Genomic DNA, 139396 nt, shown 5'->3' with positions numbered 1-139396 from the left:
TGAAGGGGCACGTGTGGCTCTAACGGACAGCTCTTCAGGAAAAGCCACCTCAAGGCACCAAGTGACTGGTCCAAGGCTCTGGGCCCGGCCCTCTGGCCTGAGGGTTCCTCTTGGCTCGGCCGTTTGACTGAAGCGATGCTGCTGGAGGTATGGCTAGAGGCTGCTTGTTCTAAAAGCTGAAGTGCGCTTTCTGAACTCCCTAAAACCCTCTTTAGTCCCTCAACAGCCCTCTTCCAGGCTCCCCATCAGGAGGAAAGCAGAGGGCCTGGCCCAAAGGCTGCCGGTCATCCTGATCTCGGCCCCGGGCAGCCCGGGGGCACAGCGGAGCTGGCAGGGGGGGACAGGCCCCTTTCCCTACCTACGGGTGCGGGCCCTCGGGACCTGCCCCTCATCGTGACCAATGAAGGGTTAGGGAACACCCGCAGCCACTGGCCACCCCGCTTGCACTAATGGGGCGCCGGGGCAGAAGGGCGCCCTGGCACCCAAACGGTGGAAGTGCACCAACGCTGCGGCCCTGCTCTCTGCATGTGCGCAACCACGAGGATCCTTGATCAAACCTGCTCGGTCCTTTCTCAGGCTGGGCACCAGATGAGAAGGGGGCCTTGGAGAAACGCAATGCAAATAGCTGGCTGCCCCGTCAAATGCCCCAGGACACGGCCGAGCCCTTCAGTCGCCCTCGCACCCGCGAGCTTTTTAAGGAGCGAGGCACGTAAGCAGAGCGGGCCTCGTCAGGGTAGGGGCAGGGGCTGAGGACTCTACCCCAGAAGCCCCTCATTGGCTCTAAGGACTGTGGATGGGCCACGGCTGGTGGGAAAATAGGTGAAATGTGGGAGCCTGGCAGGGGAGGAAAGAAACGTGTTTCGTGAGACAAGAAACTATCTGACAGCCTCAGCACCCTGGACTTCCTGCTCAGGGACTGCTCTGTAAGTCCAGCTTCCTTAATCCATTTCTGGGAGGCGAATCGCAGCAAAACATGGAGAAAAGCCTCAAGTGACCTCTTCAATTTCTCCTTTTAGGCAGGTGTAGGACATTAGGATGGACTCAAGGAGCAGCTAGGAAGTACAGTAGATATGAGTGCCAAGTCTGGGTTCAAAATTTGGCCTCAGATGCCTGGTGGGGTGACCCTGGGAAAGTCATTTAACCCTGGCCCTTACCACTCTTCTATCTTACAATCAAAGACAAAAGATAAACATTTAAAAAAAGATTGAGCTCATTCATTAGCCTCTGATAAATGGTGCCCTGGGCCCTTCCAGACCTACAGGGCAGTTACTTGGGGCATTTAGTTTCTGGCATATTGTTTACAAATGTACCCTTCTGCTCTCTCCTTCTGAAGCCCAGTGGCTCCTTTTTGGGACTCCTAAAGGCCTCCCTTACTTTGGCAGCACTGGCCTAGGCACCAGTCACTTCATGGGGAGGCTCTCTTAACCCAAGACACCATCTTTCCTCACCTGTGTGAATCTTAAAACTGCTCAGACTGTACCTTAGAATATTTGGTTATGGCTATTCCCTTATTGTAACAAATGAAGGTACTTGATCAGGAATGCATTGGGAATTTTAACATTACTCCACCCTACTCAGACAGTGCCTTAGGGGAAGATAAAGTTGTAAACTCCTTACTGAACAATGAAAAGTCCTCAACTCATACTTATAGTGAAGCAAAAACCCTTAAGCTAGGTCTATTTTTAGATCTAATACAAAAGGGTGCTAGGTACCTATAAAAGTTGAATTAATCACTAAGAGGTCAAGCAACTTACAAAGGGCAAGCTTAGCAAAGAGATGTGAAATACTCAGAAGATATAATCTAATCAGAGAAGGTGATAATAAAAGAAGATGTGAACTAAGAATGGTCAGTCCTGGGAAAAATGTCTACTGTGATTGGTAGATGTGAAAATTTAGGGGAGGTGACACAAGAGAAAATTTTCTTTAAAAGGAAGGGGAGTTCGAAATTATGGTGAGTTGGAGTTTGGAGTTAGTTTGGAGGAGCTGGGTCTCTGAACTCAGTTCTGGAGTTGAGGATCTCAGTGAAGGACTGGAGTTTTGCTTTAAGACAATCTTGTGGTGAGTGATTAAAGGCTGACTAGTCTCTCCTTCATACTATTTTCTCTTATTCTCTCTCTCTCCCCCTTTCCCCTAATTCCTTCATTTGTGTTAATTAAAATCTCCATAAAACCCAGCTGACTTGGACATTTTCATATTTGGAAATTTTCCCATGGTGACCACTTATTTTCGCAGTTACACCTGTCACTGACCAGCTCAAGAAAGTTCCAAGAAACACCTTCTACTGTGTAGTGCTTAAGACTCCAGTTACTTTTCATTCATAAAACTTCCCTTTTTAGACATTCTTCCAATTGCTTTGATTTCCCATGCATGGCCTTGTTGTTCCCTTAAGTTACCATCCATTCCATTTTCCCTTTTACAATTGTTACAACTCAAGAGTCTTGCCGCAGGGACACAGAATCCCAGAGGAGCAAACAAGGGGGCTGCCTCGGGTTTCCTGCTGCTTGGGAACAACAGAGAAGGCATGGAACGAGGATTTGAAAACCATCTCGTTCCCTTCCCGCTGGTTTGGTACATATCTCCTTCATGAAAGAAGCAATAAGTTCAGGTTGTAATGGCTACTGCTAAGCCACTGCGCTGAACCAAAGACCAGGACGAGACTTCCCTTTCCTATTGGGCCATAGTGGAGAGCATCCCCAGGGAGAGGAGCAGAACCTGCACCCAAACCTGTCTTAGTAGAAGCAGGTGTGTGACTCACTGGTCAGTCAGGTGGGCTTGGAGCATCTTCTTGCTATGAGGGAGAAAGAGTGGGCAGAACTGCAAGACTTTGATTTTAGAGTTGGTAGGAAACCCCTATGATGGGGCAAGTTGGACCTGGAAAACCAACAATAAAATGTAGCCCCGGGAACCAGCTCTGTTGTTTGCTTGGGCCAAGTGTGCTTGGGCCAAAGACCTGAGGCCTTCATCGGCCTGAGGACTTCATCGGAATGAAAGCTCATCTCTATTTCAAAACAGACCAAGAATAGAAAATCATTGAGTTGCCATCATCTCAAATGAAAGCCCATCAGTCAAGACAGGAGGCTTGCTGTGCCTTTGTTCTCAAAGCAACCAGATAAGGGGAACCTGCTTTTTGGTGACCTCCGACCCAAAGGGCAACTACATCTCCCTGACCAATAAACTACAAGTAGACAGAGGAGACCCTGATGTCCTGGGACAACGTAAAGAGGGATGGATGGGAGAGCAAAGAGCCTGGCTTTGAGACCTGCCTCTCCTGTGTCCTTCCCTGGTCTCCTGGGCTGTCAAATGGGGGCAACACAAGTTCCCAGGCCAAGGCCCCTAATGGTGCAGAGCCGTATCTTTAAGCCTCACTCACCAGCCCTAAGCTGGCCCTCAGATCCCTGGAATCCAGGACATAGACCTGGCCACCCTATTTCCCACACAAATTATTTCTGGATTGTGTCAGTGGAGACAGCAGAGAACTCAGATCTCAAATGACAGCTTCTGCCTCATTCTGAAACAGAATGACTTTCACTCCCCTCTAACTCCACAACACTCATTTCTATTGCTCAGGGCCTACTCCAAGCTCCTTTTCCAGACAGAAACAAGTCAGAGAAAGTGGCTGATGCTCAGTTCACTCCTCTCCCTTCATTGCACCCCTTGGAGCTCCCCAGAACTAGCTACAGCAGAGACTGCTTCAGTACACCTAGGGATGAGGCCGAGAGGCTGGATCCCAACTGTGACTAGCACTGCTTAGTTCCTGGCTTGTCTGGAAGCCAAAAAAAGGGAGTGAATAGCCGTCTGAAGAGGCTCAAGACTATTCTCTCTTCCCTTTGGCCCCAGGCTCAGGCCTGCCTGCTGGGGGATCCTTGAGAAGATGTGGGGTCCAGGGCACCAGGAGACTTACCTTGTACTGATCAGTGGGATTCAGCTTGTTCCAAGGCTCAGGGTTGTTCTTCCTGTCCCAGCTAAGGAGGAAAGTTAATTAAGACTGAGACAGCACTGCCCCAGGGAACCTCCCTTCACAAATTGTCCCCTAAAAGGATTTGGCCTGCTAGACGTCACCCCCTAACTGCAAAGACGGCCCAGGAGGGGAGTAGTGACCGACTGCCCCATACCCATCCCACAAAACCCTTTAACCTGGGCTCCAGAGGTCCTTGCACCAGCTTCCTCCCTACCCCCCCAACTGCAGAGGCCCTTCTCCTCTGCAGCATTCATCAGCCCCTCCAGGCTTTTATCCTGGCTGTCTGGCTGTCCTCTCTCCTGAACCCTCCTATGGGGGAGATCCTTCCTGAAATGAGCCTGTCCCCCCCTTTACCTAGGCCCTAGGGAGAGGCTTAGCTGGAGCTTTAGAGACCCTGGGCAAGTCCTAGCTCTAGGCCAGCACTCACCTGACATCAGGGTTGAAGAGTGCCAGACGCATCACGTAGAGTGTGGCCCCTCCACCCCCAGCCCCGATAAACAGGAACAGGGGGATCAGCTGTGGTGGAGAGAAGGAGGTTCAGTTCGGATCCGGGATCCTGGACCCAGGCCCCGCCCCCCCCCCCAGGGTAGGGCCAGACCGAGGTGACACAGAGATCACAGCACTCGGGTTCAAGGCCCGTCTCAGATGCAGCCTGCAGGCCTCCGTCTCCCCTTCTGTAAAGGAATTCTCGGGGCCTTAAATGTCACCTCTCGAGCGAGGCACCCATTAGGGTGACTGGGGAGGGGAACAAGGGAGGGGGCGGGGCTCCAGGGGAAATTGAGACAGCCCCTCCCAGACGCCGGCAGCACCTATCACCTCGGCCGCAGTCTCACTCAAGGGCCGGGGGCACCGAAAAGGAAACTGAGGCCAAGATCTCGGGACGCTCCTCCCTTCTCTCCCTCCAGGTTACGGGGTGCCCCTCCCCATTGCCCCTCAAGGTCACGGGTCTCCGACCCCCAATCCCGCTGGACGCTCACGCTGGGGTGCTTCTTGGCCTGGTTGATGATCATACGAAACATAGCGGCGGCTGCAGTGGGACTCGGCGGCTACGTTCGTTCCCTCGCTTCTTAGCTCCTTTGCGTCTTGTCCCTGGCTCAGCGTCCAATGTCACCGCAAAAGAAGAGGAGAAGGCAGGACAGGCGCTGCGGAACGCACGCACGCGCAAACGCGCCGCCCAAGGGCCCCAGCGCTCAGGACCCCACCCCCTGGGGTTGCCCTTTCCACTGCCTGCTCGCCTAGCCTCCCCCTTGGAGGTGCGACTCCCCACCCCCGCCTCCCTCGCTGTTCCGCGCCAGCTTCTGCATACCCTCTGACCGCCCTGATCGCCACCCCCACCTCAGTGGGGCCTTAGGGGTGAGGACAGGACCCAAAAAGGCGTGAGGTCAACAAGGAAGAGGGAAGGGCGCATGCGTGTTGAGCGCGCGCCACGGGAGCGGCACGTGTCCGCCGGTCGCGCGGTTTGGGGCCAAGGCCAAGGTCGGTCCCTGAGAGAAGTCTGGGCCACAGCTGTTCTGCTCCCTAGAGGCCTTGGCTGACCGGCGGTCACAGCCAGGGGCCCTTGCTGGCTGGAACTGCTGGACCTGGAGCTGTCCGGGGCAGGGAGGTCGGAGGGGGAAATGGAGCCCCCCCCCACTTTGGTCTGTGCCCCCCAGTACATCACCCAGATGTGTCCCAACCCATGCAGTGATGTGCTGGCCCTGAACATGCGCAACCTCCGTGTATCCAAGCGTCCAGCCCCAGCATCTGCCCAAGCTCCTGTCCAGCCCCCAGGCCGTCCCTGGAGAAGCCATCTTCACTGCCTTATTTCGTCCTGACTGTGTGAGGGACGTGTGAGCCCGCGAGTATAAGGAGGGGCTCGGGCTCGGGCCGGTGGATTTCCAGACCATGAAACCCCTTGTCAGTGCAAGCGAGCACCTTCTTTACAGGCTATGGGACTTGCTCATGTAGCCAGTCCTGGCTCCCGCCCACCGTCTGGAACCCGAACAGTGCAGCAAGAGCTCTGGGGAATGAGAGCACCGGATAATGAGCGCCAGCCCTTGCCTCCAAAGAGCTTATTTGGGAAGGCGGGCAAGTACCAACAGCCTGAACCCTGCCTCGGACACAGTGTTCCAGCAAACACCTCCTTTCCCTTTTTGGAATGCCATAGTACCTCCACCCCTTCCTCTCTTGGAATCCTTTGCATCCGTCTAGAAACATTCTCTGGCCTTCCTCTCCAACCAATGGGGATGAAGGCTCTTCCCTTTATACGATCTTGCTTACAGAGAGAATTTACTTATCTGCTGACAATCCCCGTCTGGGCACAAGGATCAGACATTTCATTTCTGTTCTAGGGATCCCAAAGGATCAATGATTATATGTTACTACTGACAAAAAAAAATGGCTTTTTTAAAGAGACAACTAATTCGATAAGTAAGCCATGAAGCACAATTAAATCAATGCAAGCTAAGGCCGGTATCTTATATCTTTTAGTATATTTGCATTTATGTACAGAATTATTTACCCTGGTAGAAAAATTGACAGCCAAAGTGGTTGGGTTTTTTTTTTTAATTATCCCTTTTCTTGTTAATTAAAAAGAAAGACTCCAATCATCCTTTATCTAAAAAACATTTTTCAAGTTTCTCCCATGGTATTATAATCATTTGGCAAAGTTTCATGTCATTGTACAAGAATGGAGAAAGACAAGCTTATTTTCCAACCTTATGCCCTGCCCACTGGCCATCTTCTCCCTCCCTGAGAACCTGGGTTGCTACCCTTGGATCCTGGGCTCTAATAGGTGAACTTTCACTCCATGTAGCTCCTTCCTCTCCATCCCAACCCCCTTTATCTGATCTTGTCTTCTAGAATAAAGGAACCATCTTGCTCTCTCTGCATCTGGAATTGAGCACAATTCCCACCATAAATTAAGTGCTTAGCTGCTTTTCCATTCATTCATTCCTTTGTTTAAAAAAAATGAGGAGAAAGTGGGATCATCCACTTTAGGTCAGGAGAGTTGGTTTCATTTCCCAGAAAGATTCTAGAATGTGTCTCCCTCGCCAGACAGTGATCCCAGAGGCTTTGCCTCCTCCAAACAGATTATGCCAGAATACCCTAGTGGCCCTTTCTTGGGATTACTAAATTAGGCCACTTGAGGAATGCTGTGGATCTTGTTTGCCAAGATTGTAACAAAAGATGGATAGAATTTCTTGTTCCATTTTCTGTGGAGAACATGGAAACACAGAGAAGGGTGTTCTACATGCACTATTGGCTGGTTTAGGAGCCCTTTCAATGGAGATGGCCAACAGTGTTTAATGTCTTGCCAGAAACCCCAAATTTAAAGTTCTTCTGAGAGGATACCAAACATGGTAGTACTAAATTGGAAGGACTTTAGGCTTCTTGTGGAAAGACAAGGCTCAGTAGAAGTGAGGGAGAATGCAATTGTGGGCTGCTAGGTGGCACAATGGATAGAGTGTTGGGCCTAGGATCAAGAATATTCATCTTCCTCTATTCAAATCTGGCCTCAGACACTTAAGGGCAAGTCCCTTGACCCTGTTTGCCTCAGTTCCTCAACTGTAAAATGAACTGGAGAAGTAATAACTTTCTGGTATCTTTGCAAAGAAAACATCAAATGAGGTCAAGAAGAGTCAAACAAGATTGAAAATGACTGAACAACAAATGAGTACATTGCATTTTCTGGGGAGTGAAATAAAGGAAATCCTGTCCTTACTATCTTGAATGTGCATATAAGAACTAGAGGTTCCTTTGGTTACATTCATAAAATCATAGATTTAAAACTGGAAGGAACTTAATCTATTCAATTTACAAATGAGACTGAGGCACAAAGACATTATGGGACTATCCATGATCCCATACAGCTAATGAGTACAGAAGATAGGGTTTGACCTCAGGGTATCCAATGCCCTAGCTACTATGACATTCTGTTTTTGGAAACCTGCACATACACTATATCTGGAGATTTCCCAGAGTAAACTCTCAGTGAGAGCAAAACAAGCCTAAAATAGTTTAGATCTCAAAATCAGACTTTTGTCTGGATGAGCCAAGAGCTCAGGAGGCTCTCCACGGTGGCTTACCATTTTACCACACCATTTGCTCTTGTAAAAGATCTCAGTTAATTGTGCTTCTTTTCTTTTTTCTTCTCAATTGTATTTCTCATACACAAAAATCTATTTTGGACATTTTCCCTAAAATACTTATTAGAGCAGGTTTTACTCTGTTTCTGACAAATAAATGGGAAGCTAAATGGTTTTCCTCGGCAGAAAACTAGGGTTTTCTAAAATGATATGCTTTGAGGCATCCTCTGAGTTGATTCTGCATGGAGTCAAGGTAAAGAGAAGGACCAGGGAGCTCCCCAGCACCCAGGAGATGATGGATATGTATTAGGAAGCACTTTCTGGCAGGTTGGGCTGTTGTGATCATGTCCTGGGGAATGGGGATGGTGACCTTTAAGGAGGTATTTGTAAGAGGTGTAAACCCTAAAATTCCTTAGACTTATAAATGTTGGAAATTTCACCATTGGGAAATTTCATACTTGAAAAATTTCCTATTGATAGTGCGTCTTGGCTATTGGAATGTGAACCCCATTGGCATGGGAGGTTCCTCTCCCTCCCTTCTTAAGATTACTTTAGGACAGAAACCTTTTGCTGAACAATGGAAAGGACTTTGACCTATGCTTAAGCATAGAACAGGAAGTTCTTTGAGTCATGATTGATTTTAGAATTGATACAATGGAGATACTTGGAATCAATCTCCACCCTATTCAGTCCTAACAGAATTGAGTAAGGGCTGCAGCCTAAGACAAAATTTAATTATTCCAATCTCTACCCTACTCAGGTTAACAGGATTTAGAAAGGGCTGTAGCAAAGGATCAAAGATTTAATTATTTGAAAATATGACCTTCAACAGACATGTGCAAAAGCCAGAGACCTCTGGGCGGTCCTGGGTTAAGCTAGAGCCTCCATTGGCACAGGGAAATTGATGGACAGGGATTGGTAGATGTGAGAACTGAGGGGAGGCAACTTGGATGTTTTCCTTAAAGAGAGGGGGGTCTGAAGACTGGGGGTGGTTGAGGAGTTGGCCGGAGTGGTTGCGGTGTGCTCTGAGAAGCTTGCTCTGAAGGAAGCTGAAGGTGGGGGCCTCTGAGACTGTTTCTCCATTTTGGTCACGTGAGTGATAGGGACTGATCTCTTTTCTTTGCCCCAGCTATCTAAGGGCTTGGGCCTTTTGGCCCAGCCTAAACAGAAGGGGTATTTAAGCCCTATTCCCTTCTCTCCCTTTTCTCTCTCTCTATCTCTAATTCCTTTCTTCCTCCTATTGTAATTAAACTCCATAAAAGATTGACTGCTGACTTGAGTTCTCATTTAGGAATTACATAGCTGAATTCCTTGGCGACCTTAAATTAATATATATCAGTCTTTTAAAGTGATTTCCTTATCACAGAGGGCAGATGGTCAAAGACACAGGCTTGGGAGTAAAGCAGGCAGATATGGGGAGATAAAGACAGGAGAACAATATCATCAATCTGAAAGGGGAAGGATGCTTTCAGACACAAAATAAGCACATGACATTTTCTGTTCTTTAAAGGCATTTGATCTTTTTTATAAAATCATAGCAATCACACGGGCCTCAGATTTGGAGATGATGGAAAATTCTTAGCCTGGGAAAATGTGTTTCAGTAGGGTCTTCCTTGGTCTCCCTCACTAGTCTTTTCCACCCCACCTCAGCTAGTCTGTCTTGGAAAGGCACAAATTATCTTTTTTAAGTCATCATTTTTGCCATGTCATTTCCCAGCACAAAACCATCAGTGGCTCCCTATCACGTAAAGAAGGGTTTCCAACCTTGTTAGCCTAGAATTTGTCAGTCTCTGTGACTAATAAACTTACTTAACCCTTGAAGGAAATCAGTGTTGATTCTAAGACTGAAAGTAAGGGTTTTAAAAAAAAAATGCTAGAGATATGATAGTCCTGTTGAATATATTCAGAAAGAGTCTACTTATTTAGGGAAGAAAAGGTGCATGGTGTGCTCAGGGAACACTCTGGTGTGAGGGCTTGTCAAACCCTTTTCAGGATTGCTCTCCACCTTTGGTGTCTTATTTACCCTCCAGCTCTCACCTGGGGCTTCAGGAAGCTGTAGCATGCAATGTGACCACACCTCAGTAAACCACAAGTTGGCCCACTGGCTAAACCAGGATGAGGCCAACTGATAGGCCTCCACCCCATTGGTGAATTAAAGGAGTGCCTCCTCCAAGCACATGAAGATTTCACCCACCAGAAGGGGCAGATGAAAATAATTTGTTCTAATGGCCATGAAGGTGATAGAAGCACCTCTGTGGAGCACCCAGAGCTTGCTCAGACATTGACGCCAAGGTTCAGACCAGTTGTTTTGACTTTTTTTTTTTTGCCACTAGACTTCAATGGTCCAGGAAGAGAGAATGAGGCAGACAACTTTGGGCACCTTTGCCTCACTTAAATCCAATTTATGAATGTCAAAAGATGTGACCAGTAGTATCATGGTCTTCTTTGAGTATGAAGAACTGCCATAGGCAAGGTCCAGCCTCACTTGCAACTCCAGGGATTACCAACAGATACTCGAATGGTCAGTCAAGAAAATAATAAATGGAAGATAGCTGTATATTTTATAGTCATGGGCATGCTTTGTACCTGATAGGTGCTCTGCCATCCCCAGGCCTAGTGTTTATTTTTATACCCATTTTTTTGGCACCCAGATACATTACCTAACACACATGTTTAAATAGATATAATAGGAGAAGTGATACATTAACTTTTTTTTAAACATTATTTTATTTGGTCATTTCCAAACATTATTCACTGGAAACAAAGATCATTTTCTTTTCCTACCCCCCCCCCACCACCACCTTTCCCTCTCCCATAGCTGACGCACAATTCCACTGGTTATCACAGATACATTAACTTTTAACAAAATAACTTGATTAATATTCTATATTCTTGTGTTGTGACTACATATTCTTGACAGAATAAAGGTTTCACACAAGATAACTGATTTTGTCACAGGTAGCTTAATTTTCTCATTACCCTGTGAGGAGTTTTTGAGCTTACAATCAAGGAAATTTACTTATTACTTTTAATAAAAAGAAATAATCGGAAATTCTTAAAGACAATTCAACAGTCATAACATTGAGGTTGAGAGGTACTGAGAACACAATTCAGATTTAATATTAGGCTGATAATTTTTCAGGATTTACTAGGGAGTTTCTCAAGGGGAAGAATCAAGTCACTGAGGCATGATGAAGCTTAGTGTACCTGCACATTTTGCATGGGCCTTTATGATTGATTTGTGTGCTGGCTTCATGAGAATAAGTTTCTGTAAGGTGGAAAGTTCTGGGCTTGACTTGTAGCTACGGTTTTACTGGGAATTATGTACTTAAGTAAAAGTTAACCTATGGTAGTCTTTTTGGATTGGGTTTGAGGGTCTGATCTTTTGGTGATGTTTTGGAGAAATTGTGGCCTGATGGCTCCCAGCAAAGGACAACAACCTGTTTAGAAGATGTAGAGAGTTAAGGCTTCACTTTGGATACTGATCATTTAGTTTCTTCTTATAAAAAATCAAATTAGCTCATCATTTATCTATTTAGAAAACATTTTCTACTTTTACTTATTAGTTCAATGGGTTTCTTCTTTTAAAATTTTTGTTTATCTTTTTGATTTTCAGAATTTTTGTTTTGAGGATTAGTTATGTTTTAAAAATGTGTTCTTAAAAGGTTTTTTTGGGTTGCATGTTCAATTTGTGTTCTTTTTCTGTTTTGTGAATGTAACTATTTTATGCATGTTTAGGGATAAAAAAATTTCCCCTAATGTTTTGGGAGACACACACCCAAGTTTATAGGAAGGTCTTGCCCTAAGAATGAGAGACTCAAATTCCATTCAAGTATGAAAAAGAATTTTATTTGAAGAAGCAATGGTTTATGATGGTATAATAGCCTAATAGCTGGTGGAATATTCTGGGGGCTGATCAGGGGCTCATAGAGTAGCCTCTTTGGAGGTGATAGAATGGAGTAGCATCTCCCCTGTAGAGTGGCAGCTTTTACACCCTGTGGATGAGGGTTGGCATATTTATTGGGGTCTAGGAGATTGTCATCTCCCTTTCCAAATTCAGGTGGAGGTATGTTTTATTGCCATAGGGGATAAATTTATGGGCAAATTTGTGGGATTATTCTGGAATGCCAGAGTCCTCAGTGCACAGGTTCCATGTTCCCCCATTGTCCACCTTGTCATCATTTGTCAGTGTGAGAGAGTTCTCACTGGCCTTATAGGCTGACCACAAAGGTTGCGACAAAAACCCTCAAAAATTTCTGTGAAATCTCTTTTCTTTCTCTCTATTACTTGCTTCTGTTAGACATTCTTTTTAAACGTACTAACTCGGCTTCAAAACACAGCTGCAAGAGCAGGTGAGTAAAAAACATTTTGATTTCTCCTTAAATTAAATAGAACACAGCTGTTTTAAATCTTAGCAACAGGGCACTAAGGTCCTGGCTAGGAGAGCTGTTTCTAAATATCTTTTCCTTTAGGGAACAACTGCCTAGATTAGGATTAAGGGAAATATGGAGAAGAGCTTTTGGCCTTGTCCTGCTCCCCTACTTTAGAAATATGTGGCTAAAGCCAGTTCACAACTTACTTAACAACTGGCTCATCAGCTCCATGACAAAACTTGTAAAATTCGTATTCCTTGCCTCTCTGAATTTGCTCATACCATGGAGCTTATGGCAAAGTATAATGGACACGCTACTCCCCCTTGGGACTTTGATTCTTATAGCTGTAATATTGTATTTCCTTACAAAACCCACTTCTCAGTCAAACCAAACAAGTGTTCCTTCTACTACTCAACAAAATGCAGAAATAAATACTCGGCTTGAGCTTATAGAGGAAAGTCGGGGGAGATCGTAAGCTTTTATGAGAAATGTTGAGAGAGTTAAGAACATTATCAGAATCTCTGTCCCACCTTGCTCTGGACACTAACCCTCCTAGCCAACCCACTGCCCCCCCCAACTCGGCCTCAGAACCCCCTACTCCTAACCAACCCACTCCTCGCCCTGCCCATGCTTCCGATCCCACACCCTCCACCCTAAGTTCACACCCTACTCATTCCTCCAACCCTAACACCTCTGTATCCTTTCACCCTTCTTCCTTTGCCCCTCCTTCCCACCCCGCCCAATTCAATTCCCATACCCTTCCTACCTCTGATCTTTCTGGCACTAGGGGACAACAAATGTTAAAGAGACAATTAAAAAATAAGAGAGAAACCATAGCCCCTTTGCAGGAATCCATGGATAAATCAGTAACCTGCCACTTCTGTGGGAAGAAGGGCCACAGAATGATAGAATGTAGACTTTTTCTCAAGATTATCGGAAGGAATACACAGTTTAATAACAACTTTAGAAATAACTATAGAAATGATGATAATAATCATAGAAACCACGATTATAGAAATAACTATAATGACTATAGAAATAAAAACTTTAGAAACCAAAACTTTAGAAATAGGAATTGGGAAAATAATGATAGTGCTCCAAATGAAGAAAATGAAAATACCCAACAACAATATATAAGAAATGGTGCTCATCCAAAAAATACTCAAGTTGCTAATGCCCCTCAGGGGGTGCCCTTCAGGGGGGTGCCCAAGGAATCTCCCAAACACAATGAAGGTGTCTTGGGGGGGGGGGGGCTGGGGCACAGGAATCAAAGGATACAACCTTTGATTTTCCAGACCCTGATGTCCTACTCTCCATTGTCCCTATCCACTGCCATACTAGTGTAAACCTCAAAATTCCTTAGACTTATAAATGTTGGAAATTTCACCATTGGGATATTTCATACTTGGAAAATTTCTTACTGATAGTCTATTGGAATGTGAAACCCTAGGCATGGGAGGGTCCTTCTCCTCCCTACCTAAGACTACTTTAGAACAGAAACCTTTTGCTGAACAATGGAAAGGACTTTGACCTATGCTTAAGCATAGAACAGGAATTTCTTTGAATCATGATTGATTTTAGAATTGATACAATGGAGATACTTGGAATAAATCTCCACCCTATTCAGTCCTAACAGGATTGAGTAAGGGCTGCAGCCTAATCAAAGATTTAATCATTTGAAAATATGACCTTCAACAGACATGTGCAAAAGCCAGAAACCTCTGGGCGGTCCTGGGTTAAGCTAGAGCCTCCATTGGCACAGGGAAATTGATGAACAGTGATTGGTAGATGGGAGAACTGAGAGGAGGAACTTGGATGGTTTCCTTAAAGATAGGAGGGTCTGGAGACTGGGGGGGGTGGGGTTGAGGAGTTTGGTCAGGGTGATTGCGGTGGACTCGGAGAAGCTTGCGCTGAAGGAAGCTGAAGGTAGGGGCCTCTGAGACTGTTTCTCCATTTTGGTCACGTGAGTGATAGGGACTGATCTCTTTTCTTTGCCCCAGCTATCTAAGGGCTTGGGCCTTTTGGCCCAGCCTAAACAGAAGGGGTATTTAAGCCCTATTCCCTTCTCTCCCTTTTTCTCTCTCTCTATATATCTCTAATTCCTTTCTTGCTCCTATTGTAATTAAACTCCAAAAAAGGCTGACGGCTGACTTGAGTTTTTCATTTAGGAATTACATAGCTGAATTCCTTGGTGACCTTAAATTAATATATATCAGTCTTTTAAAGTGATTCCCTTGTCACACTAGTGAACCCCATGTTACCTTAAAGGTGGGTAACACCTATTATAATTGTCTCTTAGACACTGGAGCTACCAGGTCTGTATTAAAGAATGTACCTGATTTAAATTGTTATTCTGTTGACTCACAAAGTGTAGTGGGAGTATCAGGAATACCCCAAAGAGTTAAAAAAAACTTCCCCCTAGAATGGTGTCTGTAGGACCCCTAGAGGTACAACATTCCTTCCTTTTGATTCCTGACTCCCCTTTAAATTTGCTGGGGAGGGACCTTCTATGCAAACTCAGAGCCACAATAACTTGCTTCCCAGATGGTTCCTTATCATTGGAAATACTAGCGGAATCTTTAAATTTACTCCCTGTTCTTCTCTCAGAGAGCCAAGAGGCAAAAGAGCTTCTCATTTTTATAATACCTGAAGATATACCAGAGTCTCTTTGGGCCACATCTTCTTCCGATGTAGGCTTACTTAAATCTGCTGTTCCTGTGCAGATAAAAACTAAATCAAGCCCACCTCCTTCCATTCCTTAGTATCCCCTCTCAAAAGAGGCAATTGAGGGTATTACCCTAGTAATTAACTCATTAATTAAACAAGGAATAATAATCCCTTCTAAATCTGAATACAACATGCCCATCCTGCCCATTAAAAAAACAAAAAGAGGGCCCAATGGTGCAGGATTTGAGGGCTGTGAACAACCAAAGAGACACTCTGTAGTTTCCAATATCAATACAATTATTTCCTCTATTCCTAGCACAGCTACATATTTTACAGTAGTAGACTTGTGCTCAGCTTTTTTTTTCCATACCCATACATGAGAATTCCAGGTATATCTTTGCTTTCACCTGGCAAGGCTGGAGTAATTTGCCACAAGGTTTCATAGACCGCCCAAGCTTATTTGTGCAAATTTTGAGCCAAGATACAGATAATATAAAATTTAAAAACAGCAAAATTAATCAAATATGTAGATGATCTACTCTTGGCTTCAACAGATGTGGAAGCATGACAGGAAGATAGCAAACAAGTTCTTTTGGAATTGCACAAAAGAGGGCATAAGATCTCAAAGGATAAGGTTCAGTGGTGCCTCCCTAAAGTAGAATATTTGGGGTTCATCCTGACTGCGGGTACCCACTTTATTTCTCCAAAATGAATTGAGAATATTCAAATTTTAAGCACTCCTACCACTAAGAAACAGTTGAGAGCAATTTAAGGAGCAACAAGGTTTTGTAAACAATGGATTCTTTGCTATGGGGAAATTACTAAGCCCCTTATAGCACTAACAAAGGATTTGGTCCCAGAATCCCTAAAATTAGAGCCAGAACACTTGTGAGCTCTATCAGAGCTAAAAATGGCTATCCTGTCTGTCCCTGCTCTAGGCATCCCAGATTACAACAAGCCATTTACTTTGTATGTATATGAGGAAAGAGGAGTAGCTTCGGGTGTTTTAACTCAGACTTTGGGACCTTCTCAGCACCCAACTGCTTATTATTCTGTCCAACTGGACCCAGTAGTATTAGGAGCACCACCATGTCTTAGAGGAGTAGCTGCTACAGCCTTACTAATGACAAAAACTGTTGATCTAGTATTGGGATGTCCATTAACAATTATGTTCCCACATGAGGTAGAAGCATTGTTGCTAAGACATAGAACACAGGCATTCTCAGATCAGCGAATTACAAGGTATGAAATAACCTTGTTAAATAGTGAAAACATTACCTTAAAACGCTGTTCAACTCTTAACCCTGCCACCTTGCTTCCAGATTTACCTACTTCAGGAGAACCACTACATAACTGTGAAACATTAGTGTCCATGGCAGAAAAGCCTTGAGATAATTTCTTGGATACTCCCTTAGACAATCCAGATCTGATCTTATTTACTGATGGTTCCTCTTTTATGAGGGATGGCATACGTTACACTGGAGCTGCCGTAGTCTCAGAATTTGACACTGAGTGGTCAGCTTCACTACCCTCTATATTAGCGCTCAAGGAGCAGAACTCATAGCTCTGAAGCACGCTTGTATAATTGCCAATGATAAAAAGACAACAATTTATACAGATTCTAGATGTGCTTTTGGCATGTGTCATTCAGTCGGGATGCTATGGCTCCAGAGAGGATTTTTAACCTCAGCTGGAAAATCTATAGCTAATGCAGAAATTATTAATGAAGTTTTTTCTGCTCTCCACCTGCCTGAAGCCCTAGCTGTAGTTCATTGCTCTGCTCATACAGGTGGCACTGACCCTGTCTCTAGAGGAAATGATCAAGCAGATACTGCTACAAAGCAGGCAGCCATAGAAGGGCCTGAATTAATTTTAACATTAACAACCACTGATGACTTAAATTTATCACTTTCCTATAATGAAAAGGAAGTGGAAAATGGAAACAAAAATTCAAAGCAAAACAGATTAATGGAGTATGGGTGTCATCTGAAGGGAAACCCCTGCTCCCTAGAAGTTTCTATCACCAGATTTGCCAATCTATTCATAAAAATGGTCACTTTGGTACCCAGGGTATCATGGACTCTGTCAAGAGAGTATGGATAGCTCCTGGTATAACTACTATAGCCTCTAAAGTGTGTTCAGTCTGCTCTACCTGCCAGGCATATAACCAGCATGCCTTTTGTGGCAAAGCCTTTGGTGGGTGTCTTCTGGCTTATACACCTTTTGAACATCTACAGATAGATTTCATAACAATGCCAAAGGCTGGACATTATAAATTTTGTCTAGTCATAGTAGATCAACTAACCAGATGGCCAGAAGCATTTCCTGTGACCTGAGCCATAGCAGATTTTGTTGCTAAGGTACTTTTAAAAGAAATTATTCCTCGCTTTGGCCTGCCAACACATATTGATTCAGATAGAGGAAGTCATTTTACTGATTCTGTCCTAAATCAGATATATTCTTGCTTGGGGATAACTCCCAAATTCCATGTTCCATATCATCCCCAGAGCTCAGGCCAAGTTGAGAGGATGAACAAAGAACTTAAAACTATGATTGGAAAATTATGCACTGAGACCCATTTAAAATGGCCTGAAATTCTCCCTCTGGCCCTATTTTATCTTAGAAGCAGGCCTAGAGGAGACCTACACATCTCACTGTTTGAGATGCTTTTTGGACATCCAACTATAAAAGATAAACCTTTTTCCCTTGCGTATACATCACTATTAGGGGGAGATACTACTATTGCTTCCTATATACAGGAATTACAGCACAAACTGCGTGAACTTCATGAATCTAGAGCTGCAATACAAGTCGGACCACTAGATTTTTCTCTTCATGACCTGAACCCAAGAGATAAAGTGTATATTAAGAATTTCAAGCGTACTGGAGCAACTCAGCCTTCCTGGGAAGGACCATTCCAAATATTGTTAACTACTCTAACATCTATAAAGGTTGGAGAGAAGGACTCTTGGATTCATTGCTCACATGTGAAGAAAGCATCTTCTGTTGAGACTGATTGACTGTACCCTATCATATGCATTGGAGATAATAATCCATAGACAAATGGATGCTGTTTTATGAGAACACATTGAATTCTTGATTTTTTCCTTGTTTTTATTATTGCTTTTATTTTGATTAGAATATTTTGATTTTTCCCCTTTTTTCTCATTTTTGTACTAAAGGTACATATAATTAATATTATTTTTCTGCAGTAATATAAGTTTAATATGTATATACTTGCTATAATAGCAATACATTCGCAAAAGCTTTAAACTATGGGAACCTGCCATTTATTGATAAAATGTTATGGGACTGTGATTAATGTTTGTGTCTGATTCCAGGAAAAGGGATAAAAACAAGGAGCACAGACTTAACCTGAATTGTACCAAAAAGAGCACACAGGAAAAACTAGTGTGAGACTTGAGGTTGCGATGCTTGACATATGTTGAGTCGTAGGACTTCCTTGTATCTACACTTTTTGTGAAGTACTCATACAAGTACAAAATTTGACTATCATGCTGACTCCCTATATCCCTGAGAATGACAAAAATCAGATGTTTGCCTATCAAAATAGAATTCTAGATTTTTCTTTCTTATAGGATGGCAACTTCCCGTAGTCTTGGCTACAAATGGGTAAGTGAAATATTACTGCATTCTGTCCTACAGACTTGTGGGATAGAAATTACTTTAAATTGGACCTATACACAGGCCTATTTTGAACTTTTTTTCTTATGGTTTTGGTTGTATTTTTCTCTTCTTTTGATAATTGACTCATATACCCCCATAACTCAACATTGCATCCTGAGCTGAACTGGATGTTTTTTAACACCTACTTCAGGGGGGATTGTATTTTATTTTAAAATCCAAGATTTTTGATTTTTTGTTTGAAATTGTATTTTAATAAAAAAATCCAAGATTTTTGATGTTTTGTTTGAGAAAAGATCTTCAAGGAAGTAGCTGGCTAACTCCTAAATGCAGAGAATGAACTGTTGCAGAAAGATGCCAGAAACCCACATTACATCAAGATCCAGAATGAACTTTGGATATGGTTGATTGAACTGAAGTTTGATTGAAGATTTATTGTACATGTACGCTTTTATGCCAAGGGGACTACACCTAATTTTGCTTTCTGTCAATGCGCTTAGCATGTAAACCTTAAAATTTCACAGACTTATGAATGTTAAAAATTTTACTCCACATTGAGGAATCCTCCAATTCCCTACTTGAAATAATTCCCTACCAGAGAGTGAGAACTCTACTTGAATGTGAAAACTCCTTGCTATGGGAGTATCCCTACTCCACCCCTACTTAAGACTGCTTTAGGGGAGAAAACTCCTTGCTATGGGAGGACCTCGATTCCACCCATACTTTAAGACTGTTTTAGGGCAGAAAACTCCTTGCTAAACAATGAAAGTACTTGAAAACCATACTTATAAAAGAAAGGAGTTCTTTGAGCCATGCCTGTTTTTGGAATTGATACAATGGGATGCTAGGTGCCTATAAAGGTGGGGAAACTTGTAAACTACTTAGACCTAAAAGGTGAAAACTTACTCAGAGGGTTTCTCTTAATGAAATTAGTCGACACAGCAGCATTTTTTTTCTGACTTACTAAAGAGATTAATCTACTCAGCTGTGAATTCAAAATGGGCTCTCTTTTGGAAAACATCTACAGTGATTGATAGATGGAAGCACTTAGGGGAGGTGACATAGGAGATTTTGCCCTTAAAAATAAGAGCTCAGAGAAGAGCTAGAAGTCATTCTGAAACATTCAGATTGAGGAAGGTGATTCTGAAACATTCAGATTGAGGAAGGTGATTCTGAAACTTTCAGATGGAGGAGGGAGCTGGTGAAAGCAGCTGAGATGATGCTGGCCTGGTGTCACTAGAATCCTTGCTTAGATAGACCTTGTGGTGAGTGTTAAAAGACTGACTGACTGATCTCTCTCTCTCTTAAGACTCAGGTCTAGGCCATGTTGGTTTAAGGCCCTTCATACTTATTTCCTTTTTCTCTCTTTCTCTCTTTTCTTTAATTCCAGATTTGTATTAATTAAAATCTCTAAAACCCAGTTGACTTGGGTATTTGAATAATTGGGAATATTTCCCTGGTGACCACCTTATATTTGATTTAAAAACCAAGACACTGTAGTGAAACATATTTTCTGCGGTCAAATTTACTCACCCTCTCTTATATCTATCACAATTTATATCTTCCACCATTTTAACTCACTACAGTTTATGGGCTTCACTATTTTAAATCTTACAAGCAAAACATTGGTTTTGCTTTCTTTCTTTTCTATTCCTCCATAACTACTGTAATTTCCTCTTAGAACATTGAATATTGTATATATCTGTAGTTAGAAGTGTGTTTAGGACTACAAGATGATTATGTGAAATGATCAATGGGGAGTCTAGTCTCCCAATGATCATCAGGGGGGGAATGTGAATCTTAAAACTGCTCAAATTATACCTTAGAAGATTTGGTTAAGCAAATTCCACTATTGTAACAATGTGAGAACTTTTAAAATTACTCCACCCTGCTCAGGCAGTGCCTTAGGGCAAGATAAAGTTGCAAATTCCTGATGGAACAATGAAAAGTCCCCAACTCATACTTATAGTGAAGCAAAAACCCTAAGCTAGGTGGTCTTTTTCTAGATCTAATACAAAAGGGTGCTAAGTACTTATAAAGGTTAAATTAATCACTCAAAGGTCAAGCAACTTACAAAGGGCAAGCTTATCAAAGAGATGTTAAATACTCAGAAGATATAATCTAATCAGAGAAGGTGATAACAAAAGAAGATGTGAACTAAGAATGGACAGTCCTGGGGAAAATGTCTATTGTGATTGGTAGAAGTAAAAATTTAGGGGAGGTGACATAAGAGAAATTTCTCTTTAAAAAGAGGTCTCTGTTCAGTGAGTTTGCTGTGGAGATTGGAGTTTGGAGTTAGTTGGAGGAGCTGGGTCTCTGAACTCAGTTCAGGAGTTGAGGATTTTAGTGAAGGACTGGAGTTTTGCTTAGGATGATCTTGTGGTGAGTGATAAAAGACTGACTAGTCTCCCTTAAGCCTTAGGCCTAGGCCATTTGGCCTAGGCCCTTCCTACTATTTTCCTTCTCTCTCTCTCTCTCTCTCTCTCTCTCTCTCTCTCTCTCTCTCTCTCTCTCTCTCTCTCTCCTTAATTCCTTCATTTGCATTAATTAAAATCTCCATAAAACCCAGCTGACTTGAGTATTTTCATATTTGGGAATTTTTCCCATGGTGACCACTTATTTTTAATTTAAATCAAGACACTAAAAATTATCTTTACAGTTTGGCCAAAACCTTTACAGTTTTGGCAATTCACAGTCTTGAAACCCACATTTTCATGGTTACAGTGGGGGGTGGCAGTGTGGTACATTGGAGGACTACAATAGGTAATTAATGATTATTTTCAGTTCTAAGAACAATATTCATAATTAATAAAATAGATTAGGCACAAAGGTAGTGTCCAGTATAGAATACTACAGATCTAATACACAGGATAGGGAAGTGATCAACCTGCAATTCATGCTTAAACCTGAAACCACAGGTTTTGCAATTGATGTTTAACCAGTGCTAACTAGTGAAAAATGCAAGATTTCAGAATGTGAAGGTCCCATTCCTATTACTACCCCTCACTGGCCACTGTTATCCCCCATCATTAAGGATCGCTTTTTGGTTGCATCCCCTTAAATGTGGGCATGTGGTATTTCTCATCATGCCATTATTTTTAATGGAACAATCTATCATTTTCATGATTTGCACTGACACAGCAATTCTTAAGGATTTATTTAGTCTTCAATTAAATTTAATAGTCCAATTAATTTTTAATAATGTCCCAAGAAGTCCTTTATTGAATATAATTTTATTGCATTGTGGTTAATATTTCTGATTTTTCACAATTCGTTGCAATATCTTTATTCTCTAATACACGATCTGTTTTGTAATGATGCTATGCATAGCTGAAAGTATACATATATATCCTTTTCATATTTAGTAATCCTCAGATGATGTCATATCAAACTTTTCTAAACTTCAATTTATGGTCTTGACATTTTTCTTATTTATTTGTTGTTTAAATTTAACTAGGTCTGGAAAGGGTACACTGAGGGCCTTGACAATTATAGTTTTACTATTTCTCCCTGTAGCTCATTTACTTTTTCCTTTCAGTATTTAGATGATTGCCTATATGTTTAGTATTATACTAATTCTTTGCCTCTGGTACCTTTCAGCATGATGTAGTTTACATGTTGCAAAAATAAAAGGTGAACTGTAAAAATAATAAAGTAATGGATTGATGAACTGATTTAGATACTCTGCTTGCTGTGTTCACCTAGTATCTTCATTTTATATCAGTGAAGTGAAGCTCATAAGTCAACTTCTCTTCAGGGCCAGGTGCAAGGATGCTAAAGAGACTCTTGTTATAAAAAATAAAATATTTATTGAAATATAAGGATAAAAAGTATTTCTAATTCTAAGGGATTCTAACTCCACCCAAATAAAACTCCCTGGTTCCACAAGGAACCACTTCTCCTGTGTCCACAGGCTACACTGATCCTTTCTGATCTGACTAACCCAAATTTTTGTTATTTTAAATAAATGAACACTATTATTCTTATAATTCTTAACTTTGTCTCCAATTTTTAAAAATAACAAAAGTCTAGCTGGCTGAGTCTCAGCAAGAATCAAGTTAGGACTCTGAGCCTTAGCAGACTCAGAGTCCAAACCAAAGACCAGGTTTTCTTTCGTCTTCTCAGAGTTAAAACAATCTATGAAAACAGCAATAGGTAGTCAATAGTGTTTCCCAAGTTGGAAAAAGAAAACACTTAGCTCCCTCAGGTCTTTCCCTCCTTTCCTTCTACCTCAGACAGTGAGAAAGAGAAAAGAAGATGTCACCTATTTTCACCAGTCCTGGAGTGTAACTGCTCACCCTGCCCACAACCCCCCCCCCCCAATAGCCATACCTAGAGTGACTGCCACATAAAACCTGTTAAACTGTCAACATTTGAAATTGACACTGTCTCATATCTGCTTCAAACTCCAATTCTTTCTCAAGCCAGATTCTCTACTTCTTATCTCTAAACCAATATAACAAGACTTAATTTCTAATATCATCCTTATGTCTACCTGTTTTAAATCTATTGTTGTTACCTTGCATCAGATCATGACTGATACCAGTGCCTTTACTTCAGCTGATACATAAAAGATTTTGCCCCAAACTCTTATTTTAATTCCATGTGGATCTTTATATTTCAAGTGTTTGTTATAAACAAACATATTGTTAGATTCTACTTTCTAATCCATTCTGCTTGCCTTTTCCTTTTCATAGGTAGGTCCATCCCATTCACAGTTTTGATTGCTAGTTAGGTTTCTTTCTCCATCCTCTTCTCATATACTTTTGTTTCTCTTTGCCTTTTGCCCCTACTTAACAAAGACGCTTATGTTCAGCGTCAGTCCTCTTTGTTTAATGCAACAGGGTTCTGTTCCTCTTTCCATCATCTCTTTCCCTGAATACAGGTTCTCATCTTCTTTATTTTAAACTCATCATAAACTACCTCTTCAGAGTTTGTTTTGCTTATGACTAATCCCTCCTATAATCTACCTGCCTTCTTATTCCCTCCACTTCCCATTACCTTCTGTTTCACTGACAAGTAAATTCATGTTTGCACTGAACTTTCTGTATGTTTGCATTCTATTCTCTTTTAGTTCAGGTGAAAATGATATTTGTGTTGTCTGTTCCCTCTGCTCTTTCTTCTTTGCTCATGTAGTCTTCACTTTCGTCATGTGAGATACTTCTCTCCAACTTTCCTCATTCATCCCTTTCCCCCAGGGTCTTTCTTTTTTCTTTCTTCCTTTCCTTTCCTTTTTTCTTTTAAGATCGTCAAGAAATAATAAAATCACTCTCAGGTAGGTCCTCCATCTTATTTAAGACCTCTGTGGTCCCTGATGATTTTTTGGGTTCTAAGAGGACACTATCATTTTTCTATAAAAAGTATGCACACACTTCATTGTGTTTAGACCTTTCTGATTGCTTGTTCCTATTTTTCTTTCTTTTCCCTTGACTTGCATGTTTGCATTTCCAAATTCCTGTTCATCAAAAGTTTTTTTCCTCAGGAATTCTTGTAAGCCATTTATTTCATTCAAAAAAAATCTAATTTTTCCTTTATAGAATTATATTATGTTTTGATGATTAAGTTATTCTTGGTTGTAATACTTTATTTTTTGCCTTTTCGAATGTTGCATTTTAATCTGTCCTTTATAGTGGAGACTCTAAAATCTTGTGAGATCTTGACTTTGGCTCCTCAATTGCTCCCAATATTTTTCTTGGACTTGGAAGTTCTAGATTTGGGCCATGATGTTCCTGGGAGCTTTTTTATTTTGGTCTTTTAATTAATTAATTAATTTATTTTTAAGGAGGCCACAGTAGAGTCTTCTTATTTCCATTTAGCACTCTGGTTCTAAGAGATCAATCTTTGTGATAAATAATGTATGGATTCTTATTTTGGTTTTGGCTTTCTGGTATTTGGATGATCTTCAAATAATTTCTTCTTCATCTTTTTTCCCCTGGTCAGTTGTCAGTTTTCTAAGTTATGTCTCCTATTCTCTGCCCTCCCCAGTCTTTTGACTTTAATATTTATTGTTGTCTCCTGGAGTCATTAATTTATCCTTGCATTATTCTTATTTTCCAGGAGAAAAGGAAGGAAACAAACCTTTATTAGACACCTACTATGTATAAGGTATTGTGCCAAGTGCTTTACAAATATTATCTCATCTTATCCTCACAACCTTGGGGTGTGAGTGCTATTTTTATCCCTATTTTACAGTTCAAGAAAGTGAGGCAGACAGAGGGTAAGTGTTTGAAACTGGATTTGAACTCAGGTCTTCCTGACTCCAAGCCTAGTGTTCTGCCCCACAAAGCATCTGTTGCTTGGGTAAGTTTTTATATTTCTTGTGCTTAGTGAATTCTTCTTTCCAGTGTTTCCTCCATTGCTCACTTCTGACTTCTGTGAAAGAGAAATCTTTATTCTTTGTCTACTTTGAGTTAATCAGTCAAGAAACCCCTACTTAACACTTTGTTAACCATCAAGTAAGAGAATTCAGAAGTCACTTACTTGGAGAGCTCCAGTCTTTTAACCCAATAAATCAGAAACTTGTGAATCCTTTGATAAGAGTTAACATCTTCAGAGGTGAGACGTTGATTACTCAGACACTGTCATTCCCCGCCCCCGCCCCCCCAAGTGCTAGGCAATTTGGAAGCTGTGATTGGCCCCTGTGAAGAGAGGAAGGGACAGGAAGTGACTTGGAAAAAGGACTATAAAAAGTCCTGAACTTCTTCAGTTTGGAGCTTCAGCTGGTTTCCTGCCTCTTGGAGGAGACTTGGGACTTGGACCTTGTCTTCAACTCTGGACCTTGGCTCTTGGACTGTTTCTTGGGTGAGTGAGTAGCTGGCTTTCCTTTCCTGACTTCTGGAGAGAGATTAGTTCCAGAGAGGCCTTCCCCTCTTGGAGGAGGCTGTGTGGGTGTAACACCAGCTCTGGTGGAAGGTTAACAAGCCCTGCTGGGCTGATCTGAGCACTAGAGCAATATTTAGTGTGATAGACTAGACATCTTCTCTACTCTCCTTTTGTATTTCTCTATTTTCACTCTTTCCACCTCTTTGTAAATAAAAGCTATTAAAAGTCATTTTAACTTGAGCTATAATACTTTAAATTGGTGACCACCATATTATTTTAGAATTCTCACATAATTAGTCAAACCCTTAATTTAATTCCTTACACTTCTTTTCCATGAATTTCCTCTAGCATCCTCCAGCATTAATTCAAATTATTTTTGAAACATTTTTTTAAATCATTGGCTCCTCCCTTCCAGGACTTTGATTTGACCTTGGATCTTGACAGTGTTTGTGGCATGGCTAGAAGATGCTCTGGGGCCATTCTTTGTCCTATCCTGACCATTTTGGGTGGGCTGCTTTTTTGTGGACTCCTTGTCCCAGCCTGACTTCCTAGTTGGGATGTTGAGTGGGGGTTGGGCTCTGGGCTCTTCTGGCTGACCATCCTGGCCTTTCTGGGCCATGGATCTCTTGCTTTGCCTCTGCTCTCCTGGGCCCCTGTGACTGGAGCCCATCTGTCTAATGTGGCAGCTTCGTTGGCCTGTGCCAGGTGCCTTTGCCCTCCTTCTTTTCCAGCTCCTTGCATCCCTGTCTCTGTAGTGCTTGGCACCGAGCCTGACACACAGTAGGTGCTTGATGAATGTTTGAGGTGCTTTGGGGAGGATGGGGGCAGGACAGTCTGGGGCACTGCCAGAGATTGATGGGCCTGGCTCAGACTGGGCTGGCTCCAGCCCCTCGTGGGCAAACCAGAAGCCTCCAAAGGCAGCATCACACAGCCCTGACCCATCCTGAGCTTCTGGCCCTGGTTACTGCCCTGCAGACCCAAACTGGGAGCCTGCACGACTGCTTCCGGTTCCTGTGACTGCCAGCCTAGTCTGAGAGGTCCCCGGATGTGGTCGGGGGCTGGCTGGAAACTGAAGCCCAAGGACCAAGCTGGCTGGGTGAGCCCAGTGCAAGAAGACTTGCCTCCATCCTCCTCTTTAGATTGAGGATAACGTTGGCGGGTTGTGAGGATTCAATATTTATAAAAGGCCTCAGCAGGAAAAATGCTTATTCCCTCCCATCCCCCCTCGGTGGGCACTGCGGCCACAAGGGGCGCCCGTGCCCAAGGCATCTGGACTTTACATATGGGGAAACTGAGGTTGCAGAAGGTCCTTCCACTAGAACGGAGGGCAGAATGTGAGGCCCGTCTCCCGCCACAAGGCCTCTGCCGAAGCCCACCCCAGCCCAGCCATGCGGAGCACGGCTCCTGGGCAAGGGGCCATGAGGGGCTTCCAGCTGGCAGCCAGAGGGCCTTGTGTGTGGAACAAGGATGCCCCTGGTCCAGCCGCCGGGTTCTTGCCCCAGTCTCTCCTCTGGACCACTACCGGCACGCCTGGGCCACTTCCTGCCTCGCCTTCCCTGCCCTCCCTTGGGGTCTCCTGGAGAGGGGTGCCTGGAAGACCTGTGGGGCACAGATGCCACTACCACCCCGGCCCAGTGCCCAGACCTGGTCTAAGCGGGGCTGTAGTGACTGTAGGGCTGGGAGGAAATCTCGTACCAGATAAAAGCACAGAGATGGGACACTGCACTTTGATTTTCATTTTTCACACTTCCCTAAAACTCAGCTTGGAGTCTCAGGCCCATTTCGCTTCTCCAGGGACCTCTGGCTCCTTAGGGCCCCGCTCGCCCCGCCGGGCGCCAACCCAGGCAAGTCCGGCAGCCAAGGCGGCAAAGCAGAACAAAGAGAGCCGTAGGGAGCGCGCTCCCGGGATTCGGACTCGCTGCAGCTGGAGGCGCGCTCCCGAGTCTCCGGCCTGGCTCCGCCCCCTGCTCTCATCTCCTTCACGCCTACTCTCGCGCTTCTTCGGCGCAGGCGCTAATCAGCTCCCACCTTAGGCTCCTCCCCCTCTGCGGACACCGGCGCACTGCAGTCGCCAGACTTATTTCCTCAGCCATGTCTATGGCGCCTCACCCCGCCCCGCGCAAGCGCACTGCTTTCCTCGCCACCCCTGACGCAGGCGCACTATGCTTCTCCAGGGTAGCTCCGCCTCCGCGCAGGCGCACTGTATTCTCTCGCCACGCCTCCCCCGCCCCGCCCCCTCCCACCTCGCGCCTGGCCCCCAGTAGCTACTGCTGCAGGCGCTGCCACAGTCCCCGGAGCATCTCTGTTCTCTTCCCTGGCCCCGTGTGCTGAATCCCGCCGAGCGGTCCTTCGTGTGCGGGGGCGTCGGCGCGGGCCCGTGCCCTCGTGCGGGCTTCCTCCCGGGCGCGGAGACGGGCGCGCGCTGCGGCGGGCGGGGGCGCGGCGCGGGGCGGCCCGGAGTGGGCCGCGCGTGGGGACGGCCAGGCCGCCAGGGCCGGGCCTCCGCCGCCTCCTCCGCGGCCGCCGCCGCCCCCCTGCGCACCCTCCGGCCTTGCGCCGCCGACGACACCGGCCCTAGTGAGTGCGGGGGTGTGGGGGCGCGTGGGGCGCGGGGGAGGGAGCCTTGGGGGCGTGGGCGTCGCGCTCTCCTCCTCCCCCGTGACACCTGCTCTGTTTCTCCTCTCAGTGGATCGCAGCTCCAAGCGGAGGCCCGTGAAGCCCCTGGCCGCGTCCCTGCTCGAGGCGCTCGACTATGACAGCTCCGATGACAGCGACTTTAAAGTGGGCGACGCTTCCGGTAAGGTTCCCTCCCCCACCTCGCGGGGAGCCCTCGGGTGGGGTCGGCACCTGGCAGGAGTTTAGGGTTAGAGCCCAAATCCCCTCCTTCCCCGGGCCGCTGGTCAGCAGCCTGAGGTGGGGAGTGGCTCAGGGACAGAGAGCCAGTCCCAGACAGGGGAGGGCCTGGGGTCCGGCCGGCCTCAGACACTGCCTGGCTGGGTGGGCCTGGGGAAGTGACTAGCCCACTCTCTACGCCCCCCTGTCCACTGGAGTGATTGGGGATGGAGGGGAAACTACCGGGACCGGAGAGGCTGGCCAGTCGTCGTGCCTGGGAGGGGCACTGAGGGGCCCCCTAGGTGCTCCCTGATGGTACTAAAGGGCCTGACTGCTGGGGGGGGGGGTCCCAAGGGGCAGATCCTGGCACACGGTGGGGGCAGAAGGGCACAGAAGCTCTTACAGACATCTGCAGAACCGTAGGGGCACCATTATAGACAGGCAGAGCGCAGAGCCGGAGAGATGGACAGATAGACTACCGTTACACACACACTGTTACACACGTGTAGAAATGGACACAGACCGTTACACACATAGGTGCAGGTGCACGTACGGCTCTGCCAGCTCTCCTGGAGGCCTTCTGAAGCCGGTGATGTCGCGGGTGCCACCCTGGCCCGGCCTTCCCAGCTGTCCCCCTCACTGCCCCTTGCCCAGGGCTCACCCATGCCCCGCCGGGAGCACTTTGCTGTCTAGGCAGGAGGAGGAGCCAGGCCGGGGCCCTCCCTCGGCTTCTCAGTCTCCCAGGAGGGCCTGATTGGCCCCACTGGATGGGCAGAGACGGGACCCGACTTTCTGGCTGAGGACGGGCTGGAGACAATCTAGGAAAAGGAGTGGGGAGGGCAGGAGAGGCGTCAGGGGCCACCTCCTTGGACCTCGGGGCCGAGCCGCTCGTCCTGCGTGCCCTCCGTGCGGAGGCCCCGGGCTCTTGGAGGGCACCAGCTCTGCTGCGGCTCCTTCCGAGTCACAGAGAGCTCCACCGGCCCTGGGATCTTTCCCAGAAGCCTTCCGGCAGGGTCCTTTGGGGGGAGCAGCCCAGAGTCAGGCACTGATGTGGGGGCCTCCCGGGGCGGGGGGCTGCATGCTGAAGGCTAGGGGTGCGTCTGGCCCACTGAGGCCCGCTCCCTGCCTCCTCACGAAATGTGATCGTGGGCCCCAGTTAAGAAGGGACTTGAGTACCACGGAGGGCGGTCCCGCTGGCTGATGGCGTGTGTGTTGGGACTTCTAGGGGGTCCAAGGCCTGGAGCTCAGGCTCTGCGGTTAGGAAGACTTCAGGAACTCGGTCTGGCCTCAGCCACTCTTAGCTGGCTGACTGGCTGCCTCTGTTTTCTCCTCTCTGAACTGGGATCGTCACTGCCTCCGCCTCCCAGGGTAGTGAGAGCACCGAGGGCGTCGGAACGCGTTAGGCAAAGAGCTCTTGTTACGGGCGATACCGGCTCCCGTGGACTTGGACATGCATGTTGGCCGTCACGGGCATGTGGCAGGAGCGCGGGCCTCCTTTGCTGCTTTCCTTCTAGCAGTAGCCGTTCGGGGAGTCGCGACGAAGACTGAGTGCTTGTTTCAGGGAAACGAAGGCGTTTTCTCTTCCGTGCGCCCTTGTTGCTTCTTCCCCTTCTTTGTCCCTGACTCGTCTTCCTCTCTCGACTTCTCTGAGGGGACGCGCTGTCGGTCCGAGCCAAGCTCCTTTCTGGCCACGGAGGGCAGAGGGGTCCCGGCCCTGATGACCCCTGCTCAGTCTCCCACTCCTAGTGAGGGCCACTTTTTCTTTGTTCCCCTGGAAAGCATGTGTTTACCCACGTGGCCCCCCGTCTTAGGACTCGCTGGGCGCACATGGCAACAGGCTCGCAGCCTCCTCACAGGACTGACCCTGCCCAGCTCAGCCAGCTCGCCACGTGCCTCGTGGGGTGCTCTATTTTGGCCCAAAGCAATTTCTTCTTTCCTGGTAGTAGAGTCGATTGTTGGGAGACGGAGATGGTTGAGGGACTGCCATGGCCTGGATTTGTAGGGAAGCTCCACGGGAGAGTCATTGCAGTTTGCCTGGTCAGAGCCACCCGATTAGAGGCCCTGCTAGATGAGGGATTGTCTAGAAATGACGGAAATTAGCAGGACAGTCCAGATCTGGAACCGCTGCAGCGTCTCCCTGCTACCCACAGAGGCGACTGGAGACAGACCAGCTCCTCCGACGGCCACCTGCGTCCCGCTCAGAGAATTGACCTTTTTGAGGAGCCATAAGACTGAGGAGAGACCGGCGAGCAGGAGAGCCGCCTTATCCAGCCCTCCCCTTTCTCAGGTGGTCAGAGGCCAGCTCCGGCCCTTGTGGGAGCTTTTCAGGCAAAACGGCCAGAGTGGAACCTTCATCAGGTGGAGGGATGTCCAGCAGCTGGACTTAGGGATAATTGGGTCAGGCTATTTTTATAGCAGTTTGGAGGCCTGGCCTAGGAGCACTCAGGGGTCCGTTCATGCGGGAGATCATGGTGGCCCTTCCTCTTTTGGGATTGTGGTGATTGTCCACAGGGCTCTCGCCTACCCTTGGAGAGGTGAAGTGCACTCAATGGAAGCCCCGAGGCCCTGCTGTTTCAGGGCCCCCGCAGTGGCCCCTCCAGCATTTCTTCCAGCCCCTCTTTTTCTATCAGGAAGATTCTGGTTCACTTTTAATGTAGGACAGTCCTTCTCCCTCTCTCTTCCAGTCAGCGTCTGGAGGCTAAGGTTGGGCAAGTTTGGAGGAAATAAAGCACATTAGTGGGCCATAGCAGCCCCCTCCTTCGCCCCAGAGTCGCTGGGGTTCTGTTGAGGAAGCCTCCTGGGACTTGTGGGCTGTGCAGTGTACCCTTGTGTGTAGGGGTGGAAAATGCAGAAGCCTCACTACATCATTTAGTGCCTGTTTTGCCAGAGCCACAGAGGCCAAAGGATTGGGTCTCTTCTCTCCATCTGCTTGTGTTTGTCTCTTTCTCTGACTCTCTTTCCCTCTAATTCTCTGTCTCACTTTCCCTTTCTGCTTATGTCTGTCTCTCCCTATGACTCTGTCTTTGTCTTTCCCTCTCTCTGTCTTTGTGTGTGTGTCTGTCTCTCTTTCTCTGTTTCTGACTCTCCCTCTGCTTGTGACTGTCTGTATCTCTCCCTGACTTTCTCTGTCTCTTTGTTTCCCTCTCCTTTCTCTCTCGCCCTCTCTGTCTCTGTCTCTCACTCTTTTCCTGACTCTCTGTCTCTCACTCTCTCACTCTTTCTCTCACTCTTTCTCTCTCTCTCTCTCTCTCTCTCTCTCACTCTCTCTCTCTCCCTCTCTCTCTCTCTCTCTCTCTCTCTCTCTCTCTCTCTCTCTCACTCTCTCTCACTCTCTCTGTCTCTCTTTTTCTTTCTCTCTCTCTCTCTCCATCTCTCTCTCCCTCCCTCTCTCTCTCTCTCTCTCTCTCTCTCTCTCTCTCTCACTCTCTCTCTCTCCCTCTCTCTCTCTCTCTCTCTCTCTCTCTCTCTCTCACTCTCTCTCACTCTCTCTGTCTCTCTTTTTCTTTCTCTCTCTCTCTCTCCATCTCTCTCTCCCTCCCTCTCTCTCTCTCTCTCTCTCTCTCTCTCTCTCTCTCTCTCTCTCTCTCTCTCTCCCTCTCTCTCTCTCTCCCTCTCTCATTCTGTCTCTCTTTTTCTCTGTCTCTCTCTCACTCTCTCACTCTTTCTGTCTGTCTCACTCTTTCTCTCTCTCTCTCTCATTCTCTCTCTTTCCCTCTCTCATTCTCTCTGTCTCTCTCTCTTTTCTCTATGTCTCTCTTTTTCTCTGTCTCTCTCTGTGTCTCTGTGTCTCTCTCCCTCCCTTTCTCTCTGTCTCCCACACCCCCCTTGTTTCTTGTTCCTTGTGGACTCTGGATTTGTCTTTAATTAAGAGCCAAAGGGAATTTCTGTTTCAGCCTGGGCCAGGAGGGCCTGGAGATTGTGTCTTTGAGTGTCTTTTTTCTTTTTTTACAAATGAGGGAGCTGAAGCCTTAAGTGCCTTGCCAGAGCTTGTTTGGGAAGGTGGAGGCTCGGCCTGGTCTACAGCCCAGGCTTCTGACTCCTCACTTCCAGGCCAGGCTTTGCAGGGGATCTCAAGGCTTCCTGTCCATAGCTGGAAGCTGGAAGGGCCTGGGTAGGGAATGGAATGGATGCTTAGGAAGACTCAGGAGCCCAGAGAGTGCTCTCCACCCTGCAGGGGAGGTGACTTGAGGCCATTTGCCAGTTGGTGGGTCCCCCTGTGGCCCCCTCTTTTCAGGCCTCAGGGTGCTGGGAGGCAACTTTGGCTCCCATAGTCTGGGGGGCAGTGTGTGGCAGCCGGAGCTGAGTGTGAGGGGCTCCCCTCAGCTCCAGGAGAAGAGGCTCAGTACAAGGTTGGCCCCTGCGTATCTGTGTGGCCAGCGATGGCCCGTGCATTGTGTGGGGAGTGCTCCCCCCGAGGAATACGGACGGTAGTGTTGGGGGTCGGGTCCTTTGGAGCCTTTGCCAGGGCTCAGCAGGGCTCCCCATGTGACCTTCTTGGCTGCCCAGGACATTTGGTGTCCAGGAGGCCGAGGGCCTGGGGGAAGCGGAAGGAAGTAGAGACGGAGGCTCTTCCTTCTCTTCTGCCTCTGGGCTGCGTGGCTCTCGTTCAGCAGAAAGACAGAGGATGCGAGACTCAGAGCCTGTCTGTGGGCGTGCTGAATCGGGGGGATCCGAGGGTCCCTCCCGGGCAGGGGAGCAGGATGGTGCAGTGCCCGGCCCTTGTCTGCAGGCCGCTGCCTCCGCTGGATCCAAGGCTTCATCTCCTGGAGGGTCCAGCCAGGCGGGGGGTGCTGGTCCTTCCTGTCACGTGTCTCATTTTGCAAGTTACTCACATTTCGGTGGCTTCATTTGTGTCAGCGTTGTGTGTGTGTGTGTGTATGTATCTACATATGTGTGGTTTTTTCTCATCTTTTCAACAGATTCTGAAGGGAGTGGGAATGGAAGCGAAGACCCTTCGAAGGACAGTGGAGAAGGGTCCTGCAGTGACTCCGAAGAGAACGTCCTGGAGGAAGATCTCGCCGAGGAAGCCAAGGCCGAGGCGCAACTGCTGAAGAGTGCCGGGGAGGGAGATGGCCCCGGGGCCGAGAAGGCCCTGGGAAAGACGGAGAAGAAGGAGGAGGAGACTGGAGAGAAGCCCAAAAAGAGGAAGGACAAGGACAAGGCCGAGGGGGCCGCCCCCGCCCCCGCAGCCCCCGAGGAGCAGGCCAGCGAGCCCAAGAAGTGGAACCTCCGCCGGAACCGGCCCCTCCTCGACTTCGTGTCCATGGAGGAGCTGAACGACATGGACGACTACGACAGCGAGGACGACAACGACTGGCGGCCAGCAGCTGCGCGGAGGAAAGGCAAGGCCGCCTCGCACAGGGACGGCAGCGATGGCGACAACGAGGATGATGAAGATGACTGCAGCGGCAGCGACGAGGATGACAACGATGACGGCAACGACGAAGGTCACAGCAGCCCGGCCAGCGATGGGCCGAGCAAGAAGAGGAAGAGTCAGGTCCTGAGCAGGACCAGCGCCGATGATGAGGAACTGACCAATGATAGCCTGACCCTTTCCCAGAGCAAGAGCAATGAGGTAGAGCACCCCGATCTCTGTGGGATCTCTGTCAGGGCGGTGGGGCTGCCCTGCGAGCCCCCGTGTGCCATGCTCAGAGGGCCAGGAGCTCTCCCAAATCGGCTCCCCAGGCCCTCCTCCCTGCCCCAGCGCCTAGAGTGGCTTGGCCCCCACCTCCCTGGGGTCCTGATGACCACCCGAAATCCTCTTTGGAAAGTGCGTAGCCTTGTGCCTGGCACAAAGGATGCACTTAATGCCTCCCTCCCTCCTTCCCTCTCTCCCTTCCTCTCTTCCTCCCTTCCTCCCTCTTCCATCCCTCCCTTCCTCCCTTCCTCCCTTCCTCCCTTCCTCCCTTCCTCCCTTCCTCCCTTCCTCCCTTCCTCCCTTCCTTCCTTCCTTCCTTCCTTCCTTCCTTCCTTCCTTCCTTCCTTCCTCCCTCCCTCCCTTCCTTCCTTCCTTCCTTCCTTCCTTCCTTCCTTCCTTCCTTCCTTCCTTCCTTCCTTCCTTCCTTCCTTCCTTCCTTCCTCCCTCCCCCCTCCCTCCTCCCTCCCTCCCTCCCAGCTGTCATAGAGCTGCCCCACCCCCATGATTTTAAGGCCAGCTGCAGAGAGGAATGAGGGGCTCCCCTCCTCCCCCACCCTTTGCCTTTACCTCCCTTAGTTGCTTTAAGTGGTGCATTTCGTCCAGTGGAGGTTGGGGCGGCCCTGCTTCTGGGGCTCCGGCTGCGGCCTGGGCATGTGTGTGCGAGTGGGGCCTGAGCTCTTGGGGGGGGGGGGGGGGTGTTGCTGATGTCATCCCCGGCACTGGAACAGGCCGGCTGGCCCTCGGCGTCCTCGCCCTAGACTCCGCCCTGAGCAGGCCCAGGGCTGCCCCTCCTGCCCGGCTCCCTGAAGGCGGTCCAGGCTCCTCGGGCAGGGACGGCCCCCAGCTTTCCTTCCTCGCACGGTCTTGGGGACTTTCTCGTCTCTGCCCGTGAGCCCCCGAGGCCCCGCCTGCCTCCCAGCTCCTTGGATTGGCTCGGAGGGTCCCCCGAATCCTGGCCCGGAATCCTCCGGTCTGGGTCCTGCGCCGCCCCTCCAGGAGCACCGCATCCCGCCGGGGGCCGCTCGACGGGTCTTCGGGAGGCGGCCGTCGGGCCGAGCAGCTCCTGGGCTTTGGGGTCCGGGCGGGGGAGGGGCTCCCAAGCCCGAGAATTGAGTCTTCGGGGCCCCGTTTCCCACGTTCCCTTAGAAGTCCGTCCGGTGAGCCTTGACCCGAGAGCTCCCCCTCTCGCAGCGGGGCTGCTCTTTAAGGAGAAGGGGGTTGGTGGGGACGAGGGGCTGAGCTGCCCGGCTCCTCAGGCTGCCTTTCCAGCTCTCAGCTCTCGAGTTTCCCTTTCGCCGTGCCCGACCCTCGCCACCACCCCTTCACGACCCCCGAAGGGACTGTGAAGCCTGGGGGGCACCCTGGAGGCGGCGTCTCAGCCTCGGCCCCTGGCTGCTCTCCCCTTTCCTCCTTGACTCGGTGGCCTCCATGGAGAAGTGACGCCTCGTCCAGCAGGTCGCCAGCCCGGCGCCGGCACTTCCTTTTGGGCCTTCTCTGGGAGCCTCCCCTTGGTCTCCTCCAATCTCTCCGGAGGCCCTGACGGTCTCGTAGTTTCCAATCCAGCGGCCTGGCCTCCGTCCGTGACGGCCTCGGCTCCCTCCGGCCATCCCTCCGCCTCTGTGGCCTGGGCCCGGGAGGCTCTCCCCCTTCTGTCCAGGGGTGCCCCGTGCTTTCTGGAGGCCTTTGGTGCCTGGCGCACAGGAGGCGCTCAATAAACGCTCCCTGCCGATCGCAGAATGGCGTGGCCCGTCCAGGCCGCCATTTTAGTCTGCTGCTCCCGCTCGGGGGGGTTCCCCCTGGCCCTTGGGTGGCCTCTCGGAGACCAGGCGGGGGTCGTCTCTCCAGTGATGGCCGTCCATTTCCCCCGTTATCTCCCCCCCCAGTGCTTGGGAAGGTGGCGGGGTGGGGCCGGCGCCACCCTGTGGCCACAAGCTGTCTGCAGCCAGGCAGTTCTGAGCATGCCTGCCCCGACGGCCGGGCCCGGGGTCTAGGTGTGAATCCTGCTTGGGGTGGCCGGCTTCTTCCTAAGCTTCCGTGTCCTCCTCTGTAGAAGGATGAAGCTGGAGCCCCCCGCGGGGATCCTTGAGGCCAAGCCTCGGCGAAGGGACTTTTGGGGCTCGGGGACGGCAGGCAGGGAAGAGCGTGAGGCTCACTTCCTGGGGTCTGCGCGCGACACCGAGTGCAAAGAGAAAAGCACCTTCCTGAGGGGGGGCCGGCCGGTTCCTGAACCCCCCCCCCGTCCGGGGATGGTGGAGATCCGGAGGCTGGTGTAGACGTCTCGGGGTGTCCCGAGGGCCTTCCCGGGGCATAACGCTGTTGGCGCCTCTCTTGCAGGATTCCCTGATTCTTGAGAAGAGCCAGAGCTGGAGCGCCCAGAAGATGGATCACATCCTCATCTGCTGCGTGTGCCTCGGCGACAACAGCGAGGACGCCGACGAGATCATCCAGTGCGACAACTGCGGCATCACCGTGCACGAAGGTGAGCCCGGGGGGGGGAGGGGGGGCCGGCGGGGCCGTCACCGTGCACGAAGGTGAGCCCGGGGGGCCGGGGCGGGGCCGGCGGGGCGAAGGGACTGGGCCCGGGTCAGCCTGTGCCCTGGCCAGCGGCGCAGACGCTCCGCGCTTCCGCCTGGGCTGAGACAGGGACAGGCGCGGCGGCGGCCGCTTCCTTCCCGTCCGGGCCGTGAGTGGCAGGCTCCTCGGGCAGCCTCGGCCTGCGCCGCCGGCGAGCCGGGAGATGCAGCAGCGAGGGCCGGCGGGCCCCGGGCCGTCGGCCCTCCTGGAGGAAAGAAGCCTCTTGTGGCGGGCACTGGAGGGGGGACCTCCAGGAGGCAGCCTCTATTGGGTAGCGCAGGCGGGAAGAGCGCCGAGGGCGAGGCGCGGACAGGGGGTCTTTGGGGATCCGAAAGGGCTCCCGAGTCCCTCCCGGCGCGGGGCCTGCCTTCCTCGCTTCCTGCACAAGCGCGCCAGTCACTCCCCCTCGCCTGCCTCCACGCCTGCCCTTCCCTGCTCTGCGAGCGGCGACCGCACTAGTGGCTTCTTCCGCTCCCGTCGTCGTCACTACAGCCCCCCCTCCCCCAGTCTGCTTCCGGGCTCGTGAGGCTCCCAGGCGTGGTGAGGCGTTCGCCGGTGCTTGCAGCTGGCCAGCAGCCTTTCCTCCCGGCTCAGACAGAAGTCCTTCGGGCCGCTGTTTGTGCTGCCTGTCGGCCGCTGTCCGCCTTTCCCCTCCCTCGGACGGGGACTTGGCTTTCTGCAATGGCCACTTTCCGCTTCCCCGGAACCTTCCTAACGTGTTCCCTTTGCCCGTTTGCCGCCTCTGCTGAGTGCATGGCCTCTCAGAGTCTCGGGGCTTCCTGCCCCTCCACCTGGCATTCCGGGCCCCTTCCCAGCTCCGTCGCCTCGGAGCCCCTCCTGGAAGGCTCTTCCCGGGGTCCCCGAGCGGCGCGGGCGCCTTCCGCTTGTTCCCGGCCTCCCCGAGCTGCTCTCCGGGGGTCAGCCCGTGTGGGCAGCGTCCCGGGGGCTGCTGAGCTCGCCTCGCCCCCAGTTTCTGCAGGACTCCCCGCTCCGGGAGCGCTTTTCCTTTTCCGAGAGCCCGCCTAGCGCCTTCCCCCATCTTGCTGTTCAGCCCTGCGCCGGGGTCTTCACCTTCCCTTGCCGCAGCCTGGCCGGGCTTCCCTGGCCGACGCGTTTTGTTGGTTCATCAGAAGCGCGTTCTTGAGAAGGGCCGAGAGGAGCTCGCTCCGGCCTAGCGGGGCCGCTTCATTTCCAACTTGAATGGCCGTTCCTTGGCCGTCCTCGGCCGGGGACCCTCTTGCGCCGCTCTCCCCAGCTTCTCGGGCCCGCTTCTCTGACCCCTCTGCCGGGAGGCCCCCTTTCCCTTGGCAGCCCCTCACATAGGCCTTCGTGCGACCTGCTGTACCCAGGCCTGACCTGTCGCCCATCTCCCACGCCCTCCTGGGCTCCCCCGACAGCCACTCCGTCCCCACTTTGACTCGTTCTCTCTCCTCTGCCCTCCCCTCTTCCTAACGCCCTCCTTCCCGGGGAAGGTGTCGTCCTCCACGTTTGTCGCTGCCCCCCGTCCTCCTTTCCCCCAGCCTGGCTCCACGTGCCTCCCATCCCTCCCCTCGCCCAGCTGCCCCCTCCAGGCCCGCATCGGCTCCCGCCTGGCGTGACGCTCTCGGCTTTCTGGAGAGGCCGTGCTCGAGCCTGGAGGCTCTTTCTGACGTGCTGCCCGCCCCCCTCCTCGGCCCGGCCGGCCCCTGGGCTTCAGAGACCCTGACTTTGGGACCCCGAGCCGGGGTCGGCCCCTGTGGGCACCTTCCCTCCCGTTTTCCTTCACGCCTTTTCCCCACGTGCCCACGGCCTCTCTGTCTCGTTCTCCCCCGTAGGCGGGGCTTCGTGATCCCGCTGACTTCTGAGGCCCCCCCCGGGGGGTGTCTGCTCAGGGCTTCCCTTCCTAACTGCGCTCGTGGCTCCCTGGCCTCGGCACCGGTCCTGGCGAGCTTCGATGGAAAAGGCCTTTGATCGGCGCCCCAGACGGTGCTTGGAGGCAGACCTGGGCTGCTCGGCTGCAAGGCTTGGTTGGGGCCGGACGGAGGCCAGCAGCCCTGCTGCCGTGGGGTCGCTGAGGGGCTCGGCATGGTGCAGTCGTGGCAGAAAACCCTTTCTGCCCCTTCTGGCCACGGCCCTTTGACGTGGGAGCCTCTCCGGCTCCGGATCCAGCACGCTGTCCGCTGTACCGTGCTGGGGCTTCCTCCCGTGGGCCGGGCCGTGGCCAAGCGTCCAGTGGCTTGACGATGGGCTCCCCGGTCACTCATCTCGGCAAACGAAGCAACACGATGGGGAGGGAAATGCCCTTCTCACCCTTTTTTGAGACTCTTCCCAGAGGCTGGTCTGGGAAAATGGAGGCACTTCCTGGGGACTTGGTGGTTTTCCAGGTGCCAGAGCTCCCTCAACCCTGGCCCTATTTCCCTGCCCCCCCCGGCCCCTGTTCCTGCCTTTGCCGTCCTCCTTTCTCTCCCAGGTCAGCGGGTTGGGCTGGGGGGCATCGCCGCCACCAGCCTCTCCCAAGGAGTTTGGGCCTGCCTCTAAGTCACCTCATGCTCTTTGCTCCCAGGCTGCTACGGCGTGGACGGAGAGAGCGACTCCATCATGAGCTCGGCTTCGGAGAACTCCACGGAGCCTTGGTTCTGCGACGCCTGTAAATGCGGGGTGTCGCCCAGCTGCGAGCTGTGTCCCAACCAGGATGGGATCTTCAAGGAGACGGATGCTGGCAGGTCGGTAGCTGCAGTTGGCTCCTGTCGGGTGCCCCTGGTTCCCCGATCCGGGCACGGTTGGTCCTTGGGGCCTGGAGGAGGGCCCCGGCCACGCACGCGCCTCTGGGGGTCTTTGTGGGCTTCTCCACGAGCCAGAGATCCGGCATTCTTGGCAGCGCGTGCTCGGCAGCCGTGGGTCTCACCGCTCTATCTCCTGCGGGGTTCGGCTGCCCGTTCTCCGGGGACATCGCCAGGTCTTCGGGCTAGAAGGCCCAAGTGCCCCTGCCTTGGCCTTGGCCTTGCTGCAGGGAGCGAGACATTGCTCCCGAAGGCCTCTGATTGCTGCCCAGGCTCTGAGGCTGGAGCAGGTGGCCAGAGAGGGCCGGGCTCCTTCGGAAGCGTCCCCCGCGTCTGCCCTTCTAGCCCGCAGTCAGTCAGCAGACGTTGCGCTAAGCTCCTGTCCGAGGCCCTGAGCCGGGGCCTGGGGTACAAGGAGAGCTGAGCCCACCCCGACCTTTTCTGGAAAGGCGCTCCTCTTCCAGGACTCCGGGCACGAGGCCCCCTTCCCCCCAGCCATGTGCAGGGGCCTTGGGAAGGGCTGAGATGAGCCCAGAGCAGCACGTGGAGTGCTGGCAGTGAAGAACAGCCCCGGCATGGGAGAGAGAGGAGGGCCAGAGTCCAGATGTGGGGCCTGTCCCGGGGGTGAGCCTCTGGATTCAGGAGGATCGCCGGCCATGTCGTCTGCTGACCCTTAACCTCATCACCTGACGTACTGGGTTGGGGGCCAGTGAGGTGTGTAGGGTCTGCCCGCTGGGTGCCGTTGCCATCTCACTGGGCCCACACTCTCCCCCTGGGTTGGCGATGACCCTTCGGGGGGCCCCTCCAGCCTTCTCCCTTCCCACTTCCATGGCGCTTCCTCCATCTCGAGCATCCCCCACGCCATGGTGATGAAGTCCTCAGCCTTGCTCCTCCCTTGCTGGGCCTGGGCTCCAGGGCCCCACGAGAAGGTCCAGGCTGCCCTGGGAATCAGGGCTGAGCCTCTGCCTCTGTCTTCAGCGCCTCGGTAGCACAGCGGCAGCCTCTAGCTAGTGCCTAACCTTCTTTTTGGTTCAGCCAGTCATGCAAGCGACGCTTTTCTTTATCACCCTGATTCCCTTCTCTTTAACATTCTTGATGGGAACATCAATAGTTCACAGAAACTTACTGCATTGAATGGAAGATGACCACCATCTGTTGGTCTCGTGAGATCAGGGCCCCCAGACTACGGTCCGCAGGCCACGTGTGGCCCTCTGAGGCCACGCTGTCTGGCCCCCACTGCACTTCCGGAGGGGCACCTCTTTCACTGGTGGTCACTGGGAGGAGCACTGTATGTGGTGGCACCGCAAAGTCTGCCGTTGCTTACATACAGTACTACTTCTGGTGACATAATTCTTTGCGTGGCGCCTTAGAACGAGGCACTGCGCAAAGGATTCTGTGGCTGCACAGTGGAAGACGTCAGCATGGTGAGCGGCGATCTGGGGGAGGGGGTTCTGCACTGTGTGTACTGCTGCCCGGTTAGGATTACAGTTAGGTTTTTATAGTCCAGCCCTCCGATGGTCTGAGGGACAGTGAACTGGCCCCCTGTGTAAAAAATTTGGGGACCCCTGCATTAGATGTTAGGGTGATGGTTCCCCTGTGCCTGATGGGTGCTGGCCCCTCTGCCCTGTGTTTCTTTTCTAACATGAAGAGATTCTTGGGATTGAGAAGCAGCAAATGGGGCACCGGCACAGAGAGATGCCCACGGACAGTGGGCCACAGGGACCATAATAGTCTCTCAGCACCTCCTGTAGGAGGGAAACCCCAGGGGATCTCCGCAGCACAGAATAAAGGCTTGCTGACTGATAGACAGGAATTGTGTGTAAATTATTCTTGCCTTTCTGATCAAAATCAATTGTTTTCTTCCTGGAAACTTTCTTTGGACTTCTGTTGTATTAAAATGCATGTGAATTTTAAAATGAATCCCTTTGCTAACTAAATAAGCCCCTTTCTTTCCATCCTCCTTTGAGTTACAGAGCTGGCAGGACGGGGCTCAGCATCTTGGAGACCCCTTAGGCTGGCTTTGAGAATGATGCCTGGTCCACAGTGGGGTTCAGTAAGCACTTGTTGATGGCTGCACTGGATCTAGTCTTCCCCATGCTCACGAGGGGAGAGAGAGCAAAATCCCACTTCAGTGTTGGTAAAGTGTGAGGAAGAAAAGGGTGGAAGTCAGCCCTCCTTTCACTGTCTGACACCTGCATCCTACCATCACATTTGATCCAGAACTAGCATTAGCCTCATGCCTGCATTTAGGAAAATCTTTGGTTTGCCAGACTATAGGGGAGCTCTCTGGGCCTGAAAGGAATCCGATCAGAAAAGGCCATGGGGCAGTAGCTACCCAGGTTTGCCATGAGCCCGTGTGAATGGTTTCCCTGGCTCAGTCCCAGCACCTGACAGACAGAGTGTGAAGCTCAGCCCATGTTGGGGAACAGCTCCCACTGCCCAGGCTGTGCAGAGATGGGGCTTCTCAGGTCCCTGCGCATTCACAGCACTTATAGTCTGGCTCCTGGAGTAGACATTGGTTCACAAGAGCACCTTCTTGCTCAGGTTCTTTCCAAGCATTCTGAGGAAGGGTGACCATATGGTCTGTGGAGTTAGGATTGGGCCCTGTCCAGAGAGGGCAGGGCAGGTGCCTTTCAAGGGCCCCTCTGTGTGTGGTCCAGGTGGGGCATTGGGTGAGTGTGTCTGCTTTGTTTCTCCCAGTCCTTGGATAAAGGTGGGATGTTATGGTCATTGATGACTACTGCAGACCCACAGCTTTCTGGCTGTCTGACCGCTGATCCATCCTCTTCTTGGGAGACACCCCCAGTTATGTTGTGGAAACACAAAGGCCTGTGCTTGGACCCATATCACCTTGGAAAGGACCCCCTCTGGTCAGTGTGTCTTGGACATGTTTCTGATAAATCTGACTTCCTGAAAAGGTGCCCTTGCGAACACAGGCTTCTGCAAAGACAGTGACTGGCGCTTGGGTGGCAGTGGCTCCACAGACGGGCCTTTGGTGTCTCTCACGGTGGGTCAGGAGGTTCTGACTGTGAAGCATGGGGCCGATGCTGAAGGAAGTGGATGGAGGGGACCGTGGGATACCTTACAAGACTGCACTGTTTCTAAAGGAGGTGAAGAACATGACCGCAGCACATCTCCATCTTCATCCAGAGAAGAATGCTTCATTGGTGAGCCTCAAGAAGGAGAGCTGTTGGCCTCAATGAGAGGAGAGGCAGAGGTGGTGGGGAGGCCATTGTTTTCTGTCTGCTCTCTGGTCCCATAGCACTTGGTGCCCAGCACTCCGGGTCTCTCTGCACTGCCCTTTCCTTGTTTTGTTGGGCAGCTGGCATTTAACAATTCTGTCCTTTTCTCTGACTGTGGCTTGTCCATGTGAACAGTCTCTTACTTTCCAGTCTTTGCTTTTGAGGCAGAGCAAGCCCGCCACTAGGTGCTCCAGCGGCCTTGTTTTCTTGGGGCTGCTCCAGCATTTGTCTTTTCCCTTTTGGTCCGCTTGGGCAGTCTGATGGCATGAGGTGGAACCTTAGATTCGCAGGTTTCCTAACCTTTGTCATGAACTCCATTGGCTTCTGGTAAAGTTTTTGGACTGTAAGGGTCAAATTTAATGGTTGGACAATAGTTTTATGAAATTATGTGGTCGCCAACATTTATTATATCTTGAGTCAGGAATTTATTTACAAATATAGAGAAGAAACAATAAAGAAGAGAAATGTGAGGGAGTTAGAGAGGTTATCTATCCTGTCTTAATCCAGGCAGAGATTAATTTAGCTCTCAACCAGGAAGGCTGGTAGTGAGTAACCACTCAGCATCCTCCAAAATGGAAGCTAGTCTCTCCAGAAACTAGGAAAGGAGTCAGCTTTTCATTCACCCTATGAAGTAGTCAGAGTCAGAGTCCAAGTTGAAGCCAAGCTCCAAGTCCCCCATCCAAGCCTCAGTCTCCAGCGAAGCTCCCTCAAGACTCCACAAGATTCACTCAAGCCGAAGGATTCATGGCTCTTTATGGTGCTAGCACTGCCCAGGGGCCAGTGTACATTGTGCGAACCAGTACTCACCTTCTGGAGGGGTGAACTCTTCTCAAAGGCCTCTGAAGGTGTCAACTCTGATTATAGGATTCACAAGTTTCTGGAGTTGTCACCCATTGTAGTAAGTGTCTTGTGAACTCTTCCATCTAGTTCAAGCTTTTGTTGGTTCACTCCAAAAGTGGACAAAGGAGAGTTAATCCTGTCTTCACATTCTAGTGAGGTACTAAGTGTAGGGGTACTTAAGTTATTGTTTAACCAAGTGTTAACTCAAAATAGAAGAAATAAATTCCCCTTTACAAGTGTAAACTCAGAAAAGAAAACAAAGAATTCCGTTTCACAGAACTATGTCCTTAGGAAAAGGTTTTTGAATGCATACAATGAAATGCAGAGGATTACAAAGGAATTTTTATAGTTGTGCAAGCTCATAGACCCCATTTTAAGAACTCCCCTCAATATTAGTGATTTGGGGCATTGTTTTACCAGGGAGGTGGCTCTGTTGGCTGGAGTACCAGGCCTGGAGTTGGGAAGACCCAAGTTCAAATATGGCCTCATACTTACTGTCTAGCTGTGCAACCCTGAGCTGTTGGCCTCAGTTTCCTCATCTATTCTCTGCCAAGAAAGCCCTGATGGGGTCATGAAGAGTCAGAACTGAAACATCTGAATAACATGTTTCTTCCTTAGAAAACTGCCTGTTCCTGAACTTTGATCAGTTATCAGATGGGCAGTGGCAAGGAGCTTAGATCATTCCAGGGGAAAAACACACAAAGGATGGATATTTTGACTTTGGATATTGCCAGGATGGTGAGAGGAGTCCCTAAGGGTTAAGAGCGTGCCCTTTGCAGGAATGGTGACTATCTTCATTTGATTCTGTTTTGCAGAACAAGAAGGGGGAGCCAGGAAAATAGGTACCCATCAGGGACAGCAACCTATGGCTGAACCTGGCTAGATCTTTGCTTTAAAGCTGGGAGGGAGCCCAACATCGTGGGATCTGTTCCTCTCCTTTACAAATAAAGAAACTGAGGAACACGGAGAACCTACGATTTGGGCAGGGTCATCCTGCTGATAAGTTCTAAAGCTTGATTTGAACTCATTCTTAAATAAGTGACTGGCCCAGTGGATTCACGTGGAGTGCTCTAGGCTGGTTTGACTTCGGGGTGCTGACTTGACTGGTGGTTTTTCTGCCCCATTGCCTGTGGGTGCAGGTCTATGATGGACTAACATACTTACTCTAGTTCCTAGTTCTAGTGGTCATTTGGTCCGGGGGGAATTTCAGATTTTTGAAGCAGAAGCATCTGCCACGTGGACTGCCTCCGCTGAGGCAGCTGCTTTGCTCCCAAGTGGCATTGGACCTCTGTTTCTGGAGAGGCCCCAGCTAGGTGTACTTCACTCTCATCAGCACTTCTTGTTTACTTTGCCGCCATCTTGCCTGCTGCCCCCAAGCAGGACCTTTTCCCCTGCCTCATTGTTCCCACTTGTAGCTCCTGTGTGAAAGCTGTCAGTAGTCAGTTTGCTTATTTGCTGGTGCTACACCAGTCGGGGGTATCCTTTGCTGTTGCTCAGTCCTTAGTCTGGCCTTTTTTGGCAGTTCATGGGTGGAGGGAGCCTTACTTTAATCTCTTGCTGTGTCTCTTGTTCCTTATTTGGTCTGGTCCCATTTTTTGTGGTCTATGGAGTAAGCCTTTGAGAGCTGGGTCCATTGCCTCCTTGGCACACGTCTCCCATTTTTCAGAAATGTTAAGGTATCCCATAGGTTCTCTTCCCACCTTTCTACCAATGACCAGGCCCCCATACATCAGCTGCTTTTGGATTTTTCCCAGGGGATCCCAATGGCCTCTCCAGGTCAGTATAGAAGTCATTCTCTTTGCCCTCAAACCCAGATTTGTTGGGGACCTCTCTCATGCGCTGTGGGCACTATCTTCCTCTCTGACGTTCTCAACATTGCTGGCTTGCGGCTCACTCAACCTGCACCCTGCCTGCTTTGTTCCCTCACTACCTCTCTCCTGGACAATTACAGTTCTTCATGTTGACTTCCCTTCGAATGGATTAGAGCTTTGGGAGACCAAACGGTCTCCCAAGACAGTCCTGAAGAGGAGAGGACCTCCTTACCGAGGCTGGGGGGATGTCAATGTAAGGAGGAGGAGACCCCCGTGAGGAGAAAGCCCCAGACTTGCACCTGACTGGCTTGGCAGGGTGACTCACAGCTAAGGGGGACATTCCTGGCAGTAGAGAAATGGCCTCAACAGGAATGGGGAACTTGGGGAGAGGAGAAGCCAATGACTGAACTCTTGTGGATGGGTCACCTGTTGGAAGTCCTCTGCCACCCTTGTGGCTCTGTGTCTTATTTCTTCCAAGTGTCTGAATGGTAGTTTAGGTCGATCTTCGTTGAATATGGATGAGATGAAGCTCACGAACTGGACTGCCATTCCTTTGGGTTTTAAACTCTGTTTTTGAAGCAGAAAATGAAATGTTTAATTCCAGATGAATAATAAAGACTTTGATGATGGGAATGATGCTAGCTGGCATTTCTATGGCACTCGGAAGTTTAGAAAGTGCTTTATACGGTTCTCATTTTAGAGAAACTATGACTACTCTGGGAAGTAAGTGCTGTTAGTGTCCCCATTTTACAGATGAGGAGAAGGATGAGTCCCCCAGTTGGTGGGCAGCTCCCTGCATGGTGCCTTTGACCCCTTAGAAAACTACATCAGGCTTGAGGAAGGATATGGAGTTGCCTGGGAGCTGTGGGTACAGAGGCATTCCTTATCCTTCTCTGGTGCCCAGCACCATGCTCCTGGGATCTGGGATTTTTAGTTCTGAAGCCATTTTTGGTATTAGACCCTCATCCCTTTTTAAGGACAAATTTTAGTCTTTGCAACTCTCTTAATGTTCATTCCTGAAGTACTCAGAACAGGTGATGGAATCAGATTTTTGGCCTTAATTATTGATTTTTAGTATGCTCACAGCACATCCTTGCTCTGCTGAGGTCAACATGAGTAGAATTAGGAGAGGAAATGATGAGAGAGTTTCTCTTTCTTTTGATGCAGCAGTTTAAATGTTTGCATTCAGTGTCTTTAAAATAAGAACAGTCTCTGGTCCAGTTTTAGCATAGGGTAGTTGCATTCACATGTTACCAATACTGACCATTTTCTCGTTATCACTCATTGTAGAATTAAAAGGACTATTTTGATGTTAGGGAGGCCATCTGTCTCTTGAATCCCCCCTTTTTCCTTCCTCTGCCTTTTTCAGGATGAGATTCTAGGTTCGTAGATTTAGAGCTAGAAAGAGCTTTAGAATCTTATGGCATCTAGTTCTTCATTTTACAGATGAGGAGACTGAGGTTTTGGTGAAATGACTTGCCCAATCCTGCAGCTCTGTCCTGTGATCAAGACAGAATTCCTGACTGGAAGGGGTCCTGGGGATGTTGTTTGGGCATCAGTAAGGGGAGCAGGAAGGAGGTTTAGCCATGAGATGCTTGGCCTGAGGCCCTTTCCCCTGCCTCTGTGTCCTTTCTACCTCAGTTTCCCCAGCCTGTCATTCATCTCTTGTCTAGATCATCTCCCACCGTGCTCTCGCTTGTCTTTCCTTCCACTGAAGCCCAACTTTCCTGTCCCCTCTGGAGAACTTCAGACCTGAGAGAAAGCTCCGGGACTCGGTGGGTCAGTCCACCACCTTTGCCCATTTGGACCGAGGAGCTTCGTCTTTAGGGATTGCTCTCTTGATTGTCTTGAAGCTGCTCTTTCCCTGTGAGCTACTTTGGGGGAGCTCTTGGAGGGAAGACCTCTCGGTGCGCGGCCCAGAGGCTCCCGTGAGCTCATTGCTGAGAGCCATCCCCGTGTCTTTCCTCACAGGTGGGTCCACATCGTCTGTGCCCTGTACGTCCCCGGAGTGGCATTCGGGGATATAGACAAGCTGCGGCCAGTGACCCTGACCGAAATGAATTACTCCAAGTACGGGGCCAAGGTAAGACGGGCCCTCGTGCCTGTCCCCGGGAGATTGCCCGTGCCCTTTCGGGGCATTTCCTCTCTGCCTCTCTGGCCTGCTCTGCAGTGCCGGAAGGATTTCAGGCACAAGAGCTGAGCCTTTGGGGGGGGGCCAGTCCTCCAAAGAGCTCGGGCAGTGAGTCCCTTCCACATTCACGGCCACAGTCACGGACGTTGCTGGCAGAGCCTGGTCTCAGCCATTCTGCTGCCATCGGGATGGGTGCCGTGGATGGCCGCGGCCTCCCAGAGGGAGGGAACGTCTCACCCGACACACTCAGCAGATGGCTGGGGACACGCTGCCGGTTTGCTCTTCGGTGTGGACAGTCCAATGGCCTCTGAGTGAGAAGGTGGACACCCTCACCTTGCTGGACAACTTAGTCTTCTTCCCTAGCAAAGTTCCTGTGGCTGGGGTGGGGAGGAGGAGGAGGACCATCAGGCCCCCAGGCTGCCCTGCGTGGCCTCTGCGTGCTGATGGACACCCGAGAAGGCCCGTTTCCCAGGCATGTGCGGTTATCAGGGCATTTCTGTCATCCTGGGGTGAAAGGAAGCCCTGCTCCTGCCTGGCCTCTCCCCTGATGGAGCCACCAAGGCAGGGCTCGTGTTCTTTGCTTTGGGGTGGCAGTGGTCTAGTGAACCGTTTTCTTTTGGCTTTGTGGCAGGAATGCAGCTTCTGTGAAGATCCTCGCTTCGCTAGAACTGGCGTGTGTATCAGTTGTGATGCAGGAATGTGCCGGGCCTATTTCCACGTCACCTGTGCCCAAAAGGAGGGCCTGCTCTCCGAGGCCGCAGCCGAGGAGGTAAGCTCTGCCTGGCCCAGACCAGGCAGAAAGGGAACCGTCCATCTCTGGAGCGCCGTTTTCACATTGCTCTAGAGACACAGATGGAGGCTGCCCCTTCCCTTGGCACTGACACTCCTGGTGGGATCAGATAGCTCAGAGCAAAAGCCCTTTGAACAGGAACAGAAAGAACGTTGGAATGGAGAAAATGAGGGACTGATTTTTTAAGAGGCAATGAATTGAAATGCATTTAAAATTTTTATTAATTCCTCTTTTCTCCTTTCTGTGTCATTTTTTCAAAGCATTTATGAGGATGTGAGGAGCAGTGTAGCAGAGTGGATAGGGGCAGCTTAAAAAACATCAACTCTACTGATAAAAAGACATTAAGACGTACATGAAAAATGAACAGCACAGAGGGATGAGGGGAAAGGAGCTGTGACATATTAAAAATAAGATGATATCTCAGAGAACATTAGGGCACAGGGAAAGGAGTGCTAAATTTCCATTCAGAAAGATCTGTTTTTGAATCCCGCCTGTGACCCTTAGCAGCTTTATGACGGAGGGCAAATCCGTTAAAGCTCCTGAGTCTGTTTCTTTATTTCTAAAGTGGGACTCAGGATCCATGCGGTACCTGGTTTCTGACAGGGCTGTCACGATATGACTTAATGTTTGTAAAATCTCAGGAACCCTCCTTCCAGTCAGTTACTATAAAACTTAAGATTTAAAAATACAACTCTAACTTGTTTCATTAATTGTTTTAGCATTCAAGATAGAAATAGATAGTTAAGGTTGATTTCACTCCTAAAAGAGAGCAAGAATAGTTAGAAATATTGGAAGTCAAATCAAAATGATTCATTAAAATGATAAATTTTAATGGTCTAAATGCTCCTATTGAAAGAGAAAAGGGTTCTGAATGGACCAGGAATGAATACTGATTAAAGAAGAGTGTTGGACAAAGAAATAGTGATTACAGTAAAAGATTGGTTTTAGTTGAACCATCTGCCTCCAAGTACAGAAAAAGTAGGAATGGCAATAATGTTACTGATAATTCTGCTGATTCAATTCTCAACTTAAGTGTACCCAACAATTTGACTCTGAAATTCATAAGAGTTGGTCATGGGAATGAAGAAACAGATAAAAATGGAATAAGATAGTTGGAAACTTTAGTATTCTATCATGAAAATGTAGCTCAAATAAAAAAGACGAGTAACAAAGAATGCATAGACTGATTGCTTATCTGACAATTACAATTAATTTAAAGAATAAATGGGGAGAAACAGAGAATGTGCATTATTTTCAGGTACCTGCAAAATTGGTCAGCATTGAGCCACTACTTAGGGAATCAGTGCCTTTGTGACTTGTAGAGGGCAGACAAGCTACAGGCTGTCTTTTCAAACCACAATATAACATTAGAATGAAATTAGAGTAACCTCAGCAAACTAATGAAACAGGAAAAAAATTGTGAAGAAAAGAATAAGGTATAGAAGAAATAAGGAAAAATGTGAGTAAACCTTAAGTCAAATAGCGATACCACATTTGCGTGTTGTTGTCAGAGCAGTCTCTAGAGGCCAATTTATGTTGCTAAGTGTAGCAAGAAAGACAGTCCCAAAGCCATTTTGCTACTAAAGACACTGGAAAAGAGTAAGCCAATAGTTAAAGGATTGCAAAATTCTAAGGTGAAGGGCAAAATAGAATATAAAATGAGAGAGCATTTGAGTGGAATTGATAAACTCAGAAGCTCATTAGAAGAAGTGATTACGAAGGAATGCCACCCTAAGCTATATTCTGACAAATGAGGACAAGCAGATGCATCTCTACAAAAATACAATTTACCCAGAGTGACCCAATGGAAAAGAGTTTGTCCTGGGAGGAAGAAGAAGAGTGGGTCATCCGAGAAGTCCCTCACACGAAGATCCCTGCCCAAGGTGGATGCACAGGTGAAGGTTTGGCCCTTCCACAGACCCGTCAGTGTGGAGAACGATGGACTCTCACCCCGTCTTTCATGCAGGATGTGCCTCGTGCATTTCAAAACGGGAATGTCATTTACAGCTCATGTTCCCCAGTTAGCATAGAAGGAAGAAACCAAGAAATAGCCAAATACATCAAAGCATTCAACAGATTATTTGCCAGGAGCAAGCAGCAGGCCTGTAAGCCAGAATCTCAAGCCCTGTATGATTCGATTATTACGTACAGAAAGAAAACTCCTGCGGAAACAGCATCTTCATCTGTATCAAGCACTCCAGGAAATAGGCCCCGAGAAGCTGCCTGTCCCCCTTCTTTGTGTCCCGGGTCCCTTGGGGGGTCCGGTTGTGAGGAGCCCCAGAATACAGACGGGAGCTTCCAGGGCGCGGCCTGCCGTCATGCCGGTGCATCTGCAGCACACGCTGAGCCTCACCCGGAGCAATCGTTGATCTTCTTGTCTTAAAACAAGGAAATCTCCCCTAAGACCCTCTCTACAGGCGCGGGGCAGCCAGGCGTCATCATGGGCTTCTAGTCAGAAGACTCCTTTCCCCAAGTTCAGATCTCACTTCAGACACAGGCTCGCGCTCTGTCTGGGGGGAGTCACTTCACCCTGCTGGCCTCAGTTTCCTCATCTGTAAAACGAGCTGGGGAAGGAGATGGCCGACTGCTCTAGGATCTTTGCCAAGAAGAGCCCAAATGGGGTCCTCTAGAGGCAGACACAACTTAAAGGACTGAACGACAACAGATTTACACCCCACCCCCCGAGATGATGTGGGAATGTAGGGACCCCCTGAGAAAAAGGGGCAGCCAAGCCTGGCTCCAACGTCATGTCAAGGTGAAGCCAGAAGGAAAAGCCCGATATCCTCGAGCTTCATCCCCAGCAGAGCTCTACGCCCGAGCCGATGGACCCATGCGGCCAGGAACACCGACCACAAAGCCTGTCCTGGGATCAGGGATGGCCTCCCCGGACGGGGTCCTCTTGGATAACTGCCTGGGCCAGCGAAGGGCCGCTGACTTCTGGGAGGTGCCAGTCTGTGGGGCGGGCGGCCCCTGGGCTTGGCTCCTCTATGCCCGAGAAAGAGGAGCTCCAATGGGCTGTGGGGGTCAGGAATGGCCTTGCTCTTGGCCTAGGTGTGTGATGGGGAAATGGCTTCAGGGCAGGGAAGCCTGGTGGTTTGATGAGGCCTTTCGTGGGTCAGTGGGCTCAGGCCCAGCATCCATCAGGACTAGGGCACGTGGGAAGCCCCAGCTTGGGCAGGTGATGGACAGGACAGGGAATGCCTCGGGGCTGGCCCAGACAGGACAGTTTCCTGGCTGGCAAAGGGCTCTCGGCACTTCTTCCCTGGACAGCCGGGCTTGCCAGAGCTCGCCCTCGGACATCTGTTAGCCCTGGACGTGTTGTCCTCCTTCCTTCCCCTTTTGAGAGCGAGTGTGAGAAATCAAGAGGTTCTTGGTCCGTCCGGGCCTCTTCTCGGGCCGTGAGCAGCATTTAAGGAAACTTGAAACCGCAAAGGATCTCTGCATTTGCCCAGCAAGGGCTTTTTAGGAGTCGCTCGTGGACTCGTAGTAAACTTTGGGCTGCTTCATTTCAGCTGGGACTCGTTGGGCCTAATTAGCATTTTTAATTAAAGCAGCTCTTTAATGAAGGCAGATGTATTGTTTGTTCCATCCCTGCCTCCCTTTCCGTTTGGGGCACGGGGGCCCCCGAAAGGGCTGCTCCCCACAGACTGAGCCGTTCAGCTGCATTTTCAGGTTTTTGTAGCCGCTTCTTGCCGACAAGAAAGACAGGATGAACAAGAAGCGCCAGGGCCTGAGCTTAGGGAATGGCAGCCCGCCGTGTGCACGAGCGCTTAGGGCTTTTGTGCCCAGTTGAGACTCTCGAGGGGGTGCCGGGAAGCCGGCTCTCAGCAGGCCTGAGAAGTGGACCGAATCTAGTACAGGGACGTCCCCGGGGACGACGACAGCTTCCCGACTTAGAGTTAGGAAATGAGCTTTCCCAGCCCGGGGCTCTCTGGGCCTCGCCGTCCTTCAGCCACCCGAGAGGCCCTCGAGCATCATGGGATGGTGTCCAGAGAAGGGGACGTGTGGCCCCGGGGGCCCAGCCCTGGTCCACGAACCCCCCGGATGGTCAGACGCCAGGGCCGTGCTCCGGCATGGAGGTGGCAAAGGCTGGGCAGGTCTGGATGAGGGTGAGCGGGGAGGCAGAGCAGGCCGGAGGGGCTGGATCAGAGGCCCGATGTGGGAGGCCGCGGTGGCCTCGGCACCTAGGTGAGGGGCCGCTGTGTGGATGGTCTTTGAGGCCAAGGCCCGATGCTGGAGCCCCTGCCGCCTGCCTGGCCCCAGATTCTAGTGGCAGAAGACGGCTCAGACAGGCAGCGGCGAGGCCGCCAGAGGACGGGCCTTGGCGAGCTCCTCCTCACATCGTCCCGGGGGGGGCCAGCCCGGGCTCCGTCTGGACCTGTCGTGCGGGAGCCGCCTGCGCTGGGCACTCAATGCCGTCTTCTGTCCTCCTGTGGGCGTTGGCTGCAAAACCTCCTTTTTGTACGACAAAGAGCTGCTCTCCGTGTGGGGCTCGCAGTACATCGAGGGATGTCCGCTTACGCACACGAGCTTTCGTGGAACTAGCCTCTCCTCTCCAGCCCTGGTTAGGGCGGGCAAACGAATTCACGGTCGCTTTGTTCTAGGCAGAATGCAATCAGGAAGGTCAGTCTGCTGCTGGACTACCTTCATGCCTCCCAGAGCTGTGTGGAAATGAGGAATTTTGTTTTTATTTCATTATTATTTTTTACGTTTTATTTAGTCAATTTAGAATGTTATTCCTTGGTTATAAGAATCATATTCTTTCCCTCCCCCCACCCCTTCCCATAGCTGACACGCAATTCCACTGGGTTTTACATGTGGAAAGGAGGAATTTTAAAGAAAGAAGTGGGGTGTGGGGGTGTATGAGACAGAGACAGACACAGAGAAAGGGAGGGGGGAGAGAAAGAGAGGGAAAGAGAGATGGGGGAGAAGGGAAGAGAGATAGAGGGGGGAAAGAAGGAGAGGGAAAGAGACAGGAAGAGGAGGAGGAGGAGAGGGAAAGGGAGAGAGATGGGGAGAGAGGGAGATAGAGAGGAGAGGAGAGAGACAGAGAGAGAGAGAGAGAGAGAGACTGAGACAGAGAGAGAGAGGGAGGAGAGGAAAGAGACAGAGAGAAGGGGAGAGAGAGAGGGGGAAGAGAAGGAAAGAGAAAGAGCCCGAAAGAGAGGGAGGAGAGGGAAAGAGAGACGGGGGAGAAGGGGAGAGAGATAGAGGGGGGAAAGAAGGAGAGGGAAAGAGACAGGAAGAGGAGGAGGAGGAGAGGGAAAGGGAGAGAGACGGGGAGAGAGGGAGATAGAGGAGAGGAGAGAAAGACAGAGAGAGAGAGAGAGACTGAGACAGAGAGAGGGAGGGAGGAGAGGAAAGAGACAGAGAGAAGGGGGGAGAGAGAGGGGGAAGAGAAGGAAAGAGAAAGAGCCCGAAAGAGAGGGAGGAGAGGGAAAGAGAGAGAGGGAGGGGGAGGGGGAGAGAGAGAGAGACTTAGAGACACAGAGAGAAGAGGAGAGATAGAGGGGGAAGAGAAGGAAAGAGAAAGAGCCCGAAAGAGAGGGAGGAGAGGGAAAGAGAGAGAGGGAGGGGGAGGGGGAGAGAGAGAGAGGCTTAGAGACACAGAGAGAAGAGGAGAGATAGAGGGGGAAGAGAAGGAAAGAGAAAGAGCCCGAAAGAGAGGGAGGAGAGGGAAAGAGAGAGAGACTGAGACAGAGAGAGAGAGGGAGGAGAGGAAAGAGAGAGAGGGAGGGGGAGAGGGAGAGAGAGAAGGAGAGGAGAGAGAGACTGAGACAGAGAAAGAGGGAGAGAGAGAGAGGGAGGAGAGGAAAGAGAGACAGAGAAGGGGGGAGAGAGAGGGGGAAGAGAAGGAAAGAGAAAGAGCCTGAAAGAGAGGGAGGAGAGGGAAAGAGAGAGAGGGAGGGGGAGAGAGAAAGAGAGAGAGAGAGACAGAGAGAAGAGGAGAGATAGAGGGAGAAGAGAAGGAAAGAGAAAGAGCCCGAAGGAGAGGGAAAGAGAGAGAGAGGGAGGGGGAGAGGGAGAGAGAGAAGGAGAGGAGAGAGAGAGACTGAGACAGAGAAAGAGAGGGAGAGAGAGAGAGGGAGGAGAGGAAAGAGAGACAGAGAGAAGTGGAGAGAGAGAGGGGGAAGAGAAGGAAAGAGAAAGAGTCTGAAAGAGAGGGAGGAGAGGGAAAGAGAGAGACTGAGAGAGGGAGAGAGAGAAGGAGGAGAGGGAAAGGGAGACAGGAGGAGGAGGAGAGGAAAGAGACAGAGAGGGGGAGAGAGAGAGGGAGAGAGAGAGACAGAGAGAGTGAAGGAGAGGAAAGATTGAAAGTAAAGAGAAGCATTGCAGTGATCCCAGGAAAAGAGAAAAGTCCATTCTTGCCCTTTTCCTCCTGCATCTCGTTGGTTTCGTTTGCTTGGAGCTGGTGCCAGTACCAGAGAATGGGCCAAGTAGGCGGCCTTCTGGATGAAGGCTGCAGGCGAGATCCCTTGTTAGTCTTAGGGCATCAGGCGCATATGCTGGTGTTGGTTTGGCAGCACGTCGGTGGCGAGTGGATGAAGCGGTCTTGGTGAAATGGGTCTGGGCAGAGGGACGTCCCAAACCTTGTCTGGGGCACCCCCGGCCTCTTCCTGGTGCCGCTCTGGTGGGAGAAATGGGTCCTCACTCTTCAATCATTTCGACCTTTTCAAAAGAAATGACAGAACGACGGCTCCCGATACTGTCGGATGCTCCGGTGGGCAGGTCGGCGAGCCCGTGTGGATGGGATTGTTCTCGTTCTCCGCTTCGCTCTTGAGGTGCTTTGGGAGCGCTCGGTGACGGAGGATCGCAGAGCCCCGTGCTTCAGTGCCAGCAGAGTCGTCCGCCCACTACCCTTCTGGCAGCCAGTGTAGCCAGGACCGCAGAGACATGACTTCCTCAGATGCCAAATTTTAAAAAGAAAATCTTATTGATAGGATTTGTACAATTTCATGCATTGTGCATTTTAGAGGGATTGATTCTATAACATTTAGAAAGAGCAGGAAATATGGATGGATTTGTGGTCCTCAGAACTTCTTTGTGGACTTCCCAGAATTCATTGCAGCAGCCAGCCGCCCCGCCCCGCCCCCCCCAGCCTCCCCAAGGCTCTTCTGGACTAAGTGCTCTTCTTGTCCCCTGGACCACTGCCTCGCTGTTCTTTTAAATTTGTTTTGGGGTAAATAAATGAACAAAATGCCCTTTTCTCTGCCTCCCCTCTTGCCAAAATGAAATCTCATTTATTTGTAGATGCTTGGAGTGACAACGCTTTACCTGTTTCTAGTTTTAAGGTTTCCGTGCGTTTTTTTTCAGTCCGTCAAAATGATCTCCCTCGTAAGCGTTAAGAACGTTTGCTGGCGGAGTAGACGCGCTTTCGTATCGCAGCAGACTCGCCGTGCCTTGGCGCCGAGGGGGGCCCTAACGGCCATTCAGGGTGCTCACCGGGCGCCTTTCTTGTGTCTCCAGGACATCGCCGACCCGTTCTTTGCTTACTGCAAGCAGCACGCCGATCGGCTGGACCGCAAATGGAAGCGGAAGAACTACCTGGCTCTGCAGTCTTACTGCAAGATGTCTCTGCAGGAGCGGGAGAAGCAGCTGTCTCCGGAGGCCCAGGTACGCCCTTGGGAGCCCCGGGCTGCAGCCACGCCCTTGGTCGGGAGCTCGGGTCCGGCCTCCTGGTCGTCAGACCCTGCCTGGCCTTGCTGGCACTGAGGCTCGTGGCCAGGCCGCACGCACGCATGCGCGCGCACATTCGTGTCCTGATGGCCACTCTGTTTGGGGCAGGGAGTGTATGTCCATCCCTCTCTCGTGGCCCCCTTCCCCGGCTCGGACTCTCCTCCGGCCCGAGCAAGCGTCCCCCGTGGCCTCCCCGCGTCCCGCGGACGCAGGCCGGCCGTGGGGCTCGCCTCAGCTCGGGCCTCCCTCGTGCCCCCTCTCGACGCAGGTCGTTGGTTCAACCGGCCGCTTCTCTTCCGCAGGCCCGCATCAACGCTCGGCTGCAGCAGTACCGGGCCAAGGCCGAGCTGGCCCGCTCCACTCGGCCCCAGGCCTGGGTGCCCCGAGAGAAGCTGCCGCGGCCCCTCACCAGCAGCGCCTCGGCCATCCGCAAGCTGATGCGGAAAGCCGAGCTCATGGGCATCAGCACGGACATCTTCCCCGTGGACACGTCGGACACGAGCTCCAGCGTGGACGGGCGGCGCAAGCACAAGCAGCCGGCCCTCACCGCCGACTTCGTCAACTACTATTTTGGTCAGTGCGGGCGGGCCGGGGCCGGGGAGGGAGGGGCCGCCCGCGTGCCCCGCCTGTGCGGGGAGTGACCGCCGCCTCTTGGCCTCTTCACCTCCGCAGAGAGAAACATGCGCATGATCCAGATCCAGGAGAACATGGCCGAGCAGAAGACCATCAAGGACAAGCTGGAAAATGAGCAGGAGAAGCTGCACGTGGAGTACAACAAGGTGAGGCCCCGGCCCCGCCTCCGATGTCCCCCCGGAGGGTCAGGGAGCCCTTCGTTCAGCCCCCACTGAGAAAAGGGGCTTGAACCCCGGGCCGGGCCGGATCCCGCCCCGCCCTGGCCCAGGATGGGCCCCCCGAGGGCGTTGTCTGTCCGCCGCCTTCCTCCACCCTCTGAGTGCCCGGAGCAGGGCTGTGCTCCCCGAGCCTGGGACTTGGGGGTCAGGATCCAGCCCCGGCCCGGGTTTAAGCCTCTTTTCTCAAGTGCTGGCTGGGGGGGGGGGGAGGGCTGGGCCGTTCTCTCAGCCTGCCGCCTGCCCCGTAGAGATCCCCGCCGGGCGAGTAGCTGGGTCCAGGCCAGACGGTCAGTGGGCAGCCCCCGTGGGTGCAGGCCGAGGGGCCGCCCTGTTCCTGCCGTGACTTTGTCTCGCTTCCTGCCCTCAGCTGTGTGAATCCCTGGAAGAACTCCAGAACCTGAACGGGAAGCTGCGCACCGAAGGACAAGGGATCTGGGCCTTGCTGGGCCGAATCACCGGCCAGGTGGGTGCCCTCGGCCGGCCGCCAGCACGGGCTGCACCGCGGCGTGGCGTGGCGGGGCTGTGAGGCGTCGCCGTGCTGGGCCACACTCTCCCGTTGGCTGAGCCCGAGCGCCCGGGCCGAGGCGCCGGTCGATCCCGGCGGGCCGGCCTGGCCTGGGAGTCTGCACAGAGCCTTTTCCGGGGCGCCCCTCTCGGTGGCTCTCCCCGTCCTCAATGGTTGGCGTCAGGGCAGCTCAAGCCCGCAGATCTCGGCCCAGGCGCCGGGGGGGGGGGGGGGGGGGGGGACGCCCTTCCCGCCTGACGTAAGCCGCTCCTCCTGTCTCTGAGCCACTCTAAGATTGGTTCCGAGGCAGAAGAGCGCCAGGGACTAGGCACGCCTGTCCGAGGTCGACCGGAAGCCGGGACCTCCCGCACCCGGCCTGGCTCGAGCCTCCACTGCGCCCACGTTAGGCCCGAGGCGGCGTGTCTTTCTGGGGTTCCTCATGAACGCTCCTGCCGGGGGTCTGGCCGCCAAGGGGCCTCCTGCGGGCAGAGGCGGGCCTGCCGTCCCCCCTCTCAGCCGCTGGGCTCGGGCCGGCCCGGGAGACGGGCTCGCCCGTCGTCGTCCTCCGCACCGTCTCACCTGCCGTCCTTCTCGTCCCCAGAAGCTGAACGTGCCGGCCATCCTGCGCGCGCCCAAGGAGAGGAAGCCCAGCAAGAAGGAAGGGGGCGCCCAGAAGACCTCGGCCCTGCCGGCCGTCCTGTACAGGCGAGTGCCGACCCCCTCCCCGCCGGGCCTCCTCCCCCGGGGGCTCGAGCCCTGGGGCCTGCGGGGAGAACGCCGGGGCGGCTCGTTCCTCCGGCCTCGGCCGCGCAGGCCTCTCGGCGCTTCCCCACGCCCAGGGAGAGCCGCTTCCTGTGACGGAGGGAGCTCGGGGGGCCCCGCGTCCCCTCTTCTAGGCCGCCGGGCCTCTCATCCTGCCCCGCCTCTCTTCCAGCTGTGGCATCTGTAAGAAGAACCACGACCAGCACCTGCTGCTGCTCTGCGACACCTGCAAGCTGCACTACCACCTGGGCTGCCTGGACCCCCCCCTGACCCGGATGCCGAGGAAGACCAAGAACAGTTACTGGTGAGGACGGGGGCGGGGCGGGGGGGCTCCCCCAATGGCGCCCCACGACAGACGCAGTGGTCGGGTTACAGACGAGCACACTGAGGCAGAGGCAGAGTCTGAGGCGAGATTTGGATTTGGGTCCTCCTGGTGCCTCAGCCACGGGCGCCCGGCTGGCTGCCTCTCTTCTGCCCTCGGGCATTGGAGCAGGAGGCCTCGGGAGGGCACTGTGGAGGGCAGGAAGGACCTCTGCTGGCTGTGGATGGCGGCCCAGCCCAGAGAGCCTGGCCTAGATGTGGGGTCACGAGAGCCTCCAGAGAGGCTGACCACAGGCAGATTAGGGGGGGGGGGGGGCTGCCCTGATGCCCGGGCGCCCCCGGGCCCATCCGTGGTCTGTACCGAGGTGGCTTCTTCGGGGGTCGGGCCCCCTGCCTTGTTGGAGCTCCTGCCGCCCAGGGCAGAGAGATCGAGGCCTCGGCAGCTGGGAGGAAGCCGATGGAGAGCTCGCCGGGCCCGCGAGGCCCAAGGAGGGGTCACGGCGCTTCAGAGCGCGGGCCTGCCCGACGGCTGCCCGGAAGCCGGGGGACATCCCGGGCCAGAGCTCGCAGACTCCACCAGCGTCGGGGCCCGGGAGCGATCCGAAGGGACGCGCTGGGCCTGCCAGAGGCCAGGACCCAGGTTGGGCTGCGCTCGGGGCCCGGGGCAGAGGCCTCCCCAGCCTCGGCATCCGGGACACAGCCGCGAGGGAGGGCCCGCTCCAGGGCTGGCCGCCTTGTCCCTGGTCTGGGCTGGCCGGGCCACCTGCCGTCTCATGCCAGACTTCCTCCGACGACCTGCTTTCAGTAAGGAGCTCCTACTGTGGGGACGTAAGGATAGACGAGGTGGCCCGGCCCTCCGCAAGCGCACGGGAGACCAAGAGAGGCCTGCTGGGAAGGAAGGCATCCTGGAGGACAGCCAGGGAGAGGAGGCCGATGGACGGTACCCGTAGAGGCCAGAGGGCCCAGTCACCTCAGGGAGAGGAAGAGGACGTGCCTGATGTAGACGGCCGTCTCTGGGAGCAGAGCCCCAAAGGACAGGCGGGGGAGACCCCGGCTTGTTTGTGGGTGCCCAAGGCCAGAGCTGGCGTGCTGGATGTCTCCTCTCGCTCCACGGTTTGCTGTCCCCGAGGGCCCCGGGACTGGAGTCCAGCGACCACCCGGAGAAGCCCCGGCAGGGAACTGGAGGGCACGGCTCGGGCTCGTGATGAAGGACGCCCATGGCGGGAAGGGCTGTCTGCCCCGGGGTGGTCCTCGAGCTCGTTGGAAGGTCTCCGGTGGCACAGACGCTTCCGGAGGGTCCCTGCTAGAGCCCACCCCGGGGCAGTCATCTCACTCTGTGCCGCCCGCCCTACGCCCTAACCGCCGGGCTTTCCTCGGGCCTCTCCCTGTGCTCCGTGGCCCCGGGCCCCCCGTGCAGGCCATCGTTGTCCTCTGTCCCTCGGGATGCCCCGCGCGCCGGATGGGCGTCCGTGGGCCAGTCGCCGTCCTTTCCAAGGTACTCACGCCACGCTTCCGCTGCCCTTGTGATGGGAACCTTGGCTTCCCCTTTGAATGCGTTCAAGGCTCTTCTGGGCGACAGCCTTCTGCCCGGCAGGTTGGATGGCATCGATGGCGTTCTCTGGGGGGCCTTGGCAAGTGGAGGCCGCCTGGCGAGACCCCTCGTCTGAGGGCCAGGATGGACGCAGAAGCCCTTCTTTCTCTGCCGCTCCTCGTGTCTGTCTCCATGAACTCTTGTCCAGAGGGGGCCTGCGGCTTCATTACCCCCCCCCCAGAAGTCTTTGTACAACACGCTCAGAATCTGCCCTCGGCCACTGACCATCCGGAGAGTCCTGAGAAAGCCTCTCTGGGATGGGGAGTGAAGATCTGCCCGGGCCGCCATCTTGCCCTTCTCTCCCCGCCTCTCAGTCTCGTCTTCCCCGTCCTCTTCTGGCCCCTCCTGCACTCCTTTGCCCTTAATGCCTCGGGTGAACTCGGTACCTCTGCCTGTCTGCTGGGCTCGGGGCTCCCTTCAGCCCCAGCTCTGCACCCCACCACTTCCACTCGGGCTTTCCATCAGCGTGTCACCCTCGCAGCTCCCCTCGTTCTCCTCCTTTTCTTTGGAAGGCGGCGCTTCGTCCCCCATGTGGCCACCGCCTCCAGTCCCCCCGCTTCTTCCCAGCCTGGACGTCATGCTTTCACGTCTCCTCAAACGGGGTGTCCTCGTTGAGGCCTTCCTGACCTGAGACCTGCCTTTCCTGCAGACCTCTGTGAGCATCTGAGCCCCTCAGCCCTCTGCTCATGCCTGCTGCCGGCCCCGCGGCCCCGCGGCCCACTGGGGCTGACGCCGGGGAATGGCTCAGTCCAGCCCTGGGGGACGGACCTCGTCCAGTAAGAGATGCCCGAGCGAGAGGCAGAGGCAGCCAGTGCCTCAGCCATGACAGGAACCTAAAGCGCCCCCGATTCTCTTCTGCCCTGCTGGGGAGAGGCCCGCCCTGGCCCTGATCTGGGCTGCTGACTCCCCTCCGCCTTCAGGTGCCCTTCAGGATCTTCCTGTTGGGTCTTTAGGACGTCACTCACAGCATCAAGACGTCAGGTTCTGATCCGATTAGCATCAATAAGAAACGGGCCAGAAGATCGAAATCTGGAGGGGAAGCGGCCGCTTTTGTGAGTGCCTGAAAGAATCCGGGAAAGCCATCCTGGGCCCGCCTTAGACACTGAGAAAGCACCGGGGGACACTGTTGGCCTCCGTCCTCGGGAAGGGGAATCTGGGAGGACTGGACCGTTCTCTAGGCTTCCATCGCAGAGACTCCGAGGGGAAACGCAGTTCTGACGGAGCGCTGTAAAAACCGAAGACCTGGCCAGAAAGAGAGAGAGCGCCCAGAGGCCGAGCCGACGCCGGGGAGGCCTTGATCTCCTTGGAGGAGAGGAGAGTCGTCGGAGCAGGCGCTCGTAGAGGGGGCGCCGGGGAAAGACCGAAGCCGGCAGCTCGTGCCTGTTGTCTCGGGCACCGAGAATGGTCCCTAGGCTAGAAAGGGCCAGATGGCAGGGATGCCCAAAGCAAGGAGGGAGATGGTGGGTGTCAGTCAGGTAGCTGAAGGTCAGCGGCACCGGCTTCTCGGGGTTTGGGAAATACTGTCGGTGGCATTTCTGAGCTGTTGTCAAGATCATAGGGTGGGAAAGAGCCCTCAAGACACAGCAGCCGGATTGGGGGGTGGGAGTACTGGAGAGAAGGTTGGCCTTTGAAGCTTGAATCCTGCTTTAAATAAAAGCTCAGGAGTTGGGCTGTTTTAGGCCTGGGCCTCAGTTTCCTCATCTGTAAAATGAAAAGGTGGGGCTTGATGGCCTCTGCCATCAAGTTCTACCAGTTCTAGATCTGGGATCTTAAGAGCCTATCGCTCCTGAAACACCAATGTCCCATTTCCCAAAATGGAAGGAAAATGGAGGCTGGAGACTGTCAGCCAATGATATTTGAATACACGGATCCTGGGCAACCGGACAGGGAAACGGTAGTCACAAAGAGCCAGCAAGTCTGTCTTCTGTCAGGAAGGTATTCCGCCAGCTTAGCTCACATCCTGTACTACCTTGGCAGAAGCATCCACACTTCCTGTGGACACTAGGGCTGTGCAGGCCAAACGAGCGGCACACAGATTGCAGGATTGCTTGGTGAGAGTATGCCGGGCCCAGCGTTGTGTTTTGGTTAGCATTTTTATCGGTGACAGAGGTAAGTGGTGGATATCCTAATGCTAGGATGGATGGCTGACATGTGGCCTTCCTGGGTCAGGCTCCAAAAACGAGAGCCAGGCGAGAAGATTGGCCCAAGCCTAGTAAGATTTGCTCTTTTATTTTATTTTATTTTTAAACCTTCACCTTCCATCTTAGTGTCAGTACTGTGTAATGGCTCCAAGGCAGATGAGTGGTAAGGGCTAGGCAATGGGTGTCAAGTGACTTGCCCAGGGTCACACAGCTGGGAAGTGTCTGAGGCCAGATTTGAACCCAGGACCTCCTGTCTCTAGACCTGGCTCTCAATCCACTGAGCTACCCTGCTGCCCCTCACAAAAGTCAGCTTCCCAGGTACAAGACAGGGAGATGTGCCTAGGCAGTAAGTAGTCTATTGGGAAAAAAGACCTGGTGATCTCAGTGGATCTTGAGCCCCTTGAGCTTCAGCAGGATGCTCTCGTGGAGTTTCTGCCCCGGGGAGACCACATTTTTTTGGAAGGATGTTGGTGACCTGAAAATGCAGGACAAGCATCTGTCAAATGACATTGGGTGACCTCTTGCTAGTCTTGTCAGAGGACCCAGCTCTTGGGCTTGGTCCAAGACTGGGTCAGAATGAGGATGAGGAGGAGAAAATTAGACCTGGCTCCGAGTGTGATGTGACTCCTTCAGGAGAGTCTGCTTCTCTCCGCATGGGGATGACCACCTGTGGGGAATATCATTATTACTCAGTAGTGCCTCAGACGTCCCTCCTATCAAGTGATGGAGGTGGAGATCGGAAAGCTGGAGAGCATTCTGTCTCGCACTATCAGTGTTCTCTCTTTAGCGAGATAATATTTAGATAATTGGGTTGTCTGATTAGAGGAAATTTTTTTGCGTTTTAATTGATGTTAAATTATTTTTAGATATTGACTTGTGCCTTTCTACAGTAGTGAAATTAACTTTGCTTTTATGTTGGGGATTTTTTAAAAAGTCTACAATTATAACTGAACAAGTACTATGAGGAACAGTAATAGGAAAACTGGCCCTGTTCTCCAGTTGGTCTAGTTGCTGTTGGAGCTAGCTCTTCCTGACATCCCTGGAACCTTTTTTTTCACCAGACAATCGTTCTCCCTGATAACAGCTTTTAAAAATTGTCCTGTGCTTTTCTTTCAAAATCTCTATATAAAAGAAAACGTTTGATTAGCCAGGGTCCAGTGGTTTGGGTTCTGGTTACTCATGACGTCACTGTTACTCGCATGAAGCAGAGGCATGCCCCAGACCAGAAACATGGGCTGTATTGATTGGAGGGCATCTGGAGAGAGCGCTCACTCCAACTCTGCCTTTAACTGTGCCTCCATTTTTTCTCATGCAAAATGAAGGGGTTAGATGTCCCCTCAGGTCCTCTCCAACACCCATTTGCCTCCATGACTGAACCCCAGACAATGACCAAGCCCTCCCCATGGCCTTGCCCCCTGAGGTCACCAGCACGATGGATGGCCACATCCTAGGGCTGCATGCTGGGCTGAGGATGGCTCTAAGCGAGCATGCCAGGGTAAGTCTCTTCATCTCCCACAATCTGTCATAGGAGTAGGTAGGGAGTGGCCCAGCAGGGAATGCCAATGGAAGAAGAAAAAGTCCATAAAGACTTGAAAGGAGGGAAGGAACGATTGAAAACTTAAGACTGGCTTTAGAGAATCACTTGCCAGTGCTGGCGACCACTGTGGTCATGGACTCTGCCAGCCCCCAGTCTGCACAGGAACCCTGGGAGCTGCCAGTGCCACCCAGATCCCCAGGCTGTTGTGCAGCCTGCCTTCCCTACACAGACCAGGCAGTCCAGCCTAGCTGAAGCACTGGGGTACGTGAGGGGGAGCTGGGAGGCTTCCTGTGCCCAGCAAGTCAAACCCACCATCACTCCACTGACTGGAGACAAATCCTGAGCCCAAGAGTCTTGGGAAAAGCAATGCTTCGAGCCCAGAGCCCTCAGCATCATCCCTCTGGAGACACAACCTGGAAATGGCCCTGCAGGGTCCCAAAGCCACAGCCACTGAATGCAGGAAAGATGGTTCTGGTCCTGTTAGAGGGTGACTGGATCAGAAACAGATTTGATGTGATCTGTGGGAAGGACATTAGAGAAGAGACATGGCCGTCTGCTTTGGCCTTGTGCCCCAAGGAGTGGGACCTTTCCCTGTGATCGAAGCCAAAACCTTCTTCTGTGGGTCTCCCCCATCCAAATGTGCACCCTGAGCAGGGACTGTTGGACTTTTCTGTTTGTCGATGAGGCTTAGCCCATCACAGGACTTCATACCGCTTCGTCCAATCATTTGTTTATCCTTCGCTCCTGGCAAGTTGTTGTGGGCATTGGCTAATGGCCTGTGAGGGGCCTGCAGAGATTCAGTGAGTTGTGCTGAGACCTGACCAAGGAGAAAAGAGCTTTGAAGCATGGCCTAACACAGAGCTTCTGGCAGAATCCAGAGCCCGTCTCTTGAACCCAGCATTCTACTGGGGTTTCTACAAGCTACCACGTGCTCTCATCTCTGGAGGCCTGATGTGGAGGCTCAGCCGGGGGGATGATGTGAGCATCACGACATCGTGGAGGTGTTTGGGTGGAAAGGATTGTCCTTGAAGACGACCATGAGCAGAAACTTTTATGGTGGACCACCTCTGGCCAGTGTTCCCTGTGATTCCTTACTGCATCAGAAGTCAGCCAACAACATCACTATTGAGAGATGCCATTTCAAATAGCCCTTCCTTGGCTCACAGCTTTCAGAGCTGGTAGGACCATCTAGGAAATCTAGGCAACACGCTCACTTTATAGATGGGGAACCTAAGCCAGGAGAGGCGGTGGGATTTTACAAGGCTGAGACTTGGACATATAAAGAGGAGAATGAAAAACCTCTGTGCCTTCAAAGAATTTAACTTCTGTTTTGCTGAAACATGAACACAACATGTAAACAGAAACATGAAATTATTTGATGAAAAAGCTCAAAGGAGTTCAGGAAAGGCTTGATGAAGGAGGAGATGGCACCTGTAGATGTAGATGGCACATGTAGGAAATGGAGGCGGGCAGAGGCCAAGCCAAGTGTGTTCTGTTTGCCACAAAGCAAACATTTTTATCTGTAGGGCCCGAGACATCTTTCACTTTCTTCTGCTAGCCCAGTGTGCCAGTTGGGATGTGGAGAACTCTTGGGGCAAAAATGGCCCACCTTTGACTTAGGTTTCCCGTCTCCTTTGAGGGTAGAAGAATGGTGCCCACCACTCAGTGATGAACACTCTCACATTTGGTCATACCCTTCATGTCCCAGTGAATCTGAACGGAACTAGAGCTTGCCTCCCAAACCCCAGACTTCACCCCCTTCTATCCCATTCCTCATTCCTGCCCCCTCAACCCACTCACCCCAAAGTTTCCTGCCTACTTCCACTGTGCCTGCTATAATATCTGTTCCACAGGCAGTAAACTTTCCTTTATCTCGGATCCAGTCCTCTCCCTCTTTCCATCTACTAGCTTTGACTGAAACCGGATATTTTCACTCGTTTTCCTCGACTCCCTGGTTGGGGCAGGGAGAAGTGAAATACTCCTTACTCCCCCTTTCCATTTCCAAGATCTCTCCTTTCCTCTGTCGCTCAGTAATCTCTGCTTCTTTGGCAATCATGCTCTTCATATCCATCATCCTACCAAAAGCCTGATAGCTCTTGTTCAGACCCCCAGGGTCTTCCCTCGATCCCTGAGTTTGATCCCAGGTTTACAGTTCTTTCTCTCCTTTCCAACTTCTGCCCTTATACTAGGAACTTGACTATACATATTGGTTCTCCCTCAGATCCCGAATCACCCATTTCCTTGACCCTCTCTTCCCACAAGTTACTCCTTCAGCCCACCTCAGCCACTCACCAGTAGGGTCATATCCGTGATCTTGCCGTCACCCATGTGTAGCACCTCTTTGTTCAAGTTATGAAATCCCCTGAGCTGACCATCACCTATTGGCTTTCCCCCTCTCTCTGCCTCCCCCAAAGCCCTACACTTCATCTGCTCCATGACCTCCAATCCTTGACTCATTGATTCTCTTCTAGGCCATCTTCCCTGCTTTAGCCACTCTCCTGCTCGTCTTCCCCTCTGTGGTGAACCACATGAACGACGTGGCTCTCCTCTCAGGATCCTTTTGTCCCCTTATTGCCCAGCTGAACTCCAGTGGCGAGTCATGTGCCGTCTATCACCTGCACCTTTCCCACAGAGTCCCCTACTGATGTCTGCCACTCAGCCTCAAATGGGCCTTCACTGCCCTTTAGTATACTTCCATTGTCCCCCGGCCCCTCCCTCCACAGTGGTTCTTCCAGACCTTCTCTTCCCTCCTCAAACCTCCCCCCAAGCTCTCACTAAGAACCTTGTCTCATATTTTACTGAAAAAAATTGCAGTCATTTGCTGTGAAGCCTATTGACCTCTTCCTCCTGTCCTTCACTCCAGTGCCTTCTGCCCCTCTCTCCGCCATCACCCCCATTTCAAATGACGAAGCGGCCCTACTCCTGACCAAGGCCAGCCCTTTGCCCTGTCCATCTCAGCGCCCTCCCCATTCCTTCACTTATTTTCATTCTCCTCCATCGGCTTTTTTCTTCCTTGCTGACTACAAACAAGTCCCCTGTCCTGAAGAAGCCTGTTCTCTCCAGTGAGTGCCTGACTGTCTTCTCTGATTCACTTCTACAGTCCGGCCTCCTCATTCCACCCAAACTGCTCTGGCCCAAGTTCCTGCAGTCTCCTGGCTGCCAAATCGAGTGGCCTTTTATGGATGCTCTTTTTCCTTGATCTTTGCAGGGGTAACAACGTTATCACATTCTTCTCCTCAATACATTGTCTTTCTTCTGGTTCTCCTATCTGACCACTTCTTCTCTGCCTCCTTTGCTGAATTTCCCTTTACATCAGCCCCTGTAACGGCAGGAGTTCCTCAGGGCTCTGGCCTGAGCCCTCTTCTCTTCTCCCTGTTACTTCACTCAGAGATCTCATCAGCTTCCATGGATTTAATTACTATCTCGGGTTCATTTTTTAACAGCTGATAATAGGATTACTAATGGCAATTATAACGGCTACTCTTTCAATTATATTTTAATGTCAGTGAGATTAATTTTCCTAATGACTGCTGCTTTAATGAGTTCATTTGGTCTTAAGGAGCATTGATATTTTCATGCTCTGGTAAAAATGGCCACTTTGTTCAAAAGTGAACCATTGATTTTTGTGCTCCCCAGAAGGAAGCCTGCTTGGGCCCTTTTTCTTCCATGGGAGATGAGGTTCAGTGCAGTTTGTCTTTGGCAGAGATGGAAAGATAGATGGTGACTAGTGATTGGATCCAGGATCAATGGATGCCTTTAGAAATGAAGACACCCTAGTTAGTAGAGTAAGAGGGCTTGCCCTTTGCAAAGAGAGCCCATCCTTGCCCTCATCACAATTAGGAAATTTTCTCCAAACATGTTTTTATTTCTGGTAAATTCATCTTCATATTGAGCCACTTTTCTGTGTTAATGAAGGAATTGCCAAGGCATCAGATGTGTGAACAGAGATGCTTATTTAGTGACAGAATTGGACAGCCCCCTCCCCCCCCCGGATTCGGATCCGTAGTTATAAAAATGTGACCATATACACATTTGGCTTGACGATTCAGAGGTGAATGTGAGTATTTAGACCCTTGGTTTGCTTTTGTTTGCACCACAGGCAGTGCTCCGAATGTGACCAGGCAGGGAGCAGTGACATGGAGGCGGATATCGCCATGGAAACGTTACCAGATGGGACCAAACGATCACGGAGGCAGATTAAAGAACCAGTCAAATTTGTTCCACAAGACATGCCTCCGGAACCGAAGAAGATGCCCATCAGAAACACGGTAATTGTTGGATTTTAAAAAAATCATTCTATAAAATTGGGTGCTGGGTGAGAAACAAATGAGCCTCAGGCTGTACTGATGGCTGGTCAAGCCCCAGGACTGGGTGCTCTCAATCCAGGACCGGCTTCCTCCCAAGTCAGCCGCTGGTGTAGGTCGGGGTGCCATGCCAGAGGCTTGAGGCTGAGATGCAAACCCAGGGCCTTCTCATGACAGCCGCCTCTTACCTCAGACTTCTTGAAATGATCTGGGGGGCTGTTGTCCTTCAGAACATCCTTGTCCCACAGTGGGGAACAGTCGTGAGTTCTGCTTGTCCCCAGGATAATGCCCTGGTCACCGAGCAAAATCATGGGAGTAGGTGCTGGGCGAGTTCTTGCTTTCAGGGCAGGGGAGGAGAAAAGCTCAGCAGAGCTATTTTCTCCAGAGGAAAAATGAAATTTCAGGTTTGGAAAAGCCCACCCTGTCCCCTTCTAAATAACAGAGATAAAGTGAATGTATGCCTTCCGGGCCAGTGAGCCTTAAAATGAAGGCTGTCAGTTATCCAAGACTCCTTTAGACACGGCTGAAGAGGGACCTCAAGGGGCCCCAGTGCCTAGAGAGGAGGGCATGCAGGGAGGTGCTTACAAGGCTCTCTTCCTTTCTATACTAATTTAGACACACAAAAAAGAGCATTTCTAGAAATTGGGACCCTCCATTTGGTGCCATTTCCCCTATTAAAGAAAATAACTTGCTTGTCTCTCTTGCCAGTACACTTTTGTACTCTCTCCTGTGCTTTTTAAGAATGTTTCATGCCCTTCCCTGGCATGGATATTGCTAAATCGCTTTGTGCCTCGGCCCCCCATTAAAAACTGAGAGGAAGAAGGGGAGGGCCATGAGCAGAAATCTGTCAGGAGGCGAGGACAGGGCATCCCTGCAGACGTGGCCCCTCATTCCCTTGATGCACGCCTCCCAAGGTTGTGGGGATTCATTGAGATAGTCATTGTGGCAGTTGTTCACCCTGGTGATCATGGTGATGGTGGGATGACCATTCCATGATGAAGCCTGGAGACCCAAGGCCTTGTCGGGGCCCTTTCTCCCTCCGGCTTTTGGATGGAATCTTGAAGCCTGTTTGGGCAGTGCCAAAGCCCATGTTTGGGAGGACGGCACAGTCTAGATTCTGAATCTTTGGCGTATCTACATATGACTTTTACATTTCATGTAAATGCCTATCAACTGAACTAGAATAAAGAGGTGCCCGCTGCTGTCCTCCATCCACCACGGATGTCTGAATTGCTTGGGGAGACAAATGCTACTGAGGGATCCAGCACGAGAAATCAAAAGGCCTCTTCCAAGCAACAAGGAAAGACCTTCTCCAGAGAAGATGAACTTTGCAGCACTTTTCTCAGCTTCACCTCTTCTACACCCCCTCCCCCAATCTGATTTTTTTTTCTAGTCTTATCTGAATGTTTGAGAAATTGATATCTTCCTCTCCCCTGTGGGCTTAGCCAAAAGGCATGGTCAGCTCAAGAGGGGAGGCCTGGAGATGACCAGGGACCTGCCTCAGTGCTCTTGCTTTTCCTGGAACTATCAGGTGGAGCCCTCCTGCCACATCAGACAAGTTGTGCCTCTCCCCTTGTGGACCTGTCTCTGCCCCTTCGGTGTCTCTGTTATCTTTCCATGGAGGCCTTGGCTTTTCATTTCCTTTTCAAAGCTCAGAAGTAGAGTGAGAGGAGCAGGGTCTTGGTCGAGGCTAACATCTGCCCCTGCCCAATGGCACTCCGTCCTCTCCATCTGTGACTGTAGTGGAACCATGGAAAGAATCCTTCAGAGGCAGGTCCCAAGATGGCAGCTGGGAGATGACTTCTCGCCCGGAGATGGGCAGGAGCCAGGAAAGTCAGCTGGGACAAATGATGAGGGCCCTCAGAAGAGAGGAGACTGGGGAATGAATGGTGACCACTTTGGGTTGATTCCCGTTTTCTTCCAGGTAGTAGTTGGGTCAAATGGAAGTAAGCCTGTGGCCCAGGGATGTACTTAAGAAATTCTTCTAAGCCAGCCGATTGGATCCCTTGTGCATCTGATGAGTACGTGTGAAGGGCCGTAAAGGCGTTCATCAGACCCTGGCAGAAGGATGCTTTGGGTGAGAAGAGAAAAGGAGGTGGGGCCATGCCCCTGCAGGTGCTTCCATTCGCTCAGATGTGGGGGAGCGGTGGGCAGAGCAGAGAGAGGCATTGCCATGCCCTTGCCAGAAGCCTGGCCCGCAGGCATCGGCTCTGTTGATAACTCTTCCCAGAACAAAAGTGCAAAGGCCAAAGTGGTGGTTCTTGGGGGTCAGCAGTTGAGAGAGGCCTGGAGGGACGCAAAGCACCATCTGGTACCATCTGGACAGGGAGGCCTGGGGGCATCTGCCCTCCTCTCCTCGTCCAGGAATGCTTCTGAAGGGCTGACTGTGCCGTCTGGAACGCTGACCCTCCTGACTCTTCATGACTGACCGCATGGCCAATGTCAGCCTGGAGTGTCAGAGGGCACCGCTTCGAGCCATCTTCACTGACCAAAAACGAGCCACCTTCCTGTACTCTGAGCCACGGCCTTTGCTCTCTGTCGTCGGTTTTTGAGGTCGAACCCTGGTAACTTGGCCAAAGAGAATTCTTTCCGTTGGGGACCATTCCGGGAAAGCCCTGCAGACGCCAGGAGGTTTCATCCCTGGCCAGGAATGCAGGCATGTTGGCAAAGATTGTGAAAGACGGATCCGGATGGCTCGAGCCGTGTTAACTTGTTATCGGAGATTCGAGATGGATGGAGCTCAAGGACGGCCAGGGCCCAGACAGAACCACTTGACTGGGCGGCTGTCAGAAGCCCATGGCCTGAGGGCGAGCTTGGAGGAGGCCCTGAATGGAGAGTTGGGGGAGGCCCTGCCAGGCTCCTCAGCAAAACCCCGCTTATGGGCCGTTCCTCACAGGTTGGCATGGGGGTCTGATGAATTTTGACTCTAGAAGCTGGAGTCTAAGCCACAAGGTTTGGGGACCCAGTGGGGAAGCCAAGCACCCCCCGACGGTCTCAGACTCTGAAATGCTTCCGTCTCCTCTTCCCCCGGCCCGTTCTTCCAACTCGAGAGAAATCACAATCTCTTCTCGTTTGTCTTTCATCAGATTCCAAGAAATATGGAGGCTTCCCTGGCCATAGGAAAGACAAATGGACCCGATTAAGATCAAAAGTCATTCAGATGGGGAACTTCTGGCTGTGGAATCGAAAGATTAATTCTGAGACTTGACTAGTCCTATTTTCAGTAATTGAATTATTTTATTTCCTTAATAGCATGGCTTAATTTTTCACTTTAAGAATCATTGTTGGGGCAGTGAGGTGGCTTGGTGGGTTAAGAGCCAGGCCTAGAGACAGGAAGTCCTGAGTTCAAATGTGGCCAAAAAGCCTTCCTAGCTGAATGACTCTCTGGTCAAGTCACTGACACCTCCCCACCCCCTTCAGTGTTTTAGCCCTTACTCCTCTTCTTCCTTGGAGTCTATTTGGTATCAATTCTCAGGCAGAAGGTAAGGATTAAAAAAGATCATTGTTTTTCCAGGAGTGCCGGCAGGAAGCAAGGGCATGGGCGCCCACCATGCAAGTCCTGCGGGAGAGGAAGAGAAGGGGCTTCTCTCTGCCACTCACGGGAGGCTGCTAGATCACATTTATTCTTCCTGTATCTTTAGCTTCCAGTGCCCTTATTCTGGCGTGCCCTGGGAAGCCTCCATGGTGAGGGACAGTCCTGTGACGGTCGCTTTTTCCTGGCCATGGCTGTTTGTCCTTCCATTTCTCCCCTTTGCCTTTGGGCCAGACAGCTTGAAGGGAAGAGGACCAGGTGGCCTGGGGGCCTCACGATGGGCCCTTAACTTTGGAGTGGGTGGAGGTGAGTGTGAGCCTCCTGAGTCTCATGCGGAGAGGCCAAATTCAACCAGCTGGTTTTGTGAGTGGCCTCTGGGCCAGCCTCCACGGGGCCTCCTGCGTCCCCCTGTGGGAATACTTGTGCAAACCCTGCGCTTCTCGGGAGCACCAGCCGACAGGCGTGCGGCCACGGGGTCTCCCCTAGGACCCAACACTGCAGGCAGGAGCTTCGTCATCATCTTGATGCTGCCGGTGTATGTTGGCTTAGACAATGGGGGAATCTGGAGCCTGTTGTCAGGCCCGCCATGGCTCTGCCACCTCCAAGCAGCCCCCAGGATGGCACTGACAGCGATTGGAACAGGTTCTGTTTCCCTTCTCCAGCGTCCCTGAAGCCTCCATTTGGGACTTGCCTCCAGCTTTCCAGAATTCCCAGAAGTGCTTGGGGGGGGGGTGAGGTGGGTGACAACCCCCCATGCCCTACTGTGCTCCCTTCTAAGTGATGGACCCCCCCAATGCCCTACCGAGCACCTACTGAGAGATGGACCCTCACGTCCTACTGTGCGCCTGCCGAGCACCTACTGAGTGCTAGACCCCCCACGCCCTACTGGGCACCCTACCCTCGCCCATAGCTCACCTCAGAAGGAGAAGTCTGTCCTTTGCTTTCACAGACGCAGATGGAGGAGGCCGTCCTGGCATTGTGCCCAAATCCCAAAGGCTTCCCAACCACATCTCAGGCTGTCTGCCAGGAAAGGCGCCTATGTGTCGGCTGGGGCTTCCTGGACGAGGGGCCCGCCACGACCGGCTCTGCCATTTGGCCTCCTGCTGCTCTCTTGGAGAATTGCTCTCCAGCTGTGGCGTGCTCTGGGTGCTCTGCTGGACTCGGGTGTTGGGTCAGCTGGCGGACCAGGCCGTCCGTAACTCTTCTCAAGCTTCCTTACCAGATGGTAATGGTGGCCCCGGAGCTACGCACCCTGCCAGGGGATTGCGTCAAAACAGGAAAAACAATGGTCAGAGAATGAGCTACATGTCTCCTTCCAGATGGAGCAGGAGGCGGGTACCAAGTTCGAGCTCTTCCTTGCACCACCTGTGCCCGCACCAGACAGGTACCAGAACAGGCTCTGGAAAGCCTGATCCGAGGAGAGAGGTGGTCCCTGCCCTCAAGGAACCCCCACGCTGTGTCCAGAAGGGCATGAGGACAGGCCTGGGGTGAGGACTCCCTCTCTGTGGCCTCAGTTTCCTTCTCTGTCAGAATGACGTGCCTGGGCCTCTGCGTTTGGCCATCCCCAGAGCAGACAGCATTCGCTACGGCCTCAGTGGTTGGTCATTTCAGTCGGGCTCAGCTCTTTGGTGACCTCATTCTGACTTTTCTTGGGAAAGACTTTGGAGTGCCCATCAGGTCCTTCTCCGGCCCATTGACCGGATGGGTGCACTGAGCAGACGGGAAGCGTGGTTAGCCCAGGATTGGTCTGAGGCTGGATTCCAACTCGTGGCTTCCTGCCTCCAGCCCTGGTGCTCAGCTGTCCATTCTCCCTGTTCGGTGCCACTGATGTCTCTCAGAGTTGACATTGGGAGGCATAAGAGAAATTCTGCTTTATTATAGGCCCTGCCTTTGTCCACCTTCGCTTCTTGCCCATTTCCTTAAGGGAGAACACTAATGGTGATGCTGGGAAACGGTAGCCATAGCAACCTCGGAAGGGGCGGCCAAGACAGCGATGGAATGTTGGGGATTTTGGCATTTGAGGCTGTGACGCCGAAATCAAACCTTAGGTCAGCCTTGCAGATTAAATTAGTATGTTGAGATGTGCCCCAGGAACAGGCACATCTCCTGCCTGCCTCAGGGTCACATTGGGCAGAGGGCGGCCCCACCAAAATCACAGTGCTGAGGCCTGGATGAGCAACCCCAGAGACCAGAGAGATGGGGCGGGGAAGGTTCTGAAGGACTTTGAGCACCAGCTGGACACTTGGCTCTGGGGTGTGTAGGAGTTAAATGAATGTCCAGTACTTAAGTATATTCTTTTTATAAAGTTTATTATCTGACAAAATAGAACCATGGGCCTTAGTTAATCCACCTACTCAAAGGGGCTCACTCCTCCAATGCTGCCAGCAGGAAGGAAAGAGAGCTAGGCATGGAACTCCACTCAGTTCACATCCTGTCTACTTCAGCATGGAAGAACAGAAAGTTCATTTTATTTTGAGGATGAGGACTACAGTAGTGAAAATCACTTCAGATTTTTATAAATGCAGAGGTGGGTAATGTTTAGGGGCACCGTGCCCCTTAGAAAAACTTTTCACCTCCTGGATGAGACATTTATGCATCTCATCCAATATATTTTTATAAATGGGGAGGTGGGAATATAGGTACTCTATTCCAGAAAGCCCTTTAAAATCAATTTAATTTTTTAAAAAACATTTTTTTACATTATTAAATTTTTCTGGATTTTTAACAATAGTATTTTCTCTAGTTCAATTGTGGGGAGGTACAAATAAAGAGTATGTAACAGAATATATAGCTAATTGTCAAAACATGGTAACTTAAAGTGACCTAGTGTAACAGAACTTTAGAAACAAAATAAAATCTTAAAACAAGTAATCAGCAAATATAATGTATGTGACAGGATACAGGCACTGACTTCAAGAGTTCTTTTTTCCAATTCCCATACATAGATTTTTCATAAAACAATGGAGTCTGAAAAGGCTTAAAATCCACCTCCAGACTCTTTAAGGTTCCTTCCCGTCCCTAGTGTTATCATCCATCTAGGTTCCTTTTGGTCACACCTCTGGGATCTTCCATAGTGAGGGAGAATACCATGCTGAACATAGTGTGGAGGAATCCTATATATGATGTAATATAGAGACTGGGCAGCCCAGAATGACAAGCAGGGAGATTAATTTCTCCCCTGAGTCTCAGGATTATTCAAGCTAATTGCAAGGACTAGTATACCCAGGAGCAGTAGGACGAAAAGACACCCTACAACTGAGAGCCATTCGAGATAGGTAATACACTGCTCTTTCATAGAGTGAACCCTGCTTGCAATTCTACTTCCTATTTGGAAGAGTAACCTTCCTTCCCCTTCCCCCTAGGGAAGGGGAATGCTAGGGAGCAGCTTCCCCTGTCACGTGGACAGAGAGTTAAGAGGGTAGAGGCTCTCTTGCCTAAGGGAAACACCTGGACTTCCAAGGCAAACTGCTAGCAAGCACTCAGCTGTTGGCACTGTAAGGGAAAGAGGGATTTGATCCTTTACAGGCCTCCAGAGAGTGGCTCCAGTCAGCAGCAGGAGTAGGAGTGGCGGCTGGAACCACCCAGGGAGTTAGCAGTCCCAAAGAGAGTTGGGGGGTGGAGGGAAGGTGTGGCAGGAGAAACGTGGTTTCTTTTCAAACTAATCTGCTCAGAGGGAATTAAGGGTTCTGAACCCACTTCTGGTTGCCATAAATGTAGGAGTTAAATTAATGTCCAATACTTGAAGTATTATTTTTATAAAGTTTATCATCTGACAAAATAGAACCACGTGCCTAGGTTAATCGACCTGCTCAAAGGGGTCACTCCAGCAAAGACGCCAACAGGAAGGAAAGAGGGCTAGACACGGGACTCCACCCAATTTATATCCTGTCTGCCTCAGCACGTAACAACAGGAAGTGAGTGGGGATCTGGGAATCATAGTTTTTGCTGGGGATTGTAGTTTTGAGGGTAACAGATTCTAATTTCACCGGTGACGGGGAGCCCTTGTCTTGTTTGGAGAGCGTGGAGGACCCAGAGCCCCCGGAAGCTCGAGGAGGAAGGAGAGAAGGTTGGGAAAAGCCATCGGGGGAGAGGGGAGCATGTGGAGCATCCGGAGGTGTCTGGGAGGTCCGGGCCCCGCCGCTCTCTGCTCTGCTCCCTTTGGGATCCTGGCTGAGGCGCTGCCTCTGGGCTCATCGGATCGGGCCTGCCCTTCCTCCTGGCTCTTGCAGCCTGATGTCCGTCAGAGAAGGAGACTGAGGCCCTCGATGGGAGGCCACGGACCGAGCCACGATGCTGTGCAGCTTGTCCCATTCCTGTGGGGGCCTCCAGTGCTTCGGGCTCTTTTCTCTGGCCGGGCTGCTTCGGAGCTGCTCCCGAGTTCTGACGGGCTTTTTGTTTGCTTTTAGAGAACCCGAGGCCGCAAGAGAAGCTTCGTTCCCGAAGAAGAGAAGCCTGAGGTGGGGAAGTTACTTTTCCTAGAAACAATACACGTTTGATGGCAAATGGCTGGTGGGCCGCTTACCCTTTTCTCTCTGTCTCCCCCCTTCCCTGGGCGCGGCAGGAAAGGGTTCCTCGGGAGCGGCGGCAGAGGCAGTCTGTGCTCCAGAAGAAGCCCAAGTCCGAAGACCTCCGCACCGAGTGCGCCACCTGCAAGGGCACCGGCGACAACGAGAACCTGGTCAGGTAGGCTCCGGAGGGCTCTGCTTCCACTCGCTCTTTTCTCCTTGAGGCCGGTGACGGCCGAGGCAGGGCCCGGCTGGTAGGGGAGCGGAGGCCCCAGCCTCCTGGGGACCAGAGCCTGGGGGAGCCCATCACCACACCAGTGTTAATGCTTCTTTCTTCTGAAACAAAGAAAGCTGAAAAGGTGGCCTGGAAGGAGTTTGTTTTTGTTCTCAGATCTGTTCTGCCAGGGTGAGCTGGCTCCCTGGGACCCACCCCCGGGCTGGCATCAAGGCCAGGCTCAGGATCAGGAAGCCTGGGGTTCTCGGCCCTCCGGTGGCTGAGCCTCCGTTTTCTCAGCTGTGAAGTGGGAATCAGGCGAGCAACAAGCTCCCTTGGCTTTTGTGAGACCCAGATGGAAGAGTCTGTGCCCGGTGCCTTACGTGCCCCTGAGCTGGGCCAGCATTGCCCCGTAGCTGTTTAGAAAGGAGAGACTGCGGCCGGCGCTGTGGAGGCCACCATGCCTGGGGCCTTGCTCCGGGCCTGGGCCTCCTCTCCCTGAGCCTCCGCTTGTGTCCTCGCACTTCTGCCCCACTGCCCGCAGGCTTGTGGGAACAGAGCCTGGTCTGTGTTGGGCCGCTCCAGCGAGGACGGCGGGGCCCGGGCCTCGGCCTCCCCGGGGAGCAGCGCCCGCAGCAGCTTCCTTTGCGGGCACCCAAGGAGAAGGGAGCTTGTGGCGCCGCGGCTGGCCTGAAGGCCCTGTTTCGCGGTGGCTCCGCCACAGGCCGGCCCGTCTGGCCCAGTAGAGTCAGGCTCCCATGGCGGCTTAAGCGGGGTCTGGGGTCAGCCAAGGCCTCCGGCAGGCAGCCCTGGGTCCAGGTTCGCATCTGCTCCGGGAGGCTGAGCACACAGTGACCCTGGGGGGCCGGGGGGGGCCTCTGAGGCGGGACCTTTCCGAGCTGCTTTTCTGGGACTCGATCGCGCCCGTGTAGACGTCAGCAGTGACCGGGCCGTCTCCCAGGCCTGCCCAGGGCCTTCAGAAAGCCTGAGGCTTCGGGGTGCCCTAAGGCCACGCATGTCCCTGACCGAGCGAGTCTGCGGCCCTCACCGTCCCCCTTTGGGGAGCTGCCCCTCTTCGGGGGTTCTGCGAGGGGAGCCATGGAAGGGGAAGGCGCTCCCGGGAAGTGCTCTGCGGCGTCTTCTCGGTGGAAGGGCTGGCCGGGGGGGCGGCGCTGCCCTCCCACACGCCCCCGTGTGCCTCCTGCAGGGCCCTCCTCCATTCTTCGGCGGTGGCCAGACCCGAACCCTTCCACACGATGCTGCGTCCCAGGCGAAGTCCCCAGAGAGGGGCCGAGGGCCGGCGCCAGTCTGCCCGCGGCGACTTTGGGGAGACCATCGATCGGACCGTGGGTCACGTTGCCCGTCGTGGCGTCTGGGCTGTCCCTGACAAGCCTGCTGGATTCGGCCACGTGGACGCCGGTCCCACGCCGGACACGCCGCCAGGCCTGAGCACTCCGGAGCGCCTGCACGGCGGCCGTGGGCGCCCCCCACAGGTGCTTTTCCAGAATTGGGGCCAGACACCAATTCTGCCCCCGTGGGCTCTGGCGCCGCCGAGGCCCGAAGCGGCTCCTGAAGCTCTCCTCCCTGGAGCTCTCTCGGGCCAATGCTGTGATGGCCTAAATGGGGACAGCAGGGGAACCGCCCTCGTGTGCCTTCCTCGGTCCCTCCCCGACAGCCTGGACGGAGGGAGGATTCGGACCGGACACTCAAGTTCTGGGAGGCGAAGAGGGCTCGGGCCATCTGCTCTGACCCCGGCACGGCACGATCCCTCCTGGGACCGGCCCGCCTTGGCCGTCTGCGGGGAATGCTTCTGGGCCCGACTTACATTGGCTTTTTCGGGGTTGGGGGACCAGCTTGAGAGCCCCACAGAACCAGCCGATGCCTGGAGACAAGCATCATGTCACTCCCTCCTAGTTCCGGGCCTGTCCCCCCCCCCCCCATCCTGGGGGCCTCCGTCCTCTGGGAGCCTCCTTCCCGGGGCCGATCCCCCGGGCTCCTCCTGCCGCCGGCCCTCGGCAGCCTCTTTTGCGGTTCGTGCTCTTCCGATGCCGCGGCCATTGGTGGCAGCTGTCCACGCCAGGCCATTTTCTCTCCTCTTTCCGTGAGGGCAGAAGCACCAAATTCAGACTCCCCCAAGCCCCCAGGCTCGGGGCCCTGGGCACAGCGCCTCAGCCCCGAAAGCTTCGTGTGGTCCCTGGGGCGGGGACGGGCCCGTCCAGCGACCTTTGGCTCTGTCGGGTCCAGCCGTGACTCGAGGCTCGGGCCCTCGTCCCAGAGGGCGCGCCCGGAGCTCTCTGCGCTGCCGGGCTCCAGGGGCTCCTGACCTCCTCCACACCCACAAAAGCCCTGCCCAAGTCTTCCGTCGGGTCCCTCTCGAGCCGCTGGTGCTGCCTCAGCCCAGGACGCCTCCCGATCCTGCTCCCTCCTCCGCTCGTCTCTGCCCCCTTCGCCTGGCCCAGAGCCGACGGAAGTCACGGAGCCGAGCTCTTCCGTTGGTCCTGCCCCGCACCGAGGCCGGCCTTTGGGCCCACCGTCCAGCTCCGGGCGGCGAGGGGCCTGCAGCCGGCAAGGCCCGAGGTTCTGTCCGTCTGGCCTGGCACGCTTGAGAGCTGCACCCCTTCTCCTTCGTCCATCTGGCTGTCGATGAACATCCGCACGCCTTTGCCGCAGAGCCCGGCACGCTCGCCACTTGGACTCGTCTTCTCCGTTCTCTTTTCAGCCCTGCGTCACGGCTCTCTCCTGGGCACTGCCAGATCCAGCGCCTCCGTCTTGGTCCTCTGCTGCAGCTGGCACCGGAGGCTCTTCTGTCTCCACGTTGTGCCCGCTCGCTTGCTCTGCCCCACACCTGGGCACCTGGGCCGTGTCCTCCCCCCGCCCTGCCCCCACCCTTTCAGCCTGTGCCTCCACAGGTCTGGCCAGGCCCCCGCCGCTGCTCCTCGTGCCCGGCGCCTTCCTGATTTGTCGTGGAAAGCCCGGACGTGGCCAAGGGGCCCCCTGGCAGGGTGCTGCCTCTGCGCTGTCCCATGGCACGGCTCTCCCGACCCTCCTCTCCTCATTCCTAGCACGGATGGAATCGAAACGAGCAGGGGGCTGGCGTGGCTTCCTGGGAGCTTCCTAGCGGCTCACCGAATGGCCTGGATGGCCCTGGCAGCTGGGAGATGTGGGGAGGCTCGAGGTCAAGGAGGGCTGAGAGGGCTGAACAGGTGGGGCATTTGTGGGCCATCGTAGTAGGGAGAAGTAGCAGACGTGAGAGACTTTGGCAATGCCTCTTGTGCCATTTGGTCTGCTCCTGTGAGTCGGCGGGCAGCGTGTCACCATCGCTGGTCACTGATGAAGTGTGGGCCCATGCTGGGCCGAGCCTTGTGCCAAGGGGCCTGCAGGGAGCTCAGGGCAGCTGGAAAGAGGCAGGGGGAGGGCCAGAGCCCCCGAGATGGGGATCCTGGCCATGCATCCCGGACCCGTGCCTGCCGTAATGTGAGGGCAGATCTTGGCTTTTCAGGGGCTGAGGCGTCTGTCATGCAGCCAGGGAGGGGCGCCAGAGCTTCTGTGGCAGGGAACAAGCCCTCCAGGACAGTGAGCGTGTGGGCTGGAGAAGGGCCTGAGGCAGGGGACCAGGGCATCTCTGGGAGGCGTGACCCGCCTGTTTTGGGAGGGAGGGTGTAGAGGAAGGACCCTCAAGTGGGCCTGAGGAGGTGCCTCAGAGGCAGAAGCTTGGTACCTGTGGGGATGGCAGCTGCCACAGTGGTGGCCCTCTGCCTTTGCCCTGCTCCTGCCCCATCCCGCTTCCGGCCAGTACCTTGTCATCCTGCCTTCAGAACGCCTCTCGCATCTGCCTCCTGCTGGTGCCAGCCTCCTTCCTGGACTGCCACTGCTGGGGTCCACCTGACCCTTTCCTCTCTTTCCAGATTTGCTGCCCCTTCTCCCCCTGGTACGTGTACGCTCTCCCTCTGGGGACCTGAGCTTCTGCTGGGCCCTCCGTGTGTGCCATCCCGGAGTGCCCCTTCAGCTCCACACCCTTCCCTCTTGGCCCCCCATGCCCCTTCTGCTGAGGACAGTGTGTACGCAGGATGGAGAGGTCTGGCTGGACAGCTTTGGGCCTGGGCATTAGGAAGCTCTGCTTGGTTCGGGCCTTTGACCCTGGAGGGCAGGGACTTGGGGGCCTTTATTGTGTCTGGATGAAGGGGGTCGACGTGACGGATCATCTCACCTAATGTCGACGACCCGGTGCTTGTTCCTGGTTCTGGTGTCTGGGCCCAGCGCCAGCAGCCTGAGAGTTGGCTAGACTGGGGGAGCCACCGAGAGCTTTCTAGGGCTGAAATTTTCTGAGACTGATAGAAATGGAGATAGACAGAATCACTAACTGTCATTCTCCAAAGGCCTTTCTAAAAGATCAAATTGGAAACGATTGGGGTCCCCCCAAAGGATGTCTTTGCTGGTAAAAACAGCCTAAAAACCTTTTCCTCCTTGACCGCTGGGAATAGAGGCCCGAGTGCCCACCGCCCAGACCCTCGGCCGGGGACATCGGCAGGTCCTCTGACGACCCCAGTGAGACGAAGAACTCTTGCAGAGCCTTGGGGGGGAATTAGTGTTGTGTCCAGCTCTAACGTGTTGGGGCATTGGGACGTTTGATGGGGGCCCGTTCCGGCTCTGCATTCCGTCCCTTCCGCCTCGTTGCAGTGAAGGGGCTCCATTCAAAGTGGCATCATTCCACTAAGAGTGGGCATCTCCGTGGTATAGTGAAGTGGACAAAAGCCTATTTCTCCTTGTTAGATAGAGATGGAGGGAGACCTCACACCCTCACTTTATCATCTCATTGGAGCCTTACACAGTCGGATGGATCTCTGTAGTTTCATGGCCAGCCCTTGGGCTTCGGTGCGGATTTGGGTCCTATTATATCGCCCAGTTGGCCGCACTTCTGCAGTCTGTGTTGTCGAGCTCCGAACTCCTGGGCAGTGGCTGGAAGCGCTTGACCCCCTGGGAAATGTTCTGGAGTGTCTTCTTACTCCGGTGCTAATGGTGACAGTGGAACCATTTTAGACGGGCCCTTGGCCTGACAGAATATTGGAGAGTGGTCCTACGGCAAACCCCGAGAGAAGAGCTGGGGGGCTCCCCCTCTCCCTCCCAGCGTGGCCCTTCATTTCAGGAACGAAACCCTGGGTGAGAACATTCCATGGCTTCAGTTTGCTTGGAAAAATGTCCGCCTCTGTTAGTGACTCAGTCCGGTTTCCACCTCAAAAAATAGTCCCTGCAGCCGTCTGATCGGGGTCCCGTGCCCAAAGGTGCATGCTAGCCTGAGCTCCCTTGGCTTGTGCCCCTCCGTCAGGTGGAGCGCCCTGGGCCATTGGCTTTTTCAGTCTCGCAGCTTCTGGTCCCATATTTTCCCTGAAGCTTCTGACCAAGATGGCGGATCTCCTTGGTGTGGCGGCCTTTTCCTTCCCTGGCCCCCTGGTCCCTGTGGAGAGGGCTCCCGAGGCTCTTGGAGAGCGCCGGCCGCCAGGCCGAGAAGAAGCTCGCGGCGCCCCTTTTCCGAGCTCATCTTTGTTCCTCGTACGAGATGCCTCTCAGAAAACGATGCGCAGATGGGTGGGGAAAAAGGCTTAGGGAGTGTCCGTGGCTCTCCGTCCCTTCCTCCTCGGCACCCTTTTCTTCCTGTGTGACTTTCTTGGAGAGTGCACGTGCATCTCTTGGGTGATCCCAGGAGCGCGTGGGCGTGGGGCAGCGTCTCGGGGGGGCGTTCTGGGCTCCCTCCGAGGAGACGTGCCGCCCCTCGGCTTCCCTGCCCTGTCTGCCAGGCTCGGGATCCCTCAGACGAGCGCGGGGGCAAGCAGAGACCTCCCCGGGGACTTCATCGAGCCTCTCCCAGCCCGATTTCAAGACGGAGGAGCTCTTCCTGCCTTGGGGTTGATGGAAGCGGCCCAGAGCCCTCGCCGCCAGATGGACCAGTTGTGGGCCGAGGCCAGGGCTCCCCGAGGCCCTTCCCTCCTGACTCCTCCTCACTCCTGGCCAGCTGGAGCTGGAGTCCCGTGGGCCCCCAAAGGCAGGCTCTCCAGCGGGGAAGGAAGACAGCGGCTTCCCCGAGCGCTGGGTGTGAGATGGGGCAGGGCCAGGTGGGCTCCTGGGTTCAGCTGCGGCCTCCGCGCTTCCCAGCTGGACGAGAACTTCGCCCCCGCTGCCCGACCGGGCACTCTTCTGCTTTGGAGCCGACCCACAGAGGCAAAGACGGGCCGAGGGCCTAGAGACACAGAAGGGCTTGAGATCCCCGGGATCCAGGCAAACTCCGCCGGTCGGCTCGAGGCTCGAGCGCGGCTGCATTTCTGTCTGCCTTTGAAGGCAGGCTGGCGGTCAGGCGAGCTAAGCTTGTCTCCCCCAGTCCGAGCCTGACCACAACCTGGCACGGAGGAGGTGCGCAGAGGGAAACGGAGGCAAACGGGATCAGCGGCTCGCTAGTGAGCACGAGTAAAGCGCGGCTGGGCTCTTCCCGAGGCCCAGCCCAGTGCTCTGTGCCCCGCGGCCCTGCCAGCCACCCACGCAAGGAGAAGGCATCCGAAGAGGTCTTGCTAGGAGCAGGCCTTTTGGTTTGTCCCTCTCTCCAGGGACGAGGATGGGGGCAGCAGGCAGCGGCCACCCCTCGTCCTCCTGCTTCCTGGGATCTTCCCTTTGGCGGTGGTGGAGTCCTGCTCGGCCCTTGGTCAGAGGAGAGCCCAGGGCCATGGTGGCTCCAGGTCCCCGGAGGCCCAGAATGTTCTCCTTCCTCGATGCCCTGCTGTTGTGACCTCCTGGGCCCACTTTTAACCCCGGCCTTCTGCCTTCCGATCAGTACTAACTGGCTCCAAGGCAAAGCGTGCTGAGGGCTGGACGAGAGGGTTCTGCATTTGAACCCAGGATCCCCCTGTGCAGGACTGGCACTCTCCGCTGAGACACCCCTTCTCTTGGCCTTTGACACCTCTGTGTCCGTCAGTCCACGCAGGTCTCCCCGAGTTCCTCCGGATTTCTTACCTGTGTCCTTCACGTCAGTGTGGGCATGGGCCCCGAGTGCGAGCGGCGCTGTTGGGTTTGGGCTTTGGCTGCTGGGCCCTGCTTTCGACCTAGAGCCAGGAGGCCATGGCGGCCCCGCTCCTGACCGTCGGAGGGCCCGGGCGTTGCCAGGACATTCGGTCTCCGTCACCTGCACTGGCCTGGGCGCCGGCGCAGCAGCAGCACTTAGTCCGGTCTGTCCGGCGGCCTCTGAGCTCATCTCCAGCCGCCCCTGAGTGCACACACCCAGACGGCCGTCCCGCTCTTCTCTGGAAGCGTCGAGGAGCCGAGTGCCGTCGAAGGACCAACCGGCCGAATGACGGGCGTGTCCGAGCGCCTTCTCCTCGCCTCGCGCCCACTCGTGGAAAGCTTTTCCCTGCTCTGGTCTGCCCTTTCCTGACAAACAGCCGCCAGAAGAGTGTTGCTGGGCGCAGCCGGCACACGGGAGGCTCCCCGGGTCTCCTCACGGCAGCTGGCACGGGGGCGCCCTCACTCGAAGAGCATTCCTTTCGGCCCTGCTCCGTCCACCACTGGCCGGGCCTGCCCGCACGAGGACCCCCTCTGCAGGCTCCTTCACGGTTCAGAGACCCGGCGGCGGTCACAAGCGTGGTCTTTCTCGGACTGAAGGGGGTCGTCCCCGAGCTTCTTGGAGAAAACCCAGAGAAGGGCGACAGCCCCTCACAGCCGGCGAGGGAGGGAGAGGAACGGGGCGCAGCCCACGGCAGGCAGTCTCCATCGCTGGCATCGACCGCGCGCCATTCCGCCATCCGTTCAGACCTGCCCCCGAGGTCCACCTTCCCAGACTGGGCACCCTCCCAGGCTCAGACTCCAGGGGCTTTCGGTCGAGCTTCCCCTGAAGGAGGTGACGTTCAGTGCTCCGGGTGGGGGGATGCCCCCAGCAGCCCCTCTGGCTGCCTCCCGGCTCTCGGGGTGGCTGTCGTTCTGTGGAGATGTCTGGGGTGAGGAGGATGCTGGAGATGACCGTCATTCCCTCCGCCGCCGAGCCGAGTGCCAGAAGGTGATGCCTTAGCTGTGGACCTGGTGCCGCAGGAGGATTTTCCCAGAATCCCCAACTACCGGCATCTCTATGGAAAGCCTCTGTCAGAGGCAGCATCTGCCAGGAGGCCACCCGGCAGCTGGAGACCGCAGACAGGCCTGTCGGCCCTGGGCCCCCTCGAGCTCCTCTCAAAGGCAGGGCAGCTGCTGGGGGGCTTCGCCCGAGCTCCTTCTCTCGTCGGGCCTCACAGGGGCAGAGCGATGTGTCACGTCTAAGTGGAGAGCCAGCTCGAACCAGACAAGCTAAAGGGCCTCGGGCTTGCACATGGTGGTCAGAGGGGCCGGGATGGAATGAAGTTCTTCATCTAAGGATACTGTTCGCTGGTCAAACCCACCAGGCCCCCGCTTTGTACCAGGTCGCTGAGAGTTCGATAAAAACGACGACGATAGGATTGTCTCCTTGGGGTGCAGATGGGAGAAAATGGGGCCCAGACCCCCCTGGCAGTGGACCCAGTCCTGGGCCCGGGTTCGGCCCAATTGCTGCGGCTTCCCTCAGGGATTTCCTTTGTGTTTCATGACTGGACCTCATCCATTTCTGGTCGTTTGTCTCCTCAGTGAGATTCTCCGTGATCCTTTTTTGTGGCCCGGGTTCTAGGCCTCAGAGCCTCCTTCGTGCATCCAACCCTCTCTGCTGTCTTCCTTCCTCAGGAGGCCTCCATCGTGGTCGCTGCTCCGCTCAGCGGTCTCCTCGCTCCTCTGCCTCCCCCCCTCATCCTTGTTGCTTTGGGCTTTCCGGGACCTTCCTGGTCCCTTAGGCCGCCGCCCTGGGTCTCCCCGTTCTCAGGCGTAAATCTGATTCTATGACTCTTCTCCGTGCCTCAGGGTCCTTCTGTGGCCCCGAAAGCCAGGGCCGCCCTGGGGGGGTTCACAGCTTCATTTCCCAGGACTTCGTCATCGTCTGGAGGTGGGCAAAGGGAGGAGGCAGAACTGACTCCATGGGTGGATCTCCAGGAATGGGGAAGGTGGCTCAAGGCCTTCTGAGTGGCTTCGGCAGCCTCAGCTTCCAGCCTCGTTTCTGTGGCGCTCTCTCATCTCCCCGACTGCTAGGCGGCCTGGAGGCTCTCCCGTCCCCTCGTCTGCCCTCGAACCCTCTTTCCCGTGCCTCAGCTCTGCCTCTGTGAGGCTCGTGATGCGAGATTTCCCTTCGGTCCAGCCCCAGCGGCACTTGGCGTCCGATTGCGGGCCAACCGCTCGTGTGCCCCCGGCCTCCCCCGAGGGGTCGCTTCTTCTTTGGCACATCCCGTCAGCTTCCTCCTTGCTCACCCGGGGCGCCTCCTCGGCCCCTTATTTCTAACGAGGCAGCGCGGGAGGCTGACGGGCCGGGACCCTCAGCTTCTGGCTCCTGGTGTCGCTGGGGGACAAGACGCTGCCCATGAGTGCCTGGGCTTGGCTCGTGCCGCTGCTGCCTCGTGTTCTCGTCAGGAGCAGACTCGGGTGCTGGGCGTGCTCAGGGGGACCTTTCACGAGCACACGAAACCTCCCCTGCATCAGCGACTGCATCCTCCCAGGGTCGCTGATCACGTTCATTTCCGCTGTGTGGAATTGACAAGGGGTGTGTGGGAGGGGTGATGGGCTGGGGAGCCAAGATGGCGGGGAAAACGGAAGCCAACTGGAAAGCCTCTCTAACTTGGCACTGAGGAATCCAGAAAATGCAGAATGTCAGACATCAGAGAGGTAGTATTTGAGTTTGCCAAAATACTTTTTTCCCCTATTCTTTTAACAATCTTTATTCCATGGATTGGCTGCTGGGGAAGCAGGGGATAGAAATAGGAATATTTTTCAGAAAGCAAGTTTTTAAAATTAATATTTTTAGAAGAATGTTGGGGTGAGCGGAGCAGCTAGGTGGTTCAGTCAGATGGGAGGTCCTGGGTTCAAATGTGGCTCTGATACTTTCAAGACAAGTCATTTGATTGCTATTGCCTAGCCCTTACCGCATTTCTGCTTTGGAATCAATACTTAGTATTGATTCTAAGACAGAAAGAAAGTTAGGTTTTATAACATGAAGAAGAATGTCGGGAGAAAAGATTATTACTGAAAATGTGGTTTGCGCATCCCGCCATGGCATTAGATTTTTATTTTCAATCCTAATAAAGACTCCACAGTGTGAAAAGCAGATTTTATGAAAATATGTTTTTGTTATACTGTCCATTTTCCAAAAAGAAAATACAGCAGGTCCTCTGTGTCTATGGGGGAGACATCCCAAGATTCCCTGCCCAGCATGCCCCCCTCCCTCCCACCCCCTATTCAGTCCAAGCAGGGTCTTCTCAACCGATCTGATGCTTTGAGGCTGCCTGCAAGTGACTGGAGCCAGGAGAAGGGAGACCCAGATGGAGACCTTTCTGCCTCCCATTTACCACGTTGTTGGCATTTCCAAAGGAAAATAGATCTCAGAGTGGAAAGAGACTGCAGGAATTTTACAGATACACACTGACCCTAGAAGCCTGAACCCAACAATATGCGGTTTATGAGAGACGCCCCGTGAAAATAAGGGGCTAAAGCAGAACCTGTTGGGCTTCAGCTGCCGTCTGAGAGTCAGGGCTAGCTGTCATGATCACAGGCGAAGCAAGAACAAAAATAGACCTGACGAAAAGGAATGACAATGCTCGACACACATACACCAGAGGACATAGCATCCAGATTCTTAAAGGAAAAATTAAATGAGTTACAGAAGAAAATAGACAATAAAACTCTATTAGTGGGGACTTCAACTTTCCCAGCTCAGACTGAGATATGTTACATCATAAAATAAATAGGAAAGAAGTTAAGGAGACAAATAGAATTTTAGAAAACTTGACAGGATAGACCTCTAGAGAAAATTGAATGGGACTAGAAAGGAGAAAACCTTTTTTGTAGCTGTATACCTAACCACTATTAGATCATGAAAACTTCATAGCCAAATGCAGAAAAGGAGAAATGCAAATTCGTCCTTTTGGGACAATAATGCAATAAAAATTTTATTCAATAAAGGACTGTGAAAACAGATTAAAAATTAGTTCAAAACTGAATAAACCTAAAAGATGAGTGCAAGAACAAATCATAGAAACAATAGAGAGGACAATGAGACAGTAGAGCAAAATTTGTGGGATGTAGCAGAAGCAGAATTTAGGTCATATTTTATATTTCTAAATGCATACATCAATAAAAAGGAGAAAGAATAGATCAATAAACTACACATGCAACAGCAACAAAAAGAACAAACTAAAAATCTCTAAATATCAAAATAGAAATCCTGAAAAACAAAGATGGGATTAATAAAATTGAAAGTAAAAAATCCATTGAAATAACAAATAAAAGCTAGGAGCTGATTTTATGGAAAAGGCAATAAACTTAGATAAGCCATTGGTTAATTTGAGTAAAAAGAGAAAAAAGAAAACCATATTATCAGGATCAAAAATGAAAAGAATGTATGTACCACCAGTGAAAATGAAATTAAAGCAATCATTAGGAGCTATTTTGTCGAGTCTCATGTCAATGAAACCATCGATTTAAGTGAAGGGAGTGAGTATTTATGTTACCCAAATTCATAGAAAAGGAAATGGAGTATTTAACTAACCCTGTCTTTGAAAAAACAGAAGTTGATCAGTTTATAAATAAGCTCCTTAAGGAAAAAAAAAATTCCCAGAACCAGATGGATTTACAAGTGAATTCTACTAAACATTTAAAACAATTACTTCTAATCCTATGTAATATTATTTATTTGAAAAATTAGGTAGAGTCATGGAGTTTAGTAAAAAACAAAAAAGAAAACTAGACTAATAATGAATATTGATGAACAATTTTAAATAAAATACTAGCAAGGAGATTAAAGTGATTTGTCACAAAGATCATGTACTGTGACCAGATGGTCACATTTGTCCAGGAATGCAAGGACCGGTTCCCCATTAAGAAAACTTTTAAGCATAACTGACCTCATGCGTCCATAATAAAAATCATATGTTACGGGCATGATTGTAGCAATACTTGCAGATAAATCTTTCGATGAAACGCAATATTCCATACCTTTGAAATACTGGAAAGCATAAGAATGAATGAATCTTTCTTAAGTTGTTAAGTAGTATCTATGTGAAACCATGAGCAAAAAAGCTTTTATTTGGAATAGGGATTAACTGGACGAGGGGTGAAGCCAGGCTCTCCGTTCTCACCACTATGATTCAGGCAGGATTGTATAGCACTGAGACAAGAAGAAGGAGAAAGGTGCAAGAATAGTCAGGGAGGAAACAAAAGTCATTTTTTGCATATGACATGATTTGGAGAATCTGAGAGAAATCACCTGGTGACTTTTGAGTCTGGACTGGAGGATGCATTTTTACTTCTTGCTTTTGCTTTTGCAACATGGCTAGGTGGAGATGTGTTTTGCATGATTTCCTGTGTGTGTGTGATAGGATAGAACTTACTTTCTCAATGGGTGGAGGGAAGGAGAGAATTTGTAACTCAACTAGAAAAATGAGTATCCCGGATAAATGAATGAATAAACAACAAATAAATCAAATCAGAAAATACCCTTGCTTTTCTGACTCAAGAATAACTAGACCAGAGACTGGAAATATTTCAAGGTGAAATAACCATTTTTTAGCAATCCTCTTGTACTATAGTTTTTTCAAAATGCATATGTCCAAGCCAAGCCCAGAGATGTATGTGATGTCCAATCACCCATACACGATTAGATTCTAACAGGAGGATATAGATATAAATTAGGTTATAGGCTGCTTCGGGAGAGATTCATCAGCCTCATCATTCGTGATTTCTGCCTTTGTAGAGTGTCCAGTCCTTGAGAGCAGGGCCCTTCTGGCCTACCCTTGTCACCTAGTCACAGTGTCTGGTGCAGAACGAGTGCTTAGTCAGTGCCTCTTGATTTTAATTTGATAAATTTATGCAAAGTAACATAGTACGACAAAATGAACAATTGACATTTCTCCCCAAAGTGGACAATAGTGACCTAAGAACCAGAGAGTCGTCCATCTTATCTCACTAGCACATTCATATCGTAAGTTTATCAGAGGAAGACATGGAAGAAATGTGACAAAGGAAAGCACCACGCGAGCAAGCAGACACGAGGGGACCCACAATTTAAAAACACCCTGCCATTCCTTGGGCGGTAAGAGGACATTGGTGGAAAGTCTTTTGTTGATTAAATGAACCTAGCAACCCTCAGAGCCTCGTGCCCCTCTCGGGCCTTCACGCGGCCATTGGGCACCTGTTTAGGGAGTCCTTGTCCCAGTCACCAGATCTCTGCGTTAGACACCGCCCCGAGGCTGACGTCGAGCCTTCGTACCCCTAGTGAAGTTCATGTAGTCTCCATCTTCCTTGCCTTCCTTTCACCCATCAGCTGGAAAGAGGTTTGAACCTGTTGCCTCCCTGGGCTTTTTGTATGCTGTGTTGTCCTCTCCCCTGATCAACCTTCTGCTTTTTTAACCAATACAAATTGTTTGCATGATTTCTGGGTTTTTTGGTGTCCTTGAAATCTGCTGCTTGGAAGTTCCCTTCCTCCTCACTGCCTTCTTGTTTTCATTATCTCCCTTGAAATTCGTAACCGTTTGTTCCTCCAGAACAAATTTTCTAATTCTTTGGGAGTTTGGTTGGCATGGCGTTGAATGAGATAATTTAGGTGATATTGTGATTTTGATTTTAGTGACTCTTCCTTCGTAGGAGCAATTTTTCCTCATTCCTATTTAAGCCCGTCTTGCTTCTGTAAAGAGGATTTTGGATTTGTATTTACGTAGTTCTGATGTGTGTCTCAGTAGGTAGATGCTTAAGTATTTTACTCTTTGTGTCACATTATTTTGCCTTGTTTATCTCTGTTGGGTTTTGTTGTAAATCATTTATTTATTTTACATCCATTGCGTTCAGTTCGTTAAAAAAACACAACAACAACAAATAAAACCTCTTACCTTCTGTCTTAGAATGAATACTGTGCATTGTTTCCAAGGCAAAAGAGTGGTAAGGGCTAGGCAATGGGGGTTGTGACTTGCCCAGGGTCACAGAGCTAGGATTTGAACACAGGACCTCCCATCTCTGGGCCTGGCTTTCAATCCACAGAGCCACCTAGATGTCCCCATTCATCTCATTTTTAATTGACTCCCAAAGGTTCTTTAAACCATCATTAGCGTTTATTATACTTTGTCAAATTGTCCTGGTGCAAGGGAGCACTCTTGCTTTACTTCTGATCTTATTGCAAAGACCTTTCTGGGGACAGGAAGCAGCTGTGGGCCGAGGACGCCGGAAGCAGAGTACAGCCCTGTCTGAGTTCTCTAACAGAATCAGCGGGGCATGAATCCCAGACCGGAGCGGGGAGCCTTCAGCTCTCTTGCACAGAACCACACTCACTCCAGATGGAGCAGACCTACTCAGATACGGGTCTGGAATTGTTAGACCACTTTTGTTCATACGGAAAACTTGTAGACTCTCAGCCTGAGCTGTACCCCAAGTTCTCGGGACCTCAAGAAATAGCAGTAGGGTCAGCCCAGACATTCCCTACAAAAGAGACTGACCCACAGACCTCTAAAAGAGCTAAGATAGGCTAAAGGGGACGAGGTAGGCTCAAAACAATTGTGCAATCGAACAGAAAGAGTCGCATCATAAAAAAGTATTCTGGGGTACACCTAAGACAAACCCAGAAAAGGGGAAGGACTAATCACTTTTGCAAACAAAGGTAAAGCTTGGATATAACGTTTCATGAGCATACCTGGATAAGAAGGAGAAAAGGGTGTTTGAAAAGTTAAAAAACATTTTTTAAATAAATGAAATGAGAGTACAAGAGAAAAACATTGGAAAACGGAGTAGAAGCCTATAAGAAAGACCTGGAAAGTGAATTACGAGCATGACACAAGAAGCATAAAACGTTGACAAAGCTATGAGCTCTGATTAGAATGGATGAAATGATGCCTTTATGAGACATAAAAAAAAGTCCAAAGACTGAAAACAAAGAGAAAACATGAGAAATTTCATTATAGAAATGTATCTAGAATGAATGTAAGGATCTTTGGAGGGCCTGAAAGTGCCAGCACGAAAGTCAGAGCCAAAGAATAAGCAGCCAACGTCTCATTTCAAGAAATCTAAAAGAAAACTGCCCAGCTCTCAGGATCAGAAGGCCAGGCAGAAACAGAGTCTTTTCGATCACCTCCTGAAAGAAGCTCAAACACCAAACTTCCCAGGTCTGATAGTCCAAGAATCCAAGTACGAAGAAACCCCAGTGAAGACGATGGAGTAGAGGAGCATGACTTGTGGCTTCTGGAGCCGTCAAGACTCAAAGAAGGCCTATTCCCCGTGGGGGGAGGGGTCAGAGGAGAGAAGGACAGACGGATGTGTGGGTGGGGAGGTGGAGGAGGAGGGAATGGGGAAGGGAGAGAAGGCAGGGTTTTGCCGAGATGTTTGTTTTATTTTTTTTTGAAAAGAACACTTCTGCTTGATCCTCATTACATATAATGCTGGATTTCGGTTTCGGATAGACCAGTCCATTTGTTTTTTGTTTTTTCGTGTTTTTAACAGATGTTTTCTTTTGTCAACAACTTTCCCTAAATCTTGATGTGATTTCTGTCCTTGTTGTTAATCTTTTGTCGTGTTTGTAGTCTTCCTAATGTTGAACGAACCTGTATGTCTGATATAAATTTGCCGTGGTCATTGCCTATGGTCTTTACATCATATTGGCGAGGATTTTGGTTAATAATAACTTTTTTCACCCGTGTTCATCAAGACTATTGGTCTCTCCCTGTCTGTTGGATTCTCTGGCATCCGTGTGACAACCACGGAAGGGATTTGCCAGGATCCCGTCTTTTCCCAGTTTTGCAATCTGTGTAACGTTATTGCTCTTCGGGGGTGGGAGAGAGTTCTCTTGTCCGCTCTCGGGGTTGGTGTGCTTCTGCCCTTTGGGGTCCGTTTCCCACTCATCCCTCTCTTCCTGAGTCTGGCTTCTTGAAACGCTCCCCTGTTCCCTTGACCCGGACATTCCCCAGTTTAAGAACATTCATCCTGTTCACTAGTCCGTCTTCCTGCCACCTCCCAGAGCGGGTAGTTGGCCATTTCTCCTGCGAGTTGGGGTGCAGAGCGCCCCAGGAAGGGCCTTGTGGCGTTGGGGGTTCTTGCCTCCCCTTTGCCAGGCAGGCACCTGCCTTGATGGATTGCTTTTTGGAGTGTCACAGCAACCTCTTGCTCTGAAGCTCTCTGTCAAAGTATTGGCAGGTTCTAAACAGGTGACTACACGGGTGTGGGGCCGAGGGGGGCAGAGGGCATGAGAAGCAGACTGAAGTGCCATTGGGGAACGTGGGGTCGGCTTGGTAAGATGCAGTTTTCTAAGTCAGCAGGGACACGCAATGCCCCGATGGAGGAAATAATTGGGGTTCAGGATGCTCTCAGGCCGAGCAAGGACGCCCTCGCCCCTTTGGGGGCCTAAGACTTTAGCCTCACCTTTCACGTGTGGCCCTTGTCATTTATGCCGAATTTTAGGGGAGACTCCGCTCACGGTCCCTGGGGCACGTGCTGCTCGCTCGCCTGGCACACTGTCACGTGCTTTCTTTGTCAGAAGCCTTCCTTTTCTGCAGCTCTCATCCTAGGACGAGCTGTTTTCAAGCCTGAGGAGGGGGCTTGTGCCCATTTCTTTGAAACTTTATTTTAGTCTGAATTGGAGGAACCTGAGGAGTTGAACCCCAACTTTTGGACTCCCTTCCCAAGCCACGCTCGTTTTTGGTGACTCATGGACGATGACTGTTTCTAAAGAACTGGGGCCCCCGCCAGCTCTGATTTACGCAGCTGGCGTCAGTGTTCCGCTGAGGCTTCTGGGAGTAAAACCATCCTGGCAGCTGGGGGGGGCGGCGCTCCTGGTGCACTCCTGGTGCGCTTTGGGCAGCCCCAGACACACCCAGCGGAGCTGCACGTGCGTCTCCTGGCAGCATCCTCGTGGCGTTGTCTGCCCTTTCCCCTGGCTGGCGTCTGCCATTGTGGCTGTTGTCACTGTGGCCTGGGCGGGGCATGCTGAACGTCCTTGCCTCGAAGGCAGAGATGGCACAAGCCGGAGCGCGGCTTCTCAGGGAGGCCCGCCTTCTGGATCGGTCCTGAGGCACAGAAGGACCTGAAGCGCAGCCCGCCTTCTGGACCGGTCCTGAGGCACAGAAGGACCTGAAGCGCAGCCCGCCTTCTGGACCAGTCTGGAGGCACAGAAGGACCTGAAGCGCAGCCCGCCTTCTGGACCGGTCCGGGGGGACACAGAAGGACCTGAAGCGCAGCCCGCCTTCTGGACCAGTCTGGAGGCACAGAAGGACCCGAAGCGCAGCCCGCCTTCTGGACCGGTCTGGAGGCACAGAAGGACCCGAAGCGCAGCCCGCCTTCTGGACCGGTCCTGAGGCACAGAAGGACCCGAAGCGCAGCCCGCCTTCTGGACCAGTCCTGAGGCACAGAAGGACCTGAAGCGCAGCCCGCCTTCTGGACCAGTCTGGGGGGCACAGAAGGACCCGAAGCGCAGCCCGCCTTCTGGACCAGTCTGGGGGGCACAGAAGGACCCGAAGCGCAGCCCGCCTTCTGGACCGGTCCGGGGGGACACAGAAGGACCTGAAGCGCAGCCCGCCTTCTGGACCGGTCCAGTGGCACAGAAGGACCCGAAGCGCAGCCCGCCTTCTGGACCAGTCTGGGGGGCACAGAAGGACCTGAAGCGCAGCCCGCCTTCTGGACCGGTCCGGAGGACACAGAAGGACCCGAAGCGCAGCCCGCCTTCTGGACCGGTCCGGGGGGACACAGAAGGACCCGAAGCGCAGCCCGCCTTCTGGACCGGTCCGGGGGGCACAGAAGGACCCGAAGCGCAGCCCGCCTTCTGGACCGGTCCAGTGGCACAGAAGGACCCGAAGCGCAGCCCGCCTTCTGGACCGGTCCAGTGGCACAGAAGGACCCGAAGCGCAGCCCGCCTTCCCTGCCCTCCCGTGTCCGTGTGTGAGGGGGTGAGGGGAGGAGACGATGGCTGGGCCTGAAAATGTTCCTGGTCCGGCAGAGGCCCCGCTCAGCCCCGAGGGATTCCAGAGTGGCGGTGGCTGGAATTGGGGTTTTCCTGAAAGAGGGAACGTGCCACAGGCCGTGGGAGTGAGCCTGGCCACAGTGCCAGGGATGCGGCGGGGTCCGAGGAGCGCTGAACAGGAGCGTGGAGGAGTGAGACAGAGAAAGGGGGAGGGGGAGAACTCCTCGGCTCGTCTTTAACCGGCGATGCTGACAGACCGCTGTTCGCAGGCCCAAGAAGGGTGGCGGTGTGCCTCGGGCCAGCCTCCGTCCCTGCGAGAGCCCCGCGGAGCAGGGCCCGCCTCCTTTGGCTCTCCAGGGCTTGCCGACACGCTGGGCTCCCAGTGTCGAACGGCGTTGTGGATCCCGGTTTCGGTCTCCCCTTGTGGGCATCCAGCTTTGCTCTTTCAGTAAAGCGGGAGGAGCAGCCGGCACAGGGGCATTGTGGGATCGCCTCAAGTTCTGTGCAGCGAGCCAGCGAGGCTGCCCAGCCCTGGAGACCCTCCCCGGGCCACGGAGGGCCTTCCGAGGCTCCGCTCGCCCTTTCCGGCTCGCGGGACGTTTGCCCTCGGCGTTGACTCGCTTTCACCACGGGCGGCTCTGAGGCTCACCCACGCCGAGAGAGGGACGCTGGACGGGCGAGGAGCAGGCGGGCCGCCTCCCAGGCCGGGCGACATCTTCCTCCCGTTAACGCCGACACGGGGCTTCGCAGACCTGGAACTCCAGGCGGGTTCCATTGACCGCAGCGAGCACGGCCGCGCCAGGCCACGGTCCACGACGGGCCTCCCAGGCGGCGGGGGAGATGCTTCCTCAGGAAGAGACCGCAGCCGGCCGCATGGCGGGGCCCGTGCTCCGAGTCCTGCCGGGGGAGCTTCCTGGGACCCGAGCTGGGCCCGGGCTCGGGTTCTTGGCCCCCTCTGGGCGGTGGCGCTCGGGGAGGACGCGGCCCTCGTGGCTCAGGGCCCCACAGCGAGTGCTCCGGACCCTGGCGAGGAGCCCCGAGGCCCCACAACTGTCCGCAGCTTTCATTTAGCCCAGGCGGAGGACGCTGGAAGCGGGGCTGCCCGGCCCGGCCCGCCGAAGGCCCCATCCACGCACCAGTCCCGCCGGCGTCTTCTGCTACAAGGCGGCCAGTGCAGAACGACCGCCTCCGAGGCAGCGCAAGGAGGGAAGAGGCTCAGAGCCTCCTCCAGGCTGGCCACCTTTTTAGAGCCAGGATCTCCCCTCCGCTTCCCAGGAGCCCGTCACAGCCTCCCAGCGGGCCTCACACTGGGGTTTGGGAGCTCTTGATGGACTGACCAAAGCTAGACAAAGGGACACAATTCCATCTTCACAGCCGTCACCCCCGCCTGGCGGGCCTCCGGCCCCTGAAGCTGGCGGCCGCTCCGTCCCGATGGGAGCACGCTGCGCCTTCTCCCTGCTGGGCGGCATCCTCCTCCTGCCCGGGGGGATCCCGATGGCCACTGTGTGTGCCCAGGGGGCCCGAGACTCCCCTTTTAGGTCTGTTTCCTTTTGAATTCCTCGCCAGATTTTTGAATCCCAGACTCTGTTGGGTGATGCCAGCCTGGGCATGGTGCTGGCCTGTGTGGTGCCCGCTTGTATGGTACCAGCCTGTTCCTGATGCCAGCCTCTGTGGCATTGGCCTGTGCGGTGCCCGCCTTTGCATGGTACTGGCCTGTGTGTGAGGACGGGCTGCCCCTGGGGGTCCACAGACTCCCTCCCTCAGCAGGGCAGCGCTGTCTCGAGGCCGGCCGCTTCCTCTTCGCCCACAGCTGCCCAGCGTGCTCCCGAGGGCTTCGGCAGGCACGTGCCTGGCCCGAGATGCGCCGCCCGTTCCCTCCGTGCACCCCTTCTGCCCCCAACCTGGGGTCGTCGTCTCCCGACGTGTCCTGAACGTTGGTCCCTCGGAGCTTCCCAGAGGCCACGGCTCCGTCTCCTCTTCGGCCCCGACTGCCTTCCCTCCGTTCACCCGCCTGAATAGAGGCCTGTGGGCTGTCTCCGTCTCCCCAAGAGGTTCCCTTTTATCTGGGCTGAGACCTGGGGCCCGGCGGCCGCACACAGGCCCTGTGGGTCGTGGGTGTCCCACAGGCTTCCCCTCTTGTGACATGATGGGACGGGCTCGGCTGCTCGGGGGCCTCCGACCTCCCAGTCACCGTGACGGCTTCAGCCGGGGTCGGGGGGGTTGGGGTCAGCCCCGTCGGCCTCCGTTTCTCTCCCCAAAGAGGAGGAGGAGAGGCTGGTGGTCGGCTCTGGGCTGCCCTGGGAAGGCGGAAGTGTGAGAGATGCTCCTCGTCCTGGGCGTGGAGGAAGGGGAGGAGCCAGAATTCCCCTCTCAGAGTGGGCTTTGGCTTTCCCCAGTAACGTGTGTTTGTCCACTTGGCCTCTGATTGTCTTTGGCGAGTGGCTTCTCTCTTTTCCTTCAGAAGCAGATGTTAGCGCTAGCAGTGGGGATGCGTGCTGACCCTGGGGTCGGGGAGACCCAATTTCACAGGCAACCCCAGAGTCGCTGCACCTGTTGGCCTCAGTTTCTTCCTCTGTAAAATGGAGCAACAACAGCACCTGCCTCCCCGGGCTGCAGGGAGGGACGGGGCTGTGCCGATCCCCGATCTGAGAGTCGTCTGCTGCGGCCCAGGCGCTGGTCAGTGGCCAGGCCCACGAGCCGAGTCACGGTTTTCACCTGACTAAATCGGTCTTTCGTCTTCCTGGGCATCCCTGTCAGATAAACGGGCTGTAGGTGTTGGGCCGAGAACTTCTGGAGCCTTGGAGGCGCTCGTGTGGGCGGCAGCCACCTCGGGCGTCCTTCTCCGGCTTCGTGTCCATCGGGCCGCTCGGCTGTTAGAGGCAGCCCCGGCCTCCCACTCCTTCTGCCGTGCCCTCCCAGCTCCGCGCTCTCGGCCTTTCCGCCTGCTTGTGGGTGCCGCCAGCCCACGGTGCAACCTGGGGCACATCCGGCACTCGTTTCTAATCTAGGAAGAGCCAAGGTGCCTTCCCTGACGGGTTGGACGAGGGGCAGAAGGTCCCCCGACTCCTCGGTTTGGGATTCTGTGACACCTCAGATGTGCGCCTCCAGCCAAAAGAGAGGCTGTTTCTCCTTCCCTGCCGCAGCCATCCCTGATCTAGAAGAAGCGCCTTTTGCCCTTCTTTGTAAGGTCGTTGTCACTCGGGGACGCAGGACGAGTACTTGAAACCCAGGCCCAAGATGGGGAAGATGCATATGTAAAAGTCATTTCCCGAGTCGTGGAATCCGTGAGTGTCCGCTGCCTCTCGTGTGCCTAGCACTGTGCTCGGGGCCTACGGAGGTGAAGAGCGCTTGTTACAGAATTTCCGTCCCAACTTGAATCTGGTGTGCGGATCGCTGATTCTACATTGGGGCACTGTCACTGTGAAAGGCCATCCCGCCAGTGGTGCCAAGTGAGCCACGTGCCCTAACCCTAACCCTTCGGGGAGGCTCCTCTTCACAGTCTCAGTCTCGAGTCTGCCCAAGTGGACGCTAACTCTGTGCTCCCTGAGGCAGGGTCCCACCATCTTGTGGTCTGGCGATCCCCGTGGAATGACTTGGCAGGTGGGAGGGGGGGTCCCAGGGTGACTCAGCCACTGGGGTTCACAAAGCTTTTCTCCCAACATGCTTGAGGGGCTGGTTTCCCTTGGCTGTGCACCCCGACCTCCAGGCTGTCCAAGTGCAGGCACACACAGCAGCCCATTCTGGGGCCAAATGCCACTGTCTTGGATGCCCTGGCCAGCACGGCCCCTCGGCCCCTCGCGGGCTCGCTTCCTTCTCGGCCTGCCTCTGTCCCAGCAGTCAGGCAGAGCACAGACATCTCCAAGTTCACCTAACAGGCACTTTGGGGTCTCTGAAGACTTAGGGAGCTCCCGTTGCCTCTGTTCCCCCCAGCCCGGCCTGGCCCGGCCCAGGTACGTGTCTGTTTTTTCCCTTCCTGTTGCTTATTCTGATGCTGCCACTTTTCACTTTCTTTTTCTCCACGAAATGAGAAGCATTAAACACGTCTCGCATCGCTCCGCAGTGGTCCGCGGGGGTTGCAGCCCTGATGTGCTCCTGTTTCTGCCCCCTGGGCCCGGGCGGCTTCCTGCCCCCTAGAAACGAGCTGCACGCTTACAGTCACTCTTGAACTAGGCGAGCAGAAAGCCTTCAGCGGGTGACTCGCTGCCGCGGACTCGAGTGTGAGAAGCGTTGGAGAACACTGAGGTGGTTCGGTCGGAGCCCCAATTTTGGCTGGGATAGACCCACCTGGTGAATGGTGGTGTTCGGGGAGGCCCAAGCTTCTCCACGGCGGCAGTGGCTCCCTGCATGCTGCATGTCCCGTGCTGTTGTGCCACGGGTAGGAGAGGGTGCATGCTGGTGCCGAGCCGCCCGCCCGCTCTCCCTCCCTCCTTCCTGGCGCGGCCCCGCGGAGCAGAGCTGTTGTACGTCTGAATGTTAATGCTCTTTTCTTGTCACTTTACTGTGTAGATGCCCTTCATGAGAGCCGGCTCGGCCACAACGCGTCCTCGGAGGCTGTCCAGAGCCCCTTTTATAAGTGATTGGGAGGGCGATCCAAGTAAAGGAGAACAGCTCTCTGGTGCGCTCCTCCCTCCGCCTCTAAGTGTGCAGAGAATCTCATTGAGTGCTTTGTCGTCCGTCCGTCCTTCTTTCTTTTGGGCCCTCCTCTGAAACCCTTGACTTGTGCATGGTTGGAAATGCTGGATTCATGTCTTTGCCGGCTTCTGCGCGGTGCTGGGACTCGGCGAAGAGGGACAGACAGACTCTGGGACTAGATGCCGGGCCTCTTAGCGTGGACACGCTCGCTTAGCTTTCCGCCTCTCGTGGAGCTTGACGGGCGTAGTCTTGGGTGTCGTTGGGCTCCCGGGTTCGGGCCCACTTGGTTCTCCCCAAACCCATTCGTAGTGAAAGTGGGAAAGCGTCCCGACTGCCCCGACTGCCGCGGGTGCCGGCTCTGGGTCTCCAGCCGCAGCGCGCCTTCCCCGGAGGTAACACTCTGATCCCAACCCGGAATTGCCTGCAGAAATGCTTTGAACCTCTGAGTGCTCCGGCCCGAACTGCCTGGGAAGACTGTGCCGAAACACGTGTCCGTGGCAGCAAAGCTCCTCACGGAGAGCCCCGTTCAGTGGTAGAGGTTTGGGTGGAAATGCATTAAATGTGGAAGCAGCGCTGAAACGGCTCTGGGCGATGGAGGGGGAGGCCGGGAGAAGAGGCTCTACTTGTGCCTCAATAGAGGCAACCTGGTGCGCGTCCGCGTCGAAGGGGGTCTGTGCGTGCAGGAACGACGCTCTCGAAGGTCCTCACGGCTGCGCCGGGCCAGCCTCGGGAGTGCTTTCTGTCTGGGCCTGAGAAGTCCGTCCTGGCTTCTTGTCCTGCCAGAGGAGTGGGAACAAGCGTCGTTTCTGGAGCCTCCCCGCTGGAGAAGCCCCGACGGCCGCTGAGCCCTGGAAAAGCCGCGGCGCGCGGCCGGCCGTCTGCGAGGCCTGTCAGACGCTCCCTGGGCCTCGCAGCTCACGGAGGCCGGCTTTCTGGGCCCCGTTTGAGGACCTTTGGGTCACCGCAGAAGCCATCATGGCCTCTTGCTGAGGCCTAATGGGCCTCCCGTGGTCCACGCTGTCCCCCATTGGCCCCGCTGCTCTTCCGAGGGAACACGGATCTGTGCTTTGCCAGTCAGCACCTGGCGCCGGGGAGGTGGTGTGAAAAGAGCCTCCACGGAGAGTCCGGCCTCCCCTTGGTGGTGGTGCGGCCTTCAAGGCCTCAGGGAGGCAAAGGAATGACTAGCCACTGACCAAGAGCCACAGCACGTGGAGCGGTTGGGACAGAATCTCATTAGAGGAAGCACCTAGAATAAAAACGGAGAATTCCTTCCTTTTCCCGAGAGCTCCCCCTCCTGTGCTGGCCGGGCAGAAGACGGCGCAGTGACCGCTGGTGGTCAGAACCTCTGCCGTGGTTGCTTCTTTTGTCAGAGCTCAGTCAGGGTCCCATCGCCCACCCCCGAGTCACCCTCTGGAACCTGCTCTCCCAGCATGCCGTGCCCGATGCCTGCTCCATGCCGTTCACTCTCTGTCCGTATTTATGATTAAAAAGATCCCTGGCTAACAGCGCTTGTCTAGTTTTTATTTGGAGACTCTTTTCTCCCAAAATACTCTAGTGCAGCTTGGCAGAGGGGTTTCCCGTTTTCAAGATTCGATGGCTAGTGAGTGCCGGGGGTGGCAGCTTTGGGGCCGCTCTTTGTGAGAGACTGCGTGTGGCCTTCAGCATGTTTTGCATCTCTTCTTTCTCTAAAAACGCAGGCCTTCCCCATGCTCTCTCCCAAGGCTTTCTGGAGGCCGGCTGATAAGGCCGCCTGCTGTGCCCGGAGAGGAGATACCATGAAATTGTTCGCTGGTTCGGGTCGTGCTGGGCTTTGTAAATAAATTGAGATTGACCTCCCCCAGCCATTATCTCCGTTATCTGATTAGAGGGACACTATTGATTAGAGCATCATTAGTTAATTATGAAGCGAGAAATACAAAGTTATGTGGGGGCGCCCAGCAGGATGACAAAGTTCCAAGGGCACGAGCAGATGGAGATGAGTTTGTTGAAAGAACAAAGCTGAGCTTGCTTCAGGTACGGAGATATGAATCGGCCCCTTTTGCTGCATGGAGGTACTTGATCTTATTCCATGGGTTTTTCCATTCTTATTTGCATTCAGATGAGTTTTCTTTTGCTGAGTCCTGCATCATCCCCATCGTCATCATCATCCCCCTTTATTCAGGAACTCAAAAGAAAATTTGTAAATGAGACAATTTCTTTTGAGTTAACCTAATTTATGAAAAATAATTTCTCTTATTTTTCTCCCCCAAAGTGATTATTCAAAGTTGCTTTGACCAAAGTGTGCCCTGGATTTAACAGAAACACTTAACACTTTAAAAAATTTAATTGATAAAGATATTTTTTGTGTCTTGACTTGCATAGAAAGAAAAAGGGATGTATTAATATTAACATGAAATGCTATTTAAATTTTGGCAGGGTGAAGAATTGTGTACATCTTCTCTAATTTGGAAATATTTTAACACATGGGATACATCTTAAGATATTTGGAAGGACTGACAGTTCTGCAGGGATGGAATCCATCACCATGCATTTTGAGAAGAGTTTTGGGGGGGAAGTTTATATAGATTCCTTTTTAAACATTAAGATTAATTTTTTTTCTTTACAAAAAGTATTAATTTTATAGATCTGAGAGGGAGAATAGGCAATCCAACTCATCACTTCTACTGTGGAAAAGAAAAGAAATGGATTCAATGTTTTTGATGCAGAGCTAGGCTCACCGATTGCTTGAAGCCAGCTCCCCATTATGGGCCATCCTAGTCTTGGGAAGTGAGTCCAGTGGGACACTGACTTCTTGCAGAGAGAATCGGACCACCTAAATGGTGAGGTCCTTTGCACATGGCAGGCTCAGTTTTTCTCCAATACTGATGTGGTTGCTTGGATGTAAGAAGTGCTGAAATATTTTCCACCAAAGGGTTAGCCAAAATGCCATTGAATGGGAATGAAAGATTCCCTGCCATGACCTGGGCTCTCAGTGTGTGAGTCAGTCAGCAAAGGCCTCACTATATCCACCCCTGACTGATTAGGACGTGTGTCATGGATACTGTGGAAAGGGGGGTTCAGGAATCCTGCTAACACTTGACGTTCACGCAGTTTTATTATATGCCACCCCAAAGAGTTCACCTTTGAATTGTACTTCTCTCAAGGGCCTTCTCTCTAGGGTGCTCTGAGTAGCAAGCCATGTGGTCATTGCCTTTTGGTAAAGGAATGCCTATGAAATGAGACACGAGGTCGCTCTGTGATTCAGCTTTGCAGGAATTAACTTTTTTTGAAACTCAACAAGCTGAACTCTTTATGTCCCTTAAGAAATCATATCTTGATGAATGCAGATTCAGTAGGAATTAATTAAATAATCAGATTCCCTCTGAAATTAGACAAAGAAGTTGAATTTATATCTCATTCCACAAGTCAAAACCAATATGTCCTGTTCTTCGGTGGAGTCAGTTTGGTGCTGTAAGAACTCTTCCTTAAAAGTGTAATATGCCTTTTACTCCCCAGATGTTGCTTTTTTCTAGTCTTTAAAAAATAAAAGCCATTCTTATTCTTGATGTTGAATATTTTTAGCCTCACATCAAATAAGCATTTGGATAATGCGAAAGCCACGTGTTCTATTGGCATATGAGGTTAATAATTTTAATTCTTTATTAAATTATATTGTTTCCATCAACAATGGATCAATTATTATAAGACAATTTCTAAATTTTAATTCATTTTAAATTGTTATACTAGAGAGGAGATGCAGAAATTGTCCATTTTATAAGATGGGACCATTTATATAAAGTGAATGGTCTGTGTCAAAAAAACCCAAACCCCAAATTCTACTAGATTATGCTCTTTCAGTCTGTTTTTAATTGGTGGCTTTGTGCTAAGTGATTCCATTACAGAAAAGTATTTATTTTCATGCCTTCTGGAAGACTTATTTATTCATGCCACAGCTAACGGGATTTTGTAACCAAAACAAAATCGTTTTTGTGGGTAGCCATGAGGGCGTTAATACAGACTGTTGGGCTTCCCAATTGGTAAGTAGAGTGATGGATGTGTAGGGCTGCTAATGGTGTCTCTGTTTTGTGTCTTTGGTGTTTCTTTTTTCAAAATTGGCCACTGAGTCATGGCCTTCCACAGTGGGTATTTCTGGTACTGGTGTCCAGAGAAGAGTGTTTTCAGTATTGTTACCCAACTTCCCAGAATGGCTGCCCCGAACCCTCCACATGCAAATAGTTAAAAACCTGGTTTAAGAAGCCCATAATTTCAACCTTAGAAGGCACCTTAGAGGCAACCTCAAGCAACTGATATCACCTCAACAGTGTTCCCAACAAGCAGGTCCAAACTTTGCTGAAAGACATGGGGTAAGGGAAGACCCATTCATTCCACTTTCTTGACAGCTCCCATGGGGAGGAAGTCTTCCTCTACTGGAAGCCTCTAATCTTCCTCTGTGGAATTTCTACCTCCTGCTCCTAATTCTGTCTCCTGGGGTCAAGCACATCCGATCCATTTGTCAGTCCTTCATGTACTCGAAGCCTATTATATCTCCTGAGTTTTCTCTTTGGGCTCAACAGTCCTGTTCCTCCAGGTGGTCCTCATGAGACCTGTCAGCATCCCAGGGGCCCTCCTGCATAGTCTCCCCCTCATCAGTGGGTTTACTCTATTTTGTTGCCCAGAATTGGATGCAGAGCTCCAGATGTGGTCTAGCTAACTGAAATCAGATACCACCTGTAATTACCTTCCTTTCCACAGAGACCACACTCCTTGTAAGAAAGCCCACGACTGCCTCTTCTCGTGATCACCACATCGTACTACACTCTCCTCTTGACCTTCTTTGGCCATTGACATCCATCCATTACCTGAAATCTTCCATATTGTCTGCAGATAGAAATATGCATCTCTCTAGAAATGCGCATATCTAGCTAGCTCTATCTGCATGTCTGTCATCTGTCATCCATCCATCCTTCATCTATCTATCCATCCATCTGCCCTTCTAGTCATCCATTTCTCCATCCGTCTGTCTTTTCTCTTTATTCCAGGGAGAGGCAGTGGGGGGGCGTTAGGGAGGAAAGTCCTAAGCTTAGGAGAGGCATGAGTTTGGGAGCTCAGATACCTCTGAGGAATCTTGTGCAAGTCCCAACTTCTGTGAGCCCCAGTTTTCTCACCTATAGAATGGGAAGCATACCTGCCTGCCTCTCAGAGTTTCTGGAGGGTCATCCTAGCTGATGAAGCACCCCATGAGCACCAGCAGTCATTGTGGTTCTTGTTGTGTGACTTATGTGCGTGTTTATATTAAAAATGGCCAGGAAAAATGTAAAGACAGACCCTCTCTTTGGAAGACTCCTTTAATCACTGCAACCCCCTTTTCTCTTTGCCATTTAATCTCAATCAATCAATCTTAATCAGCTAAGTAAACAGTTTATTAGCTGGAATTGTAGAGAGAATGAAGAGATAACTTCCTCCACAACTCTGATGTAAGAAATGGATTTCCTCCCTGAACCACAAATCTTCATATAAGAGGATCATTTAGAGGAACTGAGGCTGTTTAACCTGGAGAAGAAAAGGTTTAGGAGGAGACATCACACCTTCCTTTAAAATATTTGAAGGGCTCAGAAGGCCAAATAGTTGGCCTTCTGGGTGGGGGAGTGGCAAAAAGGCAGAATTAGCCTTGATGTTAGAACTACCCCCAAATGGTGTGGACTGTGGGGTCCCCTTCCTTGAGGTCTTAAAGACTAGTTGGAATATCACTTGGTAGCCGTTTCTTGGGGTTCATTTTTCATGAGGCCTCTGGGCCCTTCCTGACCTGAGATTGTAGGATTCAGACATCTACGTTTGAATATCCCCAGCTTGGGTTACAGTAATTTCTACTCCCTAAAAACTTTTCTGAGGTCAGAACTTGAAGGGCTCACCAGCCATCATTCTCAGAGCCAGAAGAAAGCCTTGCACCCCCTTATCTGACATCCTGGTAAGGCAGTGAAAGCCATTTAAGCTTGGGCAGGATGTTGCTGGATGCTGTCACCCTTCCATATTTAGGGAGCGTGCTCTCAGGGTCCCATGCTCCAGGGAACCCTGCATGTGAGCAGCAGTTTGAGATGCTTGGTTGTGTCACTTAATTCCAGGCACATACACAGGCTGGGGCTCCAAAGTGGACCAGATGCTCTGGTCATCAGGTCTCATTGGAGCCTCACAAACCACTATGTCAGAGCCTATTGGTTTCCTTGACCCCAGTGTGAAGAAAAGAAAACCTGTCCAGGGAGGTTGGCCCTGTCACCCACCAAGTAAGTAAGAGAGGCTCCATGGTCTAGGGTACAGTCCTTTGTTCCCATACCAATAGGCACTTGGCACAAGGAATGCCTGCCTGCCTCACTGACTGAGCTGGGATTGGCCCAGACCTCTGTGCCAGGAGGGATGAGACCAGGAAACACTAATGATCACTCTCCAAGCTTGGAATACCAGCATCTTGGGACATCCTAGATCCCAAGAAGGGGCTGACCCTCAACCTCTCGGGTTGGAAGGGCCATTCTTTGGGGCCCTAGGGTAGAAGCAAGAGCAGTGATTGGAGATTGCAAAGAGGCAGAAGGAAGCCCAGGAGAATGAGTCATTGAAAAAGCATTAAGGGGTAATCACAGCCCTCCAGGAAGGCAGGGGCATATTTCTGAAGCAATAGTGTTCAGAGTACGATTTCTAGAAATCTGGTCCTGACATAGCCGAGTCCCTAAAAGAGCTGCCTGGAGAGTTGAGCTGTTTGGAAACATTCATTCTTGAAGGGCTGGTGATGGAGATTGGAAGGAAAACATCAACCCCTGAGCCCAGTTGGGTAGGTAAAGCCCAAGGCCCCACACACTCCAGCCCAGGCCTTCTGACTCCTCGGCCAATGCTCTGTGCATGACCTTGTGCTGCCTTTGATACAGTTTTTGGAACCTGAACTTCAAAACAAATTCAGCCAGGGCCCAGGCCACCATGGAGACAGCATCTGATGAATGCTCTTCCAAATCCTTCTCGTTTCTGGAGGAGTGGGGGGATTTCCTGATGTTTTTAGTTGAGTTTTAGAAATGTTCAGTCTTGGCAGCGCAGAGTAGTCATTATTCAGAGAAGCTCAGCCTTTCCCTCGACTATCTCATTGCTCCTGTACTCTCTGGTAGGAAGCCTTAGAAGACAAAGCACACTCTCCCCAGCCTCCAATGGCTTTCCCTCAGGTGTCCTCTCCCCTGACTATCTCAGGTTTGAGGGAGCAGGGTTAGTGGAGACATCAGGGTTGGAAAGCTGCCATCCTTAAGAGTCTTTAGAGGGCCAGAGTCTCCTGGCCTGCTTTGCTGACAAAGGCAACTCAGTTCACCTTTGAATAGGAATGGACTCCCCTCATCCTTTCTTAGAGGTCTGCGGGGAGGGTCCCTTAGCTTATGAAGCTTGAATTTCAGCAATCAAGAGATTCCAATAAAGATGGACAGAATGGATGGTGAGAAATTGGCCCTTTATTGCAAAAGAAGCCTGGGCACAGGCAAATCAAGCAGGCACAGAGCCCTTCCCTAGTAGATGGAGGCATTTCCAGCCCTCCACAGCCCTTAGATAAAGGACCATTTTCACAACACATAATGAGGCAGTTGTTTGCTAGTGGAGCGCGGCTGTCAGCGCCAAGAGATGAGAGAAAATTTAAAATCTGTGACCTGTCGGTGGCAAACATCATCCAAAGACACGTTAATAAGCTTAAAATAGTTTTATGGAGGACTGCAATGTTTAAAGCCAGCGCAGCAGGATCCAGCCAGGTGAAGTCAGGAATCAATTCCAGTTCTCCCCTTTCCCCCAAGTTCTCTAGGCTTGACTTCACAGCGTTAGAAGGGAACCAAAGCCAATCCCGCAGTGGTGGTGGGGGGGGGGGGGGGGGGGGGGATGAAGATGAATTGTTAGGTTGGAGTCACATCCGGGTCTCCCCAGCAGCAGTGCCGACCTGTCCTGGCCAGGCCCCGAGAGCCCCATCCAGTGGTGGCTTTCAGGCCGTTGGCGTTCGAGCTCGTTAGTATTCCTGTGGTTGTCGCTCTTTGTTTGCTTGCTTGAGTCGGGGCTTCTGCCTTGTCTGTGTCGTCTTGGCCCCCCGCGTGGTGAGCGGAAGAGGCGAGAGTCGGAGAGTCCAGTGGCGGCCGGCCTTTCTCTTGACGCAGAAATACAGTCTCCCTGTTTCCCCCGCAGGTGTGATGGCTGCAGACTCTGCTACCATTTGGGCTGTCTGGACCCTCCCCTGAAAAAGTCTCCTAAGCAAACAGGCTATGGATGGATATGCCAGGAGTGTGACTCCACGTCTTCCAAAGTAAGTGAGAAAGCTCGCAGGGAGAGAGGCGCCTGGCCCGCCCGCTCGTGCCCTGGCTCTTAGGACTGACGGACGGCCAGAAAGAGCGAGTGAGCGTGCGAGCCTGCGGCCAAACAGGAGGGAGGAAAAGTGCACCTGGATTGTATTCTCTGGGTTTGCTTTCAAGGGAATGGCGGGAATGGCTGGGCGTGCGTGCGTGGGTGTGGGCGTGCGTGCTCGTGCTCGCGTGCCTGCCTGCCTGCTCACGTGCGCCCGGCACCGCCTGGGGTGAGGGCGGTGGTGCCCTGGGCCCTAGGAGGAGGCGCAGGCCCCCTCCCGACACGTACTTGTCGCTCATGGTCCTTCCTCTCCCAGACGTTCCGGTGCCCGAATAAGCCATCGGCGGTGTCGAAAGGAGAGCACGAAGGCCACGGTCCCTCTTCTCCGGACGGTTCTTCAGAGCAGCCCGGCGATGGCGTCCCAGGCCCCTAGTGGCCCATGTTTTGCTGCCGTGTACTGTACGCATTCCGGAACCAATAAACTTGTACTGAGCTCACATGGGTCTAGTTTGGAGCGTCCTCCATCGCCAAAGTGCCCAGCTTCGAGGCTCTCCTGAGCCTCTCTGGGTCTCCCAAGCCCCAGAGGCCTTCGGGAAAGCCTGGGGCCAGCCCTCTGGGAGAGGTGGGAAGGGGCGGGGCGTCCTCCAGAGGGGCGGAGTCTGGCCTCCTAGTCTGTGTCCCTGTCCAGCTGCAGCCTGGGAAGGAGTCCCCATTGGGATGGTGCCAGAAGAGATGCAGTGCCTAGGCTCGGGGCAGTTGCTACTTCACTTGGTTTTTTGACCAGCCAGGAAAACTACAACCCTGGTGTGATCTCTCATGATCTCTCTCTATCTCTGTCTCCCACCCCCCTCGCAGTCTATCTGTGTGTGTCTCTTTTCTTGCTTTCTTTCTCTTCCTTCCTTCCTTCCTTCCTTCCTTCCTCTCTGTCTGTCTCTGTCTCTCTGTTTCTCTCTGTGTCCTCCCTTCCTCCCCCTCTCTCTGTCTCTCTCTCTGTCTCTCTCTCTTCTCTCTCTCTCTTTTCTCTTTCTCTCTCTCTCTCTCTCTCTCTCTCTCTCTCTCTCTCTCTCTCTCTCTCTCTCTCTCTCTCTCTCTCTCTCTCTCTCTCTCTCTCTCTGTCTCTCTCTGTCTCTCCCTTTCTCCTGCTCTCTCTGTCTCTCTCTCTCTCTCTGTCACTCAACAAATGTGTCCTTCCTAGGGCGGTTGTGAGCTGTGAATGAGGGAATGTGGTAGAAGAGCTTTGTAGAGTTCAAAATACTGTAGAAATCCTCTTTGCTCTTTGTATGATGTGGACTAATTAAGTCCTGACCATCTCCTGAGGGAACCCTAATAAACATTTCGTGGGGGCGTTATTCCCTTCAAGGAAGTGGGCCTCTGGGCTGGCCAGGACCTGGGGAGAAAGTCTGTAGGCATCTGGCTGCCCAGTGGGTTTACTATTGAAAACATGGTGACCTTTTCTTCTTCTGAGGCTACAGCTCCAGGTGTGGCACATAAGAGGAAGATAGTGGACAGCTGGAGGGAAAGGGAAGTGGGCTGGTTGTGGAGATCTGGGTCACTTCTCCACTCAGTCATTTCATTAACTGTGTGATTTGGGGTGAGCCGCTAAACAGCCCATGTGGATAGAAGAACTTAAGGCTTATGGAATCCTCTGTTTATATATTACCTCACTGAATCCTCAAAAACAGCCTGGTGAGTCAGCTATTACAGGTGAGGAGGGCATCTGGATGGCCTGGAAGGAAACCTGGCATTGGGAAAACCTGGGTTCAAGTCCAGCCTCAGACACTTACTGGTTTGGTGACCCTGGAAAGCCCCTGAAACTGGCTGCCTTGGTTTCCTCAACTGTAAAATAGCAATGATAATGACACCTGCTTCCCGGAGCTGTCGTCAGACCCTGGTGAGAACGTTTGTAAAGCCTTCTGTAAATGCTGCTCTTGTTATTATCTGACTTTTACACTTGGGCTTCTGAGTCTCAGAGGTTGTAGGTGGGTGTCTTAGCCCTGGCTGTGCCCCTCTCATCTCCTGGAGCTGCTTCTGCCCCCATCACCCTTTAAAGGACCCTCTTGACCCTTCCACACCAGTGATGTGTCAGAAGCTTTTAGGTTTTGTGCTGGGCCTTTGCCGATGCTTTACAGGTGGTTGCCTTTTCTCAGGGTGCCCAGGATGCCCAGACTCTTGGCAGCCTCTTTTTCATCTGGGCAGTTCGTTGCTGTTTCATTCATTTGTCTGTCAGACAACGGACTGGCTGGGACTTGGCTGCAGGGCATGAGGGCAGCGGCCACTTCAGTGTCATGGGTGCCCAACACCAGAGTCTGAGGAGGCTTCTCTAACAGAACATCAGCCTTCGGGGCAGATCACCCAGAAACCGAAATTCACTTTGGAGCTCTTTGTTTGTCTTTGCTTTCCTCACTCACAAAGGAGCCTCCCCAAGCCTGGTGATGCTCCGACTTCAGACGGACTGGTTTCTCTTCCCTTTCGGGGTCCCCGGGCACCCACACAGACCAGAAGTAGAAAAGCAGTTGAGTCCAGCTGAGAGAAAGCACCTGCCCACACACTGTCCATAGTCCTCCAGGACTGCCCGGGAGACGTCTCACTTACCTTCTGGGGGCTTCGTCTAGTCCCAGGGCGTTGTACATCTGCTGCCCTCTGAGCGGCTTCATCTGACCCTGTGGATGAACACTTGTCACAGAGCCGTCTGGTTGGAAACCCCAAAGGATCTTCCATAATGGGCCCAGAATTGAAGAGGAGGCGGGGAGTGAGCTGACCTGCCTTTGCAAAAATCACAGAGCTCTTGTAAGGACCCCAAAGGTCCCAGGAAAACAAATACCTTTGTTTATAGCAGCAGCATTCTGCCAGTGTTGTTGCAGGGCAGCAGAGCCTGGGGTAAGACCGTCTCTCAAGACATGCATGATGATCCCAGAGAGTATACTATTGGGGCTCCGGGGTGGGAGAGGAGGGGCATGGGCAGACGCTGATGTGGGACCAGAGTGCCATGGACAGAGGAGAGCAGCCAAAGACATCAAGAAAACATCTGATGGAAAAGGAGACCCAGGGGTCAGTGGTGGACGCCCAGTGATGTTCCATGGCAGCGAGGGTGGGCGCTTTGCCCTTTAGGGCACCCTTGGGGAAGGACAAGGCTGAGAGTCCTAGGATGATGGAATGCCTTGTCAGAGCTAACCCTCTTCCAGGAGGATCTTCCCGGTGCTTGCAGCCTCCATGCCCCCTTCCTCCTTGTCATCGCTTTCTGGACCCTCTTCTGGGACACAGCCTGGTTGGGCCTTTGTGCCATTCCTGGAAGGGCCTCCTTTCTGGGTCTTTGCATCGGCCGCTGTTGGGGCTTGAGATTCCTCCTCAGCCTTGCATGGAGTTTTCTTCAGCTGTAAAGCAAGGGTAGGGAGAGTACCGTTCCCTTCATCTCCCTTCATCATCTCCCTTCATCACCCTTCATCATCTCCCTTCATCTCCCTTCATCATCTCCCTTCATCACCCTTCATCTCCCTTCATCTCCCTTCATCATCTCCCTTCATCACCCTTCATCATCTCCCTTCATCATCTCCCTTCATCTCCCTTCATCTCCCTTCATCTCCCTTCATCATCTCCCTTCATCTCCCTTCATCTCCCTTCATCATCTCCCTTCATCACCCTTCATCATCTCCCTTCATCATCTCCCTTCATCACCCTTCATCATCTCCCTTCATCTCCCTTCATCATCTCCCTTCATCATCTCCCTTCATCTCCCTTCATCTCCCTTCATCTCCCTTCATCATCTCCCTTCATCTCCCTTCATCTCCCTTCATCATCTCCCTTCATCTCCCTTTATCATCTCCCTTCATCATCTCCCTTCATCTCCCTTCATCTCCCTTCATCATCTCCCTTCATCTCCCTTCATCTCCCTTCATCTCCCTTCATCATCTCCCTTCATCTCCCTTTATCATCTCCCTTCATCATCTCCCTTCATCTCCCTTTATCATCTCCCTTCATCTCCCTTCATCATCTCCCTTCATCTCCCTTCATCTCCCTTCATCTCCCTTTATCATCTCCCTTCATCATCTCCCTTCATCATCTCCCTTCATCTCCCTTCATCTCCCTTCATCTCCCTTCATCTCCCTTCATCATCTCCCTTCATCTCCCTTCATCTCCCTTCATCTCCCTTCATCATCTCCCTTCATCTCCCTTTATCATCTCCCTTCATCATCTCCCTTCATCTCCCTTCATCTCCCTTCATCATCTCCCTTCATCTCCCTTCATCTCCCTTCATCTCCCTTTATCATCTCCCTTCATCATCTCCCTTCATCATCTCCCTTCATCTCCCTTTATCATCTCCCTTCATCATCTCCCTTCATCTCCCTTTATCATCTCCCTTCATCTCCCTTCATCATCTCCCTTCATCTCCCTTCATCTCCCTTCATCTCCCTTTATCATCTCCCTTCATCATCTCCCTTCATCATCTCCCTTCATCATCTCCCTTCATCATCTCCCTTCATCTCCCTTCATCTTCGTGCCCTGAGTTGATCTCGGGTGATGGTGTGCTCTGGTTATGGGTGCCATGACAGTGCTGCTCTGTCTCCTAGGCTAGGCTGGCTGGGCAGGCCTGAGCCTCAGTGGGCCTTGCTCGGGTTTGGGTGGCCTTTCTGAGGAGCTGGGCAGTGCGGCTCAGAGGTGTCATTCACTTTGCTCCCGTTTGATCTTTTGGCCAGGTTGCCTCGGTTAGTGGTGATCGATTCTGACTTGGAGTGCTTAGAATGCTCGTCCGCGGCCTGGAAGCCCCAAAGCGTGGTGCTTGGAGGAGAAGATGGGGGCAGACTGCAAGGTGGCCTCTGAGAAGAGGTTGGGCCAGTTTCTCAAAGGTCTAACTTGCTGCAGTCCATTAAACAAGCAAGTTTAGTTCAGCTGGGTAGTGTTGGAGATGGACTGTCTGGGCTTTAGTCATGATTAAGATTTATTAAAAATATGAAAAAAAGCGAATTCTCTTTCAAATGTCTTTTAAAACTTGGAGCATGTAACTTGCTCATAGACTGGCTTTTACACGCATCATTTAAACGCTCATTTGGCCTTGGGCACGTTATTGGATTGGAATTTGTTTCTCCACTTGGTTACGAATGGAAAGAAAGCACTTTGTCAGGCTTAAAATCCCCTCCTGGTGGGCGGCTCTCATTCCTCCAGAGCAGGGATCAGGGCGAGAGCTCCAGGGGGGCTGCCCACATTCCCCCCTCCTGGTCGGGCTGCCAGGAAGGGCCTTCCATTGGTTCCTCTCTTCCTGCTGGCTAGAGCGAGCCGGTCCCCACCGCACCTTCCCATCAGCCAGTCGGAGCTTCGCCTCTAGAAAGCCGTCTCAGCGGGTTCAGGGCCCCATCGTGGAGGCAGGAAGTCGAGCTGGTGGCGGGAAGGCCAGGGGAGATAGCCGGCTCGGGAGCTGGGTGTGGAGGAAAAGGCAGCGTCTGGGACAAAATGCAAGGGAGCCAGAGCAGAGAAAAGGCAGGTCAGCGGCCCGGCCTGGGGGCTTCCCTGGCCATGAAGTGTGTCCTGAGGGCTTGGAGTCGGCAGAGTCCCCCAGAAGGGCCGCCTGTTGGCTGCTGAGGGGAAGGAAGGCTTCTTGTTTCCCGGCAGCATCAGTGACGCTCTTGAGAACAGCCATCAGCAGGCATCTGTTGCGCATGCTCTTTCCCTGAGCCTGGAAGGCCCCGGGAGGCCAGGGCAGCCGTCAGACAGCCCCTGCCCTCCAGGAGCTCCCCAGCACATGTACTTACCTCTAGGCAAGATGTCCAAGTCACACAGGGCCATCGGGGAGGCCTGGGGGAGGGGGCACTGGTAGAGGCTGGCAGGAGAGGAGCTTCTGGCCTGGCACTGCCAGTGCCTGAAGGGGAGGACTGGGCACCCCTGCCAGAGCAGTGGCGGAGGGGCGGCCTGTCCTTCGGAGGCATTGGTGTGGGCTGCTGGTCCCTGAGGGCCTCTGGGGGGCCGGGAATGACAGGGTAGAAGGAGTCCGGCTTGAGAAGTGTGCCAGGAGAACGTGCTCAAAAGAAGGGGGTCAGGATGTGACCCGGTGAAGTTGGCTCTGCAACTGGCAGGTGAGGGGTGGAGAAGGCGGAAGGAATGGGGGTCCCTTCCTGGCCTCCCTCGAAATAAGTCGCTTAGGCTGCCCACTGGGGATTAGCGCAGGGAGTTGTTGTGGCCCCTGACCAGCGTGTTTGCTCCAAGTCCGAGTCTTCCTTCTACGCTCGGCCTCAGCGAGGCCCTTTGAAATGGGACGTTTCCAAACCGTCTCTCGGCCCAAACAGCTCAGGCTGGCCTTCCTCGGTCGAGGCCGCCTGAGGACAGCACGGATGGCGTTCGGCTGCACGACTTCCATCTTTGGGGAGTGAGCGGCCCCGCACGGCTCCCTCCTGCCACACGTGCTCTGGTTCTCGGTGCCTGGAAGCAAGACCTCGACTCCGTGTTGGCGTCCAGCTTTGGCCGAGGCCGGCGGGATCCGCACCCAGCGGCTGCTCTCGAGTTCTCTCGTGCCATGTGAACACCGTGACGGGAATCTGGTCGGCCGCATGGCAGGAATTTTCATGATCTCTGCAGGCTTCTTAAAGGGTTCTGTTGGGCTCTCGTGGCGACGCGGCTGGCTTTTGATGCGGCTACAGACGAGGGTCGGCTTCAGAGCTTCGAGACTCCGCGTGCGCTTGTACAGGCGGCCTTTTAAGCCCCTTTAAAGTTCAGGCGGCGTCTTCTTCGGCTGCGCTCACGGGACAGCGGCGGGGATGGCCTCCCTCGGGAAGGGGAGCGGCCGGACTGCCCTGGCTTTGGGCGCCGCCATCTCCCCGGCTCGGGAAGGCCCCCTGTCAGCCGGCAGAGGCGGGAGCGCGAGGCGAGCTGCTCTCTTTCTGTGCGCCCAGCAATCCCCGGCCCGGCGGGCCCCCCGCACCGCAGGGCTCTCCCGCATCAACGGTGCCCCCCCCCCACCGCGGAAGGCCCCGGGCAGCAGCGCCTGGCCAGGCTCACCGGCGGGGGAGGGGAAGACAGGCCGAGCACAGCCGTGTGGGCATCTCTGCCGCTGTTTACACAAGAAGCAGGACTAGCCGGAGCACAAAGACTCAGCGGGAAGCGAAGAGGGCTTTGGGACTGCGGGCTCAAAGGCCTGTCCAGGCGGACCCCGGGTCTGGGGGAGGCAGGACCCCTGCCCTACGGCAGCTCCCGGCGGCCCGCCTCGGCCCCCTCCTCCAGGGAGCTCTCCAGGGACGCCGAGGACGCCGGCGGCTCAGGCTCGCGGAAAGGCGAAAGGCTGGCCATCTACCCTCGCTGAGCGGGGCCCGGAGCAGGGGGACCCGGAGTGGGGCCTGGTGGCGGCCCTGGGTCTGAGGGTAGCTGACGGAGCGGAGGCCGGGGAGGCCGAGGGTTCAGGAGCCCGGAAGCTCCACTGGAGACGCCGCGGCGCACTCAGAGGCCGACTCCGCGTTTTGAGTTCTTTTCAGACGTTCCCGCCTGATTGGAGGGAAGCCCTCGCACGTGTCCTGGGTGTTCTGGGAGCACTTGGGGCCTGTCGGGGGAGCCAAAGCTGCCAAGGAGGGGCGACGGCGGCAGGACGAGGCCCACATCCGCGGCCTCTGAAATGGGAGTTTGGGCGATCCATGGAGGTCTCCCCTGTGCCCTTGGATGGGCATCAGAGCTAGGCTGGGGCTGGAGGGGATCGGGCTGTCTCTGGATGCTCTCACGGGACTCCTGGAGCCCAGAAGTCGACCCTGACCCAGCCTGAGGGGGGCACCCAGAGCTCAGGGAGAGCCCGAACACAACTCCTCTCTCTTGCGCTGCCTTCCGGCTTCACGTAGACCTCTAGATGAACACGTGGCCTACAGAGAAGGTTCCTCACGCCGTTGCCCGGGGAGGGTGTAGACGTGCACATGCATGGTCCTGGGGAAGCTGTGCCAGCCTGGGATGGAAAACCACTGTGGAGATGCTTCCCTCGTGCCCAGGGCCGGCTCTCTGGGACTCTCCCATGTGACTGCCTTCTGAGGCATGCCAGGATGTGCCCTCTCTTCCCTCCTCCCATCTAGAAGATGCTGGCTCTCCTCCAGGCGGGGGGATTCGCCCTTGGGACTTTGATCTTGTTTGTTCCTTCTTGTAGCATCTCCTCTGTCCAGATGGATCCCAAGGAGGGAGATGTTCTCTCCCTCCTGTAGGTATCAGATAGTCTTGGAGGCACGAGCTCCTGTGGGTCTGGGTTGCCATAGGATGCTGGCTCTGCCTTTGGAGGACCTGGATTCAAACCCCACCTTAAGAGCGTCTAAGGGGACTTCTTCCTCCAGCCCCAGCACCCCTTTCAGTTGTCCCCCAGGACCCCTGACCCAGTTAGCTCTCTGGGGCCCTTTCTGCCTCTCCCGGCTTCTTCGCTCTTATCCCTGCCACGCTTGGGGTCCCCTTTCATCACCACCCTCACCAGCCATCCTCAGGGTCCTGCTTGTGCCTCCGGGGGGACTCTCCCCCCTGCTTCTCTGGTGTCACCCTTCAGGGCTCCGATCCATGGCCCTCCCGCCGGGCCCACACTGATTGGGAGAGCTGCTTCTGGGGCTCCGTTCTGGCTTCTTGATCGCCGGCCGGGCCTCATCTGACGCGGAGGGTGTAAGGATAATTTTAGGGTTGTGACCTAATCTAAGTTTGGCTTTTGGTTGCCAGGGGATATCCCAAATAAAATACCCAAGTCAGCTGGAAATTTATGGTGATTTTAATTCATATAGAGGAAAGAAATTAAGGAGGAAGAAGAGGGAAAAGGTGTAGGATTTCTTCCACCTGGCCTGTGCCAGGGGGAAGATTAGAGGCTTTCTCTAAGAGGATAGTGTTTGGAAGACAAAGGAGAAAGTATCAGCCTAAACTCTAAGAGAGCTCAGCTAAGATGCTTGAACCTGAACTAGCTATTCAGCTTCTCCCAGTATAGTATCAAGGAAACACCACTAAACCGGATAATTGCTGCTGCCATGCCAAGATATAGAAATGCTCAGCACGCTGCCAGCCAGAGCCACCTCTCTGGGGAAAGACACCCAAGAGAGGAAGTGACGCCAAATATGTAGATAGTTTTATATCACTTTCCTGCACCTCATCTGTACCAATGGTAGCTTAAGCTTGACTTAGGACAGCCCAGGGGTCTGACAGCTGTTTCTGATTTGTCATTTGCTAGCACATGTCTATCAGAGGCCATCCTCCTAGATACTTAATCCTTAAGTAGGGGTGTAGACATTCCTGATTTTGTTAGACTAAGGGTGGAGTGATCTAAAGTTCACAAGGGGCTCCTCACGATGGCCTCCCCGGTACCCGCCCACCAGCCCCCCCTTGTCAACCCAGACGTGAACACCCTCACCTGTGACTCCTGCCTGCCCACGTCCTGTCTGACCAAAGGAGAGGCCACGCAGGACAGCCGGGGCCAGGGGTCCGGCCCGCTCCTGCCTGGAGCCTGCAGTCTTTTCAGGGTGTTTGGATGCATTCGAATAACGTCCTTGGAGAGGAGCCCCCCTTTTTGGACCCTCCGCAGCCCTGTCCACACTCCAGGGAAAGGCACTCCCAATCAGGTGGCTCCGGGCCACGGGGGGCTGTTGGGGGCGGCATTCGCACTGTGGTCCCCCGGCTCCTTCCTGCGCTGCCTCACGCCTTAGTACACCTCTGAGGACTCCAAAGCATGAGGGGCTCCCAGTGGGAGCTCTGCAGGAAGGCCCAGAGGGGGGTTGTCTTGGGAGCCCCTTTCTGAGGGCGGCAGCTGGGGACGGTGGGAACTTAGACCCCAGAGCATCCCCCTTCATCTCCCTAAAGCAAGCCAGTTTGGAGCTGCCCTTTCCAGGAACCCTCTGGGATCACCTTGTGCGTCATGGAGGGAAATGAGGGCACGTTCGGCCCTGGGAGACTCCGGGCCTAGCATCAGGCTCTGAGCCTCCTCCAGAGAAAGAATGGCATGAAAGGGCCGAGAGGAGAAGCCAGGAGGGACAATGTCCCGACAGCCGCAGTGTTGAGGACGTTCCCTCCCACAGAGCCCCCCCGAGCGACTCCAGAGACCTTTGAGCATCCCGTAATCCGGACAGCCGGAGGGGAAAAAGATCTCATGGGGTGATCTCCCCCCAGCCCCCCGCTGTCCAAAGTGGCCTCCATCCCACACTAGACTCTGGGTTGGTAGAGTCAGGCAGAAGAGCAGTGAGGTCTCGCTGCTAGACCAGGCCTGAGACTGGACAAGAACTTGGGACTGTCCATCCTCCATCCAGCCTGCTACTTCCCGTGGCTCCCACTGCAGAGCTCTCAGCAGGCCTCCTGCAACATGTCTTTGTACCCGGGGGGGCAGCCGCGCCTTCCCCCAATCTCTGCTCGGTACCCCTATTGTTGGCCTGGGAGTCAGGGCGCAGTCCAGCCTTTTGTGGGTGTCGGGTCACCATGAAGAAAGCCAGTCAGGCTGCGTCTAGCTACCAGGATGTCCCCCAAACTTCAGCCGCCATTCCTGGGGCTTCTCTACTCCCTGCCCATGCGGTGAGGCCGTGTGTGTGTGTGTGTGTGTGTGTGCGTGTCTGTGTACTTGGCAGAGGGGCAGGAGAGTCCATAGGTATGTGAGGAGGACCAACCATCCCCTGGATGCTTCTGGGAATTTGGGGAGGGTCTGAGCTAGCCCAACCCAAGCCCCTCCCCTCTGGGAGCCCCACAGGGGCGTCCCCCACTCGGTGTAGACGAGGGCTGGAGCACCCGGACCTGCTAGCAGCAGGCGTGGTGTCGTGTTGCTGCAGATGGTGCAGAGAAGCCTCCCCTGCCCACAAGGACCTGTGCCTGGCTCTGTAAGACGGCACTTTCCAAGTGCGGGCATTTCATATTGACATGCGGGTCACCCTGGCAGAGCTAGAGGCCGGCCTCCTGCAATGGGGCATCAATTGGGGAGTCCCAGCTGGCAGGGAAGGCCCTTTGGGGCATCCACCAGAGCTCCCCCCAGAGAGGAGTAGACCCCAGCCAGCTTCATTTCACCCAGTGTTGCGGAATGCCTGCCTTTGGTGTTGGCTGGCCCCACTTGGGCCCAGAGCTGCAGCCATGGGACAGAGCAGGGAAAACAGACATGGAGGCCCAGATGGGGGGACACGAGCGACTTCTAGATGCTTCCTCAGGGACTTGTGGACAGGACTCGGGCCTTCTATGGTCAGTGCTGGCTCTGGGCCATTTGCTTTGGGGCGCTGGTGCTTCCTCAGCGTGGAGACTGGTTGTTGCCAAGCTTCCCAGAGTGCTGGACCCGGAGGGGAAGGACACCCTGTGCCCAGCTTTTCCAATGCCCTGGAGAGAGGCCTGGCTGCCCCCCTCCTGAGCCTCTGCCAGCGAGTGCTCACCCGAGCGCCCGGGTGGGGAGCTGTCCCAGGAGAGGGGCCAAATCTGGAACCACCTGGAACTGGGAGCCATCTGGGTATGCCGTGCGTCAGATTGGCGACACGAGGACGACGATCCCCGCTGCTTTGGGGAGGGGAGAAAGGATGCAAATCCTGCATCCAAGTCCCTGTTCGGGCGCCAGGCTGAGGGCAAATCCAGCCAGCTCAGTTTCTCGGCGCCCAGCCTGTAAAGGCAAAGACTGCCTTCCTGTGTAGTGGCGAGAAGCTGTGTGAGTTGACCTCTTCCCATTGGGAGCTTCAAGTTCCTGTAGAAATGGCAGCCGGCCCTTTGGCAGATGCCCAGGAGGCATCATGGCCTGGCCCGGGGCCTCTCTCACCTGCCTCGGCTCAGCACTTGTGGCCTCACAGCTTCCCTGGACAAGTTGGTGTGGATGGAAGTGGTGTCCTGGCTGGTGGGGAGTGACCCCGGATCAGGCTGGACACACACGGGGCCAACCAAGCACTTGAATGGGAACCCTGCGAGAATCGCCGTCTAACCAGCAAGAAGCATCCGAGATGTAGAGCCGAGAAAAGAGCAAAGCAGGCAGACAAGGATCTGCTTCAGAGGGTTTTCGAGGCCTGGACGGGCCCTGTTGGGGACACGAGCCACAGAAGTTTGGGCTGTGAGACTCGGCTGGTAAGTGCATCTCCCAGCTGAGGAGCTTTGCCCGGCGGGCTCCGGGCATTCCAGGACAGCCTCCACAGATGGGCGCTTGGACAGAAGCCCACATTCGCCCCTCTATTTTTTCGTAGACGTGCCCAGAAGTGTGTGTGCTTGTCCAGAGGCCCATTTCCCAGCCTGTGCTTGTTCCCGTGTTCAGGGCAGCAGATCCTCATTTGGCGTAAAGTCGTTCCTCCGCTCGAGGCGCCACAGACTAAGAAGGCACCGACCTCAGGGAGCTGCCGGGCCTCCATGCGGGTGGCCCAGACCTCAGAGGCACACCGGAGGGAGGGTGGATGCGGGGAGGCTCTTGGGCCGAGATCGTGCCAGCCTTGGAAGATTTCAGAGGCTCCTGGAGAAGACGAGATTTTAGGATAAACCATGGAAGGGGCGGAAGTAAAGCCGTAGGCCTCCTTGACTTAAACTAGCCAAGTGAATTGTCGTAGAACGGAGGGAAATGGGACGCCAACAGCGACGTGGAGCCGCGGCCGAAGTCCTGGCTTAAAGGACGCTCCCAAGACAGGCTCCGTTTGGGGGCCGCCTGGGGGGCCCCCGGCCTGGCGGTCCACATTTGATGCTGCCCAGAGACAAGCAGCCCCGCGAGAAGACGGCAGAGCCCGTTTCCAGCCTGTAACATGAGAAACTGGAACTTGTGAGTCTCCCGCAGGGAGAGAGTTGGGGACACGGTGGCTCGCGGGGTCTGCAAAAGCCCCAGAAACGAGGGGCGCGGCAGAGGGCGGGGGGGGGGCGGGGAGATGCCCAGAGGGGCGCGGCCAGGGCGTCCCTCCCAGCTGTGCTGCGTTCCAGCCTGGTGCGTGGACATCTCCGAAGGGAAGCCATGACCGCGAAAAGCCAACATGGCCGCTTTAGCTACTGCGGGCTGGAACGCGGCGCCCGGATGCGTCCCCTACGTGGCTGGCCAAGCAGTAGGACAAGGAAGGCTGTCCGAGGGGAGCCTCCGTGTCCGCGGAGGAGAGAGATCACCCACACAGAGCCGCCCGGGCGGGGGGGACCTGGAGGCACCCCAGATCCCCCCGTTATTTCTGCCCCCAGAAATCGGGGATGTTTAAAGACTGAACAAAAGGGACAGCTGGTGGCTCAGTGGATGGAGAGCCAGGCCTAGGGTCAGGAGGCCCTGGGTTCAAATTGGGCCTCGGACTCTTCCCCCAGCAAGTCATTTAAGGGCCAAGACCCAGCCCCGACTGCCCTTTGGCCTGGGAACCACACACAGTAGTAGCTACGGGAGCTGAGGGGTCAAAACATCATGGTGAAGCCTCCCGGCGCTCCTGACCGGTCGTGGGTGGCCCAAGGGCCCCCGCCTGGCTGGGGGCCGCTTATACCTCCTCTCGTCCCTTGGGGAAGTGGGACAGTTCGGCCCTTTAGTTCTAGAGCCCGGGCCCTGCGTGCCGACGCCCCCTGGGAAGTGGACACTGACTCCGGCTGCCCTCCCTGAGCTCCCAGTGGACCCTGGGCCTCCCAGCCTCCTCCTCCTCTTCCTCCTCCTCTCCTCGTCCTCTTCCTCCTCCCCTTCCTCCTCCTCCTCCTCCTCTTCCTCCTCCCCTTCCTCCTCCCCTTCCTCCTCCTCCTCCTCCCCTTCCTCCTCCTCCTCCTCCTCCTCTCCTCCTCCTCTCCTCCTCCTCCTCCTCCTCCTCCCCTTCCTCCTCCCCTTCCTCCCCTTCCTCCTCCCCTTCCTCCTCCTCCTCCTCCCCTTCCTCCTCCTCCTCCTCCCCTTCCTCCTCCTCCTCTGTCTCCTCCTCTTCCTCTTCTTCCTCTCCTCTTCCTCCTCCTCCTCTTCTTCCTCTCCTCTTCCTCCTCCCCTTCTCCTCCTCCTCCTCCCCTTCTCCTCCTCCTCTTCCTCCTCCTCCTTCTCCTCTTCTTCCTCTCCTCCTCCTCCTCCTCTTCCTCCTCCCCCTCCACCCCCACCCCTCGCCGTTAAGCCTCCACAGAGGCCTTGCTCTGGTCTCCCGTTTCTCCGGGGCCTCAGCACGCGCTCGCTCCTTCCGCCCTCTGTGCCTCGCTCTGTGCTGTCGTCTTCACCGCTTTGTGGGCACCATCAGACGTCCGGCACGAGGGGCCGCGGAGCATCTCGGATGGCCTTTGGAGATGGGCGGCTCAGAGGCCGCAGGTTCGAGTTCTTGTTTATCCCCATGAAAGTGGCCTTTGGGGTCACTTGTTCGAAGTCTGCCGGGAAGCCCTTCCGGCGCCCGCAGCCATGGCCGTCCTTCGCCCCAGGACGTTCTGACCCGCCCTACAGGAGCCTTCGGAGGGCGACGCAGCCCAGCGCCGGGTGGAAGCATCTGTGGGGGCCGGGGGGCGCCGTGCGCGCTCTGGGGGAGACCCGGCCTCCGGGGGGCCTCCGGCTCCTTTCTTGGCCTCTGACTCACAGTCGGGGGGCCGGGGGGCGCCGTGCGCGCTCTGGGGGAGACCCGGCCTCCGGGGGGCCTCCGGCTCCTTTCTTGGCCTCTGACTCAGAGTCGGGGGGCGGCGGGCGAGGAAGGTGGGCAGAGCCGGCCTGCGTGCGTGTCCTCTGCGGGGCAAACGTGGACGGAGACGAGCAGGCCTTGCAGGGCTCCGAGACTTGTGCTAAAGAAAAGCTCCCTGAATCCTGGCGGCTGCGAGCGAGATCTGTCACGCGCTACAAGAGCGCAAGGCTAACTCGCTCCTCCCCAAAGCCAGCGAGGCGCAGAACGGGCCCACGGGCCCAGGCCGGGCGGGATTTGAACTCAGGGCCTCCGACCCCCGAGCCAGGGCCCTCTGCACTCCGCCTGGGTCCGTGCGAGGGACGGAGGGAGCTCGTGTCCGGCCCCCGCCAGCCCTCGCCCCGGAGCCCAGGCCGAGCTGCCTCTGGCTGCCGCGGCAGCCGCCTTCTTCCCTCCTTCTTCTGCCCGGACAGCCGGCTCAGAGCCGCTTCCCGGACAGTGTCGGCGGAGGCTGCGGACGGAAGCGCTTCCTGCCCGGCTGCCCGCGCACGGACACTCCAGGGACGGGGCAGAGCGTCTGCTCGCTCTGCTCCTGGGCGCCCCCCGAGCCCTGACGGAGGGGCCTCTGAGGGGCTCCTGCAGGACAGAGAGCCGCGCTGGGCCACGGGAGGAAGGAAGGTCCAGCCGCTCCGGACGCTCTGGGACGCCCCCCCCATTCCATCGGGCCCCCCGAGAGCCCAAGGAGGGGGAGGGGCAGGAAAGGCGCACCGGGGGACCGGGTGGGCTGCAGGGAGGGGATCCCTGCGGGGATCTGGGCAGGAGGAGTCGGAGGGGACTCGGGGCTTGGGGGGCATCGGCTGTGGGCAGGGAGGGCCTCGGCCCGCTCGCTCCTGCCCGCGGGTCCCTCCGGTGGTCCGGCTTCCCAGGCCCTCCCGGTGCGAGAAGTGTTGCCCCGAGCCAGCACCGCAGCCCCCCAATCAGGGGCCGCCCCGGGGCCTGCTGCAGGGTGCCCATCGCCTCCGGCCGCCCGCCGTGGCCACTGCGCCTGACGTCCAGCCTGGCTCTTCCTCTCGGTGCCGCCGAGGGCGCAGCGGCCTCTGCCTGCCCGGCCTCTCCGGCGCTCCATCCCCCGCCGCTGGCACCCTCCTGCTCCCCTCCCCCGGCCTTCCTCCGCTGTGCAGGGAAAGGGGTGCCTTTATTCCGGGGTCGCTGGCGGGCCGCCCAGCGCCGTCGCTCCTCCCTCACACTCCCGCAGATGGAGAAAGCCGTCCCCAGGCCGCGGCGATGGTCACGCGGCCTCTTCCTGCGCCCGCTCAGGGTCTCGCCGCCCCAGGCTCTTGTCTGGCGGTTCCGTCCGTTTGGGCCGGTTTCCCTCCAACGCTCAAAGTCCTTGAGGCGCTTCTGGGGCTTGGGGGAGGCTTGAGGCGTCCTGCCTGAGCCCCCCCTTGGAGCGCGCCCCGAGCCGTCACCAAAGTGGGAATCGAAGAGCCCCGTCGGAGCCCGTTCTCTGGAGCCGCCCAGCTGTGGCTCCCCCAGAGCTCTGAGACAGGAAGGAGAGGCCGCGGGGCGCCCTGGGCCGGCTGTGAGCCGCGCAGCCTCAGAAGGGTGCCGCCCCGGCCACCCTCCATCTCCACGACGAGGGACAGCCGGCGCTTCCGTGGTTCGGCGGATCGAGAGACGGGACGTCCTGGCTTCCGCGCTGGCCTCGGGCCCTGGCCGTGAAGCCCCCTAAACCTCCCTGCCAGGCCCTCCCAGCCTTCCGCCTTGGAAACAAGACTCAGCAGTGACTCTTGGGCCGGAAGCCCTCCTTCCCGTGCTGCCTGGGTTCACCCACGCTCACCAAAGCCAGATAACGCGGGCTGTGGGGGGTGTCCACGGGCGCCATTTTTCCTTCTCCAAAGATCTAGGCCAGACGTCTCGCTGGGGATTTGGGATTCCTTTTCCTCTTCCATCTTAGAGACGTGGTCACTACGGGGCAGCCTCCGGGCCAGCACACACTTCCTGAAGTCGCTGCACCTTCTTCTCCACCCGCCCCCGAACAGTCCCCTTCTTCGTGGTTTTGAGGCTTCATAAGAAACAGCGTGGACTTAGCCTGGCCCCATGTTGTGTCTCTGTGGCCAGATCTTGGGGCTCTTGATAAGGGGAATTGCTGACTCGCCCTGGTTAGGATGGCGTGTTCTGAGAGCCGGGAGGGAGGCCATTTATTGTGCTGACTCCAGCAGGAAGCAGGAGCCTAGCTGTGGGCCAATGGAAAAGGGTCACGCAAAGGAGCCTCCACAGGGCTGCCTCGTGTGGCCAGAGCAGTCATGAGAATCACAGAATGGGGGGAGACTTGGGCACCGCCCTGGCCCACCTCGGCCTGGATGTGGGCGCCTGCGGACGTCTGAGGAGTCCACGTCTGTTCTCTTGGAGCAGGAGGTCCTTTTCCGTGGGGTTCAGGGCGGGCTTCCTGGTGGTGGATCCCCTCTGCCAGTAGACAAGGCCCCTTTCTTCCTTGGGGGGGGTCACCTAGACATGAGGGACGTGCCCGGGGCCAAAGCCTGAGGATCATCTGGAGCCCGGCCTGGGGGCTTCTGAGGCCATTCTCTCCCCAAGACCTGGGTTGCTGGGAGGTGCGTCCATGCGCCCATGGATCAGCTTGGGGGGGGGAACCCTTCCTTGCCTCCAGGGAGCCCGAGGGCCCTCCACACATGAACCTAGAGCAGTTCCCCAGTCTGGCCGCAGCCCGGTGACCTTTCCTGGCTTTCACCCAGCCCTGCTCAAGCCTGGACTCCGCCCTCAGGCCACAGACTGGACACGGAGCTCTCCCCTCCCTGCTGCTCTGGCCCCAGCTATGGGCCATCCCCTTCTTCCACTCCACCTCGAGCCGGGAGACTCCATCTCAGAGCGCTCCCGGAGGGCCTGTTTCCTCAGGGGTGCCTGTGCCAGCCGAGTCCTCTCGCGTTCCATGGGGAGCGTCTGCAAAGGCTCAGGTTACCCCGGTATCTCGGCGCCCTCTCAGCATGGCTCCAGATGGCCGCTCTACCATGAAAAGCAAGGCTGGCCTTCGAGGCCCTGCCCGCACCGCCTCCTCTGGGAAGCCTTCCTTGATGTCCCCAGTGGGCGATGTTCTCAGCACTCGTTTGGCCTTGTATTGACTTCTCTAGCTCAGACTTTCTCGCCACTGTCATAGAGGGAGCTGCGTGAGGGTAAGGAGGGCCCACATCCTTGTGCCCAGCCCAGTGAGCCCCACAAAGTGTTTGCTGGCTTGACCTCGCCTCCGATGACCAAGAGAAGAGAAGCGGGTGAGGCCGCTGGACGTCCCTCCTCCGCCCCCTGCTCTGGGCCGCCTCGGAGATGGATAGAGCTCCTTTCCGTTCTTGGGCTCCCTCGGAGGTTTCTCGTCACTCTAGACTAGCCTGAGGAACCTCGTGCCGAGACTTGGAGACTGAGCTGGAATAGCCCCGTGGCTCTCCGGAAGGTGCCGTCCAGGGGCAGGCTTGAGGCTTCCTTGTTACGGAGTCAGTCGTGGCCGACTCTTTGTGCCCCCATTTGGGGTTTTCTTGGCAAAGATCCTGGACGGGTTTCCTTCTCCAGCCCCTCTTGTGGACGAGGAAACAGACCAACGGAGATGACGTGACTTTCCCCGTCCTTTGGACGTGGGACGTCCCTCCTCCAGGGCCGGCAGCTGCCCCGAGGATCGGTTCTAGAGCTGTGACGACGCTTTGACCTCAGCGGGAGCCCACTGGCGTGGAGTCAAGCCAGGTCGGGGGTCAGGGCTTGCCCTCACTCGCTATGGGGCCGTCGCCAGCAAACTAGGTACAACGGAACGATGGCTGGGTTCAGTGAGCTGAGAGAAAGCACTTCCCTGGTCAGTGGCCTGGCCTGGGCTCGCTGTATCCCTCTCAGGTAGACGCTGGCACACCCAGATGCTGTTGGTGCCATCTTGTCTCCCTCAGACTGCTTGTTCCCAATACTTAGGATGTGGAGATAAGGCTGGGTTTGCTATTTTTACGGGGTTTGTTGACATGGCAGGTCCAGTCTCTGCCCTCGTCTAGTGTAGGAAATTTCCAAAAATGTTAAATTTTCTTGAAGCAAGATGGACTTTCCCTGGTTCTGTCCATGAAAAGCTAATGTGCTGCACAAGGCACGTCCCTTGAGTGTCTGATGAGCTATTCATTTCCAGAGGAAGCACGAAGATGAATGGCTCCCTCTAGGGAAGAGCATCCAGCTTGAACTGGAGACACTGGCAGCGTGTTCTCGCAGGAATACAGGGTTTTAGATTCCCCGTAAGCGCCTGAGCGCTTTTGGGTTCGTTTCCTGGGATTAGGTCCAAGCCATTGGCGAGCCGCCTTCGTCTGTGGAAGGCCTTCTCGTCCTCCTCCAGTCCTCCTCCCAGCTGAGTGCTGGCGTCCCCTCCGGGGGCATGGCTCGCCCTCTGGCTGGTGGAAGCCCTGCCCTCCTGTACGCTCAGAGGAGCCCATCACACGTGCTGGAGGCCTTTCCCCACTCACACTCCAGGCCCTCCCGACAAGCTAGAGTCTCCCACACCAGCCACAGGTACCCCATCTACTGGCCCCCGGGCCATCTGTGTTTGTGACTCATACAGGAAGTATTTGCTGAGTCCTTTACAAAGGTGCCATTTGGTCTTTGCCACAACCCTAGGAGGGAGAGCCTGTTAGTACCCCCATGTTACAGCTGAGGAAACCAAGGCAGGCAGTGACCAAGTGACAGCCCAGATGATGAAGCTAGTATAGGTCTAAGACTGGATTTGAACTCAAGTCTTCCTGACTCCAGCCAGCCCCAGAGCTTTGTGCCCTATGCCACTCCCAACAGCACCGAGCAGCTTCTGACACTTGTCAGGGTGTTGGAGCTCGTTACTCCCCTTTGTGTACTTCTGAACCGAAAAATGAGCCCCACCATGGCTGTGTCTTCTGTGGATCTGAGACCTCCCAGATTTGGGGGTTCCCTTTGGTCCGGCCAATCCCAGCCCAAACCTGAGTGTGTCCCACCGTTGCCTCCCCCACGTTCACCCCGAGGGCTCCACAGAGCCTTCCAAGGCCTTTGCTCTCCCGGGCTGTCACAGAGATGCCAGTGAAACTCAGGCCTTGCCTCGGGTCAGCGCTGCCCCGTAGTGGGCTCCATCGCTGTTCAGCAGCCACCACTTCCTGCGTCCCCGCGCTCTGCAGCCCCAGTGATGTTGGCCGGCCTGGAAGGCAGCTTCTTGTCCCCAAGAGAAGCCAGTACTTAGGGTTGGACTCCACTTTCTGCTCAACTCATTGCTCATCTGGTCAGCCTGGTCTAGACACGCACGTTGCAGCTGTTCTTCCCTCGTGCCCATCCCTCTGTGATCCCCTTCAGGCTTTTCTTGGCCAATATATTGGGCACTAGGGTGCCCCACGGCCACCCTTCCAGCTGTACATGCAGGGAGGCTCCCCAGGATCCTCGCCTTCATCGGACAAGCCCCGCGTCCTCTGGGAACAACCTCTGGAGGGCCTCCTCCTCCACAACCCAGGCCGTTCCTAGGGAGGGAACATCTTGCCTCACGATTTGCTTCTGGTTTTGTATCTTTCTACCGGAAGGGCTGGGGGCGCCATGGTGAGAAAGAGCCCTGAAGGCATCCGTCTGCTCTATCCAATCACATGCTTTGTGTTCTTAAATAAAAGAAAGATTACCCGCCTGCCATCTTGTATTCTCTTTACCCTTCAGTTGCAAAATAGTGAGGATGTGGTCTGTGGTTGACTTTGCATATTCACTAATGCTCTCCTCCAGGATGCCCTGGATGTGGATGGAGATGATTTTTATAGCAATCCCCACTTATAAATCAGTTGTTGCTCTAGCCAAAGGAGCCCTATTTACGCATTAATTAGGTCGGAGGTTTCCCCCATGCGCCTGATAAATCTTCAGCTTGTAAATTCAGCCATCAGTCTCCTCCCGATTGTGTCTCTTCTAGCTTAGATTTCCTTTGTCCATTCTGCCTGCTTTTTCAGTGTTTATACCATTCAGTGCCATGTCTCTTTTGGGGAGAGGCGAAAAGGGCAAAATAGAAATTATATTTTCATTTTCCCACTATAAATAAAATCCTGCAGAACATTTCAGTATTAGTCTTGTTCCAAACCAGGAGGGAAAAAAGCAAGAAAAATGGCTCCAGTGCACATGAGTCCACTAATTTGCTAGCTAGAGAAGGAGAGCCTTTTTTATCACGACTCCTTTGGGATGATGGTGGCTTGTGGCTTTGAATAGTTATTGTCTTTCCCATTTGATCTTACAAGATTGCTGCTGTCATGTACATTGTCCTCCCTTTTCTACCCACTTCGTTTTGCATCAGTTAATATAAGTCTTCATGGATTTTTTGTAAAATCATCCCCTTCATCATGTTGTGTGGCATAATAGGATTCCCATCACATTTGATGGCACGGTTGGGTCAACCATTCCTGAATCCACAGGCATCCTTTCACTTTCCAATTCTTTGCCCCCAGGAAAAGAGCGACTATAAATATTTTTGTTTAAATACATCTTTTTCCTTTTCCTTTGATCTCTGGGGCACAGACTTAGCAGTGGTGTTCCTGGTCAAAGAGTAGGGTCGGTTTTTTAACTCTTTGGGCAGAGTTCCAGATGGTTCTCCAGAGTGGTGAGATTGTTCACTGCTTCACCAACCATGTTGTGCCACTTCTGTATGTCATCCAAGTATATGTCGTGATGGAGGAGAGTGATTTTGGAGCACCACTATGGCCTTGCTGCTGCCCTCAGTGGTGAAAACAGTTGATGAAAACAATCTTTGCAGATCTTTCCTGTTTTTCTCCTTCTTGCCTTCCTTTTTCATCCACACATGAAATGCTGTTGGAATGACTTAGTTGGACCTCTTGCTAAATTTTCTTTAAACTACTTTCCCTCTACTGCTTCTATGGCTTGATATTGTTTTAAATTATCCATCCTTCTTCATAAGATTTTACAAGTGAGTTTATGTTCTAAACAGATACAGCATTTGGCGGCTCTCTCTTTGGATCAGATGTTGGCCAACTTGGGTGTTTTCTGGGTCTGATCTGGTCTCTTGTGGCCAATAATTGACATACCTTAGATTTGGCTATATCATGAGATTATAATCAGTAACAGGGTCATAGACACAGCCAGAGAACTCATCCCATCCCAGTCCCAGAGAGGCTCCTGGTGATGAGGGTCTGCCCTCGTGTAGACTCCTTGTCGAAGGGGCTAGGGTCACACTGTTGCTAAGCTGAACATTCAAGGCTCTCCAAATTAGGGTCCCATGATGGATACTCAGGGCCACTGGTTGAGAATGTTCTCCGAGTGATTCCAGACGTTTGAGAGATGTGCTAGCATGTTGGGAGAAGTGTAGACACACATGGCTATGCTGAATTGCTTTTCATAGGGACCAATTAGAATCGTAGAATCATAAATTTATCATTGGAAGGGCTCTCAGAGGTCATTTAGTCCAACAGTACACCCCCAGCATCAACGGAAAACCCCTGAGATATGGCACATTGAAAGCATGTTAACTTATGGTGATGATGATGGCAGTTTGGTATGGCCAGCCACCCAATAGCCCTCGCCATGATCACGTTGGAAGAAACGATGTTTTTATTACGTCTCATTGCCTCTAAAGGTGTGCCAAGTCTCCCAAGGAGCCACTGCAGCAGGCTCGAGAAAGCCCCATGCTTCCCTCTTCCCCAGGCCTCAAGAATTAAGAGCGTTCCTGAGCTCATGAGCAGGAAGTACCTGTGCTAGCCCGGGCCGGAGAGAGGAAATGTGGGCTTGGCCACTCGCCTAATGACCAGTGAAATGGCGAAATGTCCATCCTGCTGTCAAAAAACTGAATTAGCAGCCCCCAAGCAAGGACTGGAGGTTGATCACACAGGTGAAGAAAATGCTCATTTCTTCATTGTCCTCCAGCCTATTATTCTTGGGGTTTGCCATCAGGCTAAACACAAAGCAGCCATTTGAATGGACTTCCTGGTTTTAAGTCACCAGGAAGAGGCAAGTCTGAAGTCTGAAGATTATTTCTAATAGTTATTATATTTAATGGCACCCATATTTTAGCTGCGAGTATTAAGAATTTCCAAGCCTGATTTCATATTGTAGCTTTATATTTTCTAGTTAAATATGCAACTTCTTGTGTCATAAGAGACTTCACTGGAGCTTTTACAGTAAATTTAATTAAGCGTCTCGTGTAAGTTCATTTCAGTATCTCTCATGGTCCACTAGAGTTGGAATCCAGTTATAAAATAGTAGATTAATTGCTCTTTGTATTAAATGAAATAAGAATGCCAAATCCTCAAGCTCAGCACATTTCATTGTGGTCTTCGACTGCTCATCCAGGGCCTCGGCAAGCAGTGTCCCGGAGTGCAGGGCTGCCACGTCACACACGTGCGCTTGACTTAATGAACCGAATGTTTATTGCTATGAAATAAATGCTGCGTTTAAAGAATTATGGCGAAGTTGTAGAACGTTACAAACTCTAATTAATTTTGGTCAGAAGCGTGCAGTGGGCTTATTTGGCCTAAAACATGTTCATTAGGGTCAATATTTTTTTCATTTATTGAGATGAATTTTCTCACATTGTGCAGCCCCAGCAGATTTCTCTTTGATACTGAAAGGGAGGGATGCTCTGTCTTTGTCTCTCTCTGTCTCTCTGTCTCTGTGTTTCTGGCTCTGTCTCTCTCTCTGTCTCTCTCTCTCTCCTCCCCCCCAAATCAGCTTCTACAGCCTGGCAGTTTTCTCCTCATCACTTTCCCACGTGCCTCTTGTGCCTTTTGGTTAAAGGTGTGGAAGATGTTGGGCATTAACACAGCCTCATGGCTGCCCAAGCATGCCTTGTTTTGTTTTCCGAGTTATTAAAGCAGGAGCCTGCCTTTGGTTGTCAGTGTGGACAATCTTACAGTAACTTGTCTTTCCTGGACTAGTCAAGAGAGACTTTAAAGCAATCAGTGATGGAGCCTCAGGGGCAGCTCAGTGGATGGAGAGCCAGCCCTAGAGACCTGGTTTTGGGTCCAATCTGGCCTCAGACACTTCCTAGCTGGGTGACCCTGGGCAAGTCACTTCACCCCCATGGCCTAGCCCTCACTGCTCTTCGGCCCTGGAACCTTGGAACCAGTGCACAGTATTGATTCTAAGATGGAAGGGGAAGGCTTCAACAACCCAGGATAGGCATCCATCATGCAGTCGCTTTTGGTCCCAGCCATTTGTGCTTGGAGGGATGCCACAGACAGCACTTCCGCCAGAGGCTCCTCCAACTTCTTTCAGGGTTAGGATGGATCAGACAAGCGGGAGGACTGCTTTGACTCTTGGAGAAGGAGGCTGGATGAGGGCTTTCGTGGACTTGCTTTTCCTGCCTTGTTTGGAGCTGCCCCAGAGGGAAGGCCTGGTCATGGCCCCAAAGGTTTCCCTGAGCATCCCTCCAGGACTTTGTTCCTAAGGAAATGGGGCATGTGGCTGCCAGGCTGCCCCTTCACACGGGGAGGCTCGGGGGAAGGCATTGGAAGGGGCTGAGCAGGGCATGGCGGAGCTCCTGGAGTGGGGGTGGCTCCGGGGGATGTGTAGGATTGGGAAGCATCCTCGAGGCCTTCAGCCTGCCTGCCCGGGGATGATGGGGATGAGAAAGGATCTTCATGGCCCTTATCCTAGTCGAAGGCAGCCCCCTTGTCCCTGCTGCCCCTTAGATGGCGCCCCCACAAACCCCCTCAGGTTCCCTGTCTCAGCCGGGGCCTCTTCAGAGTTTCTGCAGAGACCCCCCACCCCAGGGTGAGCCCATTCCGCCTGGGAGCCCGAAAAGTGAGCTGGAAGAACCGAGGGACTGCAGCGTGTCCGCAGCACAAATTAATGAGGCCGGCCGTCTGGAAGGGAGGCTGTCAGCTCCGGCCGTCCCAGCGGCTCCATCCTTTTGATGCCGCTTCTGAGGATCCAGGAAGCAAATGTCAGACTTGTCAAGGCTGTCACCGAGAACATGATCCGTGGCGCCGGGCTGCGGGCTTCAGCGACAGCCGCCTGAGGCGAGGCGAGGCAGGCGCCTGGGTCCGTGTCCAGCGTCCGGCGGGCTCCTTGGCCCTCGATCCCCAGCATGCGTTGTTCAGGGCTTCTCCTTCATGGATCCAAGAGGGACAAAGAACAGGAGTTGCTGCCCGGGCCCCGAAGGCGAGGCCCAGAGCCATTCCGTTCGGGAAAGATGCCGCGGCTTGGGCGGCCTTAGGGTGGCAGTGCAGCTCCATGGCTCCGCCCCCGAGGGTCGAGACTCACGTGGTGCCTCAGGGCTGTGCCCAGGAAGCTCCGGGAGGGCCCACACAGGTTTCAAAGGGACGTTTGAAATAAATGGCGGCCTACGGAAGGAGACGCGACCTTCTCTTGGCACCATGGAAGGAGCTTCGTCCTCGGAGCTCAGAAGACATCCAGGCAGGCCCCACGTGACCTCCCTCACATTCCACTTCCGGTCAAGCGGGAAGCACCTTCCTCCCGGCCAGGTAGACTGGGGGCTGGAGCTGTGGGTGCGGAATCAGGAAGACTTCAGATGAATTCCTGCCTCAGACACCAACTGGCATGGCCCTGGCTGAGTCACTTCATCTCTCTGCCTCAGTTTCCTCCTGCGTAAGAGAGTGATCATAAACGTACCTGCGTCGCAGGGCTAAGAATCATATTTGTAACCCTCTTTGCTGAATCGGTGCTATTACCATTAGCTGTTATTATGATTATTGAATCTCCGCCCTCTCTTCTGTCTTAGAGTTGACAGGAAGCATCAGCTCCAAGGCAGGAGAGCGGGAAGGGCTCCGCCGTGGGGGTTGTCCAGGAAATGTCCGGGCCTGGCTCTCTGACCACTGAGCCACCAGGCTGCCCCCAGTTAGTAGTAGCAAAGGAACATCTATAAAGCGCGCGAAGGGGCCGTATGGTCATGGTCGTCGGTACTAATAGTGAAGAAAAGTTCTCTCTGCGGGGCTCACCTGATCCCGCCCGGAAGTCCCGCGGCAGGTGGTAGAGGCGGTCTGCGCCTGTCAGGCGCTCTCCAAGGTGCCCCTCAGCTCCCTCCCGCTTCCTCGGGCGTTCAGAAAACTGCCCGTGACTGGTTAAGCGGCAGGCAGGAGGCCCTCAGACGGAGCCCTGGCCCAGGAGGGCCGCCCTCTGCCCCGTGCCCTGGGAGGGGACCCCACGGCGTCAGCAGGCTGCTTGGTGTGAGTGGGATGGAGCCCTCTGCCCTGTGCCCCAGAGAGAACGGCTGGCCTGCCTGCCCGGCGTCCTGGCCTCAGCAAGGGCTTCGGAAAGGCTTCCTTTGTTCTCCAGTGCCCAGCAGAGCTGCTCGGAGGCTCCCTGCAGGCCTGACCCAAAAGCAGCCGCTGGGCTCCTGCCTTTGGCCACTCCTCCCGCGTGATGAAAGCGGACCCGGACCGTGTGTCCGCGGCAGAGGCAGGGTCTGGTGAGGGCCGAGATGGGGAACCTTGTGGCGACGGAGAGCCCTTAGCCCAGACCGGGAGGGAGGAGCCCCCCCCCACCCCCCCGCCGGGCGATGGGAGAAATGCCCAGGGGCGCCGCCCACTCTGGCACCTGCCTTAGGCTCGCCCACGCCACCCCTTCAGATGGGGTAGACCCTCGGGGGATGTTGGGCGGCATCTGCGTCCTCTGGCATCGCGCCCTCCTGACTTTCCTCTTGGCCCCTCCCTGTCCTATTGCACCGCCTGCAGGCACGGAGTCTCGCGCACTTCCCGGCTTGCGCTCATCTCCGGGAGCTCCGTGCTGCCCCCTCCCCACCCCCAGAATCAGTCCCTGCTCCCCTCCGCCTCCCTCCTGTGCTCCTTTTCTCCCATCACCCCCCTCCACCCAGCAGCCCAGGGGCAGCTTCCTCCCTCCCTTCGGGCAGAGCTCTGGCTCTCTCTGGGCTCCCCATCACTGGGCTTTGGGGGAGGGATGTGGACAAGCATCCCTCGGGACTCTCCTGCTCTAGGACCTCCAGCCAGTCCAAGCAGAGGCTGCAGAACCAGTGGAGGGCTGGGGATGGGCCAGATACCAGCAGGCCGGGCTCTGGATGCCACCATGCCTGTGGAAGCCGGGTTGTGTCTGTCGTGGGACTGAGGAAGGAGAGGCCTCTGGGTCCTGTGCTCAGCTAAGCATGCTTATCTTTGGTCCTCCCTCCTGCAAGGAGGCTCTTATCTGGAAACCCAGAAGGGCTGGGAAGACAGGATGGCTCCCCCGGGGCCTCCCACCGCTGGCTCCTGCAATGCTGGCAGCATCTCCTCGTTTCTGGCTGGGGAGGGGGGGGGGTCAGCTGTTCACTTTGGACACAAGGTGCTTCGCCATCCCCAGGAGAGGAGGGGCTCGGAGGTCAGTCCCCCTCCTGCCGGGGAGAGAGGGAGGGAGGGAGGGAGCAGGAGCAGGTGAATTATGCTCCCTCCTCTCCGAGCTGAAGGTGTAGATTGTAAACCCAGGCCAGCCTGACACGCTCATGTTTCCTATTTTAGACCTGACTGATCTTCAGATAACAGATGGTGGGACAAGTAATTGGGAAATGGGCAGAGCTGTCAGCAAAATATGCTAGATGGGGCCAGACGCGATGCCTCGGCAGCGCCGAGAGTGTCTCCGAAGGGAGATTTATTATCGTACATCAAATCGTGAAAGGAAAGCGTCTGCTTTCAGCAAAACGAGAAAGAGCCCTTCCCGGGGCCCTCTGGGGAGCAGGGATGAAACCTGCCCTTTGAGATGGGGAGTAGGGCTGGGAGAGGCACCAAGAAGGCCCTCCGGAAGGTGTAGGGAGTGGCGCAGAAGCCAGTGAGCGGGTTGGGAGGCAGGAGCTGAGGCTCTCTTCCTCTCAGTCGAATTGTTAGGCTTTTGCCAGTGTCCCTTCCAGTGCATACAGCCTCTTTTTCACAATTCCATTCCACAGGAGGATGAGAATGAAGCCGAGAGAAAGGAGGGCCCCCAGGATCTTAGCCTAGAGTACAAACACTCCAGGAAGTGACGGAGTCCTTGCTGTCAAACTCTGAGAGCCTCTAATAAAGCTGTCAAGAATGGAAGCTCGTCCAGTGGCTGGATTTCTTTTCCTCGCCTTCGCAGGTATCTCTTCTTTCTTTTCACCGTCACTTTTGGCTGCAGACCCGCCATTCTGCCCTCTTCTGACATTTTCTTTAGAACCCAAAGGGCCAACTGTCCCCTCTCAGCCCAGCTGAGCTCGTGGGCCTCCTCACATTCTTTGGTGCTCATCTCCAGGGCTGGGGATTTCTGGCAAAAAGCCTCAAAGCCTCCATGAGGGAACAGCCTGCTTCTAAAGTGAACCCAGAGTACGGACTTCCAAGCATGCCCCTCAGTTTTCCATGTAGACTACGATGTCCTCCCCCATGGGACGAAGCAGCAGCCCCTGCAGAGGTTGGTTTTTTTTTTTCTCAAGCCATCGGAGCTCTCCTCTGTGGACCTGCTGGACTCTTCCTCTGAGGCCAAGCATAAAAAGCATCAGGGTATCAGTGGACAGTTTGTGTCCCAAGAGCTCCACATTCACGCCCGGTCTCCGTCTTGCCCATTAGGAACCAGAGACTAAGAGGGGCCACACGACCCACTTGAGGGGACACGGGGCAATGGGGCTCAGGCCTTGGTTCCCCCTCCGGGGCGCAGAGCTTCTTTGCCCTCCTTCCCCCAGATCTCTGTGAATACCGGACCCAAGAGAGAGGAAACTCTTCACTCGTCACTCATTGACTTTCCAAGAGGCCTTGGCTTAATCGGTCCTAGCTAGTGTTCCCCAAGACCCAATCAAGTAGTCAGAGGATCCCCAACTGCACTCCCTTCCTTTTGAGGGCTCAGCAGACACTACGGCCGCTGGCTGCCTATCCTCGGCCCCGGAGGGATTATCAACAGATTATGTGCAGGCCTGTGCAATGGCAGCCTGCCTGGTGGGATGGAGAAGGTGTTCGATGAGGCATCAGGAGGGTCTGGCTTGGGAGTCAGCCTCGGGGCCTCAGCTCTGGTTTCCTCATCCCTGAAGAGGGCGTGCTAAGGGCGCTCCCCTCCCAGGGTTGTCCTGGGGACCCCCACGAACCAGCCGGGCACAAAACCGAAAGCACCTCTGCTATCCTGAGCAGCAGAAACAGGAACAGCCGTGGGCAGGGAGAGGCTCACCAGTGACCACTCCGAGTGCTAAAGTCAAGCCAGGGGTCAGGGATGGGCCCCGTAAGCAAGGACAGAAGCCGCTTGGAGGAGAGGGTGGCGACCCCCTCTGTCTGCCCCCACCCAGCTCCCAGCCTGTGTGAGCATTTACTTTTCCAAGGCTGGATTCATTCCTAAATCAGGGCCACCATCCAGAGTCCCTATTTTACATTTTCTTTGTTCTTAGGAATCCCTAGAAATGGGTCCCTTCCAGCAGAATTTGGTGAATAAATGAAGGGGATGTGGGGATGGGAGCCCTTGACATGGGATGGGGAAGGTGGGTGTTGGGTGGACCACCTGCTAATTAGCTACTTACCTATTAGAGACAGCTTGGGATGGTCAAGGGAAGGGCCAAATGAGCTTCGATCCTGATCCAGGCCCATCAAGGTCTTTAATCCTCAAGAGGGCCAGCGGCCTGCCACTCTATTGGTTACGATTCGGGCCTAATCAAAAACGGACAGTCTCTCTGGAGATGAGACTCTCAGAAGAATTGTAACCCTAACACCTGCTCGCCAAAGCCACCTCCATTCTGTCCTGTCCCAGGATGAGAAGACCTCGTGCTGAAAGAGCTCGTGGCGATCCTGAGCCCGGGGTCCGAGGACTCCCCCAGCTGGGCTCCACGTTAGTCTTAGCTCTTCTCTAATGGAAAATGACCGGGTCTTTCAATGACATAAAAACCGTGTTCCAAGGATCCGGAGGTGGCACTAGGCTGCCTCCCAAAAGGATTCAGGGCTGTGCAAAAAGCTTAGGGCCTGATTAGACCAACTCCCCGATTTCTAGCAACTGAGGAAAGGGAGGCGCCCGCCTTGGGACCCCGCATGTGGCCCGTGGCAAAGCTGGGATTAGCTGGGAGTGAAGGGAGATGGCGATGAAGAGGGGGTGCAGAGTCCTCCAGCTCGGCTTTGTGGGTGTGTGCACACTCGCCCTCCCGTGGGGCTCTCCAGAAGCTCAGGGGCACCCAAATGTGTCCGCCAGCCTTCAGACCAAGGAGCCTCTGGGGAGCACGCCTGCTCCCCTGCCCGTCCTTCAAGCGCCCTCATCTGCTCTCTGCTTGTGGAGATGACAGCGGGGTTAGAGCGCAAGATTTTCTCTGATTTCAACGGATATAGACCTCATTTTGAAAAACAAACAAACAAACCCACCAGACTTTGCACTATAGGAATCTCTGATCTTGGAATCTTTCTCTTTCTACTTCGTCTCTCATAACTCCAAATCTTTCCAGCAATTCAAGGGAAAAGCTGGCTGCTGAGTGCTGTGCTCTTCAGCAGCCCTTATTTACTGCTGTCATTTGGGGATTGTAGGGGGAAGGGGGAGAGGCTTAGGAAAGGGGCCACACAAGGAAATTCATAATTCTATTAACCAAAGGAAGGGAAGGGTGGACCATCTGACTATTTCCCAGCCCGAGTCTTAACCCGATCCAGTTTCTGCACTAGTCTTACTCTGACTAAACGAAGCGAATCTCCAAGTTAAGTAAAGGCTCAAGTCCAAACAGGGAGCCCAGATTCTCACTCAGTTCCAGAGTCCTTGGTGGGTCAGACTGAAGAATTCGGTTGAAGGGCCTTAAGAGATCCAGGGAGTAGAGGGATCCTCAGCCAAATCACTGTCCACCAGGATGAATGGGGGGGTCCCACTCCACCTTTTCTTAATGCTAATCCAAGGCCTGCAGCTTAAGAGATGGTTATTTCAGGGAGCCTCTCCGATGCACAGCTTCGGTGTTGAGCTCCTGCTTCAGAGACAGACGGGTGAAAAACGATCCAACAACGTGCAATCTTCCCCCAGCCAGCTCTTAAACATCCAGGCTTGAGGGCTGTCAGTCGATCTTTGCAGCTTCGCTTGCTACACTACCTTCCAACTCTAGGATTCTGTGGGCTTCAGTCTGAAGCTGCTACAACTCGCTGCATCTCATCCCTCTTCATAGCCCCCCAACTCTAACTAGATAGAACCCAGCTCCAAAGGGCTGATCATTTCTGCAAGGGAAACAATGACAGGATTGATATTGAAGCCATATTGGTGCACGCCTCAGCCCAATGGCACTCGCCACAGGGCTTTCCATCGCTCCTTGCATACTTGTCCCCCTGATTCTTCTGAGATAACATAATGGGGACCATGCGTTGCCGCCATCCCACATCATGGGGAGAACTTTCGAGGCCAAGAGCTGCCTATAGGGGCTGGTTAGCAGTTTGCCTGCACAGTCTCCCAAATTTAATCCCATTTGCTCTTTCCTCCCTGACCAGAAGACCGAGAATGGAGGGCCAGCTTCTGGGGTAGGGGCAAGGGATGCATTTTCACACGGGAAAGAAAACTCCTGTGTAGAAATTGGGAGATTTATCTTATTCTATGGAGAGACCTCTCTGGCTCAGCTGGGCAGTAATCCTGGAGAACTGCTGGATCGCGCCCTGTTCCGTACTGTTGGGCTTCACTGTTTTAGGTCTTTTGGCAGGCAGAGGGTAGCTACAGCGCTAAAGGTGGGTGGAGGCTTTCATTTCCTGAGGCTCTTGCTGCTGTACATCAACAATTCTCACCCTAGAGTGCCTACTTTGCCAATGTGGGGGATAAAACTTCATCCAGGATGCTCACTTTGGGGAAAGAAATGCTGGAGGCTGAGATGGCAGAGTAAAAGCATGGCAATCTTGAACCACATTGAGAATCCTCTCTAATGAGCTTTGAAAGAATTCTTCAAAACGAGTTCTGGAGGGACAGAACCAGCAAGAGGATGGAGTGAAGCAGTTATCCTGCAGAAAACAACTTGGAAGGTAGGCAGAGAGGGGCTGGTTCACTGGGGTGAGAGGGGAGCACACCCAGCAGCAAGGTCAAACCAAGAAGCACCAGCATAAGCCAACAGCAAGCCCCCCATCCTACCCCAATGCTCCAGGTTCTGAACCTGGATAAAATAAAAGTTGAGAAAAAGGCTAGGAAAATGAGCAAGCATTCAAGAAAAACACCTAACCATAGAAAATTATTATGGCAACAAAGAGTGAGACACAGACTCAGAAGAGGAGAGGGAGATTAAAGTAGCTATATGAAAAACTTCAAAGAAAAATGGGAATCAGTCTCAGGCTCTAGAAAAGCTCAAAAAGGATTTCAAAAATGAAATAAAAGAGGCTGTGTAAAAATGAAGAAGGGAATTGAAAGCAATGTAAGAAGAAAATAACACCTTAGAAAGAAGAATATGTCAAATGAAATAAGAGGTGCAGAAATCCATTGTAGGAATATGTTTCTTAAAAAGTAGAATTAGCAAAAATGAAAAAGGAGGCTCAAAAGCTCACAGAAGAAAACAATGTCTTAAAATTAGAATTGGGTAAGTAGAAGTTAATGACTATGAGACATCATGAAAGAATAAACCAAAATCAAGATTGAAAAAATAAAATAAAATATGATATACATAATTGAAAAAAAACTAGAAAATAAATTGAGAAGAGATAATCTAAGAATACTTGAACTACCCAAAATCTATGAGCAAAAAAAATCCTGGCTATCATAATATGAGAAATTATCAAATAAAACTACCTTGATATTCTTGAACAAGAGTATAAAATAGAAAGTGAAAGAATCCACTGATCACCTCCTGAAATAAATCCCCAAATAACAACTTCCAGGACTATTATAGCCAAATTCAAGAGCTCCCAGGCCAAGGAGAAAGTACTTCAAGCTGCCAAAATAAGAATTAAAATATCATGAAGTCAAAGTCAGGATTGCCCAAAACTGAACACCTTGTACATTAAAGGATCAGAAGGCTTGAAATATGATATTCCAGAAGGCAAAGAAACTAGGTTAACAATACAGAATCACCTGCTCAGCAAAATTGAGTGTATTCTTTCCA

General features: G+C 53.4%; 2 protein-coding genes and 1 long non-coding RNA gene across 6 annotated transcripts in view; 2 read left to right on the top strand and 1 right to left on the bottom strand.

Annotated features, from left to right (window-relative positions):
* Nucleotides 1-9793, bottom strand: part of NDUFA4 (NDUFA4 mitochondrial complex associated) — a 10205-nt gene extending 412 nt beyond the window's left edge. Inside the window, exons 1-3 of one of the 2 annotated variants that reach the window (XM_001376447.4) lie at nt 4936-9793; nt 4386-4474; nt 3902-3962 (exon numbers count right to left, since the gene is read on the bottom strand). In XM_001376447.4, coding sequence (XP_001376484.1) covers nt 3902-3962; nt 4386-4474; nt 4936-4977 — 192 coding nt within the window. In that variant the 5' untranslated portion in view covers nt 4978-9793. Of the gene's footprint in view, nt 3963-4385; nt 4475-4935 lie in introns of both variants that reach the window. The other variant, XM_056800589.1, reaches the window with a different exon arrangement.
* A 17989-nt stretch (nt 9794-27782) lies between these two features.
* Nucleotides 27783-107541, top strand: PHF14 (PHD finger protein 14). Of its 3 annotated transcripts, XM_056800586.1 has the most exons (18): nt 27784-28109; nt 28219-28329; nt 33284-33939; nt 36337-36481; nt 39119-39278; nt 47200-47311; nt 47991-48128; nt 55617-55763; nt 56129-56399; nt 56499-56605; nt 57045-57140; nt 57784-57887; nt 58117-58248; nt 67634-67802; nt 75777-75827; nt 75932-76053; nt 106889-107006; nt 107361-107541. In XM_056800586.1, coding segments are annotated over exons 1-18 (2757 nt in total). In that variant the 5' UTR covers nt 27784-28108; the 3' UTR covers nt 107478-107541. The 3 variants fall into 3 exon arrangements, with proteins under 3 accessions (XP_056656565.1, XP_056656566.1, XP_056656564.1); XM_056800587.1 differs by lacking the exons at nt 106889-107006; nt 107361-107541 and adding an exon at nt 101141-102268 and having other exon boundaries at nt 27783-28109; XM_056800588.1 differs by lacking the exons at nt 106889-107006; nt 107361-107541 and adding an exon at nt 98600-100228 and having other exon boundaries at nt 27783-28109.
* Nucleotides 107542-131322: 23781 nt separating this feature from the next.
* LOC130454692 (uncharacterized) lies at nt 131323-138801 on the top strand. Its single transcript, XR_008912554.1, has 2 exons — nt 131323-132045; nt 134327-138801. It is a non-coding gene; the product is annotated as an uncharacterized LOC130454692 (long non-coding RNA).
* Nucleotides 138802-139396: the final 595 nt, after the last annotated feature.

The sequence above is a fragment of the Monodelphis domestica genome, chromosome 5 (assembly GCF_027887165.1).
Source record: "Monodelphis domestica isolate mMonDom1 chromosome 5, mMonDom1.pri, whole genome shotgun sequence".
Classification (NCBI taxonomy): Eukaryota; Metazoa; Chordata; class Mammalia; order Didelphimorphia; family Didelphidae; genus Monodelphis; species Monodelphis domestica.
Note: the sequence above shows the minus strand (reverse complement) of the source record. Positions and strands in the feature narration are given on the sequence as shown.

Coding starts and splice junctions, on each gene's coding strand:
- PHF14 (XM_056800586.1), top strand. Junction 56,606..57,044: donor TGCACGTGGAGTACAACAAG/GTGAGGCCCCGG, acceptor TCCTGCCCTCAG/CTGTGTGAATCCCTGGAAGA. Junction 57,888..58,116: donor CTGCCGGCCGTCCTGTACAG/GCGAGTGCCGAC, acceptor CCTCTCTTCCAG/CTGTGGCATCTGTAAGAAGA.